Here is a 135000-nt window from a genome sequence, read left to right on the forward strand (position 1 = left end):
ATGTGATTGGAAACTGAGGAACTCAGTGCAGTTTCATAGTAGGCCTCATGTGTGACATGGTGACACTTTCTGGGTGGTTGCTTATGCTCCACTTACAAAGCAGGTACCTTCCTACATGTCTCCTGAAGGTGTTGTCTCGCAGTCCGTACACAATTGGACTAACAAACCGTGGCAGGATCTGGACAATGACATAGCATGTAAAGCGTACAGCCAGGTTCTGATTTGGCAATACGTAGAGCAGACCTTGTTCAAACATGGGTTTCACATAAGTGAGCATACATAACATGATCTGGAAACCGTGGAGGAGAATAGTGTTTCTGGCTTTTGTAATGTTGACAGCCGCTCCCTTGGCAGCAAACAGAATCCTGAAGTAAGTGTAGAAGAGTGTGAACCAGACCAGGGAAAAACAAACATAGTGTGAAGCATCCCTTTTCCTCAGACTGTAAGTGCTTCTGAACACGTAATCTCTGGCACAAAACAATCTAGAGTGAAAAAACTGCAGCGGCTCTGTGGCCAGAAGGATGAAGAGATCTGGGAGGATAGAGAGCACACTCGCAGCCCAGATCAAACCAATCAGGATGTAGGTTTTCTTGACCGTACAGATCTGTCCATGACGGAGGGGCATGCAGATGGCGATGTAACACTCAACTGCCATGCCAGCCACATTGAATGGGGTATTGAGAGTGGTGGTAATGGTAATGATCAGCAGGATGAGGCAGAAGGATACATTGATTTTGTACAGGGCATAGCTGATGATGTGGAGGAGAGTTGTCAGGAGCAGCTGCATCATGTCATTTATCACCAGGTGGACAAACAGAATGTAACGAGGGTTTGAATAAAAGATCTGAAGGAGATAAAATTAGTGTTAGTAGAGTAGTATTAGAATTGTAGATGTAGATGATTGTATTTTGCTGCTTTAATTTTTACACTTTGTTACAGCAAAAGAGCAATAAAGGAAACACTGACTCAAAAGTCAACAGACCTGAGATATTATAAAATATTTAATTTCTTCCAAATCAAATAATTTACCCCAAATAAAGAACATAAATGAAAACTACCCTTTCAGATGTTTTCTTTAAATAATAGTACCTCAGAGCTCATATGATAAGTAAGAAACTCACAAATTTAAAGACATGTTGCACTGAATTTGACTGAAATATGCATGAAAAAACATTAAATCATTAGAAGCAGGGACCCAAATCAGATTAATATTATATTGGTACAGTGGTATATACATAACTTAATACATTTACTACACACTTTATTTATTTATTTATTTATTTATATATACATTTTAGGTACTTGTTTTTTTACACCAGTATTTCTATTTTCTGCTACTTTATACTTTTGCCTCACTATATTTTGGAAGCCTGTGTTATTCATGAATACAAAACGTAATCATCTAATAAATGATAATTTATTAGTTTGGATTAAGATACCCAACAGTAAATAAAAGGTAAAACTAACCCCACCTTTACCAGCTGCAGCATCAGCTTACACATTAATGCATCATTAATTATTAACCAGTAATATAATATTTGTAAATCTGAAATGAGCCTTTCCTTCTTCTTTAGTACTTGATGTTGTGTTTTCACTTTAGTAAGATTTTTAATGCAGGATTTTTACTTGTAACAGTTTTTGTACCCTGTTGTTATATGACTTTAACTTAAAAGATCTGAATAATTTTCCAACCTTAATTATCTAATGATACCAATACATGTGGTTAAGCCTCCGAGTCTCAGTTATTTTTCTATTTTTTGCCAATCATTTGCTTCAGGTTGAAAAAATGATTGTTTCTATTACATCCTGCTCTTATCATAAACATTTACAGGGCATGAAGCATAATTTACTCCTGTCTAGTTTATATAATCTCTTTTTACGGATTTGTTTAAGCTGTGACAACAATGTACACAAATAAAAAAAAGAAGTTTAAAGTTTGTTTAAAGCTGAGAGCTAAAGAGGAAGATTTGAAGACAAAGGAAAAGAGATTTAGGCATGTTTCAACTCCCCTCTTCTGCTGATCCTAATTCCCTTTTTGAGCTTGTACACATATACTGTTATATCACACCTGGTGCTCTCTGAATGTGCGGACCAGAGTACCATTGATGTAGTTGATGGAGATGCAGAGGGCTGTGACGATCACATTCTTGGTCACAGCTGTGATGAACGTGTCTCGCTGATTGCCAGTTACAGTTGAGGTTCCATTGACTGATGAAAAATTCATGTCTAAATTGGCTGTCTGAAATAAGCACAGATCATTTTCTAGATTATACTGTTATCCAAAGTGTCAAGTGTTTAAATAGAATATATGAATGTAAAAGATTTTAAAAAATGAAAACTCTCTCACAAATGTGCCATGAAATTAATAGTTCTTTCTAAATGTAATATTTCTTTAAAACACAATTCACATTTGTCTTTGTGTTTGAGTATGTTTTAGCTGCGTCCCAAGCTCTTCAACTTATTCTGAATCTTCATAAGCTATTTCAGAGCAGATGGTACAGCTCGACCCAGTGTTGGCTTTGTCTGAGGTGATAATTGAGCATAACCCCCTCAGAGGAACCACTTTTGTCCCAGAATACTACAGAAAATACTCACTACACTCACTCTATTTGTACCCAGAGTGACAGAAACAGCAATTCAGCAATAAATCACGGAAACAAAACAATAATAGATAAAAGAAATTACGTACAGTAATATAAGACAATGATAAACACTAACAATAATCTGCAGTTCATACAGTATCAGTCCAATGCAATAAAAGCAGTAAGCATGACTGTACTTACCCAGCAGCACGTCACATAAGACCAGTCGGTTGTGGTTGTTGTAGAGTTTATATATGATGACTGAAGACATTTGGGATTATGTTGGCACATATTGTGTGTGTGTTCATGCTGTTGTGTATGTTTTTTAAGGATTAGTTTCAGATTTTTGGATGTACAGTTATTTACTTTATTTTAGTGTTCGTCACATTAGTGGAATTTCTAACTTCGATATAATACCTGGACAAATAATATTTGACACCATGTTTCATACCACAGAGAAACATTGACACAAAATGTTAGAATTTTAAACTGTAGATGTAACTTGGTCTGTGGACTTTGTGTTAAGAACAACAAAATCTAAGTTAACTGACATCTGGAGGAGGTTGGGCTAGGCCGGCAATGCAGCGGTGCACGTGTCAACTTGCTGTTGGAGAGGAGAGCAGAAAAAAGCTGCTGTAATGGAGTATCGATACTGCAAAAAATGAGTATGAAAACCCCCTCTAATATTCAGAAAGGATATGTATCGAAAAATTTGTATTTTTGACAACACTTCTTTCTTGAAAAGCAAAAGCACCTATTTGGGAATTGGTTACCTTTGTGAAAAGTTGGAGGTGAGCAGCATGTCTCCTGGAGCTCTTCATCAAACAGCTCCTTCTTGTTCCATCACTCCCACAAACTGTAAAAACCTGCTCCGACATTTAAAACTGATTCACTGTCAAAACATGCCTAAAATGACCATTGTTTTGCTCTGTCTCAATTTCAATAGACACTAGCTTTGCTAAACTTACATTACAAAGCATTTACTGCAATGGCCGTTTCAAAATGAAAGTTACCTCGTGTGTCACCAGCTAAATGCTTTTAATGTGAAGTTGCAGCCGTAGGAAATGTTCGGTGTGCATTTGCAGGACAATAACGCAGCGCTCTACAGGTAGTGAGCGTGTTTTACTTGTGAAAAGCTACCTACGCAACCCTGGTTGGCTAGTAATCCCAGGACCTGCTGATTTTTTTTTGTCCGCCCGCTCACGCCTGCAGCAAAGTTAAAACCGTTAAAACTGCATCAAGGTTCCACAGGACCCGGGGGCTCTAGCACATTGTCCTGCAGAAGCATTTTGTGATTTCTCACACTTGTCTCATTTTACATCACTATTGTTAATGTTTGTTTAGGTATAGGCTGCGAAACAACTTAGTTAAAGTGATAGTTTGGGTCTTTTGATGTGGGGTTGAATGAGGTACGTCTGCCCCTGTGTGGAGAAGCAGCACGTAGCACTGACAGGGAAGAGCAGAGCATTGCACTGCTGAACGTCATTGACAGCAAGATTTATTTTAGCTACCTAAAAGAAGGCACAGCTAAAATTATGTATATCCGTTTAAGTGTATGCTATATTTGAAACATTTTTGGCTCTTTACATTGCCGTCAGACAGCCCTTTCCATAGGAACTACATTCCCTCAACTGTACAACGTCTGTATTCCTCAGATTCCTCAGCCGCAGATCAGCTGTTTGGGCTTGACTTTCAGCATCTGTCTGACGGCAATGAAAAAGCACCTAAAAAAAATTCAAAAAATAGCATCCACCTGACATTCACCTGACTGACTGTAGGAAACAGGAAACTGTGTTCTCCTGTGTTAAAGACCAATATTTTGTTTGTGTCTCTATGAAATCGTCCTCCTCCTTTGCACCTGATGGACAAGAGCTATAGTTACTTATTTTTTACAAAATATGAATGAAATGTGTCTTTAAAGCATCATTTTATTTGATCTATGCCAGTGTTTACATAATTAAATAAACTACATTTTTTGTTGAAAAAGCTCTCTTAGGGCCCATGTCCACATAATGCTGTTTTCTGAGTGCCAGCGTCTTTTGTTCAATTTTTCGCCCAGAGAAAAGGCACAGCGCCCAGCGTCCTAAATCTCTCAACCTTTTCTTTTTCCTGGCCTAGGCGACAATATTCACCATATTTTTCTCTCCTGTCGATCATGTCATGCAACCACATGACAATGATCTGAAAAGAATGCTATGTGGACACGGCCCTTGAAGCTTTTTATTGTCTTTTATACTAGTTAGTGGGTTCTCACCTTTATGAAAATAACACATAATAAAGAATCTTTTCTCTTTTCCTCAATTGTTTTCACTGCTAATGATTAATTAGGGCATTTACAGTAGAAATGTATCATGACAATTTCTTTTTGTGTTTGAAACATTATTGGGATGTGAACAACACCAAATAACTCATTGCTCATGTTAGAGAAGTCAGTTTGAAATGTGATATTCACATCTATAAGCATATAAGTCTGTATTGTTGCAGGAACTTTCTGAATGTCTTGTCTCGTAGCCCATAAATTACTGGACTGATGAGTCAAGGCAGGACATGAATAAGTACTGAGACAGTAAAGCGAATGGCCAGTATCCCTCTTGGGAACAAGTTTGTCAGACCTTCTATCGTAAGATCATGAACGTAGGTGAGCATACATAATATCAACTGGAAGCCATGGAGGAGGACAGTGTTCCTTGCTTTCTTTGCGTCTGCAGCAGCTGCCTTTGCAGCAAAAAGGATCCTGAAGTATGTATAGAAAAGAGTTATCCAAACAATGACCATTAACACTATGTTGGAAATATTGCTCTTCTCTGCGAGACTGGGGTTTCTGAAAACATTTTTCGAAAGACAAAAAACTCTCGAGTGTAGGAATTCCAGGGATTCTGTTGCCAGTGTGAAAAATAAATCTGTTAAGATTGACATTGTACCTATAACCCACGTCAGGCCGATCACAACATACGCTTTCTTGACTGTACAGATCTGGGTGTGGCGTAGAGGGAAGCATATGGCGATGTAACACTCTACTGCCATAACAGCTAGTGTTACAGGATTGTTTAGAGTTGCAGGTATACTAATCATCAGCAAAAATATACAGAAGGAGACATTAAGAGTGAACACAATGTAACTCAGGACTTGAATAAGGGTGAACAAGGTCAGCAGGATAATATCATTGATTACCAGATGGATGTACAGGATGTATCGAGGGTTCATATTGAAAACCTGCAGGCCAAACAGAATTGATTAGGATATAAAAGGAAAAGAAGAGAAACAGTGCAACTGAGTATATGAGAATACAGTATATGACATGTTGCTCATTCCTAAAATGATGAGGTAAATGTATTGATTCAGACCTGATGTTTCCTGAATGTGTGTACCAGGACACCATTGACAAAGCTGATGGAGATGCAGAGAACCACAGTAATCACATTCTTGATTATAGCTATGTTTAAGCTGTCCCGATAGACAACTGCTGTGACATTCCTGTCAGTATTTGAAAGGCTCATGAGTCAACTGGCAGGGTCCTTCAAACCTTCAGACCAGAGACAGCTGTTGGTTAAGTCATTAGAATATGTTAATAGAACAGCATTGATCAGCAGGTCAGGTACTTTGCCAGAAAACAAAGCAAAAATAGCACAAAAAACAGAAGCATGTCTCATAAATACAAATCATTTGACAAGTGTTGTAAAGTGCATTGTATTTTCACTGATACTTACACAAGAATCTGCCACAAATCAATTACACTTTCAAAGATGTGATGACAAATAATTTCTAATCAGATTCTTTTCATCAATGCACTCAAAATCTCTTCACAGGAGACACTTTGACATGTCAAAGTAAGAAAATCAGCTGTAAATAACAAAATAAATGATGGCTGACTGCAATTAAGCTGCTTCAGTGTCAGGATCCTGGTATTGTACATGCTGGCTCATTGCCATAACTTAATGGGACACATGAATAAAACAAAGCCATCATTAAAATCATTACTAACACCTTTTTTGGTTTTCTTCTCGGTAAAGAAAAACAACCTTTTGTGAGTAAGACATTATATTATTTAAGTCATCCAGTCAGTCATCCCAGTGAGCCAGCATGAACAAGACCAGCGCCATGAAATGAGGCAGTGAAAGGTTCAAACCACATTAATAAGAGACTTTATAAGTTATTTTGTATATCCTTCAATATTCAGAGAATCAATGAAAACATCTACTGTACAAGATGAGCCACAAACACAATGAGAGTAAAATAGAAATGTCTACAATTCTGTATTTAGTCTTGTAATACACAAAGAATAACACAGAATATGTTCTCACCTTGACAATAGTGATATATGTGAATGATACATACAATAAGTGAGATGTCTGGTGAATTACTTAATATATAGCAGTTGAAGACAAATGTCTTGGGATCAAGAACAGTCACGGCCCTGTGTGTTTGTGAGTAGGTGTTAGTTGGTGTGCATCAGGGAAGGCCTGAAACAAATTAAGCAGATTGTGCAGTGTGCTTCATAAGTTTAGGTTTTCACAATTACATTTGCAATAGTTTTTTTGCTGGTATATATTAATATCATATATTTAACCTTCATTTTACCTAAAATCTCAATATATAATGCGTATATATATATTTAGATATATACTGTATATATATATATTTGTACACACACACACACACACGCGCACACACACACACACACACACACACACACACACAAACTTATATATATATATAAATATATATGTATATATATGTGTATGTGTATATATATATATATATATATATATATATATCAGTGTGTGTGTGTGTGTATGTGTGTGTTTGTATGTGTGTATGTGTGTATATATATATACTATGTACACCGATCAGGCATAACATTATGACCACCTGCCTAATATTATGAAGGTTCCCCTTGTGCAGCCAAAACAGCTCTGACCTGTCAAGACATGGACTTCAGACCTCTGAGGGTGTCCTGTGGTGTCTGGCACCAGGGCGTTTTATAGTGGATCCTCTGGGTCCTGTGTATTGGGGGGTGGTGCCTCCATGGATCAGACCTGCTCCAACACGTCTTACAGATGCTCGATCAGATTGGGATCTGGGGAATTTGGAGGCCCTGTCAACACCTTGGGCCCTTTATTATGTTCCTTGAGCTGTTCCTGAGTAGTGTTTGCGGTGTGTCAGGGCACATTGTCCTGCTGGGGGGCCACTGCCATCGGGTAGTGTTGTTGTGATGAGGGGGTGTACTTGGTCCACAACAGTGTTTGGATGGGTGGTGTGTGTCAAGTGGCATTCACATGAATGCCAGCACCCAAGGTTTCCCCGCAGAACATCACATTGTGATGAGATGATCAATGTTATTCACGTTACCTGTCACTGGTTTTAATGTTGTGGCTGATCAGTGTATATATGTGTGTGTATATATGTAGTGGGTCGGGCCTCTACGTCATGAGCAGTTTATGGGCACAGGCTTGATTTTCAAACCCGTGCTGACCACTATTTGGGACTACGTTCCTTTAACTGTACAACGTCCGTTTTCCTCAGATTCCTCAGCCGCAGATCAGCTGTTTGGGCTGGACTTTCAGCATCTGTCTGATGACAATGAAAAAGCACTTAAAATATTCCAAAAATAGCGTCCACCTTAAAATGGACACTGATGTTGACTGACTGTAGGAAACAGGAAACTGTGGTCTCCTGTGTTAAAGACCGCCATTTTGTTTGTGTCTCTATAAAATCGTCCTTCTTCTTTGCATCAGATGGACAAGAGCTATAGTTACTTTGGCTCTGAGAAGCCTTAGTCAGTTGGACAGAAACGTAGATCGTTTTGGGGCATTTGTCTGTCTGTCTAATTAAGCATGAATGAGCAGAAAGAAATGCAGCACACGCTCCAAGTCCCAGACAACCTGCCTTTTACCTGGAGGTATGCATGGGGATCAGGTGCTCCAGTAGCTGGACTAACAGCTGCCTCAGTTCTTCAACACAATGCAAATAAAAAGAATGGAAGGGTTCATGTTACACAATAATTTAGTTACCACAAAAGCAATAGCAGAGAATTCAAGCAGGGATCATTTGCACATGAGTAAACATGGATGGTAGATTTCCTAGCTGTTTGACTTTTTGAATTTGCCTTGTGGCTCTACAATGGCTTATCAAACTTGTGAGGCATGCATAGCTAGTCAGTCCAACAAAACGTGTCGCCACAACACCTCTGTTGTTTGATTCACCTGCCTCCTCGTCAATGTTGCTAACACTATCTAGTAAGCTTTAATGTTACTAGTGCTAAATAACTAACATTTGGGCAGCACAGTATACCGGGGACGTACTGTAGAACTCAGCCATTTTAACGTTTCTTTTCCCCCACATATTAGCAACTACCAAGACTCTTGATCATTGATGAAACACACATACCACGTGATACTAATGAGGTTATACTGTTATAACTGTCCCAAAGACACTGCAGTTCAAGGCTGGATCATAAAGCTACTGGAAGGGATATGATTGCACCTGAGGCCTTGTTGGGATGGAACAATAGTTTCTTGGCAAAGAGGAAGTATCTTAACACTCACATTTCTGGAGATATTATATTATATTATCAGGGAAGGTACAACACCAAAAAAGAAACAAAAAAAACAGAAATGCTCCGATCTATTAGGTTGTAAACACTGCTACTGTACATTGAGGTTAACATAAGTAAGCAGTTAGTCTATAACGTAACATTTACTTCACATTGGGTGTATAAGATAAAACAGCCTATTTTGATTACCATATTTAACGTTCTTCCCAAAAGCCCCTTTCTTTGGGATCTTGCCAGAGCAGCTGACTCTTTGTACCACTTTAGACGGACAGTGCAGGTAAAGATTGATAGTCCGTTTGATTGTAGTGTGTATACATCAGTTTCTTTATTGATTATGTAATAGATTGGAATATGGTTATAATGGGATTATACGCAGGCTTGGCTGAACTCATATTTCTGATTGGTATAAGAGTGAGCTTTAATTTTCAGTAAAGGGACACCTTTGGTCTATTCAAACTCAAATGCCTTAATGTTACACTACCAAAAAAAAAAAATGAGGAAAAGAACAGGAAGTGATTTGTCAACATTAAAATGTTACCAGAATGACCTTTAAGTGCAGGAGAACACCTGTGAATCGTGTGTGCGTGCAGGGAAAGGATACTATTTAGGAACTATTTAGAAAGGATCTGGTGGCGTCACACAGGCCCTTGAAGCTTTTGATTGTCTTTTATACTAGTTAGTGGTTTCTCACATTTATGAAAATAACACATGATAAAGAATCGTTGTCAATTTTTTCTTTTACTGCTAATGATTAATTTGTGCATTCAGAGTAGAAATGCATCAAGACAATTTCTTTTTGTGTTTGGAACATTATTATGATGTGAACAACACTAAATTACTCATTGTTCATGTTAGAGAAGGCAGTTTGAAACTTCATATGGTCTATAAGCATATAAGTCTGTATCGTTGCAAGTACTTTCTGAATGTCTTGTCTCGTAGCCCATAAATTACTGGACTGATGAGTCGAGGCAGGACATGAATAAGTATGGAGACAGTAAAGCGAATGGCCAGTATCCCTCTTGGGAACAAGTATGTCAGACCTTCTATCGTAAGACCATAAACGTAGGTGAGCATACATAATATCAGCTGGAAGCCATGGAGGAGGACAGTGTTCCTTGCTTTCTTTGCATCTGCAGCAGCTGCCTTTGCAGCAAAAAGGATCCTGAAGTATGTATAGAAAAGAGTTATCCAAACAATGACCATTAACACTATGTTGGAAATATTGCTCTTCTCTGCGAGACTGGGGTGTCTGAAAACATTTTTCGAAAGACAAAAAACTCTCGAGTGTAGGAATTCCAGGGATTCTGTTGCCAGTGTGAAAAATAAATCTGTTAAGATTGACATTGTACCTATAACCCACGTCAGGCCGATCACAACATACGCTTTCTTAACTGTACAGATCTGGGTGTGGCGTAGAGGGAAGCATATGGCGATGTAACACTCTACTGCCATAACAGCTAGTGTTACAGGATTGTTTAGAGTTGCAGGTATACTAATCATCAGCAAAAATATACAGAAGGAGACATTAAGAGTGAACACGATGTAACTCAGGACTTGAATAAGGGTGAACAAGGTCAGCAGGATAATATCATTGATTACCAGATGGATGTACAGGATGTATCGAGGGTTCATATTGAAAACCTGCAGGCCAAACAGAATTGATTAGGATATAAGAGGAAAAGAAGAGAAACAGTGCGACTGAGTATATGAGAATACAGTATATGACATGTTGCTTATTCCTAAAATGATGAGATAAATGTATTGATTCAGACCTGATGTTTCCTGAATGTGTGTACCAGGACACCATTGACGAAGCTGATGGAGATGCAGAGAACCACAGTAATCACATTCTTGATTATAGCTATGTTTAAGCTGTCCCGATAGACAACTGCTGTGACATTCCTGTCAGTATTTGAAAGGCTCATGAGTCAACTGGCAGGGTCCTTCAAACCTTCAGACCAGAGACAGCTGTTGGTTAAGTCATTAGAATATGTTAATAGAACAGCATTGATCAGCAGGTCAGGTACTTTGCCAGAAAACAAAGCAAAAATAGCACAAAAAACAGAAGCATGTCTCATAAATACAAATCATTTGACAAGTGTTGTAAAGTGCGTTGTATTTTCACTGATACTTACGCAAGAATCTGCCACAAATCAATAACACTTTCAAAGATGTGATGACAAATAATTTCTAATCAAATTCTTTTCATCAATGCACTCAAAATCTCTTCACAGGAGACACTTTGACATGTCACAGTAAGAAAATCAGCTGTAAATAACAAAATAAATGATGGCTGACTGCAATTAAGCTGCTTCAGTGTCAGGATCCTGGTATTGTACATGCTGGCTCATTGCCATAACTTAATGGGACACATGAATAAAACAAAGCCATCATTAAAATCATTACTAACACCTTTTTTGGTTTTCTTCTAAGTAAAGAAAAACAACCTTTTGTGAGTAAGACATTATATTATTTAAGTCATCCAGTTTGTCATCCCAGTGAGCCAGCATGCACACGACCAGCACCATGAAATGAGACAGTGAAAGGTTCAAACCACGTTAATAAGGAACTTTTCTATCAGTTATTTTGTATATCCTTCAATTTTCAGAGAATCAGTGTAAACATCTACTTTACAAGATGAGCCACAAACACAATGAGAGTAAAATAGAAACGTCTACAATTCTGTATTTTGTCTTGTAATACACAAAGAATAACACAGAATATGTTCTCACCTTGACAATAGTGGTATATGTGAATGATACATACAATAAGTGAGATGTCTGGTGAATTACTTAATATATAGCAGTCGAAGACAAATGTCTTGGGATCAAGAACAGTCACGGCCCTGTGTGTTTGTGAGTAGGTGTCAATTGGTGTGCATCAGGGAAGGCCTGAAACAAATTAGGCAGATTGTGCAGTGTGCTTCATAAGTTCAGTTTTTCAAAATTCAAAATTCAAAATGTATGTATGTATGTATGTATATATATATATATATATATATATATATATATATATATGTATATGTGTGTGTGTGTGTGTGTGGATATATATTTGTAAACACACACACACATATGTATACACTCAGATATATATACCCACACACACACACACACACACACACACACACACATTTATATATATATATATATATCTGTGTGTGTGTGTGTGTGTATATGTGTATATATATATATATATATGTGTATATATATATATATATATATATATATGTGTGTGTGTGTGTATATAGTATGTGTGTGTATATATGTAGCGGGTCGGGCCTCTATGTCATGAGCAGTTCATGGGCACAGGCTTAATTTTCAAACCCTTGCTGACCACTATTTGGGACTACGTTCCTTCAATCGTACAACTTCCGTATTCTTCAGATTCCCCAGCCGCAGATCAGCTGTTTGGGCTGGACTTTCAGCATCTGTCTGACAGCAATGAAAAAGCACCAAAAATATTCCAAAAATAGCGCCCACCTTAAAACCGAAACTGATGACTGACTGTAGGAAACAGGAAACTTGTTTTCCTGTGTTAAAGACCGCTATTTTGTTTGTGTCTCTATAAAATTGTCCTTCTCCTTTACATCAGATGGACAACAGCTATAGTTACTTTGGCTCTGAGAAGCCTTAGTCAGTTGGACAGAAATGTAGATCATTTTGGGGCATTTGTCTGTCTGTCTAATTAGGCATGAATGAGCAGAAAGAAATGCAGCACACGCTCCAAGTCCCAGACAACCTGCCTTTTACCTGGAGGTATGCATGGGGATCAGGTGCTCCAGTAGCTGGACTAACAGCTGCCTCAGTTCTTCAACACAATGCAAATAAAAAGAATGGAAGGGTTCATGTTACACAATAATTTAGTTACCACAAAAGCAATAGCAGAGAATTCAAGCAGGGATCATTTGCTCATGAGTAAACATGGATGGTAGATTTCCTAGCTGTTTGACTTTTTGAATTGCCTTGTGGCTCTACAATGGTTCATCAAACTGCAAATGAATTGCGAAAGTCGTTGCCTGTGTGTTTCTGGGATTTTTTACTTGCAGTCCAATCTTGTTTAATCCTATTTGAATGTATGGTTTTACATATTCTGATAGAAAGCCATTACTTGTTACTGTTGTGATATTAAAAGAATCTGTAAAATCACATTTTTAAACGCATTGCTAATGCCAATGAACTGAACACATCAATCTGGTCTGACCTTTGTTTTTTCTTCTATTAAATAGTTATTTTAAAATAATACAAAATTAAGGGTGTCACGATTTCGATTTTAAATTGAAGTCGATCAAAATTAATTCACAATCTCGAACTTCGAATTAAAAAATGGATCGTCGATGCTGCCACGCCCCCACGTCACGTCCGGTCGGCTTGCCAAGGGGAAAAACACACGTGTTGAAGTGCTGCGACTCAGCCTCCTCTAACTTAGCTGGTAGCTAAGCCAGTAGTTATTAGCTACAGCCAGTCAAACGATAGCATGGTGTTACACCATTCCTGTTTGGCTACCGTGGTCGGGAAGCACCGTGGAGATGATTTCCTCCAGGGCCGAAGTTTCTGTTTACCTTCGGGGTGAACTCGCTTTCACGTGTTGAGCTGGTGGGGAAATAACACCAGGGAGCTTTGCTGTATCTTGAGGAGCCGTCGCCTTTATTCAGCCAAACTGCAGCCTATATTGTTCACTTTATTGCTGTCGCTGCTGCTGCTGCTCCTTTCGCTTCTCCTTCCTCTCCCATTCATTCACTGTCCGCACGTACGCACGCTCCCTCTCTCGCTCGCCCACTCACACCTGAGGCACCTTGTGTCCAACCTTTGGAAATAGTTTGTTAAGACACGTAATTGTTCAGAGAAGACTGTGGACATGGCTGTTTAATTTTTTTGTTTGTTTCGTTGTGAACTTGAATGTCATCTTCTGTGAAGAAGACTGCAGTTACAAAAGAGAAACTAGATGGCAGATTATTTTGTTTAAGTTTCCAGTTGACTGAAGATATAAGTTATTGTTACATTATGTTGTTAATAAATGTTTTAAATTTGACAATGTAGTGCGGTACATTGCGAACAAAGGTCAGATATTTTATTGCATAAAAGTCTAGTCTAAAGATGGCATAGCAACCTGTGCTTTAAAAAAAATAAATGTAAAAATAGAGAATCGAATCGAACCGTGACCTTAGAATCGAAAATTGAATCGAATCGAGGATTTGGAGAATTGTGACACCCCTATACAAAATATGAATGCAATGTGTTTTAAAGCATCACTTTATTTGATCTTAGCAAACCTTTCACGGAAATTAAATAAACTAAATAACTCATTGTTCATGTTAGAGAAGTCAGTTTGAAACGTGATATTCACATCTATAAGCATATAAGTCTGTATTGTTGCAAGTACTTTCTGAATGTCTTGTCTCGTAGCCCATAAATTACTGGACTGATGAGTCGAGGCAGGACATGAATAAGTATTGAGACAGTAAAGCGAATGTCCAGTATCCCTCTTAGGAATAAGTATGTCAGACCTTCTATCATAAGATCATGAATGTAGCTGAGCATACATAATATCAGCTGGAAGCCATGGAGGAGGACAGTGTTCCTTGCTTTCTTTGCATCTGCAGCAGCTGCCTTTGCGGCAAAAAGGATCCTGAAGTATGTATAGAAAAGAGTTATCCAAACAATGACTATTAACACTATGTTGGAAATATTGCTCTTCTCTGCGAGACTGGGGTTTCTGAAAACATTTCTTGGAAGACAAAAAACTCTCGAGTGTAGGAATTCCAGGGATTCTGTTGCCAGTGTGAAAAATATATCTGTTAGGACTGACATTGTACCTATAACCCACGTCAGGCCGATCACAACATACGCTTTTTTGACTGTACAGATCTGGGTGTGGCGTAGAGGGAAGCATATGGCGATGTAACACTCTACTGCCATAACAGCTAGTGTTACAGGATTATTCAGACTCGCAAGTATAACAATCATCAGCAAAAATATACAGAAGGAGACATTTAGAGTGAACACGATGTAACTCAGGACTTGAATAAGGGTGAACAAGGTCAGCAGGATAATATCATTGATTACCAGATGGATGTACAGGATGTATCGAGGGTTCATATTGAAAACCTGCAGGCCAAACAGAATTGATTAGGATATAAGAGGAAAACAAGAGAAACAGTGCGACTGAGTATATGAGAATACAGTATATGACATGTTGCTTATTCCTAAAATGATGAGATAATGTATTGATTCAGACCTGATGTTTCCTGAATGTGTGTACCAGGACACCATTGACAAAGCTGATGGAGATGCAGAGAACCACAGTAATCACATTCTTGATTATAGCTATGTTTAAGCTGTCCCGATAGACAACTGCTGTGACATTCCTGTCAGCATTTGAAAGGCTCATGAGTCAACTGGCAGGGTCCTTCAAACCTTCAGACCAGAGACAGCTGTTGGTTAAGTCATTAGAATATGTTAATAGAACAGCATTGATCAGCAGGTCAGGTACTTTGCCAGAAAACAAAGCAAAAATAGCACAAAAAACAGAAGCATGTCTCATAAATACAAAGAATGTGACAAGTGTTGTAAAGCGCATTGTAATTCAGTGATACTTACACAAGAATCTGCCACAAATCAATTACACTTTCAAAGATGTGATGACAAATAATTTCTAATCAGATTCTTTTCATCAATGCACTCAAAATCTCTTCACAGGAGACACTTTGACATGTCACAGTAAGAAAATCAGCTGTAAATAACAAAATAAATGATGGCTGACTGCAATTAAGCTGCTTCAGTGTCAGGATCCTGGTATTGTACATGCTGGCTCATTGCCATAACTTAATGGGACACATGAATAAAACAAAGCCATCATTAAAATCATTACTAACACCTTTTTTGGTTTTCTTCTAAGTAAAGAAAAACAACCTTTTGTGAGTAAGACATTATATTATTTAAGTCATCCAGTCAGTCATCCCAGTGAGCCAGCATGAACAAGACCAGCGCCATGAAATGAGGCAGTGAAAGGTTCAAACCACATTAATAAGAGACTTTATAAGTTATTTTGCATATCCTTCAATATTCAGAGAATCAGTGTGAACATCTACTGTACAAGATTAGCCACAAACACAATAAGGGTAAAATAGAAACGTCTACAATTCTGTATTTTGTCTTGTAAAACACAAAGAATAACACAGAATATGTTCTCACCTTGACAATAGTGATATATGTGAATGATACATACAATAAGTGAGATGTCTGGTGAATTACTTAATATATAGCAGTTGAAGACAAATGTCTTGGGATCAAGAACAGTCACGGCCCTGTGTGTTTGTGAGTAGGTGTCAGTTGGTGTGCATCAGGGAAGGCCTGAAACAAATTAGGCAGATTGTGCAGTGTGCTTCATAAGTTCAGTTTTTCAAAATTACATTTGCAATAGTTTTTTTGCTGGTATATATTAATAATATATATATATATATATATATATATATATATATATATATATATGTATATGTGTGTGTGTGTGTACACACACACACACTTTTATATATATATATATAAATATGTATGTATATATATGTGTATGTGTATATATATATCAGTGTGTGTGTGTGTGTGTGTGTGTGTGTATATATATACTATGTACACCGATCAGGCATAACATTATGACCACCTGCCTAATATTATGAAGGTTCCCCTTAGAATAGAATAGAATAGAATAGATATACTTTATTGATCCCAAGCTGGGAAATTAAGGTGCGGCCAAAACAGCTCTGACCTGTCAAGACATGGACTTAAGACCTGTGAGGGTGTCCTGTGGTGTCTGGCACCAGGGCGTTTTATAGTGGATCCTCTGGGTCCTGTATATTGGGGGTTGGGGCCTCCATGGATCAAACCTTCTCCAACACGTCTTACAGATGCTCAATCATATTGGGATCTTGGGAATTTGGAGGCCCGGTCAACACCTTGGGCCCTTTATTGTGTTCCTCGAGCTGTTCCTGAGCAGTGTTTGTGTGTGTCACGGCAGATTGTCCTGCTGGGGGGCCACTGCCATCGGGTAGTGTTGTTGTGATGAGTGGGTGTACTTGGTCCACAACAGTGTTTGGATGGGTGGTGCGTGTCAAGTGGCATTCACATGAATGCCAGCACCCAAGGTTTCCCCGCAGAACATCACATTGTGATGAGATGATCAATGTGATTTACGTCACCTGTCAGTGGTTTTAATGTTGTGGCTGATCAGCGTATATATGTGTGTGTATATATGTAGTGGGTCGGGCCTCTACGTCCTGAGCAGTTTATGGGCACAGGCTTAATTTTCAAACCCGTGCTGACCACTATTTGGGACCACGTTCCTTCAACTGTACAACGTCCGTTTTCCTCAGATTCCTCAGCCGCAGATCAGCTGTTTGGGCTGGACTTTCAGCATCTGTCTGATGACAATGAAAAAGCACCTAAAATATTCCAAAAATAGCGTCCACCTTAAAATGGACACTGATGTTGACTGACTGTAGGAAACAGGAAACTGTGGTCTCCTGTGTTAAAGACCGCCATTTTGTTTGTGTCTCTATAAAATCGTCCTTCTTCTTTGCACCAGATGGACAAGAGTTATAGTTACTTTGGCTTTGAGAAGCCTTAGTCAGTTGGACAGAAACGTAGATCGTTTTGGGGCATTTGTCTGTCTGTCTAATTAAGCATGAATGAGCAGAAAGAAATGCAGCACACGCTCCAAGTCCCAGACAACCTGCCTTTTACCTGGAGGTATGCATGGGGATCAGGTGCTCCAGGAGCTGGACTAACAGCTGCCTCAGTTCTTCAACACAATGCAAATAAAAAGAATGGAAGGGTTCATGTTACACAATAATTTAGTTACCACAAAAGCAATAGCAGAGAGTTCAAGCAGGGATCATTTGCACATGAGTAAACATGGATGGTAGATTTCCTAGCTGTATGACTTTTTGAATTTGCCTTGTGGCTCTACAGTGGTTTATCTTTTTATTTAAACACATTGCTAATGCCAATGAACTGAACACATCACTCTGGTCTGACCTTTGTTTTTTCTTCTAATAAATAATTCTGTTAAAATAATACAAAATATGAATGCAATGTGTTTTAAAGCATCACTTTATTTGATCTTAGCAAACCGTTCACGGAAATTAAATAAACTCAGTTTTTTGTTGAAAAAGCTCTCTTTGGGCCTGTGTCCACATAATGTTTTTTATGTGCGCCAGCTTCTGTTGTTCAGTTGTTTGCCCAGAGAAAAGGCACAGTGCCCAGCGTCTTATTTCCACGCATTTTGCCTTTTTTGTGCGGTCGCTCTGAGTGCTTCAAGTAAAATATCTCACAACATTTTAGAAAGGTGCAACACTAAATAACTAATTTTTCATGTTAGATAAGTCAGTTTGAAATGTGATATTCACGATCTACAAGCATATGTCTGTATCGTTGCAAGTACTTTCTGAATGTCTTGTCTCGTAGCCCATAAATTACTGGACTGATGAGTCGAGGCAGGACATGAATAAGTACTGAGACAGTAAAGCGAATGTCCAGTATCCCTCTTGGGAACAAGTATGTCAGACCTTCTGTCATAAGATCATGAATGAAGGTGAGCATACATAATATCAGCTGGAAGCCATGGAGGAGGACAGTGTTCCTTGCTTTCTTTGCATCTGCAGCAGCTGCCTTTGCAGCAAAAAGGATCCTGAAGTATGTATAGAAAAGAATTATCCAAACAATGACCATTAACACTATGTTGGAAATATTGTTCTTCTCTGCGAGACTGGGGTGTCTGAAAACATTTCTTGGAAGACAAAAAACTCTCGAGTGTAGGAATTCCAGGGATTCTGTTGCCAGTGTGAAAAATAAATCTGTTAAGATTGACATTGTACCTATAACCCACGTCAGGCCGATCACAACATACGCTTTCTTAACTGTACAGATCTGGGTGTGGCGTAGAGGGAAGCATATGGCGATGTAACACTCTACTGCCATAACAGCTAGTGTTACAGGATTGTTTAGAGTTGCAGGTATACTAATCATCAGCAAAAATATACAGAAGGAGACATTTAGAGTGAACACGATGTAACATAGGACTTGAATAAGGGTGAACAAGGTCAGCAGGATAATATCATTGATTACCAGATGGATGTACAGGATGTATCGAGGGTTCATATTGAAAACCTGCAGGCCAAACAGAATTGATTAGGATATAAGAGGAAAAGAAGAGAAACAGTGCAACTGAGTATATGAGAATACAGTATATGACATGTTGCTTATCCCTAAGGCGATGAAGTAAATGTACGCTTAGCATAGTGATATATATGTGCACAATGTATTTCCAGGAATCAATTCAGACCTGATGTTTCCTGAATGTGTGTACCAGGACACCATTGACGTAGTTGATGGAGATGCAGAGAACCACAGTAATCACATTCTTGATTATAGCTATGTTTAAGCTGTCCCGATAGACAACTGCTGTGACATTCCTGTCAGTATTTGAAAGGCTCATGAGTCAACTGACAGGGTCCTTCAAACCTTCAGACCAGAGACAGCTGTTGGTTAAGTCATTAGAATGTGTTAATAGAACAGCATTGATCAGCAGGTCAGGTACTTTGCCAGAAAACAAAGCAAAAATAGCACACAAAAAAAGAAGCATGTCTCATAAATACAAATCATTTGACAAGTGTTGTAAAGTGCGTTGTATTTTCACTGATACTTACACAAGAATCTGCCACAAATCAATTACACTTTCAAAGATATGATGACAAATAATTTCTAATCAGATTCTTTTCATCAATGCACTCAAAATCTCTTCACAGAAGACACTTTGACATGTCAAAGTAAGAATATCAGCTGTAAATAACAAAATAAATGATGGCTGACTGCAATTAAGCTGCTTCAGTGTCAGGATCCTGGTATTGTACATGCTGGCTCATTGCCATAACTTAATGGGACACATGAATAAAACAAAGCCATCATTAAAATCATTACTAACACCTTTTTTGGTTTTCTTCTAAGTAAAGAAAAACAACCTTTTGTGAGTAAGACATTATATTATTTAAGTCATCCAGTTTGTCATCCCAGTGAGCCAGCATGAACAAGACCAGCGCCATGAAATGAGGCAGTGAAAGGTTCAAACCACATTAATAAGAGACTTTATAAGTTATTTTGTATATCCTTCAATATTCAGAGAATCAGTGTAAACATCTACTGTACAAGATGAGCCACAAACACAATGAGAGTAAAATAGAAATGTCTACAATTCTGTATTTTGTCTTGTAATACACAAAGAATAACACAGAATATGTTCTCACCTTGACAATAGTGATATATGTGAATGATACATACACTAAGTGAGATGTCTGGTGAATTACTTAATATATAGTAGTCGAAGACAAATGTCTTGGGATCAAGAACAGTCACGGCCCTGTGTGTTTGTGAGTAGGTGTCAGTTGGTGTGCATCAGGGAAGGCCTGAAACAAATTAGGCAGATTGTGCAGTGTGCTTCATAAGTTCAATGTTCTTCATTTTTCCTAAAATCTCAATATATAATGTGTGTGTGTGTGTATATATACATATATATGTCTGTGTATGTATGTAGCGGGTCGGGCCTCTACGTCCTGAGCAGTTTATGGGCACAGGCTTAATTTTCAAACCCGTGCTGACCACTATTTGGGACCACGTTCCTTCAACTGTACAACGTCCGTATTCCTCAGATTCCTCAGCCACAATCAGCTGTTTGGGCTGGACTTTCAGCATCTGTCTGATGACAATGAAAAAGCACTTAAAATATTCCAAAAATAGCGTCCACCTTAAAACGGACACTGATGTTGACTGACTGTAGGAAACAGGAAACTTGTTTTCCTGTGTTAAAGACCGCCATTTTGTTTGTGTCTCTATAAATTGTCCTTCTCTTTGCACCGGATGGACAAGAGTTATAGTTACTTTGGCTCTGAGAAGCCTTAGTCAGTTGGACAGAAACATAGATCGTTTTGGGGCATTTGTCTGTCTGTCTAATTAAGCATGAATGAGCAGAAAGAAATGCAGCACACGCTCCAAGTCCCAGACAACCTGCCTTTTACCTGGAGGTATGCATGGGGATCAGGTGCTCCAGGAGCTGGACTAACAGCTGCCTCAGTTCTTCAACACAATGCAAATAAAAAGAATGGAAGGGTTCATGTTACACAATAATTTAGTTACCACAAAAGCAATAGCAGAGAGTTCAAGCAGGGATCATTTGCACATGAGTAAACATGGATGGTAGATTTCCTAGCTGTTTGACTTTTTGAATTTGCCTTGTGGCTCTACAATGGCTTATCAAACTTGTGAGGCATGCATAGCTAGTCAGTCCAACAAAACGTGTCGCCACAACACCTCTGTTGTTTGATTCACCTGCCTCCTTGTCAATGTTGCTAACACTATCTAGCATAGGCGGCGCCAGGGTAGGGCTTGGTTAGGCTATAGCCCCATCAAGAATTGTGTTAGCCCTACCATAAAACAACCAAGAAAAAAAAAGAAAAAGAAAAAAAAAAACAAGAAAAGTGCTGAGTCCAACAGCGCCACCGCGGCGCGTTGTAACGACATTCAGGCAGCTGCGATGACAACTGTCACTCATCGGGGTCCCTCCTGAGATTAGTGGGGTCCTGTCAGTCCATACGTCACTCCTGTAAGCGCGCTTTTAGTGTATGCTCGAGAGACAGTAGCTACTAGTTGATTAACTAAGTTACCTGGCTCTTGTAATTAGCGTTGGCGGCTTATATTCACTCATGTTATTAAGCTCACGTTAGTAAGCTGGTCAAAATTTATCATGGATAAATTTGTTTTAAACGTCGTCGGACAGAACAACAGGTGGCGGTGGCAGGTGTGTTGGATAAAACTACGGACACACCTGCAGGGGAAGATGACCACTCCGGTCCCGCGTCTTCCATGTGCATGTACAAAAACAGGCGGATTGTACTCATTTGAAAATCTCAGCCTGGTGAGTTTAATATTGTTTTTATTGTTTTGCTGACTGTTAAGCGTTTTGCGTTTTGCCTCCTTGCTGCGGTCTTGCTGCCAAATAAGCATATTTAATTTGTTGGAGATGTGTTTAGACTCTTGGCTGTTGTGTGGTAGACTATGGCTTTAGGACAACTCGAGAAAATGTGTGGTGTTGAATTGGGGGATCTGTGTGTCAAAGTTTGCCTTATGGCCCCTCTGATCTTATATTGGTCTCATCGCCTCCCATCTCTGCCTTATTTTCACTCGGATCCACCTGCTGTGCTGTTAACGTAACTATTAGCGTTTCTCTCCCTCTGTGTGTGTGTGTGTGTGCGCGCGCGCGCGTGTTTCTAGCTGTGGGAGGGTGTTGTTTTATTGAATATATATATTTACATTGAAATTCTGGCATTTATTTGAGCCCCGCCACCATATGGGTTAGCCCCACCGTAGTTGAACCAGAAAAAATACTCTGGCGCCGCCACTGCTATCTAGTAAGCTTTAATGTTATTAGTGCTAAATAACTAACATTTGGGCAGCACAGTATACCGGGGACGTACTGTAGAACTCAGCCATTTTAACGTTTCTTTTCCCCCACATATTAGCAACTACCAAGACTCTTGATCATTGATGAAACAAACATACCACGTGATACTAATGAGGTTATACTGTTATAACTGTCCTAAATCCTAGCAGCCTTCTCAAAGTGTGATCAACTCTGTCCCTACTACACAGCAAGCTAGCCCAGCTAACATTAGTGCCAGCGCAGCAGGTTCCTCATCCAAGATGCATGGTAGTAGCTCAGTTTTCGACCAGAGCTTCATCTTTAACTTTGCATGGACATTAATCAAGTGTCATGTGGTAATAAAATATATTTTAGGAATGTTTCTTTCAGCAACAGTAGTTTGTCAGTTGACAGCTAACAACAACAACTGTTTTCAAAGCAGACAACTGGATAACTAATCACAAAATGCATCCAGTGTTGGATTTATCAGAATGGATTTACTTTACAAAGTCTCCAAAAAGACACTGCAGTTCAAGGCTGGATTATAAAGCTACTGGAAGGGATATGATTGCACCTGAGGCCTTGTTGGGATGGAACAATAGTTTCTTGGCAAAGAGGAAGTATCTTAACACACACATTTCTGGAGATATTATATTATCAGGGAAGGTACAACACCAAAAAAGAAACAAAAAAACAGAAAATGCTCCGATCTATCAGGTTGTAAACACTGCTACTGTACATTGAGGTTAACATAAGTAAGCAGTTAGTCTATAACGTAACATTTGCTTCACATTGGGTGTATAAGATAAAATAGCCTATTTTGATTACCATATTTAACGTTCTTCCCAAAAGCCCCTCTCTTTGGGATCTTGCCAGAGCAGCTGACGCTTTGTACCACTTCAGACGGACAGTGCAGGTAAAGATTGATAGTCCGTTTGATGTAGTGTGTATACATCAGTTTCTTTATTGATTATGTAATAAATTGGAATATGGTTATAATGGGATTATACACAGGCTTGGCCGAACTCATATTTCTGATTGGTATAAGAGTGAGCTTTAATTTTCAGTAAAGGGACACCTTCGGTCTATTCAAACTCAAATGCCTTAATGTTACACTACCAAAAAAAAAAAATGAGGAAAAGAACAGGAAGTGATTTGTCAACATTAAAATGTTACCAGAATGACCTTTAAGTGCAGGAGAACACCTGTGAATCATGTGTGCGTGCAAGGGAAAGGATACTATTTAGGAACTATTTAGAAAGGATCTGGTGGCGTCACACAGGCCCTTGAAGCTTTTGTTTGTCTTTTATACTAGTTAGTGGTTTCTCACATTTATGAAAATAACACATAATAAAGAATCGTTGTCAATTTTTTTTTTACTGCTAATGATTATTTCATGCATTCAGAGTAGAAATGCATCAAGACAATTTCTTTTTGTGTTTGGAACATTATTATGATGTGAACAACACTAAATTACTCATTGTTCATGTTAGAGAAGGCAGTTTGAAATGTGATATTCACATCTATAAGCATATGTCTGTATCGTTGCAAGTACTTTCTGAATGTCTTGTCTCGTAGCCCATAAATTACTGGACTGATGAGTCGAGGCAGGACATGAATAAGTATTGAGACAGTAAAGCGAATGGCCAGTATCCCTCTTGGGAACAAGTATGTCAGACCTTCTATCGTAAGACCAGAAACGTAGGTGAGCATACATAATATCAGCTGGAAGCCATGGAGGAGGACAGTGTTCCTTGCTTTCTTTGCATCTGCAGCAGCTGCCTTTGCAGCAAAAAGGATCCTGAAGTATGTATAGAAAAGAGTTATCCAAACAATGACCATTAACACTATGTTGGAAATATTGTTCTTCTCTGCGCGACTGGGGTGTCTGAAAACATTTTTCGAAAGACAAAAAACTCTCGAGTGTAGGAATTCCAGGGATTCTGTTGCCAGTGTGAAAAATAAATCTGTTAAGATTGACATTGTACCTACAACCCAAGTCAGGCCGATCACAACATACGCTTTCTTAACTGTACAGATCTGGGTGTGGCGTAGAGGGAAGCATATGGCGATGTAACACTCTACTGCCATAACAGCTAGTGTTACAGGATTGTTTAGAGTTGCAGGTATACTAATCATCAGCAGAAATATACAGAAGGAGACATTAAGAGTGAACACAATGTAACTCAGGACTTGAATAAGGGTGAACAAGGTCAGCAGGATAATATCATTGATTACCAGATGGATGTACAGGATGTATCGAGGGTTCATATAGAAAACCTGCAGGCCAAACAGAATTGATTAGGATATAAGAGGAAAACAAGAGAAACAGTGCGACTGAGTATATGAGAATACAGTATATGACATGTTGCTTATTCCTAAAATGATGAGGTTTGAATTGATTCAGACCTGATGTTTCCTGAATGTGTGTACCAGGACACCATTGATGAAGCTGATGGAGATGCAGAGAACCACAGTAATCACATTCTTGATTATAGCTATGTTTAAGCTGTCCCGATAGACAACTGCTGTGACATTTCTGTCAGCATTTGAAAAGTTCATGAGTCAACTGGCAGGGTCCTTCAAACCTTCAGACCAGAGACAGCTGTTGGTTAAGTCATTAGAATATGTTAATAGAACAGCATTGATCAGCAGGTCAGGTACTGTGACAAGTGTTGTAAAGTGCATTGTAATTCACTGATACTTACACAAGAATCTGCCACAAATCAATTACACTTTCAAAGATATGATGACAAATAATTTCTAATCAGATTCTTTTCATCTGTGCACTCAAAATCTCTTCACAGAAGACACTTTGACATGTCAAAGTAAGAAAATCAGCTGTAAATAACAAAATAAATGATGGCTGACTGCAATTAAGCTGCTTCAGTGTCAGGATCCTGGTATTGTACATGCTGGCTCATTGCCATAACTTAATGGGACACATGAATAAAACAAAGCCATCATTAAAATCATTACTAACACCTTTTTTGGTTTTCTTCTAAGTAAAGAAAAACAACCTTTTGTGAGTAAGACATTATATTATTTAAGTCATCCAGCCAGTCATCCCAGTGAGCCAGCATGCACAAGACCAGCGCCATGAAATGAGGCAGTGAAAGGTTCAAACCACATTAATAAGAGACTTTATAAGTTATTTTGTATATCCTTCAATATTCAGAGAATCAGTGTAAACATCTACTGTACAAGATTAGCCACAAACACAATGAGAGTAAAATAGAAATGTCTACAATTCTGTATTTTGTCTTGTAATACACAAAGAATAACACAGAATATGTTCTCACCTTGACAATAGTGGTATATGTGAATGATACATACACTAAGTGAGATGTCTGGTGAATTACTTAATATATAGTAGTCGAAGACAAATGTCTTGGGATCAAGAACAGTCACGGCCCTGTGTGTTTGTGAGTAGGTGTTAGTCGGTTTGCATCAGGGAAGGCCTGAAACAAATTAGGCAGATCGTGCAGTGTGCTTCATAAGTTCAGTTTTTCAAAATTACATTTGCAATAGTTTTTTTTCTGGTATATATTAATATTATATATTTAACTATCATTTTTCCTCAAATCTCAATATATAATGTGTACATATGTGTTAATATTTGTGTGTGTTTGTATGTATATATACGTATATATATATATATATATATATATATATATATATATATATATATATATATATGCATGTATGTATATATGTATATATATATGTATATATATATATGCATGTATGTATATATGTATATATATATATGTATATATATATATGCATGTATGTATATATGTATATATATATATGTATATATATATATGCATGTATGTATATATGTATATATATATATGTGTATATATATATATATATATATATATGCATGTATGTATATATGTATATATATATATATGTGTATATATATATATATATATATATATGCATGTATGTATATATGTATATATATATATATGTGTATATATATATATATATATATATATATATATATGTGTATGTATATATGTATGTATGTATGTGTATATATATATTATATATGTATATATATACAGTATATATATGTGTGTGTGTGGATATATATTTGTAAACACACACACATATGTATACACTCAGATATATATACCCACACACACATACACACACACACACACACACTTATTTATATATATCTCTCTCTCTCTGTGTGTGTGTGTGTGTGTGTGTGTGTGTGTGTGTGTATAGTATGTGTGTGTATATATGTAGCGGTTCAGGCCTCTATCTCATGAGCAGTTCAAGGGCACAGGCTTAATTTTCAAACCCGTGCTGACCACTATTTGGGACTACGTTCCTTCAATCGTACAACTTCCGTATTCTTCAGATTCCCCAGCCGCAGATCAGCTGTTTGGGCTGGACTTTCAGCATCTGTCTGACAGCAATGAAAAAGCACCAAAAACATTCCAAAAATAGCGCCCACCTTAAAACCGAAACTGATGACTGACTATAGGAAACAGGAAACTTGTTCTCCTGTGTTAAAGATCACCATTTTGTTTGTGTCTCTATAAAATTGTCCTTCTCCTTTGCATCAGATGGACAAGAGCTATAGTTACTTTGGCTCTGAGAAGCCTTAGTCAGTTGGACAGAAATGTAGATCATTTTGGGGCATTTGTCTGTCTGTCTAATTAGGCATGAATGAGCAGAAAGAAATGCAGCACACGCTCCAAGTCCCAGACAACCTGCCTTTTACCTGGAGGTATGCATGGGGATCAGGTGCTCCAGTAGCTGGACTAACAGCTGCCTCAGTTCTTCAACACAATGCAAATAAAAAGAATGGAAGGGTTCATGTTACACAATAATTTAGTTACCACAAAAGCAATAGCAGAGAATTCAAGCAGGGATCATTTGCACATGAGTAAACATGGATGGTAGATTTCCTAGCTGTTTGACTTTTTGAAATTGCCTTGTGGCTCTACAATGGTTCATCAAACTGCAAATGAATAGCTAAAGCCGTTGCCTGTGTGTTTCTGGGATTTACTTGCAGTCCAATCTCGTTTAATCCTATTTGAATGTATGGTTTTACATATTTTGATAGAAATGCCATTACTTGTTACTGTTGTGATATTAAAGGAATCCGTAAAAATCACATTTTCAAATGCATTGCTAATGCCAATGAACTGAACACATCACTCTGGTCTGACCCTTGTTTTTTCTTCTAATAAACAATTCTGTTAAAATAATGCAAAATATGAATGCAATGTGTTTTAAAGCATCACTTTATTTGATCTTAGCAATCCGTTCACGGAAATTAAATAAACTCAGTTTTTTGTTGAAAAAGCTCTCTTTGGGCCTGTGTCCACATAATGTTTTCATGTGCGCCGGCTTCTGTTGTTCAGTTGTTCACCCAGAGAAAAGGCACAGTGCCCAGCGTCTTATTTCCACGCACTCCGCCTTTTTTGTGCGATCGCTCCGACTGCTTCAAGTAAAAAATCTCTCAACTTTTTAGAAAGGTGCAACACTAAATAACTAATTGTTCATGTTACAGAAGTCAGTTTGAAATGTGATATTCACGATCTACAAGCATACAAGTCTGTATCGTTGCAAGTACTTTCTGAATGTCTTGTCTCGTAGCCCATAAATTACTGGACTGATGAGTCGAGGCAGGACATGAATAAGTATTGAGACAGTAAAGCGAATGGCCAGTATCCCTCTTGGGAACAAGTATGTCAGACCTTCTATCGTGAGACCATAAACGTAGGTGAGCATACATAATATCAGCTGGAAGCCATGGAGGAGGACAGTGTTCTTTGCTTTCTTTGCATCTGCAGCAGCTGCCTTTGCAGCAAAAAGGATCCTGAAGTATGTATAGAAAAGAGTTATCCAAACAATGACCATTAACACTATGTTGAAAATATTGCTCTTCTCTGCGAGACTGGGGTTTCTGAAAACATTTCTTGGAAGACAAAAAACTCTCGAGTGTAGGAATTCCAGGGATTCTGTTGCCAGTGTGAAAAATAAATCTGTTAGGACTGACATTGTACCTACAACCCACGTCAGGCCGATCACAACATACGCTTTTTTGACTGTACAGATCTGGGTGTGGTGTAGAGGGAAGCATATGGCGATGTAACACTCTACTGCCATAACAGCTAGTGTTACAAGATTATTTAGATTTGCAGGTATACTAATCATCAGCAAAAATATACAGAAGGAGACATTAAGAGTGAACACAATGTAACTCAGGACTTGAATAAGGGTGAACAAGGTCAGCAGGATAATATCATTGATTACCAGATGGATGTACAGGATGTATCGAGGGTTCATATTGAAAACCTGCAGGCAAAACAGAATTGATTAGGATATAAGAGGAAAAGTAGAGAAACAGTGCGACTGAGTATATGAGTATACAGTATATGACATGTTGCTTATCCCTAAGGCGATGAAGTAAATGTACACTTAGCATAGTGATATATGTGTGCACAATATATTTCCAGAAATCAATTCAGACCTGATGTTTCCTGAATGTGTGTACCAGGACACCATTGACGTAGTTGATGGAGATGCAGAGAACCACAGTAATCACATTCTTGATTATAGCTATGTTTAAGCTGTCCCGATAGACAACTGCTGTGACATTCCTGTCAGTATTTGAAAGGCTCATGAGTCAACTGACAGGGTCCTTCAAATCTTCAGACCAGAGACAGCTGTTGGTTAAGTCATTAACATATGTTAATAGGACAGAATTGATCGGCAGGTCAGGTACTTTGCCAGAAAACAAAGCAAAAATAGCACACAAAAAAAGGAAGCATGTCTCATAAATACAAAGAATGTAACAAGTGTTGTAAAGCACTCTGACCAATCAGACGACTGGAAAAGGGATATAGAAATGCAAGTCCATTTCCATTTGGACTAAAATCGTCTCTAAACAGTGACTTCCTGAAGAAATGATATCTATAACATCTTACATTCAATCATACCATCACTTGCACTGTATTTATCAACAACACACAGAGTTTTAGTTACTGCTGGGTAATGTTGTATTTTCACTTCACAAATCAATGACACTTTAAATGATGTGATGACAAATAATAATCAGATTCTTTTCATCAATGCACTCAAAATTTCTTCTCAGAAGACACGTTCACATGTCACAGTAAGAAAATCAGCTGTAAATAACAAAATAAATGATGGCTGACTGCAGTTAAGCTGCTTCAGTGTCAGGATCCTGGTATTGTACATGCTGGCTCATTGCCATAACTTAAAGGGACACATGAATAAAACAAAGCCATGATTAAAGTTATTACTAACACCTTTTCTCTTCCTTCTAGGTAAAGAAAAACAATATTTTGTCACTCAGACATTATATTATATAAAAATAGACACTTACCAAGTTAAGAATTATGACTCGCCAGCAGTTAAGCACCTGTGGGACAAATAACAATAATGCTGCTTCTGTTGCATGAAGTCATTCAGTAAGTCAGCCCAGTGAGCCAGCATGCACAAGACCAGCACCATGAAATGAAGCAGCGAAAGGTTGAAACCACATTAATAAGAGACTTTATAACAGTTAATTTGTATACCAGTGTAAAGTCTATCTACTGTACAAGTAAGAGTAAATAGAAATGTCTACAATTCTGTATTTTGTCTTGTAATACACAAAGAATAACACAGAATATGTTCTCACCTTGACAATAGTGGTATATGTGAATGATACATACACTAAGTGAGATGTCTGGCAAATCACTTAATATATAGTAGTCGAAGACAAATGTCTTGGGATCAAGAACAGTCACGGCCCTGTGTGTTTGTGAGTAGGTGTCGGTTGGTGTGCATCAGGGAAGGCCTGAAACAAATTAGGCAGATTGTGCAGTGTGCTTCATAAGTTCAGTTTTTCACAATTACATTTAGTTGTTTTCTGTTTTACAAAAATGTTTAAAATCTCATATATTTAACATTTATTTTTTAAAGATGTGTGTGTATATGTTTGTATATAAATATGTGTGTGTATATGTATATATTTATATACTTGTATGTATGTTTGTACTGTATGTATGTCTGTATTTATATATGTGTGTGTGTGTGTGTGTGTGTGTGTGTGTGCGTGCGTATATATATATATATCTTAGGGCTGTCAATCGATGAAAATATTTAATTGCAATTAATTGCATGATTATCCATCGTTAACTAACAATAATTGCAAATTTATGGCATATTTTTTATCTGTTCTACATGTACCTTAAAGGGATAGTCATTCCAAAATGACAATCCACAACAATGACAAATACTGTCCAGAATATTCTCCACAATAACCTCAAAGGTACTGCATGCTCAAAAAACAAGCAACAACAGATGGGCAAATTGACTTTAATGTAAATTTCCTTAGTAATACTCACACAATTTAGTGTCCAACTTTACATTTGTTAAGGTTAAATGAACAATGTTAATTGGCCTGCAAGCTGTAGCCACACATTTACCTATCGCTCTTAAAAGTTTGTCTTGTAAACTATCCACCGTGTTCTGCCTTTTGAGGGGAGGAGGGCTCTCTGCATCAGCTTTGTGCTTGGCCAGCAAGTGGCATTTGAGACTCGATGTACTCCGGTGGTAACTCAGTTCACATTGACAGTAAATGCAAATAATTTTGTTCTTGTTGAGAGAACCATCTGGCAGGATCTTTATCCATTTCTGCTCAGGGAGGTTTGTTTCTGCAGCCATCCACAACATTACTGCTGCATCGCTTCCTGATTTCCCAAACTAAGGAGCAGAGTATATATAAGGTGTATATATAAGGAGTATATATATATGTATATGTATATATATATATGTATGTATGTATGTGTATATATATATATATATATATATGTATGTGTATATATATAAATATATATATATATATATATATATATATGTATGTGTATATATATATATGTATATATATATACACGGAATATATATATATATACAGTATATACATATATATGTATATATATGTATATATATGTATGTATATATATATATATTTGTATATAAGGGAGAAATGGGTCTTTAATGACTCGCCGACAGGATCCGTTAGTATTTCATGTTGATTTATGATCTGTGGTCCTCTACACATTTAAAGGTCACGCACAGTCCAGATTTATACAGTAAAGTAGTTTGGAGTGAAGCAGCTGTCCTGATAAATCCTGAGATCCTGTCTTAAAATATCATTTTAAAGCTTAAAGTTTAATTCTGTTTCCTCTGGAGGGTTCATCTTTTAGTTTTTGTTAATTAAATGTGCCAATATATTGTGTTCATGGTAATGTTCAAAATAACTGAAAGTAACTTCTAATCACAAAATCAGAGTGTATGCGTGGCGTGAACCTGCCTGTGTAGGCGCATCTTACCGTCTGAATAAAGCGTCCTTTAAAGGTCCCATATTATGAAAAACACGTTTTCTCTGGTCTCTACATATATAATATATAATATATATTCATACAGTAAAGTAGTTTGGAGTGAAGCAGCTGTCCTGATAAATCCTGAGATCCTGTCTTAAAATATCATCTTAAAGCTTAAAGTTTAATTCTGTTTCCTCTGGAGGGTTCATCTTTTAGTTTTTGTTAATTAAATGTGCCAGTGCGGAGTCTCTCATGTAATGGTGGACAACACACAAATTCCTGAGTGTTGGCTTATTAAGCTTATACAACCAGTTGAACGACAACATCTCGGCGAGCCATAGCGATACATCCACCGTAAACATCAGCGCATGCTACCGCTAGCGTAAGCGGCATCCTCTCCCTGAGAGGGGCGTGTAGCAGGACGGAGCTCATTAGCATTTAAAGGTGCAGACACAGAAACAGCCTGTTCTCAGCAGAGCTCAGTAGAACTCACCTGAGCGACTTTTAGACAGCTGAAATTAGGGACCATGGATGGATTGATGAAAAACAGTATAATATGGGACCTTTAAATAGCATCAAACAGACTGGGTCGACTTTAAACCAGCTTTTTGTTGCTGCCTTAAAGATAGCAATCAGCCATCAGTGTGCCCGACCACACCTCATTTTAAGATCAACACGCCCAGGGGCGCACAGGTGGGCAAGTACATTTGCTAATTACACAACATGGGCATGAAAATGACATTTGCGTTGGTCTGAAACTTGTGCCAAGCGTAAGATAGAGCCCTGAGAATGAGTCACATCACATTTACTAATTAACCGACATGATTGGGCAAATTACTCCTCCCAAAACACATGTCAGCCGAAAAGTGGCGTTGTAGTTGAGACTGAAGCCACAGCTTGATAAAAATGTCTAAATCAAACTAGATCATTTCAACAGAATGACTCTGGAGTCAGTGGTTTATTACTTTTTTATTTATTTCTTTATTCACCATTGAGATGCCATTTTGTAGCACAGCAACACAATGGTGTAATTTAATGTTACAACAGCATCAGAGCCACAAATAATGTACAATGTACTAAACATGAAGTTAATGTTAGAAGGCCTTTCAATTTTAGCTGGTGCTGATGGGTGGGTCACAGTTTTAATGCATCAGATTGCATAATCTGTAGCTAATTAAATAATGACCAATTAAATACATTTTGTACGGATATTCATGATCCCCATATAATGACTCCTACTCCGGTGATTCTTGACCTTTTTTCCTAGCACCACCATGAGGTTTAGCCAGTGTGGCTCTTTGTGAAATATATTAAGTATTGGATGGATTCCATGGTATTTGGTGCATAAATCCATTGTGCCCAGAGGATGTAATCTAATGACTCCCCTGACTGAGTTTATTATCTAGCATCCAACATCAACCTGAATTTTGCTGTAGTCAATGGTTTGACACTCACTCTCACTGTACACAGCAGATACTTTTTCGAATGCTGTCTAAGTGTCTTGTCTAGTAGCCCTTACACTGAGGACTGACAAGCCTGGGCAATATTTGGGTGATGATGTAGTTAAAAAAGATTGCATGCAAATAATGTTTAGGAAACCAGTAAAACATCACGCTATATAACTCAGGGGCTACATAGATTAACATACATAACAACAACTGAAAGCCATGGAGCAGGATTGTATTCAAAGCCTTCTTTGTCTCTCCATCAGCTGATTTAGCAACTTGAGCTCCTTTAGCAGCGAAGAAAATTTTGAAGTGTAGAAGAGAGTCAGCCCAACAACGATGAGGTAAACAATGTAGGAGACATCCCTCTTTTAAGTAAGTAAAATAACTGTCCAGGCTCTGTTGCAATAAGAATAAACACATCAGGCAGGATTGAGACTGCACTCAAGGCCCAAATCCAACCAATCAGAATATATGTTCTTTTGATCGTACGCAACTCAGGGTGTCGAAGTGGTAAACAATAGCGATGTAGCACTCGACGGCCATAGCAGTTAAATTTAATGGAGTGTTGAGGGTGGTGAAGACAGCAAAGGTAATGATGATGAGACAAAGGGAAGCATTACATTTGTGAAAAATATCATATGAAAGAAACAGAGTTATTGTTGTAGTAAGCTGGATCATATCGTTCACAACCAGGTGGATGAAAAGGACGTAACGGGGATTCACATAAAATATCTGAGAGAGAGAGAGGAGATGAAAAGCAAGGAGATTGTTAAAACATCTCACTGATGGATGAATTGTTTTATTTTGTTTAATTGTCCTTCACAATAAGGTACCCAACCCCTATGGGTTTAAAAGACACAAGACAGCCCTTATAATCCCCTTTTCTAATCTTTTTAATCCTGATACAGTTCCACAAATTCAAACAGAACATTATAAACATTCACTGTCCATGACTTAAATGTCCTATTATTTCTTAATTACCATGCTTTTGCAATTGTCAGTGTTAAGGTACCAGTTCTTAGCTAAGCACATATGGACCTCAATTCCAGTATATGTGGTGTTCTGCTAATAATAATAATAATAATAATAATAATAGTAATGATAATTGACATTAAAACTGATCTTGACAATAAAGATTATAATTGTTATAACAATGATAAAGCATTCTGACCTGGCGTTTTCTTAAGGTGTGAATTATATAGTTAATGGTGAGGCCAAGAGTCAGAACAATCACATTTTTGGCCACAACTGTGCTTCGTGAGTCTCGATCTCTTAGACCACTTGACATGTTAAGACCATAAGATGAGGAATTCATAGAGCTGATTTGTGGACCCTGCCGGCCTCTGTCACAGAGGAACAGTTAGAAACATTTTAATGTTAGGTTATTTATACAGCAGATCCAAATTGTTAATGTCTTCTTCATTTCCCACAACTACACCTTGGTTAACCATAAGTATTCATCCATAAATGTATCCATCCAAAAACTTAACTGTTATATTTTTGTGGGACTTAAATGTTTCACAGAATTAATAAGATTCTTTTCTTTAATACCAAGTGTCACATCATTTTGTGTCATAACTCTTTCTTTCCTAAAAGGAGACAGCTGACCTGTTTGTGAGAAAAAGAATAGAAGCAAGCAAAAGAAAAGAGGGGAGAGCTGCACAGTTTCATACACATCATACACATTGTACTACCCTATTTACCTTTCTTACCTAACTCTAAAAACTAGCGGATTCAATGAAATACACACATGATGTTTGCTGAATGTGTGGACCATGTTGGCATTGATGAAGTTGATGGTGATGCCCAGGACAAAAACTGTTAAATTCCTGCCAAGAGCTGTAAGAAACCTGTCCAGGTAATTAAATAATAAAATAATAATGAATATCATGTAAAAATCAACACCTTTACAAGGTTGTAGAAGTAGTCAAGTGAAGCAGATAGTTCAATACTGACATGAGATAATATATTGTGATCTGGAGATTAGTCCACATCAACATGACTGTGCTGTTGCATGAGTTTATAGAGAGACAGAACATCAGTATGTGTGTGTGCTTCTGATCTGAAACACACTTGTTGGTAGAGCTAGACCAATACATCAACCAGGTTAAAGGTCAATGTTTTAGATTTTTACAGGAGAGGATTAGAAAAAACAAATGACAAACAAAACAAATTGACTTCTGACTTTAAACTCAGAATTCAGACTTTTTTCTCAGAAAAAATAAAGTCATAATTCTAAGAAAAAAGTTTAGTCACAGCAGATCAAAAACACTTCATTGATTGAACTGAATATATGACAGGCCACCTACAGTAACTCATATGTTGTGTATATATATATATATATATATATATATATATATATATATGTATATATATATATGTATATATATATGTATATATATATATATGTATATATGTATATGTATATATATTAATATATATATATATATATATATATATATATGTGTGTGTGTGTGTGTTTTGCCATGTGAGTGTGAGACCAAAAAATAATTGATATTTCCAACACCTGATTTGAGCAGTAACATTTAGCCAGACACGACTGTTATATGTTTTATATTATGTTATATTCTGGGTATTTGATTTATTTTCTTGTCTTATTTCCAGAATCTTTGGTTTATTTTCATATCTCATTGTACAACAGTACCTCAGAAACACTGAATAACTTGACATACTGTACAGCTTCTGCTTATAATGTGAAGAGTACATAAACACTTACAATTTGATTTCCAAAAATGTATAACAGTCGTGTGTCTGGCTAAATGTTATTTTATCTGCTACTTGCCTGAGCGAAGTGAATAGTGTAAAGGTAAAGAAAACACTGGGTAAGCTACAGAGACTGAGGAGTTTACTTGTTAAATCCTGTGGTTGACAAAGGTTTTACCAGTATCACCCTGGTTTGTTGTAGCATTAGTGCTCACTTTACACAACAGATGCCTTTTCAGGTACTTCCTGAAAGTATTGTCTCGTAGGCCATAGATAAATGGACTGATAGATCGTGGGAGCATCTGTACTGCAATATAGAAAGCGAAGAGGGAGTCTGTAAAATTCTCCGGGAACCATTGCTGCAGAACATCTTTGAACTTGGGGGTCGCATATGAAGCCATACAAAGCAGCAGCTGAAACCCATGGAGGAAGACTGTGTTTCTGGCTTTCTTTGCATTTTTGCTAGCTGTTTTTGCAGTGAAGAGGATCTTGAAGTAAGTGTAAAAGATGGTGATCCAAACTATAACTAGAAATACTAAATATGTGTAAATATGCCTGTTCTTGGTGATGATGGGATGTGGGAAGACATTGTTTCTGAGGCAGAACACTCGTGAATAAAAGAAGTCCAGTGGCTGTGTGGCCAAAGTAATGAAGAGATCAGACAGACCAGAAAACATGGTTGTCGTCCAGATTAAACCAATCAGCATTAACGTTCTCTTGACGGTGCAGATCTGCACGTGCCGAAGGGGGATGCAGATAGCTATGTAACACTCGACCGCCATGCAAGCCAGGTTCAGAGGAGTGTTTTCAGTGGTGAAAACAACAAGCAGCATGAAGATGCAACAGACAGAGACGTTTATTTTGTAGATGGTGTAGCTGATGACAAACAGCATGACGGTCAGGGTCACTTGGATCATGTCGTTGACCACCAGGTGAATGAAAAGTATATACCGAGGATTCATGTAGAAGATCTGGTGGGTGGGAACAAAAGCAGACAGGATGTGAGAACAAGTTTTAGGGGACATCATATGCTCATTTGGTCTCAAAAACAGTGTTTGCCAGTCGTAAGTCTATCATTTACTATCAACCGCTACCTATCTTTGCTCGCTCTAAATTATATATATGTGTTATATTGATGTAAGAGTTATAAATAGTTCAGCTCGTTTGATGCATCTGTTCCACAGCTCAGACCTCTGATTTGCTGAACACGATTCCATTTGTTGGTGGTTCATTAAAATCTGATGTTGGGTCCATTGACAGCTAGTTGAAAAAATAACTGACCAATCAATGAGCAATAGACAAAAAAAAGTCCACAAGCTTTTCAGGTCAGGCGACTTCCAGACGTAACAACTCTAAAACTGAATATTATCATAAGAAAAGCATTAAGTCAACTTCTCCCTGTAACTGTTATCGCAGTACATCATTTTCTCCTGATCAGGAAAAAACAAAGCAACATATTTAATGGTGGTTCCACCCAACAATACATCTGCTTACATGAGCTCTATGCAAGGCAGAATTACTGAAGTGGAGGAATACTCGACCTGATGTTTGCTGAAGGTGTGAATGAGGCCTGCATTGATGTAGTTGATGGAGATCCCGAGAACCACAACGATCACATTCTTGGTCACAGCTTTAGTGAAGGAGTCTCGATACTGTAAAACCACCGTCACGTTGGCAGATGAGACATTCATCTCTTGAAAGCTGAGGAGAAAAGAATGATCAACACTTTCAGTTCAAAGTAAATATTTGCAGTGATTATAATTACTTTGAGACAACACTGATTTTAACACTTCGTTTTGTGGAGAACTTTCTGAAGATCAGAAACAGTTAAACTAAAATAAGGTAGAGCAAATAACTTATGATACTTTTTAGATGTTTTGTCAAATTTACACAAAAGCAACATTAATTCAGAAGAAATGACCGCAAGACACCACCAGTACCAGACACCAGTCTTTAGGTTGGTCTTCTCTTTTTTTTTCTTTTACAGTAAATCAAAACATAAGATAAATCTGAGGATGATAATGATGCTAAAATGTAGTTATTTGCACTGAATACAGAATAAAATTATACACTGTAAGTTACATGATAACCAGTAGCCTACTTATATTTGTTCATAAATTTCACATTCTCAAACAGCGTCGGCACTAACTGGTGGATTAGTGTCTTAAACAATCATCATGAATCATGATCATGAATGATTCATTGACATATATTTACATCTACAACAAAGACAGGGACACGGAGACAAAGATAGGATGGCTGATACATTTATAATAGCATTTACTTCTAGTTCTAAAAGGCTCATAAAACTTGTTTTGGCTCATTATGTATTTGTGCTTCATAATATCAAAAGCTTAAACAATATACTTACATCTGGCAATGTCTTAAAGTTATGGGCTGTGTTACAGCTCTCATCAAATGTAAATAGATTTTTTTTAAAAAGAAATTCCAGATGATTTAAAGGAACTAGACACTGTTAGAACTGGTGTTATGAGGTCAACCTGTTTCAGGATAATCCAGCATGAGGCCTCTCAGTAACAACATGAGAACAAAGTCACTGAATTCAGTTCAGTCAGAGGATCAGAGCGCTATTTGAAAATTAAAAAACTATATATCATCTTTTAATTGATATGAATGCATTTAAAGTCATATAATTGAGGTATGATTACGAAAATAAAAAACAAAAGATGACCTAATTTCATGAAGTCTGAACACTTTCAAACCCTCAAAGTGTCAGTGTTAAAGAGTCATATCTTTCAAACTGTCCATGTTTCAGTTCGGAAGAAACATTTTTGCACTGAACAGATTTAAAATGGTTCTTCAAAAACCAGAGACAATCCAGGCTTTCCTAATATAACAAAGTGTATCAAACAAGAAAGGAAATATTTAAAAGCCTATGTTATTATGGCTGAATAATTTAAAGGCCAATCATTAAAAAAGACAACATGGTTCAACACTCAGTCTTCATCAGGGTCCCAAAAAACAAATGTAAAAATGTTACTCTGGGAAATGAAAATATAAAAAGTCAGGAGGTAAAAAAGATTCACATTGAACTTCTGTCATACTTATAAAATATCAGTCCATTCAGAACACAGTTCAAAGTATCACGTAGTTTCCTGCAGGTGGAACTTACCTGAGTTAATGCGTTTAGACCAGGACACCAACAGTATGTCTGAAGACAATCTCAGAGTTTATATGTGATGCTGTGACAGATAATCTCTGGTGTGTGAATGCATGTTGAGGTGACCGTGCACGGGTAGAATGTGTGTGTGTGTGTGTGTGTGTGTGTGTGTGTCTGGTGTGTGTGTGTGTTCATACATTTAATCATCTTTAACTTTTATTCTATTTGTTGGTTTGTGTAAACACAAATGTGAATTTTTAAAAATATGCAAATCTGCATTTGCACTATGATGAACGTTGAAAACTTCAAAGCAGAGGCCTCATGTACAAACACAGCATTGATACGTTTAAAAGTCCATACATGGGTGACGTTTTGTGATTGAGCTGTAATCATCATAATAAAACTGTAATTTTACCAAATTCATACAGAAATATCAAAGGTACATTAAGAAGATACATATTATTTCAACACATAACCAGAAAACTTATAACAAAAGGAATTTCATATCTCTGAGCTGAATCTCGTTGATATTTTGCCCAGGGCTGCGTAGCCTATTGTTTAAAAAACCCCATTATAATGGTGCCAAATAACAACACATTTTCTGAGTTGTCTTATTGCATTGAACTGATTTGAAATAGTTTTTAAACATTGAACAAACAGCAAAACAAAATTGAAAAGTATACCACAAACAAGCCTGTGTCTGTAAAACATGATCCAAACCAAAAGTCATTTTAATAACTTATAAGAATGAGCAAATAACAGTCAAGAATATGAGCGAGTATTCAATGCCGTCTGTTGTCAGCAATTTGTGATTCACTGCATATTTTGGTCGGTCGCAAAAGAGTACTGAGATTTGATTCCCAGCCCTTTTTCCTATCATTGTAACTCATATAACTATAAACTTTTATAATTGTGAACTCATGCTTTTTTTTAGCATATAAAATGTTAGGAAATTGAATATTTTGGATTTTAGACTATTAATCAGCCAAAACTAGGCATTTCTATATATTTCTCAGGGTTCTGCAGAATGAAATAGGGATCAGTAATCAAGAAAATAATCAATTAATTAACAATGAGAATAATTTTACAGTAACTTGCTTTTTGTCCTCACAAAGTATGTATAAAGCATGTTGTAAATATTTAAGGGGCAATATGTAAGAATTTTATTTTAAAACATTGAAAAAGAACTGGAAAATTATCAAGATCATGCAATGAAATAATACTTTAGAACACATTTAATTTGACTTTTAATGCATATCCATGCACATGCATATATGCACCCATATCCCAATATCCCCAACTCATTTTGAATAAAATAACACTAAGTTTTAAGTTCAGATTCCAAATCTTTTTGTGAAAGCCCTCTTTATCGGCAGTGTTCATGCACAAAAAAACAGTTGTATAAGTTGTTGTTTATTGTTTCCCCGAAAATATTAAGTGGCCTTAGTAATTCTGACAGAAGCTAAGGAGAAAGTCAATCAATGTAGGACAAAGAGCGACAAAATCGGCATATGGACAAGTTTGGGATGGATGGATGGGTCAAACAAAGAACTTTCAATCAGGAGACATCTGTTGGTGTCCGATATGAAACCAAAGGTCAACGCTGACTTATTTTAACGTACATACAAAGTTAACATATGTCACGTACTTAACTTACATATGTAATGTGAGTTAAAGGAATAGTTCACTCTAGAACGAAATTCAGTCATTATTGACTCACCCTCATGCTGATGAGAAATCCAGTGGTTTTTTTATTCCTCAAAGTGCAGCTGGAGACCCGTGGGGGTACCGTCCTGCAGCAAAAATCCATTTAACGGGCGTCAATGGTGACCGAGACGAAAAAGTCCATAAAACTACACAAAAACTTTGTAATATTCCTCCATACTGCTCGTCTGCGGCAATCCAAGTGTCCTGAAGTGGTGACATCCAGAGTTTACTCGAAACGATGTCTTTTAGTACTTTTTTAAAGCCTAAACAGTCACTATACTATATTTGCCTGGAGGCACGCTCCCGCGTGCACGCGAGTCTCCCTCACACCCGCTCGCAAGACGGAAGCCGCGCCAGACAAGATCAACGAGAACTCGCGATAGATACACACCGGTATTTACATCCTGCTGTGAGCGACACGAGAGCACAGCCATGCACAAGAAAGAAGTCAGCTTCTCCCCAAGTTGGATGTAAAACAAATACCGGTGTGTATCTGTCGCGAGTTCTTGTTGATGTTGTCTGGCGCGGCTTCTGTAGAGTGAGTGAGTGTTCAGACATCATTCAGTGAACTATTCCTTTAAGTATCTTATGTACATGATCTAAGTTATGCAGCAAACATGCTTTTTTTAACCCTAAACATGATCTTGTCCTACAGCTAACCAAAGGCTTTGACGCCTCCATCAATCCAAACTGACGTTAACCACGCTGTAGTCTTGTTGGCCTGTTGCTGGTCAAGCGGTCATTTCTGGAGTCATTGGCAACTGATCTCTTCTGTTGTCCATGAACTGATGCTTACTCTGGGCTCACTTTACAAAACAGGTTCCTTTTCAGGTACCTTCTGAAAGTCGTGTCTCTTATGCCATAGATGATTGGACTAATTGATCTTGGCAGGATCTGTGCAATGATGTAACATGCGAACAAGGTGTCTGTTTGATTCTTCGGGAACCATTGCTGCAGAACATCTTTGAACCTGGGGGTCGCATATGAAGCCATACAAAGCAGCAGCTGAAACCCATGGAGGATGATCGTGTTTCTGGCTTTTTTCATATCTTTGAAACCTCTTTTGGCAGCCACTAGAATTCTGAAGTAAGTGTAAAAGATGGTCATCCAAACTATGACTAGAAATACTAAATATGTGTTGTCCCTCTTCTTGGTGATGATGGGATGTGGGAAGACATTGTTTCTAAGGCAGAACACTCGTGAATAAAAGAAGTCCAGTGGCTGTGTGGCCAAAGTGATGAAGAGATCAGACAGAACAGAAAACATGGTTGTCGTCCAGATTAAACCAATCAGCATTAACGTTCTCTTGACGGTGCAGATCTGCACGTGCCGAAGGGGGATGCAGATGGCTATGTAACACTCGACCGCCATGCAAGCCAGGTTCAGAGGAGTGTTTTCAGTGGTGAAAAGAGCAAGCAGCATGAAGATGCAACAGACGGAGACATTTATTTTGTAGATGGTGTAGCTGATGACAAACAGCATGACGCTCAGCGTCACTTGGATCATGTCGTTGACCACCAGGTGAATGAAAAGTATATACCGAGGATTCGTGTAGAAGATCTGGTAGGTGGGAACAAAAGCAGACAGGATGTGAGAAAAAGTTTGAGGTCAGGGGTCAGGTGACTTACAGACGTAACGACTCTAAAACTGAATATTATCATAAGAAAAGCATTAAGTCAACTTCTCCCTGCAACTGTTATCACAGTACATCATTTTCTTCTGATCAGGAAAAAAACAAAGCAACATATTTAATGGTGGTTCCACCCAACAATACATCTGCTAACATGAGCTCTATGCAAGGCAGAATTGAAGTGGAGGAATACTCGACCTGATGTTTGCTGAAGGTGTGAATGAGGCCTGCATTGATGTAGTTGATGGAGATCCCGAGAACCACAACGATCACATTCTTGGTCACAGATTTAGTGAAGGAGTCTCGATACTGTAAAACCACCGTCACGTTGGCAGATGAGACATTCATCTCTTGAAAGCTGAGGAGAAAAGAATGTTCAACACTTTCAGTTCAAAGTAAATATTTGCAGTGATTATAGATTATAAGAAATGGCCTTATGAGACGCTGATTTTAACACTTCATTTTGTGGAGAACTTTCTGAAGATCAGAAACAGTTAAACTAACATAAGGTAGAGCAAATAACTTATGATACTTTTTAGATGTTTTGTCAAATTTACACAAAAGCAAAATTAATTCAAAAGAAATGACCACAAGACACCACCAGTACACATTATAATTAGTAATTATCACAAACTTGTAAGTCTTTATGTTGGTCTACTCTTTTTTTTCTTCTTTTTTTATTTGTGAATACCTGCCTACATATTTAAATATTGAGAGCCAGTCTTACAGTAAATCAAAACATAAGATAAATCTGAGGATGATAATGATGCTAAAATGTAGTTATTTGCACTGAATACAGAATAATATTATACACTAAGTTACATTATAACCTGGAGCCTACCTCATGAATTTCATAATCTCAAATAGTGTCAGCACTAACTGGTGGATTAGTGTCTTAAACATCATCATGAACTCATTAATTTTACATCTTCAAGAAAGACAGGGACACGGAGACAAAGATAGGATGGCTGATATGTTTATAATAGCATTTACTTGTAGTTCTTAAAGGCTCAGAAAACCTGTTTAAGATCATTATGTATTTGTGCTTCATAATATAATATCAGAAGCTTAAACAATATACTTACATCTGGCAATGTCTTTAAAGTTGTGGGCTGTGTTACAGCTCTCATCAAATGTAAATAGAAAAACAAAATTAAAATAAGAAAGTCCAGATGATTTAAAGGAACTAGACACTGTTAGAACTGGTGTTATGAGGTCAACCTGTTTCAGGACAATCCAGCATGAGGCCTCTCAGTAACAACATGAGAACAAAGTCACTGAATTCAGTTCAGTCAGAGGATCAGAGCGCTATTTAAAAGGTAAAAATGTATATATCATCTTTTAATTGATATGAATGATGTCTGAACACTTTCAAACCCTCAAAGTCTCAGTGTTAAAGAGTCATGTCTTTCAAACTGTCCATGTTTCAGTTCGGAAGAAACATTTTTGCCCTGAACAGATTTAAAATGGTTCTTCAAAAACCAGAGACAATCCAGGCTTTCTAATAACATATAACAAAGTGTATCAAACAAGAAAGGAAATATTTAAAAGCCTATGTTATTATGGCTGAATAATTTAAAGGCCAGTCATTAAAAAAGACAACATGGTTCAACACTCAGTCTTCATCAGGGTCCCAAAAAACAAATGTAAAAATGTTACTCTGGGAAATGAAAATATAAAAAGTCAGCAGGTAAAAAAGACTCACATTCAACTTCTATCATGCTAATAAAATATCAGTCCATTCAGAACACAGTTCAAAGTATCACGTAGTTTCCTGCAGGTGGAACTTACCTGAGTTAATGCGTTTAGACCAGGACACCAACAGTATGTCTGAAAACAATCTCAGAGTTTATATGTGATGCTGTGACAGATAATCTCTGGTGTGTGAATGCATGTTGAGGTGACAGTGCATGGGTAGAATGGGTGTGTGTGTGTGTGTGTGTGTGTGTGTGTGTGTGTCTGGTGTGTGTGTGTGTTCATACATTTAATCATCTTTAACTTTTATTCTATTTGTTGGTTTGTGTAAACACAAATGTGAATTTTTAAAAATATGCAAATCTGCATTTGCACTATGATGAACGTTGAAAACTTCAAAGCAGAGGCCTCATGTACAAACACAGCATTGACACGTTTGAAAGTCCATACATGGGTGACGTTTTGTGATTGAGCTGTAATCATCAATATAACATTTTCATCTGAGAAATTCATACAGAAATACCAAAGGTACATTAAAAAGATAAATATTATTTCAACACATAACCAGAAAACTTACAACAAAAGGAATTTCATATCTCTGAGCTGAATCTCGTTGATATTTTGCCCAGAGCTGCGTAGCCTATTGTTTCAGAAAAAGGTTATAATGGTGCCAAATAACAACACATTATCTGAGTTATCATGTTGCATTGAACTGATTTGAGTATACCAGAAACAAGCCTGTGTCTGTAAAACATGATCTACACCAAAATCCATTTGAATAACTTATAAGAATGAGCAAATAACAATCAAGAATATGAGCAAGCAGTCAATGCCGTCTGTTATCAGCAATTTGTGATTCACTGCACATTTTGGTCGGTCACAAAATAGTTCTGAGGTTTGATTCCCAGCCCTTTTTCCTATCATTGTAACTCATATAATTATGAGTTATATGTCTCTTATGCCATAGATGATTGGACTAATTGATCTGGACAGGATCTGTGCAAACTCAATTTAAGATTTAAAAAAGAGTGCTGGTGTTCAGCATTGTTGTAGGTGACATGGGGTCTGATGGATGGGCTCAGTAATAAACAAAGGTTTATGAATAACAATTTTTTGCCAAAAAATAAGTGCTCAAAATAATCTGTCAACCTAAATAACCATAACAAATACATTAAATATTTTTTTTACATCTGAAAATACATTTTTCAATTTTCAAATGTCTTGAGGGCCATATACTTAAACTCTGAAACAAAAGTTACGTTATTTTTCTCAGCCTTTTGTAGTTTGCCTATTTAGACATCTCTGCTTGAATATTATTGCTCTGAAAAATATCAAACATTTCAACGGCCTGTGTGCGTGTTGGTATGCTGCAGGAGCAGCCACAACACCGCTGTTGTTCGAATCATCTGCAACATTAGCTAGTGTTGCAAATGCTAGGAAATGTTAATGTTGCTAACATTAGCTAATAAACATTAACGTTACTGATGCTAAACATTAGGGCAGTACATTATGCTGGGTGCGCACTGCAGCCATTATTACTCCCCCCACCCCCCCACCCCCCCATACTAACAACTACCAAGAGTCTTGATCGGTGATGAAACACATTTATACTGTTATAACTGTATAACTGTACATACAGAATATTTACACAGAGTCAGTGCCGGGATTCCCAAATCCTAAGAGACTTCTTCTAGTGCGATTAACTCTGTCCCTACTACACAGCAAGCTAGCCCAGCTAACATTAGCGCCACAGCAGCAAGTTCCTCGGCCAGGATGCATGGTAGTAGCTCAGTTTTGGACCAGAACTTCATCTTTAACTTGTCATGTGGTAATAAAATATATTTTAGGAGTGTTTCTTTCAGCAAAAGTAGTTTGTCAGTTGACAGCTAATAACAACAACTGTTTTCAAAGCCAACAACTGGATAATTGATCACAAAAGGCATCCAGTGTTAGATTTATCGATATTGATTTATTTTACAAAGTCTCCAAAAAGACACTGCAGTTCAAGGCTGGATTATAAAGCTACTGAAAGGGATACGATTGCAGTTGGGAGGAAAAAAAGTTTCTGGACATAGAGGAAGTGTCTTAACACACACATATCTGGAGATTTTATATTATCAGGCAAGGTACAATACCAAAAAAGAAACAAAAAACAAAAGAGCCCAAAACGGTCTGCTCTACCATGAGTATATTTATATCAGGTCACATACAGCTCACTTCATCATCAACTAAATTAATCACAATATGAGATGTGTTGTGATCTGTCTTGTTCTATATAGTGATATTTAAAGCTAATTTTATTATACTGTTTCTAAACTAACATGGACAAGAAATGTTGGCCTTCTTGTATAAGGATGGCCCAAATTCTTCCAACTTACACCAAACCCTTGTCTTTGCAAATATCAGATGAAAAAGTCAAGTGAATTACTGGGACTGAGCAGTGCATGAGTGAGTTTACCAACTTAAAGTGAAAATTAAGTTTTGTTGCATCATGACCAATGTTATTATTGCAAATAAAGTGAAGAACCTTGTGGGATATGTTAGGAGACAATAACCCATTTGAAACAGCCCCTCTAGTTTATTTCAGATGGGTTTCTTTAGCCAGTCCCAGTTTAGCTCACCAACAATAATTTTTCATTATACTGCAGCTCAGCTGCTTTAAACAGGACAGGTTGGGATGGCTACGCCAAGTTACACTTAATGATTTGATATGTGCTCAAGTCTAGGGGTAGACCAGTTATCGGCCCTGGTTGATTATCGGGCCGATATTCAGCAATTATGCAGATTGGTATCAGTGATTTTTCTCACTGGTTGTTGAAATTTTGAAACAAAGAGTTTGATGGTTACTGTGAATTAATATCAGTTTTCAGTCTCCTTGATTTCAAATAAGCAGTATTGGTATTTGCCCTAAAAAAAACATATTGTCTATTTTCATACTCATGTCACATTGCCTTGTGAGGCTGCTGTAAATTGACCAGAACAACAGCCGTTGACAGCTTAGTTACAGAGAAGCTTTGTGATTTCTCAAAATTGGTTCATCGTTTTTTTTATTAGTTTCAGCATTCATTCGTTATTTTGATGCAGCAAAATAAATATTTTTGAGAGCTATTTTAAGAAAGCATTGTCAGTGTTGTCTTAGGATGGACGTTCATGGTACATAGGAGATACCTTTTGAAGTACATCCTGAAAGTTTTGTCTCGTAGCCCGTAGACAATAGGACTTACAAAGCGAGGGAGGATTTGGTTTATGATAAACAAAACAAAGTATATGGCACTTAGCCTTCCCGGGAAGAAGTATCTGAGAACCTGAAGTAGCATAGGTTGCACATAAACCATCATACACAACAGCACCTGAAAGCCATGAAGGAGAAGAGTGTTTCTAGCCTTTTTAGCATCCGTGTTGGCAGCTTTGGCTACAAACAAAATTCTGAAGTAAGTGAAGAACAGAGTGAACCAAACCCCTACCAGAAACAACATGTGGGATGCATCCCTCTTCTTTAAACTGTACTTGCTCCGAAACACTGTATCCCTATAGCACATCACTCTTGAGTTTATGAACTCCAGAGGTTCGGTCGCAAAAAGGATGAAGACATCCGGCAAGACAGAAAATGAACTACATGTCCAGATTATGCCAATTACAATGTATGTTCTTTTGACTGAACATAAGTTGTTGTAGCGGAGGGGAATGCAGACAGCAATGTAGCACTCAGCTGCCATAAAAGCTATGTTCAGAGGGGTGTTTTGTGTGGTCATAATGGCCGGGACCACGAAGAGACAACAGTGGTAGACATAGATGGTTTGGAAGGCGTAGCTGGTGATGAAGAGGGAAATGCTGGTTGTCAGCTGAATCATGTCGTTGAACACCAGGTGGATGAAAAGGATATAGCGTGGGTTCGACTTGAAGATCTGAATTGTACAAATCTAGAGTTAGACTGTAGTATAACACAAATCCATAACTGCTTTAAAGCTGAAGGGATTATTCCATTAATTGATTAGTGACATAGTAGATATGTGAGGATATGTTGCTTTCTTCTTTTTCCTATCATAACTCGTATAATTGTTAACTCATGCTTTTTTTATGCTGTGTAAAATATTAGAAAACTGAATATTTTGGATTTTAGACTACTAATCAGACATTTCATATATCAGTATGGGCTCTGCAGAATGACATAGGAATGAATAATCAAGAAAATTTTATAGATTATATAACAAAGACAATAATTTACAGTAACATACTTTTTGTGCATACATTGAATATTAAAGGGGCAATGTGTAAGAATTTTAGTTTAAAACTAAATGAGTTTGCGACACATTTCAATTGACTCTTAATGCACGTGCATATATGCACCCATATACCAATATCCTTATATATATCCTATATATATAATTCCTTAGTTTACAGCCTCCCACATGAATCTAATGTAGTCCATCAACTCAATACACTCCAGTATTATAATGAACGTAAACACCTGTCAATCTGTAAGCCTGTTAGTCAATACTTTCCCATATAATCCACCTTAGAACCGCTATGGCAGCTACAGTTACCAGCTGTAAGGTGATATGCTGCCCCTTATTTGAATATAAATTCAACTTGAATTCTTACACATTGCACCTTCAACATTCAACCATGGTCGGTTTCATGTTTCTTTAGTTACTTCATCACACAGACTGTATGCACACTGGAAGAGAATGTCAAACAGTATAAAAGATCACTTTCCCTCTTTGCTACCTCCATTACAGTATATAACAGACAGAATGAGGTGGTTTAAGTTAAAGGAGTAACCTTGTTCTGGTCTAGTTTTCTGTTTAAAATACACATGCAAGTTAGAAAACAAAGTGGGGCAAAGGAGTTAGAAAGCACGATGTTGACAGCAAAAACAATGTGACACTTCTTACATTAACTTGAATTCAAACTAATATACTTTTCAAACCCACCTGTTTGTGAGAAAGAGAATAGAAGCAAGCAAAAGAAAAGAGGGGAGAGCTGCACAGTTTCATACACATCATACACATTGTACTACCCTCTTTACCTTTCTTACCTAACTCTAAAAACTAGCGGATTCAATGAAATACACACATGATGTTTGCTGAATGTGTGGACCATGTTGGCATTGATGAAGTTGATGGTGATGCCCAGGACAAAAACTGTTAAATTCCTGCCAAGAGCTGTAAGAAACCTGTCCAGGTAGTTCGCAGCTCCTGTCACATTGCTGTCCACAGGTGTGAAATTCATGTCTGCAGTCGATGAACTTGATTAAAAAGCAAAGGACACAGCATAGTAAAATGAATATCATGTAAAAATCAACACCTTTACAAGGTTGCAGAAGTAGTCAAGTGAAGCAGATAGTTCAATACTGACCTGAGATAATGTATTGTGATCTGGAGATTGGAGTCCACATCAACATGACTGTGCTGTTGCATGAGTTTATAGAGACACAGAACATCAGTATGTGTGTGTGCTTCTGATCTGAAACACACTTTTTTGGTAGAGCTAGACCAGGGGTCTGCACCTACGGCTCTGGAGCCACATGCGGCTCTTTTGCCCCTCTTTGGCTCCCTATGGCTTTGACATTTTACATGAAAATGAATAAAATCTATATATATATATATATATATATATATATATATATATATATATACACACACATATATGTATATGTATATGTATATATACATATATATACACATATATATGTATATGTATATGTATATATACATGTATGTATATGCATATGTATATGTATGTATATACATCTATATATATATATATATATATATATATATATATATATATATATATATATATATATATATATATATATATATTTATATTTTATCATCATCACTGCTTTAGGCCTACAGTGATTCTTGCATTCTCCTAAAGTAAAAATGCGTAGCCTACACACAGAATTGTATCTGTTCTATCAAGTTGTGATTAATTGAATGATCCTGAGTTAACACATTGTGTTTTATGCTCAAGCCCGAGGGTTGATTGCTGTATGTGGCCAAGGATAAAAAAGAAGGATTAACTCACACTGAAATGGACTAAAATAAATTTAAACTGTCCTTTGTTTTTTTTTTTTACTTTTACTGTCTGCCACTATGTGTTTTATTTATTATCAAATGAGGCTACTTTTTATTTTGTACATTTTCACAAACACAGGGAGGACTTAAGTAGGTCTGCACATATAGTTCTGTATTGCTACTCTATTAGTTCTTCTATTTCATAAATGCACCAGAACATGGCATCATTGAAATGGAAATGCAAAATTCAAATACCTTATAATGTAAGCATAAGTAGCCCACTGCAGAGTTGCCACATCATGTGGAATTATAAATGAATGCTCATTGAGGCTGATTAATAATCTTGATAGGCTAATTTAGACTTTCTTGGCCGTGTTACCTTCATTATGAGACACAAATATGTTTTGCGGCTCCAGACATATTTTTTTGGCGAGGGACGGGGGCAAAATTGGCTCTTTTGATCGTAACCCTGATTTAGCCAGACACACAACTGTTATATTATGTTATATTTGGGGTATTTGATTTTTTTTCTTGTCTTATTTTCAGTATCTTTGGTTTATTTTCAGATCTCATTGGTAAAGAAAACACTGGGTAAGCTGCAGAGACTGAGGAGTTTACTTGTTACTGTGGTTGACAAAAGTTTTACCAGTATCACCCTGGTTTGTTGTTGCATTAGTGCTCACTACACAACAGATGCCTTTTCAGGTACTTCCTGAAAGTATTGTCTCGTAGGCCATAGATAAATGGACTGATAGATCGTGGGAGCATCTGTACTGCAATATAGATGGCGAAGAGGGAGTCTGTAAAATTCTTCGGGAACCATTGCTGCAGAACATCTTTGAACTTGGGGGTCGCATATGAAGCCATACAAAGCAGCAGCTGAAACCCATGGAGGAAGATTGTGTTTCTGGCTTTCTTTGCATTTTTGCTAGCTGTTTTTGCAGTGAAGAGGATCTTGAAGTAAGTGTAAAAGATGGTGATCCAAACTATAACTAGAAATACTAAATATGTGTTGTCCCTCTTCTTGGTGATGATGGGATGTGGGAAGACATTGTTTCTGAGGCAGAACACTCGAGAATAAAAGAAGTGCGGTGGCTGTGTGGCCAAAGTGATGAAGAGATCAGACAGACCAGAAAACATGGTTGTCGTCCAGATTAAACCAATCAGCATTAACGTTCTCTTGACGGTGCAGATCTGCATGTGCCGAAGGGGGATGCAGATGGCTATGTAACACTCGACCGCCATGCAAGCCAGGTTCAGAGGAGTGTTTTCAGTGGTGAAAACAATAAGCAGGATGAAGACGCAACAGACAGAGACATTTATTTTGTAGATGGTGTAGCTGATGACAAACAGCATGACGGTCAGGGTCACTTGGATCATGTCGTTGACCACCAGGTGAATGAAAAGTATATACCGAGGATTCGTGTAGAAGATCTGGAGGGTGGGAACAAAAGCAGACAGGTTGTGAGAAAAAAGTTTTTAGGTCAGAGCACTCAGCTTTTAAGGGGGACATCATATTCTCATTGGGTCTCAAAAACAGTGTTTGCCAGTCGTAAGTCTATCATTTACAATCAACCGCTGCCTATCTTTGCTCACTCTAAATGATATATACAGTACTGTGCGAAAGTTTTAGGCAGGTGTGAAAAAATGCTGTAAACTAAGAATGCTTTCAAAGTATAAATAATAATTGTTTATTTTTTATCAATTTACAAAATGCAAAGTGAGCGAACAAAAGAACAATCTAAATCAAATCAATATTTGCTGTTACTACCCTTTGCCTTCAAACCAGCATCAATTCTTATAGGTACACCTGCACAAAGTCAGGGTTGACTGTCATTTTGTTTGTAGGATTATAGTCAGGTGTATGATCAACCAATTATACCAAACAGGTGTTAATGATCATCAATTTCACATGTAGGTTGAAACACAGTCATTAACTGAAACAGAAACAGCTGTGTAGGAGGCCAAAAACTGGGTGAGGAACAGCCAAACTCTGCTACCAAGGTGAGGTTGTGGAAGACAGTTTCATGTCACAGGTCTTACACCATGGCAAGACTGAGCACAGCGACAAGACACAAGGTAGTTATACTGCATCAGCAAGGTCTCTCCCATACAAAGATTTCCAAGCAGACTGGGGTTTCAAGATGTGCTGTTCAAGCTCTTTTGAAGAAGCACAAAGAAATGGGCAACGTTGAGGATCGTAGATGCAGTGGTCGGCCAAGGAAACAGCTCAGAACTAGCAGAAACCAGTGGGACGCAAGTACACCCATCTACTGTCTGGAGAAGTCTGGCCAGAAGTGGTCTTCATGGAAGAGTTGCAGCCAAAAAGCTACACCTCCAACATGGAAACAAAGCCAAGCGACTCAACTATGCACGAAAACATAGTGAACTGGGGTGCAGAATAATGGCAGCAGGTGCTCTGGACTGATGAGTCAGAATTTGAAATATTTGGCTGTAGCAGAAGTCAGTTTGTTCGCCAAAGGGCTGGAGAGCGGTACAATAATGAATGTCTGCAGGCAACAGTGAAGCATGGTGGAGGTTCCTTGCAAGTTTGGGGCTGCATTTCTTCAAATGGAGTTGGGAATTTGGTCAGGATTAAGGGTGTCCTCAATGCTGAGAAATACAGGCAGATCCATCATGCAATACCATCAGGGAGGCGTATGATTGACCCCAAATTTATTCTGCAGCAGGACAACGACCCCAAACACACAGCCAATGTCATTGAGAACTATCTTCAGCGTAAAGAAGAACAAGAAGTCCTGGAAGTGATGGTATGGCCCCCACAGAACCCTGATCTCAACATCATCGAGTCTGTCTGGGATTACACGAAGAGACAAGGATTTGAGGAAGCCTACATCCACAGAAGATCTGTGGTTAGTTCTCCAAGATGTTTGGAACAACCTACCAGTCGAGTTCCTTCAAAAACTGTCCAAGTGTACCTAGAAGAATTGATGCTGTTTTGAAGGCAAAGGGTGGTCGCACCAAATATTGACTTGATTTAGATTTCTCTTCTGTTCATTCACTGCATTTTGTTAATTGATGAAAATAAACTATTAACACTTCCATTTTTGAAAGCATTCTTAGTTTACAGCATTTTTTCAACTTTTGCACAGTACTGTATGTTATATTGATGAAAGAGTCATATATAGTTCAGCTTGTTTGCTGCATCTGTTCCCCAGCTCAGACTTCTGATTTGCTGAACACGTTTCCATTTTGTGGTGGTTCGTTAAAATCTGATGTTGGGTCCATTGACAGCTAATTGAAAAAATAACTGACCAATCAATGAACAATAGACAATGAACAATAGACAGAAAAATGGTCACAAGCTTTTCAGGTTAGGCGACTTCCAGATGTAACAACTCTAAAACTGAATATTATCATAAGAAAACATCATCATTTTCTCCTGATCAGGAAAAAACAAAGCAACATATTTAATGGTGGTTCCACCTAACAATACATCTGCTAACACGAGCTCTATGCAAGGCAGAATTACTGAAGTGGAGGAATACTCGACCTGATGTTTGCTGAAGGTGTGAATGAGGCCTGCATTGACGTAGTTGATGGAGATCCCGAGAACCACAACGATCACATTCTTGGTCACAGCTTTAGTGAAGGAGTCTCGATACTGTAAAACCACCGTCACGTTGGCAGATGAGACATTCATCTCTTGAAAGCTGAGGAGAAAAGAATGATCAAGACTTTCAGTTCAAAGTAAATATTTGCAGCGATTATAGATTATAACAAATGGCCTTATGAGACAACACTGATTTTAACACTTCATTTTGTGGAGAACTTTCTGAAGATCAGAAACAGTTAAACTAAAATAAGGTAGAGCAAATACCTTATGATAGTTTTTAGATGTTTTGTCAAATTTACACAAAAGCAAAATTAATTCAGAAGAAATGACCGCAAGACACCACCAGTACACATTATAATTAGTAATTATCACAAACTTGTAAGTCTTTACGTTGGTCTTCTCTTTTTTTTCTTCTTTTTTTCTTTGTAAATACCTACCTACATAATTAAATATTAAGAGCCAGCCTTACAGTAAATCAAAACATAAGATAAATCTGAGGATGATAATGATGCTAAAATGTAGTTATTTGCACTGAATACAGAATAATATTATACACTAAGTTACATGATAACCTGGAGCCTACTTATATTTGTTCATGAATTTCACAATCTTGAATAGTGTCAGCACTAACTGGTGGATTAGTGTCTTAAACAATCATCATGAACTGATTCATTAACATATATTTACATCTACAACAAAGACAGGGACACGGAGACAAAGATAGGATGGGTGATACGTTTATAATAGCATTTACTTCTAGTTCTAAAAGGTTCATAAAACTTGTTTTAGCTCATTATGTATTTGTGCTTCATAATATTATATCAAAAGCTTAAACAATATACTTACATCTGGCAATGTCTTTAAAGTTATGGGCTGTGTTACAGCACTCATCAAATGTAAATAGATTAAAAAAAAAAAGAAAGTCCAGATGATTTAAAGGAACTTGACACTGTTAGAACTGGTGTTATGAGGTCAACCTGTTTCAGGATAATCCAGCATGAGGCCTCTCAGTAACAACATGAGAACAAAGTTACTGAAATCAGTTCAGTCAGAGGATCAGAGCGCTATTTGAAAATTAAAAAACAAAAGATGACCTAATTTCATGAAGTCTGAAGGCTTTCAAACCCTCAAAGTCTCAGTGTTAAAGAGTCATGTCTTTCAAACTGTCCATGTTTCAGTTCAGAAGAAACATTTTTGCCCTGAACAGATTTAAAATAGTTCTTCAAAAACCAGAGACAATCCAGGCTTTCCTAATATAATAAAGTGTATCAAACAAGAAAGGAAATATTTAAAAGCCTCTGTTATCATGGCTGAATAATTTAAAGGCCAGTCATTAAAAAAGACAACTTGGTTCGACACTCAGTCTTCATCAGGGTCCCAAAAAACAAATGTAAAAATGTTAGTCTGGGAAATGAAAATATAAAAAGTCAGCAGGTAAAAAAGATTCACATTCAACTTCTATCATACTAATAAAATATCAGTCCATTCAGAACACAGTTCAAAGTATCACGTAGTTTCCTGCAGGTGGAACTTACCTGAGTTAATGCGTTTAGACCAGGACACCAACAGTATGTCTGAAAACAATCTCAGAGTTTATATGTGATGCTGTGACAGATAATCTCTGGTGTGTGAATGCATGTTGAGGTGACCGTGCATGGGTAGAACGTGTGTGTGTGTGTGTGTGTGTGTGTGTGTGTGTTCATACATTTAATCATCTTTAACTTTTATTGTTTTTGTTTTGTGTAAACACAAATGTAAATTTTTAAGAAGATGCAAATCTGCATTTGCACTATGATGAACGCTGAAAACTTCAAAGCAGAGGCCTCATGTACAAACACAGCATTGACACGTTTGAAAGTCCATACATGGGTGACGTTTTGTGATTGAGCTGTAATCATCAATATAACATTTTCATCTGAGAAATTCATACAGAAATACCAAAGGTACATTAAAAAGATAAATATTATTTCAACACATAACCAGAAAACTTACAACAAAAGGAATTTCATATCTCTGAGCTGAATCATGTTGATATTTTGCCCAGAGCTGCGTAGCCTATTGTTTTAGAAAAAGGTTATAATGGTGCCAAATAACAACACATTATCTGAGTTATCATGTTGCATTGAACTGATTTGAGTATACCAGAAACAAGCCTGTGTCTGTAAAACATGATCTAAACCAAATCCATTTGAATAACTTATAAGAATGAGCAAATAACAATCAAGAATATGAGCAAGCAGTCAATGCCGTCTGTTATCAGCGATTTGTGATTCACTGCACATTTTGGTCGGTCACAAAATAGTTCTGAGGTTTGATTCCCAGCCCTTTTTCCTATCATTGTAACTCATATAATTATGAGTTATATGTCTCTTATGCCATAGATGATTGGACTAATTGATCTGGACAGGATCTGTGCAAACTCAATTTAAGATTTAAAAAAGAGTGCTGGTGTTCAGCATTGTTGTAGGTGACATGGGGTCTGATGGATGGGCTCAGTAATAAACAAAGGTTTATGAATAACAATTTTTTGCCAAAAAATAAGTGCTCAAAATAATCTGTCAACCTAAATAACCATAACAAATACATTAAATATTTTTTTTACATCTGAAAATACATTTTTCAATTTTCAAATGTCTTGAGGGCCATATACTTCAACTCTGAAACAAAAGTTACGTTATTTTTCTCAGCCTTTTGTAGTTTGCCTATTTAGACATCTCTGCTTGAATATTATTGCTCTGAAAAATATCAAACATTTCAACGGCCTGTGTGCGTGTTGGTATGCTGCAGGAGCAGCCACAACACCCCTGTTGTTCGAATCATCTGCAACATTAGCTAGGAAATGTTAATGTTGCTAACATTAGCTAATAAACATTAGCGTTAGTAATGCTAAATATTAGGGCAGTACATTATGCTGGGTGCGCACTGCAGCCATTATTACTCCCCCCACCCCCCCATACTAACAACTACCAAGAGTCTTGATCGGTGATGAAACACACATTTATACTGTTATAACTGTATAACTGTACATACAGAATATTTACACAGAGTCAGTGCCGGGATTCCCAAATCCTAAGAGACTTCTCCTAGTGCGATTAACTCTGTCCCTACTACACAGCAAGCTAGCCCAGCTAACATTAGCGCCACAGCAGCAAGTTCCTTGGCCAGGATGCATGGTAGTAGCTCAGTTTTGGACCAGAACTTCATCTTTAACTTGTCATGTGGTAATAAAATATATTTTAGGAGTGTTTCTTTCAGCAAAAGTAGTTTGTCAGTTGACAGCTAATAACAACAACTGTTTTCAAAGCCAACAACTGGATAATTGATCACAAAAGGCATCCAGTGTTAGATTTATCGATATTGATTTATTTTACAAAGTCTCCAAAAAGACACTGCAGTTCAAGGCTGGATTATAAAGCTACTGAAAGGGATACGATTGCAGCTGAGGCATCATTGGGAGGAAAAAAAAGTTTCTGGACATAGAGGAAGTGTCTTAACACACACATATCTGGAGATTTTATATTATCAGGCAAGGTACAATACCAAAAAAGAAACAAAAAACAAAAGAGCCCAAAACGGTCTGCTCTACCATGAGTATATTTATATCAGGTCACATACAGCTCACTTCATCATCAACTAAATTAATCACAATATGAGATGTGTTGTGATCTGTCTTGTTCTATATAGTGATATTTAAAGCTAATTTTATTATACTGTTTCTAAACTAACATGGACAAGAAATGTTGGCCTTCTTGTATAAGGATGGCCCAAATTCTTCCAACTTACACCAAACCCTTGTCTTTGCAAATATCAGATGAAAAAGTCAAGTGAATTACTGGGACTGAGCAGTGCATGAGTGAGTTTACCAACTAAAAGTGAAAATTAAGTTTTGTTGCATCATGACCAATGTTATTATTGCAAATAAAGTGAAGAACCTTGTGGGATATGTTAGGAGACAATAACCCATTTGAAACAGCCCCTCTGGTTTATTTCAGATGGGTTTCTTTAGCCAGTCCCAGTTTAGCTCACCAACAATAATATTTCATTATACTGCAGCTCAGCTGCTTTAAACAGGACAGGTTGGGATGGCTATGCCAAGTTACACTTAATGATTTGATATGTGCTTAAGTCTAGGGGTAGACCAGTTATCGGCCCTGGTTGATTATCGGGCCGATATTCAGCAATTATGCAGATTGGTATCAGTGATTTTTCTCACTGGTTGTTTGAAATTTTGACACAAAGAGTTTGGTGGTTACTGTGAATTAATATCAGTTTTCAGTCTCCTTGATTTCAAATAATCAGTATTGGTATTTGCCCTAAAAAAAACATATTGTCTATTTTCATACTCATGTCACATTGCCTTGTGAGGCTGCTGTAAATTGACCAGAACAACAGCCGTTGACAGCTTAGTTACAGAGAAGCTTTGTGATTTCTCAAAATTGGTTCATCGTTTTTTTTTATTAGTTTCAGCATTCATTCGTTATTTTGATGCAGCAAAATAAATATTTTTGAGAGCTATTTTAAGAAAGCATTGTCAGTGTTGTCTTAGGATGGACGTTCATGGTACATAGGAGATACCTTTTGAAGTACATCCTGAAAGTTTTGTCTCGTAGCCCGTAGACAATAGGACTTACAAAGCGAGGGAGGATTTGGTTTATGATAAACAAAACAAAGTATATGGCACTTAGCCTTCCCGGGAAGAAGTATCTGAGAACCTGAAGTAGCATAGGTTGCACATAAACCATCATACACAACAGCACCTGAAAGCCATGAAGGAGAAGAGTGTTTCTAGCCTTTTTAGCATCCGTGTTGGCAGCTTTGGCTACAAACAAAATTCTGAAGTAAGTGAAGAACAGAGTGAACCAAACCCCTACCAGAAACAACATGTGGGATGCATCCCTCTTCTTTAAACTGTACTTGCTCCGAAACACTGTATCCCTATAGCACATCACTCTTGAGTTTATGAACTCCAGAGGTTCGGTCGCAAAAAGGATGAAGACATCCGGCAAGACAGAAAATGAACTACATGTCCAGATTATGCCAATTACAATGTATGTTCTTTTGACTGAACATAAGTTGTTGTAGCGGAGGGGAATGCAGACCGCAATGTAGCACTCAGCTGCCATAAAAGCTATGTTCAGAGGGTTGTTTTGTGTGGTCATAATGGCCGGGACCATGAAGAGACAACAGTGGTAGACATAGATGGTTTGGAAGGCGTAGGTGGTGATGAAGAGGGAAATGCTGGTTGTCAGCTGAATCATGTCGTTGAACACCAGGTGGATGAAAAGGATATACCGTGGGTTCGACTTGAAGATCTGAATTGTACAAATCTAGAGTTAGACTGTAGTATAACACAAATCCATAACTGCTTTAAAGCTGAAGGGATTATTCCATTAATTGATTAGTGACATAGTAGATATGTGAGGATATGTTGCTTTCTTCTTTTTCCTATCATAACTCATATAATTGTAAACTCATGCTTTTTTTATGCTGTGTAAAATATTAGAAAACTGAATATTTTGGATTTTAGACTACTAATCAGACATTTCATATATCAGTATAGGCTCTGCAGAATGACATAGGAATGAATAATCAAGAAAATTTTATAGATTATATAACAAAGACAATAATTTACAGTAACATGCTTTTTGTGCATACATTGAATATTAAAGGGGCAATGTGTAAGAATTTTAGTTTAAAACGGTAAAAAAGAACTCGAAAATGATCAAGATCATGCAACTAAATAAGTTTGCGACACATTTCAATTGACTCTTAATGCACGTGCATATATGCACCCATATACCAATATCCTTATATATATCCTATATATATAATTCCTTAGTTTACAGCCTCCCACATGAATCTAATGTAGTCCATCAACTCAATACACTCCAGTATTATAATGAACATGAACACCTGTCAATCTGTAAACCTGTTAGTCAATACTTTCCCATAAAATCCACCTGTCTTACTAACATTCATATTGTACATGTGCCTTGACTTGATTAGAACCGCTATGGCAGCTACAGTTACCAGCTGTAAGGTGATATGCTGCCCCTTATTTGAGTATAAATTCAACTTGAATTCTTACACATTGCACCTTTAACATTCAACCATGGTCGTGTCATGTTTCTTTAGTTACTTCATCACACAGACTGTATGCACACTGGAAGAGAAGGTCAAACAGTATAAAAGATCACTTTCCCTCTTTGCTACCTCCATTACAGTATATAACAGACAGAATGAGGTGGTTTAAGTTAAAGGAGTAACCTTGTTCTGTCCTAGTTTTCTGTTTAAAATACACATGCAAGTTAGAAAACAAAGTGTAGCAAAGGAGTTAGAAAGCACGATGTTGACAGCAAAAACAATGTGACACTTCTTACATTAACTTGAATTCAAACTAATATACTTTTCAAACCCACCTGTTTGTGAGAAAAAGAATAGAAGCAAGCAAAAGAAAAGAGGGGAGAGCTGCACAGTTTCATACACATCATACACATTGTACTACCCTATTTACCTTTCTTACCTAACTCTAAAAACTAGCGGATTCAATGAAATACACACATGATGTTTGCTGAATGTGTGGACCATGTTGGCATTGATGAAGTTGATGGTGATGCCCAGGACAAAAACTGTTAAATTCCTGCCAAGAGCTGTAAGAAACCTGTCCAGGTAGTTCACAGCTCCTGTCACATTGCTGTCCACAGGTGTGAAATTCATGTCTGCAGTCGATGAACTTGATCAAAAAGCAAAGGACACAGCATAATAAAATGAATATCATGTAAAAATCAACATCTTTACAAGGTTGCAGAAGTAGTCAAGTGAAGCAGATAGTTCAATACTGACCTGAGATAATGTATTGTGATCTGGAGATTGGAGTCCACATCAACATGACTGTGCTGTTGCATGAGTTTATAGAGAGACAGAACATCAGTATGTGTGTGTGCTTCTGATCTGAAACACACTTTTTGGTAGAGCTAGACCAATACATCAACCAGGTTAAAGGTCAATGTTTTAGATTTTTACAGGAGAGGATTAGAAAATACAAATCAGTTGACTTCTGACTTCAAACTCAGAATTCAGACTTTTTTCTCAGAAAAAATGAAGTCATAATTCTAAGAAAAAAGTTTATTCACAGCAGATCAAAAACACTTCATCAGTTGAACTGAATATATGACAGGCCACCTACAGTAACTCATATGTTGTGTACATATATATGTGTGTGTTTTGCCACATGAGTGTGACAGCAGTGCGATAGGTTGTCACAGGTTTCGTTTCACAACTTAAATCCTTATGTGTCCAGCAAAAAAAATAATTGATATTTCCAACACCTGATATGAGCAGCTTACCCTGTGTTTTCGTTACCTTTACACTATTCAGTTCACTCAGGCAAGTAGCAGACAATGTAACATTTAGCCAGACACACAACTGTTATATTATGTTATATTTGGGGTATTTGATTTTTTTTCTTGTGTTATTTTCATTATCTTTGGTTTATTTTCAGATCTCATTGGTAAAGAAAACACTGGGTAAGCTGCAGAGACTGAGGAGTTTACTTGTTAAATCCTGTGGTTGACAAAGGTTTTACCAGTATCACCCTGGTTTGTTGTTGCATTAGTGCTCACTACACAACAGATGCCTTTTCAGGTACTTCCTGAAAGTATTGTCTCGTAGGCCATAGATAAATGGACTGATAGATCGTGGGAGCATCTGTACTGCAATATAGATGGCGAAGAGGGAGTCTGTAAAATTCTTCGGGAACCATTGCTGCAGAACATCGCTGAACTTGGGGGTCACATATGAAGCCATACAAAGCAGCAGCTGAAACCCATGGAGGAAGATTGTGTTTCTGGCTTTCTTTGCATTTTTGCTAGCTGTTTTTGCAGTGAAGAGGATCTTGAAGTAAGTGTAAAAGATGGTGATCCAAACTATCACTAGAAATACTAAATATGTGTTGTCCCTCTTCTTGGTGATGATGGGATGTGGGAGGACATTGTTTCTGAGGCAGAACACTCGAGAATAAAAGAAGTGCGGTGGCTGTGTGGCCAAAGTGATGAAGAGATCAGACAGACCAGAAAACATGGTTGTCGTCCAGATTAAACCAATCAGCATTAACGTTCTCTTGACGGTGCAGATCTGCACGTGCCGAAGGGGGATGCAGATGGCGATGTAACACTCGACCGCCATGCAAGCCAGGTTCAGAGGAGTGTTTTCAGTGGTGAAAACAACAAGCAGGATGAAGACGCAACAGACAGAGACATTTATTTTGTAGATGGTGTAGCTGATGACAAACAGCATGACGGTCAGGGTCACTTGGATCATGTCGTTGACCACCAGGTGAATGAAAAGTATATACCGAGGATTCGTGTAGAAGATCTGGAGGGTGGGAACAAAAGCAGACAGGTTGTGAGAAAAAAGTTTTTAGGTCAGAGCACTCAGCTTTTAAGGGGGACATCATATTCTCATTGGGTCTCAAAAACAGTGTTTGCCAGTCGTAAGTCTATCATTTACAATCAACCGCTGCCTATCTTTGCTCACTCTAAATGATATATACAGTACTGTGCGAAAGTTTTAGGCAGGTGTGAAAAAATGCTGTAAACTAAGAATGCTTTCAAAGTATAAATAATAATTGTTTATTTTTTATCAATTTACAAAATGCAAAGTGAGCGAACAAAAGAACAATCTAAATCAAATCAATATTTGCTGTTACTACCCTTTGCCTTCAAACCAGCATCAATTCTTATAGGTACACCTGCACAAAGTCAGGGTTGACTGTCATTTTGTTTGTAGGATTATAGTCAGGTGTATGATCAACCAATTATACCAAACAGGTGTTAATGATCATCAATTTCACATGTAGGTTGAAACACAGTCATTAACTGAAACAGAAACAGCTGTGTAGGAGGCCAAAAACTGGGTGAGGAACAGCCAAACTCTGCTACCAAGGTGAGGTTGTGGAAGACAGTTTCATGTCGAAGGTCTTACACCATGGCAAGACTGAGCACAGCGACAAGACACAAGGTAGTTATACTGCATCAGCAAGGTCTCTCCCATACAAAGATTTCCAAGCAGACTGGGGTTTCAAGATGTGCTGTTCAAGCTCTTTTGAAGAAGCACAAAGAAATGGGCAACGTTGAGGATCGTAGACGCAGTGGTCGGCCAAGGAAACAGCTCAGAACTAGCAGAAACCAGTGGGACGCAAGTACACCCATCTACTGTCTGGAGAAGTCTGGCCAGAAGTGGTCTTCATGGAAGAGTTGCAGCCAAAAAGCTACACCTCCAACATGGAAACAAAGCCAAGCGACTCAACTATGCACGAAAACATAGTGAACTGGGGTGCAGAATAATGGCAGCAGGTGCTCTGGACTGATGAGTCAGAATTTGAAATATTTGGCTGTAGCAGAAGTCAGTTTGTTCGCCAAAGGGCTGGAGAGCGGTACAATAATGAATGTCTGCAGGCAACAGTGAAGCATGGTGGAGGTTCCTTGCAAGTTTGGGGCTGCATTTCTTCAAATGGAGTTGGGAATTTGGTCAGGATTAAGGGTGTCCTCAATGCTGAGAAATACAGGCAGATCCATCATGCAATACCATCAGGGAGGCGTATGATTGACCCCAAATTTATTCTGCAGCAGGACAACGACCCCAAACACACAGCCAATGTCATTGAGAACTATCTTCAGCGTAAAGAAGAACAAGAAGTCCTGGAAGTGATGGTATGGCCCCCACAGAACCCTGATCTCAACATCATCGAGTCTGTCTGGGATTACACGAAGAGACAAGGATTTGAGGAAGCCTACATCCACAGAAGATCTGTGGTTAGTTCTCCAAGATGTTTGGAACAACCTACCAGTCGAGTTCCTTCAAAAACTGTCCAAGTGTACCTAGAAGAATTGATGCTGTTTTGAAGGCAAAGGGTGGTCGCACCAAATATTGACTTGATTTAGATTTCTCTTCTGTTCATTCACTGCATTTTGTTAATTGATGAAAATAAACTATTAACACTTCCATTTTTGAAAGCATTCTTAGTTTACAGCATTTTTTCAACTTTTGCACAGTACTGTATGTTATATTGATGAAAGAGTCATATATAGTTCAGCTTGTTTGCTGCATCTGTTCCCCAGCTCAGACTTCTGATTTGCTGAACACGTTTCCATTTTGTGGTGGTTCATTAAAATCTGATGTTGGGTCCATTGACAGCTAATTGAAAAAATAACTGACCAATCAATGAACAATAGACAATGAACAATAGACAGAAAAATGGTCACAAGCTTTTCAGGTTAGGCGACATCCAGATGTAACAACTCTAAAACTGAATATTATCATAAGAAAACATCATCATTTTCTCCTGATCAGGAAAAAACAAAGCAACATATTTAATGGTGGTTCCACCTAACAATACATCTGCTAACACGAGCTCTATGCAAGGCAGAATTACTGAAGTGGAGGAATACTCGACCTGATGTTTGCTGAAGGTGTGAATGAGGCCTGCATTGACGTAGTTGATGGAGATCCCGAGAACCACAACGATCACATTCTTGGTCACAGCTTTAGTGAAGGAGTCTCGATACTGTAAAACCACCGTCACGTTGGCAGATGAGACATTCATCTCTTGAAAGCTGAGGAGAAAAGAATGATCAAGATTTTTCAGTTCAAAGTAAATATTTGCAGCGATCATAGATTATAACAAATGGCCTTATGAGACAACACTGATTTTAACACTTCATTTTGTGGAGAACTTTCTGAAGATCAGAAACAGTTAAACTAAAATAAGGTAGAGCAAATAACTTATGATTCTTTTTAGATGTTTTGTCAAATTTACACAAAAGCAAAATTAATTCAGAAGAAATGACCGCAAGACACCACCAGTACACATTATAATTAGTAATTATCACAAACTTGTAAGTCTTTACGTTGGTCTTCTCTTTTTTTTCTTCTTTTTTTATTTGTAAATACCTACCTACATAATTAAATATTGAGAGCCAGCCTTACAGTAAATCAAAACATAAGATAAATCTGAGGATGATAATGATGCTAAAATGTAGTTATTTGCACTGAATACAGAATAATATTATACACTAAGTTACATGATAACCTGGAGCCTACTTATATTTGTTCATGAATTTCACATTCTTGAATAGTGTCAGCACTAACTAGTGGATTAGTGTCTTAAACAATCATCATGAACTGATTCATTAACATATATTTACATCTACAACAAAGACAGGGACACGGAGACAAAGATAGGATGGGTGATACGTTTATAATAGCATTTACTTGTAGTTCTTAAAGGCTCATAAAACCTGTTTAAGCTCATTATGTATTTGTGCTTCATAATATAATATCAGAAGCTTAAACAATATAATTACATCTGGCAATGTCTTTAAAGTTATGGGCTGTGTTACAGCTCTCATCAAATGTAAATAGATTTAAAAAAAAAAGAAAGGAAATATTTAAAAGCCTCTGTTATTATGGCTGAATAATTTAAAGGCCAATCATTAAAAAAGACAACATGGTTCAACACTCAGTCTTCATCAGGGTCCCAAAAAACAAATGTAAAAATGTTAGTCTGGGAAATGAAAATATAAAAAGTCAGCAGGTAAAAAGATTCACATTCAACTTCTATCATACTAATAAAATATCAGTCCATTCAGAACACAGTTCAAAGTATCATGTAGTTTCCTGCAGGTGGAACTTACCTGAGTTAATGCGTTTAGACCAGGACACCAACAGTATGTCTGAAGACAATCTCAGAGTTTATATGTGATGCTGTGACAGATAATCTCTGGTGTGTGAATGCATGTTGAGGTGACAGTGCATGGGTAGAACGTGTGTGTGTGTGTGTGTGTGTGTGTGTGTGTGTGTCTGGTGTGTGTGTGTGTTCATACATTTAATCATCTTTAACTTTTATTCTATTTGTTGGTTTGTGTAAACACAAATGTGAATTTTTAAAAAGATGCAAATCTGCATTTGCACTATGATGAACGTTGGAAACTTCAAAGCAGAGGCCTCATGTACAAACACAGCATTGACACGTTTGAAAGTCCATACATGGGTGACGTTTTGTGATTGAGCTGTAATCATCATAATAAAAATGTAATTTCAACAAATTCATACAGAAATATCAAAGGTACATTAAGAAGATACATATTATTTCAACACATAACCAGAAAACTTACAACAAAAGGAATTTCATATCTCTGAGCTGAATCTCGTTGATATTTTGCCCAGGGCTGCGTAGCCTATTGTTTAAAAAAACATGATAATGGTGCCAAATAACAACACATTTTCTGAGTTGTCTTATTGCGTTGAACTGATTTGAAACAGAGTTTTTAAACATTGAACAAACAGCAAAACAAAATTGAAAAGTATACCACAAACAAGCCTGTGTCTGTAAAACATGATCCAAACCAAAAGTCATTTTAATAACTTATAAGAATGAGCAAATAACAATCAAGAATATGAGCGAGTATTCAATGCCGTCTGTTATCAGCAATTTGTGATTCACTGCATATTTTGGTCGGTCGCAAAAGAGTACTGAGGTTTGATTCCCAGCCCTTTTTCATATCATTGTAACTCATATAACTATAAACTTTTATAATTGTAAACTCATGCTTTATTTGGCATGAGAAAAAAACAGCCGTAAGTCATTGTTCATTGTCCGCCGACAATATTAAGTGGCCTTAGTAATTCTGACAGCAGCTAAGGAGAAAGTCAATCGATGTAGGACAAAGAGCGACAAAATCTGCATATGGACGAGTTTGGGATGGATGGATGGGTCAAACAAAGAACTTTCACCCAGGAGACATCTGTTGGTGTCTGATGTGAAACCAAAGGTCAACGCTGACTTATTTTAACGTACATAAAAAGTTAACATTACAAAGTTAACATATGTAATGTACTTAACTTACATATGTGATGTGAGTGAAGTATCTTATGTACATGATCTAAGTTAAGCAGCAAACATGCTTATTTTTTAATCCTAAACATGATCTTGTCCTACAGCTAACCAAAGGCTTTGACGCCTCCATCGATCCAAACTGATGTTAACCACGCTGTAGTCCTTTTGGCCTGTTGCTGGTCAAGCGGTCATTTCTGGAGTCATTGGCAAACGGTCTATTCTGTTGTCCATGAACTGATGCTTACTCTGGGCTCACTTTACAAAACAGGTTCCTTTTCAGGTACCTTCTGAAAGTCGTGTCTCTTATGCCATAGATGATTGGACTAATTGATCTTGGCAGGATCTGTACAATGATGTACCATGCGAACAAGGTGTCTGTTTGATTCTTCGGGAACCATTGCTGCAGAACATCTTTGAACCTTGGGGTCGCATATGAAGCCATACAAAGCAGCAGCTGAAACCCATGGAGGATGATCGTGTTTCTGGCTTTTTTCATATCTTTGAAACCTCTTTTGGCAGCCACTAGAATTCTGAAGTAAGTGTAAAAGATGGTGATCCAAACTATCACTAGAAATACTAAATATGTGTTGTCCCTCTTCTTGGTGATGATGGGATGTGGGAAGACATTGTTTCTGAGGCAGAACACTCGAGAATAAAAGAAGTGCGGTGGCTGTGTGGCCAAAGTGATGAAGAGATCAGACAGAACAGAAAACATGGTTGTCATCCAGATTAAACCAATCAGCATTAACGTTCTCTTGACGGTGCAGATCTGCACGTGCCGAAGGGGGATGCAGATGGCGATGTAACACTCGACCGCCATGCAAGCCAGGTTCAGAGGAGTGTTTTCAGTGGTGAAAAGAGCAAGCAGCATGAAGATGCAACAGACGGAGACATTTATTTTGTAGATGGTGTAGCTGATGACAAACAGCATGATGGTCAGGGTCACCTGGATCATGTCGTTGACCACCAGGTGAATGAAAAGTATATACCGAGGATTCGTGTAGAAGATCTGGTGGGTGGGAAAAAAAGCAGACAGGTTGTGAGAAAAAGTTTGAGGTCAGAGGTCAGGTGACTTACAGACGTAACGACTCTAAAACTGAATATTATCATAAGAAAAGCATTAAGTCAACTTCTCCCTGCAACTGTTATTGCAGTACATCACTTTCTTCTGATCAGGAAAAAAACAAAGCAACATATTTAATGGTGGTTCCACCCAACAATACATCTGCTAACACGAGCTCTATGCAAGGCAGAATTACTGAAGTGGAGGAATACTCGACCTGATGTTTGCTGAAGGTGTGAATGAGGCCTGCATTGACGTAGTTGATGGAGATCCCAAGAACCACAACGATCACATTCTTGGTCACAGCTTTAGTGAAGGAGTCTCGATACTGTAAAACCACCGTCACGTTGGCAGATGAGACATTCATCTCTTGAAAGCTGAGGAGAAAAGAATGATCAAGACTTTCAGTTCAAAGTAAATATTTGCAGCGATTATAGATTATAACAAATGACCTTATGAGACAACACTGATTTTAACACTTCATTTTGTGGAGAACTTTCTGAAGATCAGAAACAGTTAAACTAAAATAAGGTAGAGCAAATACCTTATGATAGTTTTTAGATGTTTTGTCAAATTTACACAAAAGCAAAATTAATTCAGAAGAAATGACCGCAAGACACCACCAGTACACATTATAATTAGTAATTATCACAAACTTGTAAGTCTTTACGTTGGTCTTCTCTTTTTTTTCTTCTTTTTTTCTTTGTAAATACCTACCTACATAATTAAATATTAAGAGCCAGCCTTACAGTAAATCAAAACATAAGATAAATCTGAGGATGATAATGATGCTAAAATGTAGTTATTTGCACTGAATACAGAATAATATTATACACTAAGTTACATGATAACCTGGAGCCTACTTATATTTGTTCATGAATTTCACAATCTTGAATAGTGTCAGCACTAACTGGTGGATTAGTGTCTTAAACAATCATCATGAACTGATTCATTAACATATATTTACATCTACAACAAAGACAGGGACACGGAGACAAAGATAGGATGGGTGATACGTTTATAATAGCATTTACTTCTAGTTCTAAAAGGTTCATAAAACTTGTTTTAGCTCATTATGTATTTGTGCTTCATAATATCAAAAGTTTAAACAATAGACCTACATCTGGCAGTGTCTTAAATTTATGGGCTGTGTTACAGCTCTCATCAAATGTAAATAGATAATAAAAAAAAAAAAAAAGAAAGTCCAGATGATTTAAAGGAACTTGACACTGTTAGAACTGGTGTTATGAGGTCAACCTGTTTCAGGATAATCCAGAATGAGACCTCTCAGTAACAACATGAGAACAAAGTCACTGAAATCAGTTCAGTCAGAGGATCAGAGCGCTATTTGAAAATTAAAAAACAAAAGATGACCTAATTTCATGAAGTCTGAAGGCTTTCAAACCCTCAAAGTCTCAGTGTTAAAGAGTCATGTCTTTCAAACTGTCCATGTTTCAGTTCGGAAGAAACATTTTTGCACTGAACAGATTTAAAATAGTTCTTCAAAAACCAGAGACAATCCAGGCTTTCCTAATATAAGAAAGTGTATCAAACAAGAAAGGAAATATTTAAAAGCCTCTGTTATCATGGCTGAATAATTTAAAAGCCAGTCATTAAAAAAGACAACATGGTTCGACACTCAGACTTCATCAGAAAACAAAAAACAAATGTAAAAATGTTAGTCTGGGAAATGAAAATATAAAAAGTCAGCAGGTAAAAAAGATTCACATTCAACTTCTATCATACTAATAAAATATCAGTCCATTCAGAACACAGTTCAAAGTATCACGTAGTTTCCTGCAGGTGGAACTTACCTGAGTTAATGCGTTTAGACCAGGACACCAACAGTATGTCTGAAGACAATCTCAGAGTTTATATGTGATGCTGTGACAGATAATCTCTGGTGTGTGAATGCATGTTGAGGTGACCGTGCATGGGTAGAACGTGTGTGTGTGTGTGTGTGTGTGTGTGCATAAATTTGATATTGTAATGAGTTTTGTTCTTTTTTTAAGCACAAATTTGCACTTGCGCTTCATGTCCAAACTAAACTTTGGCATGATTGAAAATCCATACAAGGATGACAAGTACTTTGTTACTTCTGTTGAATTGTGTTGATATTTTGAGTAGAGGTCAACTAATAGTGGATTTTTAAAGGTTTGGAGCAGAAAAAAGCAGATAGTTGATTTATTAGCTGATATCACTGTTAAAAAAATCATAATGACTTCTCGCTATTGGAAAATAGGATTTATTTTTGTGGAATCAGTTTTCAGTTTTCTGACTCTTGAAGAGGACATTAAAGTTGACACAAATGCTTACTGTGGGTTCACCTTACAAAACAGATACCTTTTCAGGTACCTCCTGAAAGCCTTGTCTCTTAAGCCATAGATGATTGAACTAATTGATCTTGGCAGCATCTGCGCAATGATGTAACATGCGAACAAGGAGTCTGGATAATTCTTTGGAAACCACTGATACAGAGCTTGTTTTAACAGGGGTTCTGCATATATTGCCATACACAACAGCACCTGAAAACCATGGAGGATGATTGTGTTTCTGGCTTTTTTAGCATCCTTGCTAGCCGTTTGTGCAGTGAACATAATTCTGAAGTATGTGTAAAAGATAACCAACCAGACTATAACCAGATACACAATATAGGTAATGTCCCTCTTCTTGATAATGTGGGGATTTGGAAAGGCAGTTTCCCTGAGGCAGAAGACTCGGGAATGAAAGAAGTCCACTGGTTGCATGGCCAAGGTGATGAACAGATCAGGAAGAACAGACAACAAACTCGTCGTCCAGATTAAACCAATCAGCGTTAACGTTCTCTTGACGGTGCAGATCTGCATGTGGCGGAGGGGGAAGCAGATGGCGATGTAGCACTCGACCGCCATGCAAGCCAGGTTCAGGGGAGTGTTTTCAGTGGTGAAAAGAGCAAGCAGAATGAAGACGCAACAGACAGAGACATTTATTTTGTAGAGGATGTAACTGATGATGAACAGCATGACGGTCAGGGTCACTTGGATCATGTCATTAACCACCAGGTGAATGAAAAGTATATACCGAGGATTCAAGTAGAAGATCTAGAGGGTGGGGAGAAAAGCAGACCAGATGGGAAGTAAAGGTTTGTTAAACAGTAAGCGTAGAACAGCATTAATCATGAATACTTGAATAAATAAAGTTTAAACTAGTTTTTACGATAACGTGCCGTTTCTCACATCTCAAATAATTTAATTATGGAAAGAAATACCCAGTATTTTCCACACATACACATTACATAGGTGGGACAGCCAGGTATATTAACAGAGGCTTAAGTATATTTGGTGACCCATGTTGGCAGTTTTTTAAATTCTTTTTTGTATCGTCCGAGAGAACGACGTCGTCTGTGATCGATTAACTAGTGGTCAGTCTGCTCTCACACACTTTAAAATCTCACAAAATACAAGTTACTATATAATGCTTCTTTGTACTGCATATCTCAGGATGCATCCTATTTATTCATTTCATAAAGCACATACAGTATATTAGGGTTCCCACGCGTCCTGGAAAATCTGGAAAACAGTTTTCCATTCACAGTGAAAACACATGGAAAATTAGAGAAAAAGCAGAATGTCCTGGAAAATCTTGTGTTGTCCTGGAACATTATTTAAACTCCCCAAAACTACACAGAACAGTTCAGTATCAACTGTGTAGAATTATAAAAACCTAGATTTAAAAGGAAACCAGTAACGTGTTTGTTTTAAGAAACTTGTCTTATTTTTTCTTTTGTATATTTACTATGGCTCTTGATGAAAGCAAAACTTCCAGCAACCCTTGGTTACTGGTGTTCATGCTATTCAGTTATTGATGATCAGGCAGTCATAAATACTACACTATAATTCACAAGAGAAAAAGGCATTGGGGTTATAAATTGATTAATTAAGGAACATATTAGTGTATGGGCGCTCTCCCTGTCCTACCAGCTCGCTCGTCACTAAAAAATGTCCTGGAAAAGTCCTGGAAAATGATCTCTAGAAAAGAGTGGGAACCCTGATATGTGCATACAGTTCATCCCTCACATTTTTGCACTGTGAAACTATCCCAAGCAATTCTATATTGCTCTGTTCAATTATATGTATTTACTCTTATAATACTTCTTATTTAGTATATTACTACACACTATGTGGGTATTACAATTCCAAGTGCAGTTATCATGTGCAATGATCCACGTTGGTCATATTTGTAAGTGAAAAGTGAATGTATTATTTTTATTTTTTTTACAGTGGTATTTTATTATATATTTCCATTATTCTATTGTGTATTCTATTTTGCTTTTGTCTTTTACCTCTTTGTCTCAATCTGTAAACTGCTATAATGCGTGAATTTCCCGGGGAGGGATCAGAAGTGTTTTATCTTTATATTATGTTGCTTTAAGGTGGACAACTTTTAGACCGTTTTTGAAAAAGAAAGTTGAGTCTCATTCTCAGGTTGTCAAATACAGATGTACCAAGCACCATCCAACTCGCAGTACATCGCCCAGCAGCCGGTGTGTTTATTGGGTTTATATAGGTTGCTCATTAGATTTTCTACCTTTTGAACAAAAGTGAATACAACAGCCAGTTTGCTCTGTAAAATAGCACTTAATTAAAGCTATGCCCCTCAAACATCCTGAGTCCCTCACTTTCATTAAGTAATATTTTATAAGCTTAAAAATGGTCATGTAGCACCAATTTCAAAAGTAATTGCATCTTTTACTGCACTGACAGCCCAGTTTTATGAAAACACCAACTTTTAAAGAAATACTTCTTTTATTTAAATATTTATTTATTAGTGTATTATTAGTGTTTACATGTAAATAAAAGAAAGTCATACCTGGTGTTTGCGAAAGGTTTGAATGAGGCCTGCATTGATGTAGTTGATGGAGATGCTGAGAACCACAACAATCACATTCTTGGTCACAGCTTTGGTGAAGGAGTCTCGATACTCTATAACCACGGTCACATTGGCCGATGACACATTCATGTCTTGACGGCTGAAGATCTAACAAAAGGAAAAACATGACATTAAATCTTGATAATAATTATAGACATCATAATAAGCACTTGTTTTAAATAATTAAATACTTATTTTGCATTTTTAAATACATGTTATACATTATAATGTTAATACACTATATTATTATAATCAAGATTATTATGAATAAAACCGACATTACGTTTGTTAAAATAACGAAAAACCTTTTTGAATATCTTCTTAAAAGGTTTCCATTCCACATTCAAAAATGTTAATTGTCAAAGTATGTTTAAAAATGCAAACTTCACAACACACTCTTCTGTACATCATTGTCATATTGCATTACAGCATCACTTCTCAATACTTAACATTATGATGTGTGGCAGAGGGCATCAACAGTGAGATTAAACAATATTCAAACTGGATCATGAAAGTTTCATTTGGTTTATACTCATATAGTATTTCTATCTTTATCATTCATAGATGCTGAAATGTTAAATAGCCCTAAAAAAAATTTCTAAAAAAACATCCACAGCAGCTGTTGGTCATTGTCGCTGTGAGCTGAAAGTTGTGAACATTCGTTTCTGTACAGTAACAGTAACATAAAGAAACACTCACCTCAGGCCCAGGTTCAGTGCATCGACTTAAAAGATAAAAATGAATGTATTGTTATTTGAAATTGAAGTGAATGCATTTAATATTTAGTAGTTAACATGTAGGATCATAAAGATCATGAGGTGTTCATGCATCATTTTCAGTAAATGTTTTCTGCATCCTTTCTAAGCTATGATCACAAAACAAGCTGATCAAGAATCGAAAAGTATCTCATACCTACATTTGGTAAGAAGTTAATCATTTGTTTAGACCATCAATCTTTTGAAATGAATCATATATATTTAAACACCTATCAATCATTTTTATAGAATAAAACTTAAAATTGTTTTTAAACCAAACTTGTTCTTCTTATTGCTTCATCCAGCAGACTCCAAGTTGTGTTCTGGGAAAGTGAATGAGAGAATTTTAAATGAAAAAAACAAGAATCAAGTCAAACATTTACAAAGAAAATACAGCAGTAAAACATTATTGTCTGTGCAGTCTGTACAATACCAGGCCAGCCATGCTGGTTCAAACACGGTTTACAGTTTATGTATCAGGTGTGTCAGGATACAGCACAAAGTTCAGTACAGTTCAAAGCTTTCAAGGCAACGTGAATAGCTGATATAAAGGTAACATTGTTGGTTCAGTACTTCATTAAACTTTACTGTGACGCATTTAAAACCACATGACTGCACAGAACTTACCTGAGTTAATGCACTTAGACCAGAGAGAGTTAAGACTTTATATATGGTTTAGTGGGCAATCATCTATGGACTCAGAAGTGTGTGTATGTACATAGTGTGTGTGTGTGAGTGTGTGTGTGTGTGTGTGTGTGCGTGCGTGTGTGTGTGTGTGTGCGCGCATGCACTTTTAAAATCATACATTTAAAAGAGGAAATGTATAAAATTGCAAAAATAAACAAGTATGAATCTAATTGTACAAGAATGTTTGCAAAACTTTGCATAAAATTCAAAAGTTGTTTGACTTGGGACTACCTTCACCTACATATAAGGAATTCAGTACGTGTATCACACCTAGACCAACAAAAAAGGCTCATGGTGCCATGACCAAAACCCAAAAGGAAGTCGGCCATTTCTAATTTAGTGTTAGTTTTTGGGGATTTCCACGCGTACAGAGCCAAAGTCAAGCCCCCATCTGGTGGACCTCATGGGACCTTATTTCATAAAAATAAGACAAATAATGTTTTCGTCCTGTTTGAATTGTGTCACGAATCACACATATGTCTGCAGTCAATTTTAAAGATACAATTTCAAGTCATAAAGTCTCAGTTTGTCTTAAAGTTAAAAATCATGTAGCTTTGTGTTAAAGTACTCAGTGAACTACATCGTCTCGCTCAACACAACACTGCTAACTGGGCTCAGAAAAGGTAGTTAAAAAGATGAAAATCACATTAAGTCTGCTCATATTTTCACAACTGCAGTTATGTGAAGGGAGAGTTGGTCAGTTCTGTGAGCTGCTAATATACAGGAGCAGCTCTACAATGTTTAAGTTACGGGTTTTGGTGAACATTAAACGAGAGGACGTCACTAATGAGACTGTTGGCTGTGTCGTCTTCGTAATGACGTATTTTCACAGACTGATATTTCATTAGTTTGATGACAAACTGAGACTCTATTGACTTGAAAATTATATTTTAAGTTGACAAACATCTCTCTTCATTCACTACCATACAACGTTTTTCCTAAATAAGGTCCAATGAGGGAAACCATAAGGGGTGTGACTTCGTCTCTCTATTGTACTTTAATGAACTCCTCCTACAGCTTTAACCAGATCGACTTCAAATCTTGTCAGACTACACTTAACACTTTTGTAATGAAAATGTATGAAAAGCTTTAAAAGAGTTCTCGTTGAATGGCAGGTGCGTGGCGATTATTGATGATTCGTCATAAAACAGGAAGTTACTGTAACTCAGCTGTAAATGGTCAAATCTGCTCCAAACTTTGCATGTCTGATAAAGTGGGGGTCCCACCCAACAACGTTATATTAAATCTGGACAACATTGGAGGCGGAACCCCCGTTCATTCCAATCAAAGCTGCTTTGGTGCTTTGAAGCCAAAAAAGCTCGACCAAGCCGGCTAACTTCCGGTTTAGTACCCGGCTAACTTGAATCGGGATAAAATCATTGAATCGTATGACTCTTCTGACTTTCCAAATTTTATTTGACTTAATGGCGCAAATTCAATGACAGTCAAATAAGTCATTTCGCGGGATTGTGATGCTCATCAAAATGTATCCACCATTTTACAGATGCTTCTTTCACAATGTTAGCTTTTGGGATTTACTACTACCTAATGTGTAATAAGTGACTGTTCAGGAAGTCACATCGCCCTCTTTCGTGCAGTGTCCAAAACACATGACATTCGGAGCAATTACCTCCATTAGCTGTTAGCTCCCTCAGCCAAACACAACGAAAGATTCTGCTGCTCACCAGCTGCTAACAGCTAACTAGCTCCTCTCCTGCTGGTTTAAATATGGATTTTCAGTGCCCTCATGGTTTAACCAGCACAAGATATTCCCAAGATCCTGCCAGCAAGCTGTTTGTGACTGAGGGGATTGATGGACCGTTACTGCAGACCAATTCTTGTAACATTAGGTTTCACACTGAGTAGCCAGCACTGAGACAGCACTGTGGACAGAGAGATAACTATGGTAACAGCGTGAGATGACGAACTCTGTTGTAGTCAGCGTATACAGCAGTAGTCAGTTTGTCATTTCAAACAGACAGTTTGTTCGTCCCAAACATATTTTATGTGATGGATGCCTCGAGCCCTGCAGTACGCTATAACATTTTAGGGACAGCGGAGAAACTTGTGTGGTTATCTGATCGTCTCTTCTGATCGGCCTTTATAGAGACCACCGAGCAAACTATGTCGAGCAAATATCGTTCAATGTTGATTGTTGCCAATCAATTGGAGCACCCTGATGGTTGTTATTGTTCTTTAATCATTACATTGAAGGGATCCTCATCAAGAAACTCATCAAAAACACCAGAAAAATTATTATTAGTTATTATTATAAAATTATCTAAATCGCAGTCACCAAATGTGTGTAAAGTACTGTAGTGCTGAAGAAATGTCCGGGCCTACACATTCATCAAGATAACCTGATGAAGGTCTCAGTACCGAAACGTTAAATTTCATTGCAAGTGAGCTGAACTGTGTGCAGTTTTTCCTGATTTTGCCGGCCCTTGGTCTTCTCCTACGCACCTGTTGATCCACAGGTGTGCAAAAGCTGTACTCTAAGTGACGCAAAAATGATCATTCACACTAATAATGAATCATCTCGCAATTACAATATCTGTCAGAATAATCGCAGTCATGTTTTTTGTCTGTATAGTGAAGCTCTAGTTTTTTGTTTATGTATGTAAATGATAAAACAGTATTGTAATTGGTCTCAAAACTCCAATACTGGCTGGAGCTTCACTATAAAAGATCACATTAGAACAAAATCTGATTTTTAATTTCTTTGATCAGATTTTTAATCTGATTAAGTGTGTGATTTTATGTCTCACTTTTCCTCCACTATATGATCTTTTCTTATTCATCGGTTTAATGTTTAACAGATACAATTTGTATTTTAATAGATCCTCCAAATTTAAACCTGGAAATAAGAAATGATGCCTCTGGACTCAGCTCTGTCTGTTAAAATATTATGTTATGAAGTCACTCATTGCTTTCTTGAACTTTTTTCTGTTAAACAAATTTTGTGACACTTCACGGCACTTTCCTACAATATCTGACTCACTTGATTAAACTTACTGTGAGCACGACTTTGTTGCGCTTTCCAGAGGAAGGACTTTTGGGACCTTCTGACATTTTCAGTAATCCTCTGTGTATTCAGGAAGTGAGTCATGCTGCAGGACACAGAACGAGCTACCATCTCATCAACCCTCATTAGGCTTCATCATTAAAGGTCACACACACTGGGGTTGTTTGTTATGTAGCATCCAGCATGCAAGGCACACAGCATCGAAGGGATTTATTAGATAAGTCTTCTGAGAGGTTTTCTCATCGTTGTCATAATAGGAATCTGCAATTAGAAGGAGCTGGAGTCTATTAGCTGTGACATTAAAGACTTTAAATGACCTTTTTGGTCAGTGAAAAACAAGTTGCAGCATACTCAGTAGAGAAGCGCAGCGACATTAACAAGGTTGTTTCAAAACACAAACATGTCCTCTGTGGACAAATCAACTGGTAATCCCAAGGAGAACAGCTTTGTTCTTCACATATGTCTGACTTGTTTTCTTTTTTTATGAACTTTTACTGTGAGAACAATTAACAGAACTTTCCTTCAGAGAAAGTCAAAGTTTGTTTGTGGTGATCACAACTTTACCATGAAGTTGTTGCATCATTCACACTCTCTCTCTCTCTTTCAACCACATACTCACTAACGTTACACACACAATCTTCGCACAGTGTTAGCTACTTGTATGACACATTGTAGTTCAATAAACGACCTAAATGTTTTTCTCAGTTCTTACAATACCTCTGATGTGTCAGCATCCATTTCATTTGTATTTTTGGTTTAAACTTTGCTCTTTCTGTCTGAATTGATTTGATTTTTTAACGTTTGACCTCTGACATTTGGGGGAGGAGAAGATGGTCGTTGCCACTTCCTGCCACCTTGAAGAACTTGAAAGCACCATGTCAATTGTCGGACTAAAACCCAGCCTGAACACAGACATCGCTTCTAAATTTTTGTCTGAACCTGGTCTGGCCCGGCCTGTTGGGTCCTGACAGGTTCGGGTCGGGTATCTGTGCTCTGCTGCTAATACAGAATACTGATCTGATATTGTACCAGTACTCTTTTTTCCCCAAATTTAAAATCTGTACATTTAATTAGAATTAATTGGAATATTTTTTTGTGAGATAACATTAAACCAGAGACAGATGTGGCACCCTAAACTGAGTCTGGGCCGCCATGACCGCATGTATAACTGAATACTGAATTTTTATAATGACATTAACACAGAAGCTGTAATTCTCATGGATCAGTCGTGTCATGGCTGATACCCGACCTGCTTAATAAGGTCAGCATCTGCACCACCATTGATCTGGTGTATCTGATTAGTGATTATCTCCATTAATCACTGTTAAATGCAGCTCACTTTGCAACTCGCATCACTTTTAATAAAATAAGTTGTACTTGGTCATGTTTGTTCAAAAAGAGGAGAGAAACTTCTGGAACAAACATGTCTTGCATCACAGTCCACTGAGAAAATGTGCTTAAGGTCAATGTCAGTAATGATGCTCTTTGTTGGGAAGCAGTGATTCCCTGAGGAGCTGCTCTTTAAACACAGCAAACAACAGTCCACCAGGAATTAGCTTTGTTCCTTTAAGCTTTTCACTCGATGGTATGTCTGCTTACCCTTTCAAAAACAAAACTTACTTTTGACCCACTGAGGACAAACTTTTGTCACCAGGGTCCTGAACATTAAGAGCCTTACAAAGAAAAGTTTAGTTAAAATGTTGTGAGTTCCACACAGTTCTAGAGATGTTTCAATACCAGATTTATCTTCCGGATACCTTAATGTGAATTGGCTGATACAGAGTACCGATTGGATACCAGTACGTTAAAAAAATTTATATATCGGGACACCTCATGTACAGAGGACGTGTTCGGCTCCGGGTTCGAATCCGACCTGTGGCTCTGTGCCTCATGTCATCCCCCCGCTCTCTCATCCTGTTTTCTGTCATCTCTCCAACTTGCCCTATCTGTAAAGCCATGAAAAGGCCAAAACATGAAAACGTAAAATAAATATAAAGCGTAAATAAATATTAAAACATATAAATAAAAGCAGTATACTACTAATCCTGTATGAATATAATATGATTGCTGTTGTTGTATGGCCTGACTTAGGTTAACCCCTTTGTAAAACATGAACTAATACGTACATACAGAGAATGACTGACTTGGTTTTAATTATCTAGTTATCAATGAAAGAACACTAATATCAACAAATGTAAGTTTGCTAACACAGGCCTGGAGTTACACAAGCCTTTCCACACATGTTAGTAGCTTATTGAGTTCATATTGTAAATACTATGTATATACGAGTTAATTCTATTTCTTATCTCTTATTATATTGTTTATTTTTTACTTTTTATTATTGTTTTAGTGTGATACTGTCCTTTGGCTGCTGTGACTAAGGAATTTCCCCATTTGCGGGACAAATAAAGGAATTCTGATTCTGATTATATTGATTATTTTTTTTACATCATGTGAATTGTCCTCCTGCAGTAGCGACTCTTTAGATGGAATTGAGGAATAATGATGGAATAAAAGATGAGATCTTGCTGGTTGTACTTCGGATTTTCCATCTGCACCTTTTGGCCTCGCTGAGTCAAGCTGATTTGCTTTTACAAATCTAGTTTAAACATGCAGAGTTGAGCGGGGCAGCACCTGAGATGGACCCTCTCTTGAGTGGTTCCATTTTGTAGTTTGTAATTTAATCTGAAATGTCTGAAATAATGAATTAATGTTTACTTAGTGTTCAACAGAGCTTTTCACTCAAGGACATTCCTTTCGTTATGTTGTTCTTAAAAACCTCTAAAAAAAGTTTTTCTTCCATATGACAGAGGCCACTGTAATATTTCATTAAAATACAGAGAATACAAAGTAACATTAGAAAAGTGACTTAGATCCGTTTGACAGCTGAACAGCTCTGCTTTAATAGCAGGAACCTGAATCTCAGGCTCTCTGTAATAGTTTGCTATAATATTTCACAAAGCGTGCTGTTATATTAAACCACCAGCAGCATCTGAGAGTTCTGCTTCATCATCTTGTGTCTCAGTCCTTATGTCTTTCTTCTGTATGTCGGAGGGGTGGGAGGCCTTTTACATGCTGTGTCCAGAGGCCTACTGTCTCTGAATCCGTCTGTTTGAAGGAATTACATTGAAGACTGAAGACTGTGTCAGTGAGCCGTGAGAGTCAGACAATTACAAGGGAAAGTGGTCAGAATGAGAGTGGTGGTTTGCACTGCTGGTCATAATCTCCCCATTTTCCAGGCCTAGAGCCACAAGATTTGTCAGTTTATTTGTTCCTGAATATGTCTTTCAAAAAACTAAAGGAAACATTTATATTGACTGCATTTTAATGTTACTTTTTAAATGTATGAAGACAGAGGTGTGAACAGCAACACATTAATATGCAGCTGGACACCACAGCTGTTTTTTTCTTGAGATTCAGAGACAAGAACTTTGAGAGCAGTGGTGGGACGATTAGTGGCTGTACAGAAACGTGAGCCTCCAACAGACTGAGACCACCATAGGAAGTCAGATTATTTTCCTGTTCTTCAAGAGTAACTCTTTTAGTTGTGTCTTTAATCATTTGGAGATATAAAGCCCGGCAGAGTATTTCACTGTGATGTGGCTCTGCACATACAGAGACTGCTGCACTTCTTTATACCAAATAATTTCAAACTGTCCACAATGTTTCATCCACCTGACTGAAGCCGGCCTTTAGCACAGTTTGGACAACATCTGTTTTTTTCATATCGCCTTCTTGTTTATTACACATAGAACATTTTGCCTGCGATACAGATGAACAATATAAATTTCACACTCACTCATAAACAGCCTTTTATTTTCTTTATTGACACCAATGACATATATAGAATTATAATATAAAAAAATTATACAAAAGAATAAGCAGATTGGTCAATAATGAAAACCATCATTAGTTTCAGTCCTTCACAAATACAAAATTACTCCACCTCAACCAGCCACCACTGTAAAATTCTGAGTGCAGAAAAATCTTATGATGTAATATATAAAAATATATCACAGTGGATTATTCTTCATTGAGTGCTTTCACTTTGTAATATCTTAGTTACAATTCAGTCTTTATATTGTGGTATTAGTAATAATTTCTCTTTTTACAACATATTTTGTGAGGTGCCCTCTGGTGGTGAAAACAAACTGCATGATGTCATTTACACAAATCACATGAAATGTTTTTGAATGATAAACTATCAAAATATCATTAGACATCACTGTGATTATTGGTAACCAATAGTGACGTCCAATACAAGCATTAGTGCTTCATATTAAACTGGACAGGTAAACTGACTCTCAGAGAACTGACAACAATAATATTCACACTGACATTATTACAAATGATTTCAGCACTAATGTTCAGCGGTCTGATATTGACACTCTATATGTGACACAGACATTATTAAACTGATGAAAATACTGATGTCAATAGTTATCTTATAGTACAGACCTACTCAACTGGTGGCTTGTGGGCCACATGTAATATTTCTTCTTTAAAAAAGAATTGCGTTGTTTTAACACATTTTAATTGTGAGCTTTACAGGTCAGACATAGGGAATGTAAAAGTCGGCCCCCTCGGCACTTTTTTCAAATCTTGCCCTTAAAAAAGAAGTTGAATAGGCCTGTTATAGTACTTAACTGACTGATATGTGGAGTAGTTACTGACACCCAGTGGACAAACTGAGTCACTGCAACACTACATTACACTGAAATGTGTCAAACATCATCACTAATCATTATTGATGACGTCATGAGATGAGGAGTGCTGCAGTTACTCCCTCTGTCATCTATTATTCTTCTACATATAAATTGTGATGTCAGCAGTAGCATCTTAGCTGCAACAATATCAGTCAGGTTACCTGAGTGTAGATATAAGTTTTAATTCGCTACTACAATGCTTTCTGAAATGAAAGAAATAAGGAAAAGGTTACCAAGTTGCACTGCCCCGCTGTGGTCACAGTGAGTAACTGCGACAAACAAAACATGATCAACATCAGAACAGGTAAACCAGGAGATACACTGTAAAAATGAGATGAAATGTAAAACTTCTAACCAGGAGGTCACACTGTAAAAAGTTAAAGACACAATGACAACACAAGGATGCACTGTAAAAATGATGACTAAGGAAAGTGCTATAGGATAAAAGGAATGTATGGTTAAAAAAAGTCAAATATAAACCAAAGACAATAACCAGTACAAAAAAATCAACATCACACCGCTGATTATTTAAAAAAGCAACAAATTAAGGCAATAGATGATAAAATCAGACACTAACTCATCACTGGTATACTGTTGTTTAACTTTTCATTAAATACATATATATGTGTGCGTATATATAAATATATGTGTGCATATATATCCTGTGTGTGTGTGTGTGTGTGTATATATATATATATATATATATATATATATGTGTGTGTGTGTAAATATACTCTGATGCAGCTACAGAAGATTGCTTTGCTATAAGGGGTAGTTACATTAGTCAGCTGTAATGTGGCTGGATTAGCATAATCGCGACTGAAAGGCTGTGTTGTGTTCACTGTTGCAGAACAGAAATCAAAAGTCCCTGTTCATGTAATGTTACTAAGGCGTCCTGCATTCTTCAGCAGTGTTGCTTGAAATGCTACTTACTGTGGCTGGGTGATATGAGCCAGTTAACTGTAGCGATGGTGGACTAAGGGTCAATCAAAGACCTGCAGTTTAATTTTATGGTCATACGATGCAGAACAAAACTTGGTTCATCAAACTATGTATATTTGTAGTGGAGAAAGCCTTACTGAGCAACCCACCAATGGTGGCTGACCTCATTCACTTTATTCGCCAACACAGATTTTTACTTTTGGTGGCGGGTGTCAATTTTGGACCTTGAACAGAGCTAACATGAGCTTTGTGTGATCCTGGACGGACTCAACTGATCCGTTCAGCAGTGACTGTTTCTCAAACAGGAGGAGACTCTCCATCCTACAGAGAACACAGAGACACTGAAGAACCAATCTTGGACCAGAACCCAAACCCGAACCCAGGATGAAGAGGTTCAGTGAATGTGGTGTTGAAGGTGTGGAGGCGGACCAGTGTGTTAGAGGAGACTTTATAGAAGGACAGAATGCCAGCAGGATGGTCCACATACACTGCCACTCTGTGACAGACAGAGGGCGAGGAGGAGGAGACGAGTGTCCTTCTGTTATTGTGACAGACGGTGTAAGAACCGTCAGAGCAGATCAGACTCCAGGACTGATTATTCTCTCCAAACCTGCAGTCAGCGGTGTTTCCTCTCCTTCCCATTCCACTGTAGGACACCGATATAAAAGCTCCTCCTCTCCACTCGACCTCCCAGTAACAGCGACCGGTCAGACCATTGCTACACAGCAGCTGCCTCCAGTAGTCGAATCTGTCTGGATGATCTGGATATGACTGATCCTTCTCCACATATGTCACCTTCCTGTTGTTGTCGGACAGTTGGAGCTGTTTGTGTACAGTGTTTGTGTCGACTGTGAGTTCACAGGAATCTGATGGGGAGAGCAATTCACAATACAGCAGCAGTTATTGATCTATCATCCGTTCATTTATTGACAGTTTGATGATGACTCGTGACATCAGAGATTGAATGTGTGCTGTGCTTATCAAGAATTAAATTGAAAACACACTTACACTTCCTCAGACCTGGTCTCAACCACTGGACTCCAGCAGGCTCCACCCTAAGAGAAGGAAGGTGGGGTCAGAGCAGCACATCTTCTTTCAGCATACAAACATGGACATGACATCACTCTCTTTGTTTTTCTTTTCAAACTTGGTTTTAGATTTTATTCAGTGAGAATCCACAATCCAAATCTTTGTGAATCCCTTATTAAATCTAATCATGTTAAAGCCCCACTCCAGTGTGTTTTGGCATTTTTATAATATTTCATATTTTTCCGAATCATTTCCTGGTGATGTTGATGAGCCACGTTTGACTAAAGCAGAACCTGTTAGTCACGCGTCATCCTCTAAGCTTGGCACACTGACAACAGAGCCTGAGAAGCCACAGAGGCACCAGCAGTGGATCATCTGATCTCACAAATCGCTCCTGAGGATGTTAGCGTACTTGCTACAGCATCAGTTATGTCAGAACTGGAGAATTTATTTCATTGATGAAGAGCAAAGAGCAACGCTGAAGGCTTTTCTCGATGGAAAGCATGTGTTCACTCTTCTCTCGACTGGCTTTGATGAGAGTGTCATTTATCAAACAGTTTCCATAGACGACTTTCCAAACGTCACGTTATCTGTTACCAGCTTTGACACAAAAAAACGTTTCTCTATCAGACTGATTGTCTGGAGCTGCAGCTGGCCTCTTCATACCTGAGAATGTGTGGATCCTCCAGCCAAGTAGAAATCTGCTTCACTCCTGAGTCTCCTGGATGATTGTAACTCAGGTCCAGATGTCTCAGATGAGAGGCGTTGGAGCTCAGAGCTGAGGCCAGAGAAGAACAGCCTTCCTCTGTGATCAGACAGCCAGACAGCCTGCAGACACACAAAACAACACACGTCAGATCATCCCTGGAGTATATGTGACTTTTGTGATATTTCTCTTGTATATTTTGTCGAGTTGTGTCCTTATAAATGTATCCAATAATGTTCAAACCAGAGAAATCCACAAGTTTATCAAAATAACGGTGTGTTACATCGTTCGGAATAGGGAATTATCTTGTCTGTGAACGTTTTTTGCCTGAGTCATGTCAGATTTTAATCAGCAACGGTGGTTGCAAGTTTGACTACAGGATTATTTAACTTTATATTCCCCGAACTGCCAGATTTCTTGACTGTGCATTAGCTAAAAGATACACACAGAGAGTGTGTCTGTGTCTGAATTCAACCTCTGACTGAACTCAGCACTTAGCAGAGAGTCTGGTTCTCTCTGTTCTAAGTAAAGTACATTTCCCCTCTGCTGCTGCAGTCTGTGGGACTCCGGGTGTTTATTCCTCCAGAAGTTCTGGCTCTGTCTTCTATTCATAATAAATCTTTGATTCCAAAACATAAACTCTGTCTCAGTATAGGCTAAGTGGAAACGCAAGTATAGGTAATGATAGCTGTTATAATTTATTATTTTGTGTTGCTTCTTGTTTTACTTTCAAAATGACTAATTAGGGGAAAGTGATCCACATTGACTGACATTTCTTAAATGCAACAGAAGACTTAAATAATAGATAATTAATAAAATACTATTGAGTGAAATGCAAAAAATGGAAAAACAATTAAAAGTTTAAGAGAGTATAAACTACCGCCAAAGTTTGGTAATGTAATTTGACATGAATTATAAAAGCAGATAAAAGCCTGCACAGGTTAGCTGTTTATCAAAAAGTAAATCAGATTTTTAATGGTCATCAGTTGAATGGGTTAATTAATACTGACCTGAGAGTTTCCAGTTCAAGGATCTTAAGCCCAGCAGACAGCTGCTTCACTCCTGAATCCTGAAGGTCGTTGTTGCTCAGGTCCAGCTCTCTCAGACTAGAGGACTGGGAGCTGAGCGCTGAGGACAGAGCTTCACAGCTTCCCTTGGACAGGTTACACAGACTGAGTCTGAAAATGAAAAAAAGAAAACGAAAAAGAAAAGACAAATAATATTTTAAAACGTTGAGTCTGGACTTTACGTAACGCATCTATTCCCAGCACAAAATCCTTGCTGTTTTACTCTGGGCTGTTGGAAACATGGCAATTAATTTGATTAAATCGGGATTAAAAGTCATCCACTGATAAAAGTCACATGCTATTAAAAGTAAATAAATAAATTGGATTTTCAATCTCAGCCAGACTGAGTCTGAATTAGGGTTGGGCGATGTCTGCCGAATGGAGATATGACGATGTCTATAGTGAAACATCGTGATGGACGATGACATCGTTGTTTATGAATTTGAGGCAGTAAAGTGCTGTCGTAAGGCAGCAGGTGCATATTAGCTCACCACTGTAGCCACCGCTGTTTCCCACTGTTGCTCTGACATAATTCTCCAACCGTCTCACCCCGCAGAGGAAACTAGCTCCCGTTACCACAACATACATCTCTCTACCAGGTTTAAAAGCACCCTTGTCTCCACACCACATGTCCGTAACTTAGCTTTGTTCAGCCTCATATGCATAAAACAACGTTGGCCGACTAGCCAAGGAAGCTAAGCCTAGAAAATTGTATAAAAACGGCACGACTGAGAGAAACAGCCACCCGTGGGAAAAGAAACACTGCTGCCACAAATTTAGCCGAGTGTCTTAGGTTTGCCTAACTGAACTGGTTTAATAAGAAAATAATAAACGGGACATGGAGATGTAATGTTAGTGCACTGAGCAGCAACATACTTATTTTAATTCCTCTCCCCACATATCACAAACAACAACAACTCTTGCCCTACGGCAACTCTGAGGGGACAAGCCACTTAATTGTGCTCTCTGGTGAGAAGCCTTTAAAGTACAATGTTACGATGGTCAGGGATTAGTAAGCAATGTCTGTCAGCAATCGTCGATGGCATCGTCCATCGGCCCAACCCTAGTCTGAATTAGAACAAACTACACCAGGAAAATAAAAGATTTTCTCGACTGTGTAATTTCAAATCCTCACGGGATAAAAGTTGTTAAAGATGTCAAATGGAGCTGAAATTTTTGAGAAATATCAAAGTTTAGACAAACTGAACGCTGATCTGACCTGAGTGTTTTAATTTTACAATGTGGACTCTTCAGTCCAGCCGAGAGAAGCTTCACTCCTGAATCCTGCAGGTCGTTGTTGCTCAGGTCCAGCTTTTTTAGACTGGAGGACTTGGAGCTGAGAACTGAGGACAGAACATCACTGCTTCTCTCTGAGAGGTTACAGCCAGTCAGTCTGAAGAGGAAATAATAAAAAAGAAGACACATAACATTTGTGTTAACACGCTGGGTCGCATATAATCTCTTCTCAACACGTTAAAATCCTTCCAGCTTTACCCAAAAAAGCTGAATACGTGATAATTAATCATTCCTACATCTGAAATAAACAGACATCCAGCAAAAATGTTTAAATGTTAGCAAAACATAAATGAGATTCTCGATCTCAGCCACAGTTCATGTCGTGCTGTACAATATGTGCAAATATGAATGAGAACAAAATAAATTGGAAAATTCTAATATTTTCTGTCCTGTGAAATGTGAAATATTGAAGCGGTTTTATGGAGGTTAAAATTTTAGGAATTACTTTAATAACTGGAGACAAACTGTGACTTAATCTGACCTGAGAGTTTCCAGTGTACAATGTGGACTCTCTGCTGCAGGAAACAGCAGCTCCACTCCTGATTCCTGCAGGTTGTTGTTGCTCAGATCCAACTCTCTCAGTCGAGAGGACTGGGAGCTGACAACTGAGGACAGAGCTTGAAAACTTCTCTTTGAGAGGTTACAACCACTCAATCTGGAGAGACAAGAGTAAGGAAACCAGTAAGTAGTTATTTCTTTACCTCTCCTGTTAAAAGAAAGCAGATCACTTATTGATTTTAAAATATCCTACTTACAAAGCTTTCTTGGAGGCTTTGACCACTGGCAGGAGCTTCAGAAGAGCCTCCTCTGAAGCGGAGTATTTCTTCAGGTTGAACTCATCCAGATCTTTCTCTGATGACAGTAGGATGAAGACCAGAGCTGACCACTGAGCAGGAGAGAGATAATATCTGGAGAGATTTCCTGAACTCAGGTACTGTTGGATCTGCTCCACTAGAGATCGATCATTCAGTTCATTCAGACAGTGGAACAGATTGATGCCTTGCTCTGAAGAAGGAGCCTCTTCAAGCTTCTTCTTGATGTACTCGACTGTTGCCTGATTGGCTTTTGAGCTACCTTCTGTCTCTGTCAGCACGCCTCGCAGCAGAGTCTGATTGGTCTGCAGTGAAAGACCCAGGAGGAAGCGGAGGAACAAGTCCAGGTGTCCATTTGGACTCTGTAAGGCCTTGTTCACAGCACTCTGGTAGAAGTGTGTCTCTGCAGAACCATCAGTTGGTGGTTCTTCTGACAGCAGATTGACACCAGAGTTGAAGAATTTACGATGGACATGAAGAGCCGCCAGAAACTCTTGAAAACTCACATGAACAAAGCAGAACACTGTGTCATGGTACAGGCCTCTCTCTTCTTTAAAGATCTGTGTGAACACTCCTGAGTACAATGAGGCAGCTTTGATATTGATGCCACAGTCTTTCAGGTCTGATTCATAGAAGATCAGATTGCCTTTCTGCAGCTGCACAAAAGCCAGTTCTCCCAGTGACACAACCATCTTCTTGTTGTCTGGAGTCCAGTGTGGATCCGTCTCAGCTCTTCCATCATACTTGATGTTCTTCTGTTTGGACTGAACCACCAGGAAGTGGATGTACATGTCAGTCAGGGTCTTGGGCAGCTCTCCTCCCTCTCTGGTCTCCAACAAATTCTCCAAAACTGTAGCAGTGATCCGACAGAACACTGGGATGTGACACATGGTGTGGAGGCTTTGTGATGTCTTGATGTGGGAGATTATTCTGCTGGCCTGCTTCTCATCTCTGAATCTCTTCCTGAAGTACTCCTCCTTCTGTGGGTCAGTGAACCCTCTGACCTCTGTCACCATGTCAACACACTCAGGAGGGATCTGATTGGCTGCTGCAGGTCGTGTGGTTATCCAGAGGCGAGCAGAGGGAAGCAGGTTTCTCCTGATGAGGTTTGTCAGCAGCACATCTACTGAGGTGGACTCTGTAGCATCAGTCAGGATCTCATTGTTGTGGAAGTCCAGAGGAAGGCGACACTCATCCAGACCGTGTAAGATAAACAAAACCTGAAACTCTTCAAACCTTGTGATTCCTGCTTCTTTGGTTTCAGTGAAGAAGTGATGAATGAGTTCCACCAAACTGAACTTTTTCTTTCTCAGCACATTCAGCTCTCTGAAGGTGAATAGAAATATGAATTCAATGTCCTGGTTGGTTTTGCCTTCAGCCCAGTCCAGAGTGAACTTATGTGTTAAGACTGTTTTCCCGATGCCAGCAACTCCCTTTGTAATCACTGTTCTGATTGGATTACTTCCAAGTGAGGGTTTGAAGATGTCTTCTTGCTTGATTATTGTTTCTGGTGTGGCAGTTTTCCTGGATGCTGTTTCAATCTGTCTGACCTCATGTTCAGCGTTCACCTCTCCAGTTCCTCCCGCTGTGATGTAGAGCTCTGTGTAGATCTGGTTCAGACTGGTTTGTCGTCCTGCTTTAGTGATTCCCTCAAAAAAACTCTGGAACTTCTTCTTCATGGTAGTTTTAAGTTTATCCTGACAAACACCAGCATGACTTTCTGAATGAACACACAACACAGAAGATCAATAAGTGATTGATTAAGAAAATATGAACATTCCTATAAAGAATGTATGTATATAAACATAATTTTCCTCCATCTCCAAAGACATAAATGCTTCATTCATCCAGCTTGTTAAATATTTGGAGAAATCCTCTTACTGCTCTGCAGACAGTCAGCCAGCTCTTCCTGCTTCATTTTCCTCAGGAAGTGCAATGTGATCTTCAAAAAGGCCTCTCTGCTGCTCCTCCTCTGCTCTTTCTCTCTACCATCCATCACCTCCTCATCCTCCATCTGACTCTCTAAGCACTCTGAGTGATCTGAACTCAGAACCTTCTGGACCCTCTTCAGTTCATCCTTCACAAATGAAACGATGTTCTCCTCCAGCAGCTGGAAATGAACGTTATATAAAGAGCACAGTCAAACTAAAATCATGAAACCAAACATTTGAATCATGTTGAACAGACTGTAAATCCACTAATCTTCAAAGTGCGGTAGGGAGATTTGTGTGAATAGATGAATAGATGTGAAAGCTGTACAGACCATAAATAATGAGTCCAGGTGTGTTTGATGCTGCTGGGCAGAATGACCACTGGGGACCTCTGAGCTCTCCTGCTCGACTCTGTGGAGGAATCATGAACAATAAGCTCACATTATGTCTGTCCATACAGAGACAAACACAGGTAGATCCTTTGAGCCAAAGAGTAATTACAACATTAAATCAGAGAATTTTCCCTGACATTAAAGTGTTGGTCATATTGTTGATCCCACTGTGAATCAACAGTCTGCATTTCTGTGCAGGTTTCAGTTTCTGATACTGGTCTGAAGCAAAAAAACAAACAAACAAAAAGTTCATGGACAGTGTTTCCCAGATGTTGAACTTTTGATAGGAAGATGCCGAGCACATTACCATCACCATCTTGTTACTGCTGTTTACATTCACCCTGATGCAGATTCAAAAGATGAGTTTACAAACTTTTATTTTATTATACAACCCTGTGTTGTGTAATAACGAATAAAGTACCTTGAACCTTGAACCTTGTTTATGACAGGCTGTTTATGAGCCAGGGCGTAATTATTACGTGCTTGATGAAACACAAAGACAGGTTTTAATCTGAACTGCACCCAGAACAAGTGGTTATACTGAGCAGCTTTCAGATTTGAGAATAAGGGAAGAAGAACAATGCTTGAAATAAACAAACAGGTTTTAAAGAACTTATCTGGATTAATAACAAATAAAAAACAATTCAGTAATATTTTTACTTAATCAGCAGTTTACCTCTTTGCAGTGGAGGATTGTTGTCCTCGTTTAAAATAGATTCCACGATCAACTGACCAGTCACTCTTTAAGGACACACTGCTGGGTTCAGGTGTTTCCTGCTTCCTCCTGATAGAAACACAAAGACAGGTTTTAATCTGACCTGCACCCAGAACAAGTGGTTATACTGAGCAGCTTTCAGATTTGAGAATAAGGGAAGAAGAACAATGCTTAAAATAAACATACAGGTTTTAAAAAAACATATCTGGATTAATAACAAATAGAAAACAAATCAGTAATATTTTTACTTAATCAGCAGTTTACCTCTTTGCAGTAGAAGATTGTTGTCCTTGTTTAAAATAGATTCCACGATCAACTGACCAGTCACTCTTTAAGGACACACTGCTGGGTTCAGGCTCAGCTTCAGGTTCAGCTTTAGCAGAATCCGGTCCCTCATAGAACCTGTTAGACAGAGAGGAAGACCATCAGCTATCAAACAGGGAAGGAGATCTAGAAAAGGTCTTCCCTATAATGCGAAGAATAATGGTGAAACTAAACATACAGCTTTTAAGAAACATAGCTCGATAAATAAAAGTTAAAAGTAATATTTTAATTTTTATCAACAGTTTACCTCTTTGCAGCAGAAGATTGTTGTCCTTGTTTAAAATAGATTCCACGATCAACTGACCAGTCACTCTTTAAGGACACACTGCTGGGTTCAGGTGTTTCCTGCTTCCTCCTGATAGAAATACAAAGACAGGTTTTAATCTGAACTGCACCCAGAACAAGTGGTTATACTGAGCAGCTTTCAGATTTGAGAATAAGGGAAGAAGAACAATGCTTGAAATAAATATACAAGTTTCAAAAAAACTATCTGGATTAATAACAAATAAAAAACAAATCAGTAATATGTTTTACTTTATCAGCAGTTTACCTCTTTGCAGCAGAGGATTGTTGTCCTTGTTTAAAATAGATTCCACGATCAACTGACCAGTCACTCTTTAAGGACACACAGCTGGGTTCAGGCTCAGCTTCAGCTTCAGCTTTAGCTTTATCAGAATCTGGTCTCTTCTGGATCCTGTTAGACAGAAAGGAAGACCATCATTAGTCTAAAGACACAGAAGAAAGATGAAAGTTCAATAAAACATGAAGCTGAGTGTATTTAGTCTGTATATCATCAGTTCATTTTTCCATATTATATTGAACAAAATATTGGGGTACATGTTAAACTGAAGTCAACGGATGAAGACTTGGAAACTTGGCAGCTGTCAGATGTGAGAATATAAATGTGTGTTCGTACAGTAAGTTTGCTAAAGTTTCATGTATAAAGCACTTTTAACACACAACAACGCACACAGAGCTTTGAGTGTGAATACTGATGATGGAGTGCTTTAACTTCTGAGCTCTGACATGGAAAAGAGTCGTGGACGGGTGGAGACCCTCATCTCACCTCTGAGATCTGGTGCGGCTGAAACGCTCCACCTTCTCTTCCTCCTCTCTGTCCTCACTCTGATCCATGCTGCTGATCTCACACCCACGTCAGCTCACACACTTTAATCTGGAGAGGAAACACAAATGCTTCATCTGCACATGAACTGAGATCAGTTCCATCATTTCTCCTTTATAACTATCGGCTGCTCCTCCAGTTATTGGCTGTTATTGTCTGTTTCAGGTCAGTGTGAGGCAGAGGAAGCTGCCTTCAGCTGCTGTACTTCCCCATCGATCCACTAGATGGCGTCATGAAGCTGCAGTGAAGTGGAGAGCAGAGCAGCACACACACATGCATGGAGGACCATTTACATTCACTGACACAGCAGCAGTAACTGAGGTAAGATAATGTGAGTGAGTGTCACTGTAAAACAATGACTTGATGCAACAAGCTACAGCTGTTTATTTCACACCAGCAGCTGAGATTAAGACTCCAATGTAACAACACTCAATCATTTCCCATCTTTGAAAACAAAAAAACATCTTTTATAAAAACATTACTTGTTAGAAAGTTCATAATATTGGCTGTTTATGGTTTTCTGTAACAGACTCTAATTATAGGCATTTATTATAGGTTTGAAATAGGGTCGACAGATATTTCTTTTTCTTCAATTATTAGAAATCAAGGAGACTGAAAACGGATATTTAGGACCGATAGTTGTACATTTATTTGTTTACTAGTTACTTTGCAGATTCAGATTATTCAGTGTTCTCAAATGAACTGTTGAGATAATTTAATTAGTCAGTGCTCTGCAGGTCAGCTGAATATGCAAAAATATTAACATATGTGAATAATAGGGCTGCAACGATCATTTTCTCGATTAATCAACAAGTTGTTTGCATGGATGCAGGAATTAAACCTAAAACGAGGCTATAACCAATGCTGAATTTACAAGAAGGACCAAATAATTAAGAATTTGTCATTGACAGCGTTTCACAAAGTTTAGAAAGCTTCTCCTAACTCAACAGCTCACAAAATGTAGTGATTTTATAAGGGAGTCTGGGGAATTTCTCTCTCTTCTTCTCCTTGCTGTTGTTGACTGTAGTCGACGTGGCTGCTTTGACCTACGATACGCTGGTGTGGTCTCAAAATGTTTGTTAACGATCAGATACGTTATCCTGGACATACAAATTAATATTAAAAAACATGAATGTCTCGCAACCTTTACTATGATGTCATTATACACACTGACCCCTTCAGCACAAACTGTGAATGACTCCCACGTCCCCGGTTGTTTGGTCTATAAAATGTCAGAAAATGTGAAACATGTCAGTCAGTGTTTCTCAAAGCCCAGGATGACTTCTTTAAATGTCTTGTTTTGTCCACAACCCCAAAAAAACAGAAAATATTCTTTTTTCTTTAAAAAATTACTCTGATAACTGATTAATAGATTATCAAAATAGTTGCCGTTTCATTTAAAAGTTGACATGATTTGAAGCTTTACTGGAGTAAAAGTAAAAGTAAGTCCAGCATTAAACATCTTTCTAAAAGTAAACCATCAGCTTCTTATGGTTTAAGTATCAGAAGTAAATGTACTCATTTCACAGTAAAACGTCCCTTTTTATTGAGAGTAAAAGTACCTGAAAAGTACTTATGTAGGCTCCAGTATTTGAGTAAAAGTAGTTATTTACTTTCTACTACTGATGAATAATATGATCCAGATAATAACTGAAGTAAAGTCTGAATAAAACTTTGATCTAGATTCGCCTCCTTCATGTAGTTACTGTCTGCAGCTGTTGATCATTAACACTTGTGTGGCCCATTACTGATCAGAACCGAAAGTAAATAACTGCTGGACAGTTCTGATGGCACTTCATGAGCCTGTTGAGCCTTAAACAGCTGTAACTCCCACACTGTGTCCACATCAGTCCTGCAGTGTGCACGCTGGATGATGATGGACACTCACCGGCTCTAGCAGCTGGATTCCTGCGGCTGCAGCTGCAGGTGTCCGGCCGAGCGGAGCCCAGTTTGAAGCGGGAGAGCAGCGGCTCGTCTCCGCCTCCTCCACCGCCCGATTCAGGCAGGGAAGCTGCCTTCAGCCGTCAGTAAGTGGTGCTGCGCAGAAACACAGTGCAACCGACGGTGTTCAACAACCGAGGGTCGACTGACTGTAACTCTGCGTTTACTACTTTCAACTCTAAAATGGCGGAGAGTCTTTAAAGTCTTTAGGAGCCGCCCTGTCTCACGAACTGCTGTCAGAGTTGTTAACGAGCGAGCGACGGTGGAGCAACAAGCTAAGAGAAGTTTACACCAACAAGATGAGCAAAGAGTTTTTTTAAAGTGTACAACAGGATAAAAAGGTCGTTTACGTTACCTTCACACGGAGAAAACAACTGCGCCATCGAGCTGCAAAGTGAAAGTAAAGATAAGACGAACAGGCGGAAACAGACCGGAGCTGGGAGGGTCACAGTCCTGGACGACGGCCAACAAACACATGACTGACTGCAGCACCACCTAGTGGACACAGTACACATGAACACCTCATAAATATAACCTCATAGTATAAGTCACAACAACAATATAAAATAACTATATAACAACAAACAATACAACAATAATAATCCAGTACAGATACAAAAAAACAGGACAAACAAAAAACTATAAAAATGTATGAAATCATAATAATAATGATGATTATTATAATAATGATGATAATAACAATTATAATAACAATACTAATGATGACTATCCTAATAGTATTAGTAATAATGATGATGATGATAATGATAATGATAATACAAATCCAGAGCCCCTTTTGAAAGCTAGTGCAATGAATCACTATTGCCTAAAACGATTGTTGCGTTGAAACTTTGGCAGCGAGTCAGTTTTAGTATTTATAAGCAGTATTAAAACCATTGAATTAAATGTTAATAACACGCTATTGTGTAGTTGTAAGCGGATATAAGGACATTTTTGAGTGTTTATTAATATTCAGTACTATTCGACAAGTGTAATTTGACTTCTGACAGCATGTGTTCACACAGCAGCCTCCACTTATGGAGGCGTTAGAGCCTTGTTGTTGAGATATACATGAAAGGAGCACTGTGTAGTTTTGGAGAATAATTTAATATTTACAGTATTAATGAGGTAATAATACAAACACATAATGAAAATTTCTATTTCCTGTTTTGTACTTCCTTAAGTTAAAGTTGATCTTTCACTGGTTTCACTTTGTTTCTTCCTGACATGGAGCACAATGTAGGACTGGGCAATACGGCCCTGAAATAGTATCCAGATATTTTAAGGTTACATCATGATACACATTATTTTGCAACTAATACTTCGATCACAACATATTATATCAAATACCTCGATAGTGATGTGCTTTACTGTAATGACTTGACTTTAATCAGTCACCATATAACAATATGACAATATATAGTCTCATATCACAATAATATTATTGGCTAGCCCTAACTGGATGTAACTAATTTGACAGCTACATGATACATTTGTAAATCCAGTTATCTGCTCAGCTCGACACGTAGCTTTGCAAATATGGCATCCTGAAACATAAAACGACTCAACACTCGCAGGTGAAAAGTTCAGTCTTTTATTGCCTTCTGTGCTGTAATACAGGGATTCATCAGAAAAGTACAAAAAGGTAAAGCTATTAGAAAATATACAAAAACATACAGGCATTCAAATATAAAGGGGCATACATATGTGGTGTTTTTTTATACAAAACTACAAGAATGAGACGATCTACCGGAGCTAATGTGGTCGTTTAATTACATACACCGCCCTGTGAGGCCTCTCACTCTCCCTTCATGTGACTAGAGGCTGACAATATAACTTTATGTGAAGACAGACGGAGGGATTGATGTGAGCCACTTGAGGAGAGTTTTTTTTTGTTACTTGTATGTAAACCAACAGTCAGACATGTGAAGGGCGCGAGACAAAATCTAGAAAGTGCAGAGCGAAGAAACAAATTTGATTCCTGAACGGCCGACTCGTCACATTTTCTTTATCAGACCACAGCTTCAGTGAACAGAGAAACTTTAAACTTCTTAACGTCCCTTTTTGAAAACATCTAAACCACTTTCCTCTTCAGCCTCGACGCCGGAATAAAATGTTAGCAGTTAATGTTTCTGTAAACCGCTCAGACGTTCAAATCTGTGCATGTCACACTTAAAATACTGACATTTGCACAGAATGTCATATCACGTTCACTTTGCATTTTAATGACCCGGCTCTGATAGTGGTGAGTTGCAGCTAGGCGAGAAAGCTGCCAAGCCAGTGATCGTAGTTTGAGGCGGCGTTTCAACATGTGTAAGCGTCACACCGCTGGATAATTTTAAGGAGACCTCGGGAGAGTTGTCGGCTGTGTTTGTGGTGACAAAAACAAGCATTTTAAGCCAAAACATGATCTTTTCCCAACACTAACAGAGTGGTTTTGTGCCTAAAAGTAACCAGATCATAAGCATAGTGTTGTCACAACATAAAATTGAAAACTGAACCCAAAAGAAGCATAAAATTGCAACATCTCTGTGGTTTGCAGAAACACACATTGTGAACATTTATTCTGGCGATGATGTGGTTGTCCTCTTCAAAACTCCTCACACTGCATGCCAGTTAGTCCCGCGATCAAAACTCATGTTTCTATGGGCAAACAATGACCAATGACCAATTCAACATTGGGAGTGGTAATAACACTTCTTTTAAAAAATTGCTATCCTACCGTTGTACTTAAAAAAACAATCTGCTATAAATACATCATATTTAACAAACCGTACAAAACAGATCAAGTATAAACAGCACGAAGAGAGACAGACGGATGGTGTGTGTGTGTGTGTGTGTGTGTGTGTGTGTGTGTGTGTGTGTGTGTGTGTGAGACTATGAATGAAGTGTGTGTGAGGCTGCTCCTGTTTTCACTGAATAACATGTTGTGCTTCTATCTAATTTCTACAGTACGTTGATTACATCTAGTTTACAAAGGAAGCCTACAGTCCCCTCTGTGCTGCTGTGTTACATGGAGGTCAATAACAAATGTTGTACAATATCTTGAATTTATCCTTAATTCTGTTTGTTTGTTTGTTTGTTTGTTTTTGTTTGTACACATGCACTTTGAATCCCAGATGTTAGCAGGCGTCCCGGGGAATCATGACAGTATAAAATCCTTCTGTTTGATGAAAGCATTTTCGTTCAGTGATGGATGGGAAAGTGGACGTGGTGTTGTTTTTTTTCCTTTTTTAAGACAAAAGTGTACAAATAGGTCATTTACATTGATACCAGAAATATGATTCTATATCATCACATATATCACGTCATCCTCATGAAGAGCAACAGAGCTACTGAAGGCCTCAAAGGCTTTGTGAAAAGACACTTTGGTTTTGTCCGTCGACTCGAAGGGTTTCTGATTTCCCCTGTTAATGATCTCGCCAGGATGTGCCCTCCTCCTCCTCCTCCCCCTCTTCCTCCTCAGTCTGTTATTCTTCTTCTGTGGTGTCCTGTTGGCTCCTTTAATACCAGATCACTTCCTGGAGAGAAGCTGGTTCTCCAGCTGCTCCAGACGAGCAGTCATGCCGGACAGTAGACAGAGGATTAAGGAATAATAATGACAGGTATTAACTGTAAGTCTGCTAATAAACACATACACTGACATCCATCAGAGTTTTGACATGTGTCAAATATTTGTTGGTTTAAAGTCACAGTACACAACTTTATTTTTGTTTTTGAACAGATGTTTTCATGTGATATCATGTGGACCACAGAAAAGGTTTTTATTATCAACAAATCCAACTAAAAAGACAAAAACCAACATTAATATTGACTTAATTAAATAACTTAACTTAATTTGGATCTCAGCTCCGAGCCCATTGGTTCCTACTGAATTAATGTAAAATTTGAAAAACTATATAGATAAAAATATATAGTTTCATGTTTAAAACTTATGAATTGTTGAATTTGTTTTGTGACCTTTGACTAAATTCTAATCAGTTCATCCTCGAGTCCAAGTTGAAATTTGTGCCAAATTTAAAGAAATTTACTGAAGGAGTTCTTGAGGTAACACGTTCACATGAACAGGATGGATGCACAGACAACAAGAAAATATACTGCAAAATATGTTGTCATAGTCGATCACTATATCTGTGCACACATTCTTTCCTCCAGTAGAAGAACAGATACTTGTGTTAAAAAAAAGACAGTAAAAAGTAGAAGTACTCCAGTAAAAGTAATAGAGTACAGGCTCTGAAATGTACTCAGAGTATCAAAGTAAAAAGTCTCCGTCTGAAGGACATTTGTGGTCAAAGCTGACTGAAGCTCACGTCATATTAATATAATTCAAAGACTATTAAAGTTAAAGGTAGAATCAGTAGGATTTGTCCCAGCTGTTCCTGAACGCACCACAAAGATAGTAGATTGTTTAGTCTCATTCCCAGGACGTCAAATAGCCACATTTTGCATGAATAGCTTGAATGCATCAAACTAAAGTAAAGAGGCTGTTTTGACAATGTGAGGAGGAGAAAGTTCAGATGTTTGTGTTCAGATGTGGGGAGAGAAAGTCATAAGTTTATACTTTGTTACTTCCCACCTCTGGGTTTTATCATGAGGCTTCTTAAGAATATTTGATTATTTCTTTTGTTTCGCCTCCTCGTGTTTGGGTGAAGCTGTTTTTTAAAGGATATGTTTCTGTGTGAGCTGCTCCAGGCTGCTCATGGTGGCCTGCTGGAACTCCACCAGACTCTCACAGGCGCACGGATCCTTCACCTCGATCTCCCCCTGACTCTCCTCTGCAGGGAAACAGGATACAGACAGGAGACCATCAGCAAACAAACACCTTCACTACTTCCACCTAATGCAAGTATCAGTTACTCATGAGAGAAACACATGTCAGGCTCATAAAACATGATGTGTTTTTGGCAGTTTAGGACCACCTGAGTACTTTAAAACCTTCACTCAATAAACAAAAGACTAAACTCCAAATTACTCCCCTTTCCTGTTTATGTTTGATGATGTAATATTATACTGTTGGTATATATTTTGTTTTTCCTTGATATTTTAATGTTTTTTCTACAGCTGTCAGTAGAGGGAGCCAGAGAACAAGACTTCATTTCAGGGACCTGCTGGTGTCACATGTGAGTTTGTGACACACACACGAGAGGTGACATTATCTTTTGCATGTGATGCACTCTGAGTAAGTTGCTGCTCACTGCAGTCAGGTCCTGAGTTTTGTACCTGGGCACACGTTGAGTTTGAGGTTCTCAGCGATGTTGCTGATGGCAGTGAAGTCGGTGGTGTAATAGAAATGTTTCTCCACAGGCTCAGATGCGATTTCACGAAGTTCATCCTCCACAGCTTTTCCAACACCCACTGCGTACATGGTGATACCTGCACACAGGGACAGAAATCAGATCATTACTCCACCATCATGTAGATCAGGAACACAAACTATGGATGTAGTTCGGCCCTCACACTAGTTGAGTCTTACCGGCTTCTTTGGCCTTCTTGGCGAACTCTGTGATGTCGTCCTGAGAGCGTCCGTCTGTGAACACCAGTCCAATGCGGGGGATGTTGCGGCTGGCGGGACGAGCGCCCTCGGCCTCTGAGAAGCTGTTCTCCACCATGTGTTTGAGGGCCAGACCTGTCATGGTACCTTTCTCCATGTAGTCGACCTAGACGAGCACAGTAACAACAGTTAAAGTAAAGTAACTGAAAAGCATTTCTTTCACCACTGATGACTGTTTTGGTGAGTTTGATTTAGTTTAGTTTTAGGCGATTAAGCTCGTCTTAGTTCAGTAGAAGAGAGAAACTTGAATCAGATGGTGTTTGGTTGTATTTTTCTGTTTAGTAAGGAAAACGGATAAAAATATTTCCTTTCTTGATATTTTGTGAGTTTATTTTGTTCATTTATTACAGTAAAAGCTGAGAGAACTTGTGAAACGCAGTGAATCTACGGGGGCTATTAGACAACGGGAATACTTGATGATACTTTATGTACAGTGCTAGTTAGTGATGATGCATCTAGAGTTGAATATAAAAGATAGAGATGAAGATATTTGTTGGCCTTTACCTTCATGACTGCAGCTTTGATCTCGTCAGCAGTGTGGTACATGTTGAGAGGGAACTCTGTCCTGACCCGGCTCGAGTACTGAATCAGACCAACTCTGGTGCCATGAGGAGACACGTCCAGGGAGTCCACAACCTGCAGCACAGGAGGAGGTCAGGGACATTCATCTGTCACAGGTACAGGTCGTTTATTAGTTTGCTTCCATATATCGGTTTATTGTACGTCTTGTGTCCAACAGTTAAACTTTTGAAATTAATATGCAGATATTTTCACTTCACAATTTTACTTTTGTATCCTTTTGTTCATCAAAATCCCTGTCAGACATTAGAGAATTTTTTGTATGCCTTAAAACATGTGTGGAGGGGATCTACATCACTTATTTATCGCTGCATATTTGTGATTTCTGAGTACAATTCTTCATTTCTTCTGTAATCTGATACTGGTCATTAATTAATCTATGCTGGGAACCACTTGCTAAAACTACTGACCAGCTGGCTGTTCTCCCAGTTTTACAGATCAGCCTGTGATCAGATGAGCTGCTGGTGGATGTATTTAAACATCTCATCTGTGCAGGAGTTTGTTCTTCTTGTTGATATATAATTTTAGATTTCAGTGTCAGATTATGTTTGATTATATTCTGTTTTGTGTTTTTTTTACATTTTGACATAAAAATACTGTAGCTGTCTGTCTGATAACATGCCCCACCTGGTTTACAAACTTTTTGACCAGCTCAAAGTTTTGAGGGCGGACGCTCTTGGAGCCGTCGATCAGGAGAACCAGGTCGATGTTGGCAGACTTGCAGGCTGAAGGAGAGACAAGAGAGGACAGAGGGAGACTGATTACGAGTCCTAATGTTTGCTCTTCATAACTCATTGGTATTACTTCTGTTGTACAGCTGAACTGGACCGATATGTTGCTGCTGCACACTGTATGTCAGATGATAAGTCACAAGAAATTTGAGCGCAGAAAAGATAGAGATATCTTTGAGGTCCAGTCATTTTGTATCTGTACATATCTTGGTCGCAGTGCTCGGACAATGACATTTCTGTGATTCTCAGAAAATATTTGCATATGTTACTGAATGTTTAATGATAAAGAAAAAAAAAAGTATAGTGGTGCAAATGTCGCTTTCAGTATCGGCCTCAAAAATCTGTATCAGTCGAGTAAATCAGTCCTTCATCCTGAAAATGTGTTTGTTACATAAATACATCTCCTTAGAAAATAAAATCGTTACACAAAAATCTTTGTTGCTGTTTCTCCATAACAACTGTTGTGCATATGTATATAAAAAACGGTTAATATAAACCGTATTAACGGTTAAATAAAGGGTCAATATTACTCAAGTATTCAGTATTCAGGGAGTCAGCTGGAGCAGTGCTCTGTCTGTGTAAATCTTAACTGGATGATAAAGCCTGTGTACCGACATGAATGTCCACATGGAGGCGCTGTGTGAAGGCTTCTCTCAGCCTCCCCAGAGGAAGATCTCATCACTGTGCAGCCAGCTCCTTCCAGACATAACTGAGCTGCTTTTAACATCAGCAGGAGATTTGGTTTATTTTCAAACACATCTTTATTTCATCTCCTGAGAAAAATAACCACATTCTTTTCTTACTCCAAGTCTAATCCCAGCTCTGGAGGTTTTCCCTCATCTGATCGCTCCACGATGGATCTAGGTGTCATGACATCAGATGATGTGATCCTGACATATTACAGATTTGTTTTGATTGTATGTATATCAGAGTTTGAGGCAGACGGTCTGGGTTCACGTCCCTAAAGTGTTTTCTTTGTTCTGTTTTTCTCTTTCTGTAGACTGATCTCAGACCAATGCGATGATGATGATGCTGACCTCCTGCTCCAGCCGCTGCACCTGTTGGTCCCGCAGAACCCACCGGATCTTAATCCTTACATCTTACATTATCCTTAATCCTGGTGAGTTTCAAGCACTGTTCAAAATGTAAATAAAACCAGAATGCAATCATTTTCCATTTTTTACAAAGTGTTGAGCCCATATAGTGATCTGCTTCATACAGTCATGTGTTTCACAGAGTGTTAAACATCGCTCCATCTTTGCTTGTGATCGACTGAGCCTTTAGATCATGATACTATCACCTGTTATGAGCCTGTTTACCTGTGAAATGATCCAAACAGGTGTTCTCGTCCTGTCCCAACTCCAAAATTCAGAATAAGCATATATTTACAAAAATCAAAGAAGTTGATGAGGAAAAACATTAAATATCTTAAATATCTTTATACTGTTTTCAGATGAGCAGATGTCAAAAAGAATAAGCAAATGATCACATTCTGTTCTGTTGATGTTGTTCACATCGTCTCTTTTTTAAAAAAAAATCAAGGTTGTGTAATACTGAGAACGGTGAACCTGCCCTGTGGTGCCCTCACTGGTGGTTCGTCTTGAGTTTGTACCTCAGCGACCATACAGGTGATTTCATATGAAACAGATAATGAATCAGAGAGTCGACTCACTGCCGCAGCTCTTGCCGTCCTCCTGCAGCAGTTGTCCCTCCGGACAGATACAGTAGTAAGATCCAGGAGTGCTCACACACTGGTGCTCACAGCCGTGCTCCACTGTGTTACACAGGTCCATGTCTGCAAATACAGTCAGTAAACCATATTATATTATACATTAAACCTGCACAGACACATACATGAAACCAGTGGAGGGCATAAAGTAACAGTTATGCAAGTACTGTAGTACTTTTATTTACTTTCGACATGAGAAAAGGTCAGAAAATGTGGTTGTTGATGAATAATTAATCTCGTCTGACCGCCTGGATTCAGCTCAGTTCTGTTTATAAAAACTGTTGAAACTGTTTTAGAGACTTTTTTCAGTCCGTCGAGCTCCAGAGAGGATATAAATATACATTCAATGTCGGATGTTCACACATTTCACACCTGTTTCATGCAGTTTGTATACAGTTTGTATGTAATTCTAATGTTTCTCTTCTCAGTCAATCTATGGATGCCTGAGGTAGATTTTAAATCAGGGATAAAACACTGAGAACACACATATGACGAGTTGAGGAGAAACACATGATTGAAAAAAAAGTTTTTTCGGTGTGAACTTGACTGACTTGTGCAGGTCTTCTTGTCTTTGTTGAGTTTGAATCCTTTGTTGCAGTCGCAGGTGAAGACACCAGGAGCGCTGATACAGATCTGTTCACAGTCGTGCTTCCCCTCGGCACACAGGTCGATGGCTGAATAACACACACATGCACACATGAAGTTTGTAATTAACGGTGCTGTGGAAGATTCTGTGTAAGTGATGTTTTTCTTTGTTTCTGCGTGAATGTGATTTCATTTGTCTACAATCATAAGTTAAAGTGAAGCCAGAGGATCGTGTAAAAAAAAACATTATTTCCACTTGAGTTCATCAGGAAGAAGGAGAAGAAATATGCCACGGACCACCTATTTAGAGGGGAATTATGAGCTGCAGCAACATTAGCAATATATATTTTGAATTGATTAATCTGTTCGTTATTTTATTAAATGAAGTTCAAACTGCCTTTTTACTCCAAAAACCCTGACAGATTTATTTAAGAAGCTGGAAGCAGCAACTGTTTGTACACAACTGATGGATCATCAGAATGGTCATTAAATCGTTACATAAAAAGTGAATGAAAATACCATTTCTACAAGACAGATGCTCCAGGAGTGATTTCCTTTCACTGTAAACGTGTGTGTGTGTGTGTGTGTGTGTGTGTGTGTGTGTGTGTGTGTGTGTGTGTGTGTGTGTATGACGGCCTGACTAACGTGTGCAGGTCTTCTCGTCCTTGTTCAGTGTGTATCCTTGGTTGCAGTCGCAGGTGAAGATGCCCGGCGCGCTGACGCAGATTTGTTCACAGTCGTGTTTCCCCTCAGCGCACAGGTCAATGGCTAGATAACACACACACACACACACATATTGAGTTAAAGTGTGTGTGTGTGTCTCTGTGTGTGTGTGTTGAAGACATTGTCATTTTAATGCTCTGGTAAAAATTTATTTTCCAGAGAAAAGTTTTCAGTGCCAAAGAGTGTTTTCAGTTGTTGGATTCAGTTTTTTTTTTTCAGCAGGCAGCTCAGCTGCTTCTACACTCGTCCGTCTCACACACATTTGTCTGCAGTTTTGTTGTTGATAGTTGATGTAAATTAAAATAAACAAGTGATTTAATTGATTGAATTAAGTCAGGTATTTGTTAAAAGTCAGCTAATATTCATCTGATTGAATTAAGATCAATGTAAGAATGATATTCTGTAAAAGACAAAACTAAGAAAGCTTTCTGTTATAATGCTGATGGAGGTTATTGTGGCAAATGGGAAATGACACTTCTAGATGCACCAGGAGTGATTTCCTTTAACTGTCTTGGGTGTGTGTTGGTGTGTGTACACCTGTGTATGTGTGTATTTGTACGACGGCCTGACTAACGTGTGCAGGTCTTCTCGTCCTTGTTCAGTGTGTATCCTTGGTTGCAGTCGCAGGTGAAGACGCCCGGCGCGCTGACGCAGATTTGTTCACAGTCGTGTTTCCCATCAGCACACAGGTCAATGGCTAGATAACACACGCACACATGGAGTTAAAGAGTGTGTGTGTGTGTGTGTCTGTATGTGTGTATTTGTACGACGGCCTGACTAACGTGTGCAGGTCTTCTCGTCCTTGTTCAGTGTGTATCCTTGGTTGCAGTCGCAGGTGAAGACGCCCGGCGCACTGACACAGATTTGTTCACAGTCGTGTTTCCCCTCAGCACACAGGTCAATGGCTAGATAACACACACACACATGGAGTTAAAGAGTGTGTGTGCGTGTGTGTGTGAATGTTAGTATTTGTGCGACGGCCTGACTAACGTGTGCAGGTCTTCTCGTCCTTGTTCAGTGTGTATCCTTGGTTGCAGTCGCAGGTGAAGACGCCCGGCGCGCTGACGCAGATTTGTTCACAGTCGTGTTTCCCCTCAGCACACAGGTCAATGGCTAGATAACACACACACACATGGAGTTAAAATGTGTGTGTGTGTGTGTGTGTGTGTGTGTGTGTGTGTGTGTGTGTGTGTGTGTGTGTGTGTGTGTGTGTGTGTGTGTGTGTGTTGAAGACATGGTCATTTTAATTCTCTGGTAAAAATATATTTTCCAGGGAAACTTTTTCATTTCTTTCTCTTCATCTATTCGAGCCAAAGAGCATTTTTCAGTTGTTGGATTCAGGTTTAGCAGCGTGTCCACACATGAGGCAGGTCAGCTGCTTCTACACTCGTCCGCCTCACGCACACTTGATGGAATTAGCCATATTACATTTCTGTTTATTTCTAGAAATTGAAGGTGGATCATGGAAACGATCAGCTGGTTTCCTTTTTTTCTAATAAGTGTAAATCTCAGAAGAACGAGATGTAAACTGTAACTCATCATCTTGTTTATCTAAATGAGCGTGTGTATTCAAATGTAAACCAGCTGTTTCCAAAAAGCCCAGGACAGCTGAAGCAGCAGGTGGTGATGTTTTATTTCTCTTCACATACCTCTGCTGTGGTATTTGGGTTAAACTGGGTGACACAATTACACAATGCGTTACTTTGAAAGTTTGTGACTTCCAGGGAGCAGCAAGTCTTTGGCTGTAAATTATGCTCATTTCATAGTTTTCTGTCAACGAGATCTCGAACTGCAGGTGTTGCTGCCTCTGAGACGTGTGTGTGTGTGTGCATGAATGAATATGTACAAACATGTTGGACGTGTGCATTCCCATGCATACAACATACTTGTGTGTGAGTGAGACTTTAGTAACGCTCTTTTGTTGCTGCATTTAAATGAAATGGGTTTGTAGTAAAGAGTTTTTATTCAGAAATGAGCTTCCAGGACGGTTAAGGGGTTTAGTTGTTTAGTTAATGATGAACATTACGGCCACAAAAACACTGACTTGTTTCTGTGAAGCAGGCAGATTGCTGTTAAAAGTCTTTCATATAAATCAGTTTACAACTATAGTTTCTGTCAGTTTTTGTGATATGTGTTTTTTGAGCATTAAAGCATGTAAACCTATTTTAGTAGAAACCCAAAATATAATGATGAGCCTTAAAATGAGCTGACTATGTCTGTTTGGTATTCTGAGCCTTTGCCTGTTCACTCACTGTTTATTGCTCAGGTTGAGTCGTAATGCAGTAAAAAGATAAACTGGAGCATTTGAAAATAACTGTGTGATTTTAATTGGCGATCCTCAGATTAGAAAGGGGAACAGACAGCGGACAGGTGGAGCCAGTAAATCTCAACAAAGCTTTGTTAAAGATTCACATCAAGAACGTTTCAGTCAGAGATGGAAATACTTCAAATGTGTCTCCTGATGTTTCAGAACAGAGAACAGAAATGTGCAACATTTGCTCTGTTCTGAGGTTGTTTAGAGATTTTAAAGGAAAGACTAAATGATCCTACTTGAATAATACATGTGTGTTCGAGGCTCCGCCAGGTCAAGGTGAGGCAGGTTTCACTATCATAAAACATGGTAGTAAAATCTGATCCTCACCTCCATCATAGCAGCAGCAGATAACATAGTTTTGTTCTTATCTGTATCATTAACAATGACTCATCTTTGTACTACTCACCCTGGCAGGTCTTGCCGTCGTCCAGCAGCCTGTAGCCCTCGTTACAGCGGCAGTGATAGCCATTGAGCACACTCACACACTCATGATCACAACTGTGGTTCCCAAACGAACAGTAGTCGATCACTGAGGGGAGGGAAGCAGCGAGGCCGTAAGCAGCAGAGCAAACAGCAGCCAAATGTGCGGGATCAATGCATCTATGTTCCCTCCGTGTCTCAGTAAATCTTACCTGGAACGAGCATGAGGTCCTTAAAGGAGCAGTTCAACCCCCCAAAAAAAGATTTTGTCAAGTCACTATCTCCTCAGTCTCATGCTGATGTAAAGTCAGGGGAAGTTTCGTAGTGCATAAAACATTTCTGGAGCTTCACAGTAAAACAGAGTTGCAGCATTCTCCTCAACAAACTGAAGTAGCTGGGGACTTGTTTTAAAACGGAAAAAACAACCAAAAAATCATAAAGTGACTCCGGTATAAGTCTCTAGAAGCCTCGAGGTCCCAAATGTGTCTAAGAGGATATTATGTACATCCTTGCATGGTTGAACTCGTGCAAGATCTTCAGACTGCTACAGTGAAGATTTCTGCCAAACAAGGGTTTAAATTACATCCTTTCAAATCAGTGTGGGATCTCGGGGCCTCAGGAGACTGTGATTACGCCGGTCAGGCTGTATGGACCCATTTTATATTTTTTTGGTTGTTTTTCCGTTTTAAGACTAGTCTCCAGCTACTTCAGTTGTTTAGGAAAATGCTGCAATGCTGTTCTGCTGTGAAGCTCCAGAAATGTTTTGTGGACTATGAAACTTCACCTGACTCAGAAGATAATGAACTGTTCCCTCAAGTGGATATGCCATCAAAGCTGCATGACTCATTCTCTTTTTAAAATGATGCCGGCGCAAAATTACAATAAAAGTGTTTAAGATTTCAAACGAGGCCAGTAGACTGCAGTGTATATTAAGGTTTTTAAATGAGGTTCTTCTTGTAAAACAGCCGTGCACATCCTGATTGTGTCTAGTTGAGGGTTTTCAACTGGATGTGCAGGAATATAAAAGATGTATTGTTTAACAAATACAAACAACAGCAGGAGGAACATAGTGCAGACCCACACTCAGCTTCATGAAGCAGCAGAAAAATCAAGACTGAGCAGCTCAAAGCTCAGAATCCATCTCAGCATGAATTCAAGCACAATTTATGATATAAAGCCAGCAGCTATCAGCAGTTACTACAGTTTCTACATGTGTTTGTGTGTGTGTCTGTGTGTGTGTGTGTGTGTGTGTGAGACTAACTCGAGCAGGTCTTCTTGTCGTCGTTCAGTTTGTATCCCTTGTTGCAGTCGCAGGTGAAGGAACCAGGAGAGCTGATGCAGATCTGTTCACAGTCGTGTTTCCCCTCCACACACAGGTCGATGGCTGAAACGCACACGCACACACACACACACACACACACACACACACATGATTTATTGAGTATGTTCATTTTCAGTAAATAACCTTTTCCATGCAGGCATCTTAAGTCCTGAGCCAGTTTTTAAGCCTTTGTTTCTCCTCTGCCAGGATTAATTTAACTTTAATCACCCCTGTGACAAGCTACAATTATGTGTTTGTTGCACCTTTAACACATTAACTTTCTGTTCTGCAGTTGTGATGTGTTTATTTTTAGCTCAAACAGAGAGGTCAGGTGTACCTGCCCAGAGCTGACACAGACCTGCTTTGATTGTATTGTAGTTTGGAGATAATTAACTTTCTTAACCACGACCACCCAAAAGTGGATCTGAAGTTGTGAAGTTAACTGTGGAAACAACATTTTGTTGCTCATATTTGTGTGAACTTCCTGTCTGTATTGCTGTTACCTGCACATGTCTTCCCGTCATCATTCAGAGTGTATCCAGGCAGACAGAGGCAGTGGTAGGAGCCCGGGGAGCTCTCACAGATGTGCTCACAGCCGTGGTCCGACTCCAGACACAGATCCACACCTACAGCACACATCATGTCAACTTCAGAGTCCAGAATACACATCAGCTGCAGGTTCATCATCGTCTTAAAGTCCCTGAAAATGTATTAACTCAACCAGCTTCTTACAATATGTGATGAACCTGATATATACACACAATTCTGCCAAAATAAGAAGAGTTTGTTTTATCCCTGCACCAACACCTCTGAGCTACAAACATCTTTTAATTAATTTCTTAATTCCTTCTTTCATATTCATTCACCGTCTTCAACTGCCTTTACTCTCTTTTCCATCTCCCTCTGAGGAGAGCCAGATATTTTTTAAATCAGCCGTCCAGTCTAGAATAATAGCAGCACGGGGAAATATCCTGCACTTAAGGGATTTGAGGCGGCTGTTATGAAAAAGTATTATGTTCTGAGGGGTTAGATGGGCACGGTGATTTCTTTTCTGGTCAGACGAGACATTCAAAGTGTTTTTAATTACACAAAGAATCTGGTGTTGCCCAGGATGAAGCATGAAATCCAAATTCCAGACACTTGGCTGCAGGTTTTTACTTGTCTTATGAATCTAAATGGAAGTTATTATAAAATGTGAAGTTTCAGACAGGGAGTTTACAAACCTCTCAAAGGTCAGGTGTTTTATGACCTTTGTACCTGTATTTAATGTGGCCTTATGACAGTGAGGATTGAATTTTTCACATTCCAGGGAAATTATTAAATTTTCTCATTTCTCATTCTTTATTCTCATAAAACTCTGCTAGAAATAATGTAACAAAACCTGAAATCATCATCCAAACCGAGTCATGATTAAACCACGAGCTGTGGTTTGTCTTAACAGCCACTTTTACCGGCAGCTAACCATCATCAAAAAGTTCCTGTTATTATTTAAAAATGGTTTTAGAAAATGTGATAATGAAAAAACCAAATGTATGCTTTGGATTTTTACAGACAGTGATGTCATTTCCTGTCTTACCACAGAGTTTATCCTGGAACTGCAGTCCAAACTGGTGAATGAGATCGAAGGACTCCACCAGGAAGACGTGGTCTTCGAAGGGCGGAGACGCCATGGCCCTCAGTGATGTCATGTCGGCTCTGGCCACACCCACAGCGTAGATCTCAATGCCTTTCTCTCTGGCCTCGGCCGCCACCTCCGCCACGCGGTCCTGAGGACGTCCGTCTGTCACGATCACAACCACGTTGGGGACCTGGTCGAGAGAAAACCTCAGGATCAGAGCTCAGGTAACACAGGGAGGACGGTGGTGTGGAGGTAAATTTCATAGTCAGAAAATCACAGTCTCTAATGCAAATCTTTTGAGCATTAAGTTTTCACAAGAAAAACACTTTTTCTTGAATGATAAGAACTGTTTCTACCTTATATCATCATATACACAGCTGAAGGACGTCAGATCAGTGTTTGTTCGATGTCCTAACCCTGACTCAGGAAGTCAATCAACAAGATTTTATGAATTAAACAAACTTAACTAACTGAATGAATTGAAGTGACGAGGCTTCAGTATAAACTCAATACATTAAAAGAAGACATGTACTAAAACTGTCAAGTTGTCTTGCGTTACCTTCGGTCTGTCTCCCCCCTCGACAGTGAAGGCATTATTCATCACGTATCTGATGGCGAGGCCGGTCATGGTGCCCTGAGCGAGGGGAATGATCTCATTGATGCCTTTCACCATCGTGTCGATCTTAGCGTGAGTCTTCAGAGAGAACTCGCTGCGGACCTGAAGACAAGAGCAGAGAGGAAGCACTGAGAGACTGCAGGTCGGATCAGAGCAGAGCAGAGGCAAATATTATCCTTAATTATATCATTATCACTATTCCATCAGTCTGGAAGACGAAGTGGTGGACCGACCGACAAACAGATTCTGCTAACGTGACTAAAACAACACTGAAGACTGAAAACACAACATGTATGAAGACGTGTTCCTGCAGTACCTGGCTGGAGTACTGAACCACTCCCACTCTGGTGGCGTTCAGTCCAATGTCCAGAGTGTCCAGGATGTCGATCATGAACTTCCTCATGGTCTCAAACTCATGTGGCCTGACGCTGCGGGAGCTGTCGATGAGGAAGACCAGATCCACCGGACCGGACTTACATTTCTGCTCAGGACCTGAAGGAAGGAATAAAAACACTCAGCTGAGAAATATGGAGCTTAAAACTGTGATTGTTGTTTCTGACAGAGGAGAGGACTGAGAGAGAACAGGACTAAAAACAATAATCAACAAAGAACACAGTGAAGATGTTCAGCTGGTTGATCCCCTGTGATGTAAATGTTTGCGTACATTAACACCTTTTTAAGTTAAATGCAGTGGTGTAAATGTGCCAATGTGTGTGAGGTTCTCAGTTTTACATTTTTCTTGCATGTAGCAGCAGCAGATGCCTTCGTACTCTGTAGCATTATGTGCCACCTGAGCTCCCTCCTCCGTGACTCCAGGCACCTATTTTTGTCTTTAATTCGTCGGCATCCCTGTGAAAACTCTCCCATGTTGTAACATCATCTCGTTCAAGAACGCGGCAGTCATGGATGAGGTATGAGGCGAGGCGATGTTTGTGCTGTGATTTTACGAGTTGGAGTTTGATTAATGCACATCCAGAGTTTCTTCACAATGGTTGGACTGAAACTAGAAGAGGCTAGAAGAGTTAATGTGTGAGGGATTGTTGAGGAATTCATCTTTAGTTTCAAACAGACGTGAGTAACGGCTGGTTTCTTAACATCTTATAAATATGTTCACTTCATTGTCTGGTCATATAAATCAAGTCAACCTTCAGCTGCAGATATAATGTTAACCACATTCAAATGTAGACAGCAGGTCGTATACACAGTATACATTACATTAGCTCCTTTAGGTAAAGTTATTATTCACAGACTCGTGAGAAGAGTCGTGTTCCAGCCACATCTCAGAATAACATGTCTGCATTGTATGTTTCTGTAAACCACAGTTATTCAAATCTGTATGTTTCATATACATCATATCATGACCATGTTGTACATTGTATGATGTGTGACATAAATAAAGATTCTTCTTCTACATGAGCTGACCTCATGTCAGGAGGAGGAGGAGGAGGTGGAGGTGACGGTGTGACAACATGAGGTGGCTGCCAAGTGTTTGAAACCAGTGGATATTTGTAACAAGACATAAAGAAGTGTAAGGCTGAAATCTAAAGAAACAAAGATTCAATGTAAAGGAACGTCAAGTTGCAACATTAAGAAACATACAGTGGAAATCTAAAGAAATGTAAAGTTGCAACATAAAAGAACAAAGTTTCAACATTTCTGTGGTTTGCAGAAACATTGCCAACATTTATTCTGGTGATCCGGTTGCCTGGTCGGTGTTCAGTACCTGCAGTTGAGGCATTCACAAGTTGTAGAGTTTTCAACACACAAGGAAGTTGCTCTTAAAATGTCTGTCTGTTTTATTTTTTTGAGTAGTATTTTTCATTCCTAAAGATGACCATGACTCGTTCAAAATAAAAGATATACTGAGATAATAAAGAAGGCAAAAAGGCAAAGTTCTGATCGGCGCTCAGTATTCTCTCATCTTGAATGGAGGGTGATGATAAAAACAGTCTTTCCTTTGTCTCGGCCTATTTTCTTTTTTCTCACAGTTGCGGCACACTGACCTGCTTTTGGTCTGGCGGCGGCGAGGACGGCGAGGGTCAACAGAATGAAGCCTCTGAGCTGTCTCATCTTCATCCTGATGATAGCGATCTAGCAGACGGGTCGCTCACAGCTGGACTCGGCTGGCACTGGATCAGACTGTGAGGGCGGAGAGATGGAGGGTGAGATAGAAGGAAGAAGAGAGGAACTGAGAGGACCAGAGTTTGTGGTAACAACCAAGACACAGAATAATGGCTGCTTTATGGCTGATTTACACTTAGATAGTGTCCAAAGAAGTCCGGACGTCGAGGTCAGGTGTTACTTTAACAGCTTCAGCAGGTTCTGACCACAGAATTCATGTAAAGTTTAAAAAAAGATTGTCCCCTTCAGACCTTCGATTTGGTGTTATTAGCTTGTTTTATACTGTTTAATGTCACCCTCTATGATGTCTTTTCCTCTTGAGCTGTTTTGAAAGGTGTTTGGTTGTCAGTGGTTTGAGCAGCACTGAGATATTATTAATCATATGGTTTAATCAAGGTTATTTTCATTATTGATTAATCGATTACACTGAAGCAAATGTTTCACATTTTTGCTTGACTGAATGAAACTAAATCGATTTTCAGTGTAGTTGGTGATGGATTTTTTCTTGGCCTTTCTCTAGTGACCGTAGGAATCATGACTCATTGTGATGTTGTCATCGAGCCACAGAGTCTGCAGAGGAAGGAGTTTCCTGTTTCCTAACGATACTTTACCCCAAACCAAACCATGATTTTCCTCTCTAACTCTTCCAAGTTGTCTTTTGTGCCAAAACCAACCAAACCTTAACCACAGTGGCATGAGAGCAGAAATCAAATCTGATCAAAAAAGTGATTTGTAACAGTTTTAAAAGACACTCTCAAACGATGTCGTCCTGTTGATACTGGGGTCAGATTAGAAAATGCATAAATGTGTCATTCTGGAGGACGATTACAAACAATGTAGTACTATTTAATTTGAGGACTTGTTTGAGGAGTCTGAGGGTGACGGAAAGAAATTGGGGACACCACCTGATGTCGCCAGTACGAGACAATGAAATCATATTATCCAGAAGTTCTTCAGTTTTTCTGCTGCCACGTGACGCTCGATCTGTTGTGAATGATTCGAGAGTGTAGACACTGCAGTGAATTCCTGCCCTGTGTGTGTTTGTAAAGCGATGATAATGTCGATGTGTCACAGAGGGACATTCCAGTCCTGCCCCGTCGTAAAACACTCGTCTGCAAACACCTGGAGAAGGTTCGCAGCATCTCCTGCTAATAGAAGGCTGTGGATAAACACTCACACAGTCACTAATCTGCCTGTGTGTCTGACAGTATCCCTGTAGGCTACCAGCAGCAGCACAGGGATAATGATAATGTCTGGGAAGTGTTTCTGTTCAGGGGCACACACTCAGTTCAAACCTCTCTTCCTCTGGTCTGTGGAGAGGGGTCCTTCAGGGTTTATCTCTGTGTGACCGGCAGCCAGAGCCTGTGGTCATCACTGGCTCAGCTCTGGGTAATGAGTCAACACATGGACACGAGCACAAAGACTCTTTTCTCTGTTTGTGTCTCTGTTTGTCTCGTTGTCTCTCTCGTCCACATGTTTTCAGCAGCGTCTCTGTAGTGAAGCGAGGGTCAGCCAGACATTTGGAGCACATTATTCGTGCTTTTTAAAGAGCAGGCCGCAGTAATGCCTTCTACATTTTGGCGATGACCTGAACAGAACGTCCACCGTCAAAGGTCCGGCTGCATATAACACTTAGTCTTTGATTCCTCCCACCTGCTTCTCATCACGTATAGATTTGACTCTTCAGGCTTTCTGAAACAGATGTTTCAGCAGCGAGGAGACGCTCTCCTGCCCTCCATGAACCCCTCAGACTATAAAACAAAAGGTAACTGTTGGTGTTTTGGCCCGAACACTTTGGAACCGTCCTCTCCACTCATCAAGTCAGGAGGATCTGTTGAACTATTCAAAAGTCAACTAAGACATCATTTTTATATGTTCATCTTTTTTTTATACCAGAGGTGGATGTCCGGTGGTGTCACATCACTCTGTGTGCATGTTGATATGTTTCATTACCTCCAGCAAGAGCACGTTTTCTTTGGCCCTTATCATTATCTGAGCTCATCAGAACACACTGGATTAATTGGAGGAGGAGTAATGACACTGATGACAATTTTAAATGAGACTCAGGAGACAGAACGAAAAATGGGACCTTGTATTTAGAAAAACAGAAAATAAAAATAAACCAAAATTAAAGTTTACAGTCGTTCATCGTGGCCACACAGAAACTCAACCTTCTTTTTAACCATTTAATTAATCCAATTGACTTAAAGGACTGTTTTGGTTTACATTATAATAGATTTATCTGTTTAATCTATATGATCTGATTATTTTATTAAGTCTATTTGGTTTTATTTGGTGCGGCGTAATCTTTCAGTTTCAGGATTTGGATCAAATATATTGAGACAAATAGGGTTTCAATATTTAGTTTCTTACTTTCAAACATAATATAGATATGGACCTGTGTTACAACTGGCTCAGAGAAACATATCCAAGAATTTGAAATAATCAGCAACACCTGCGGGTCTGACTAAAAGCTGGAGCAATAATTATAATCCCATAAACTACTTATGCAATAGAAATGTTGTTCACTACGGACTGCAGATACGACTCAGCAACAGGTGATAAACTAGTCAGCTCATTTCATGAACCCTTCAGCTCAGCTGTTAGCCAGTAAGCTAACATTATGCTAGCAAGATCCAAAGTCATAACACTGCGTACGGTCGACAAACAGTAAATATAGATATAATATACAAGATTTTCCTGACGTTTTCTAGCTTCCTGGTTTACTTCCTGGTTATGTGGCTCATTGTATATGTTCAGTACAGTTTCCTGCTCGGCCCACAGACTTTACATTGTGATGATGTCACAGATTTTTTCTTTCTTTCCTGCATAGAAAAGTGGATTCACTGGTAATTTGCTCATCTAATGATCTTAATAATAAAATAGATGTGAGGGTAGGTCACCTGTGGCCACTGGGTGGGGTTATTGCACCAGCTTGATGCTGGCAGAGTGACTGGACAACTGAAGATGGATCAAATTAATCTTTTCAATATATCCATCACGTTCAACAGCGAGCAGAGACGACGGATAATAACTTGACATATTGTCTTTACACTGCGATAATTTATACACTTGTTTAACTGATGGTTTTTGATTTGTTTCGTTTCGTATGCAGGTGTAGTTTGTGGGAACGTGTTTTATAGCTGTCCTGTTTCAGGAGTGAATTGACACCCTGCTGCCAGTTAGAATAAAATATTAACCCAGACCATTATCTAATTAACAGTTTGATAATGCAGTAATGCGCATTAATCACAGTTCAGTAATAGTTAACTTATCAGTCTAATGACGAATGATTTATTAAAGGTGTTCATGTTAACTGAGGTATTAATTCAGAATCATTTAATAGTTGCTATTAACATAAGTTACATAAGTTAACTAACAATCACATGTAAATTAATGTAATAATAGGCGTTAGGTAACTGTTAACAGTTTACACCAGCATCTGTAAATTTATGAATGAAAACACTTTATCTTCACAAACAGGAGACTTTTCAACGTATGAACTCATTTCAGAGTTTGGTCTCAATCCAAGTCTGATGGGACGAACCTGAAGCCCGAGACTGTTTTTATGAAGAGTGTGTGTGTGTGTGTGTGTGTGTGTGTGTGTGTGTGTGTGTGTGTGTGTGTGTGTGTAGGACAAAGACCCCTCAGTACAACTCTCTGTAGCTATATGGCAGTCGCCAAACCCCCCCACCTCCACCCCCAACAACCTTTTCCTGTCTCCTTCACCAAACAACAATCTACGACCATCCTGCTGCTACTGAACACACACACACACACACACACACACGCACACGCGCACGCACACACACACACACACACACTGCTGCCCCTCAGCGTGGCTCACAGACCAACATATGTTCTATAATTATCCACAAAGAGGATCATTGAGCTCAGACGTGATATTTTCTCGTTAAACGTTTCATTGACTGGTCGGAGGTGAACGCCGTGGTCACTGTTAACTGTGTGTTTGTTACTCAGCTGTTAAATACAGAAGTGGAGATCCTATTTCCTCCAATTAACTCTTTAAACAAATTAAAACTGTGTCTGCTCTCCGGACACCTTTAGTATTCTGTTTATTATGTGAACTAACTGTGATACAGATTTTATACAGAGAACTAGATTGTTTTGTGTTTCTTCTGTGTGAAAGTACAGGATAATTAACTAAACCACCTTATTACTGACGTCTAATCTGAAGGAAAATGTGCTATAAATATAATATAAAAAAGAAAAAGAAAAGCAGGTCACGTGTAGTGAGTTTAAATCAAGCGCTCAGTAAACAGAGTTAGTTGTTTAAAAGGAGACAGAGAGCTGCAGCAGCTGTTGACGTTGGCCTGAATGTGAGATCACGACGACAAAAGAAACAGTGGCTGTTTCTTAAAAAGGTCTTTTCAAGTTCAGGCTGTAAAAATAAACCGTCAGGTTTCCTCCAGCAGAGATTCAGAGATTCAAACTACAACTCAGTGGACCTTCATCCATAAAACTCTCACAATGTCGACCTATTGTGAAAGCAGAGGCGGCAAAAGTCCACACATTCTTCACTCAGGTAGAAGTTCAGACACTTGTAGTACTCAGTACTCCAGTAGAAGTAATCGAGTACAGGCTCTGACATGTACTCAGAGTATCAGAGTAAAAAGTCTCCCTCTGAAGGACATTTGTGGTCAAAGCTAACTGAAGCTCACGTCATATTAATATAATTCAAAGACTATTAAAGTTAAAGGTAGAGTCAGTAGGATTTGTCCCAGCTGTTCCTGAACGCAACACAAAGACAGTTGATTGTTGAGTCTCATTCCCAGGACGTCAAATAGCCACATGTTGGGTTGGTAAAGCGTCCCAAGCAGCAACAAAGAGAGAAAATAAGAAACTCTCTGCAGATACGAGACACTAACACGCCTTTTCTCCCCATTCCAGCCTCCCTCTCCGTCTGTTTACGTCTTCTTACGTCTTCTTACGTCTTTGCGTCTTGCGATGTTGGGAAGGCGGCGTGCGATGACGCCAAATAAAAAGAATCCATAATTCACCTCAAATGCATCAAACTAAAGTAACGAGGCTGTTTTGAAAATCTCAAATTGAAAGACCACGTTCTTGAATAAAGGCAGGGAAAAACCTCCATTTGGGTCCAGATCCAGGACATTTTTGAAGACATCTGTCCTTCCCTTCACCTGAGGGCTGGGCAAAATTGACTTAAAATACAGTAATTCGCAATATTTTGTATATATGTATATATACAATATATATTTTTATTTTGAGATCTCCTCCAAAGCTCTTCTAAATGCTTGGACTGGGCAACAAAATCAAATTTCAATACCTCGATATTGATACTGCAACAACATCAAAGGGATCACAAAATATTAACACAATATATGATGAGATTTTTGATCAATAATCATCAGTAATGTTGATATAATGACTAAATGACTAGTATTAGAACAAGTAGAATAGTCGGGTAAGTTCAGAAAATGACGTCACTTTACTGTAAGGAGCCTTTAAAACCAGGAAAAGACGACATTAATGACATATCACCATATAATGATATCCAAAATCTAAGACCATATATAGTCTCATATCACAGTAACAGTATATATTATATATATTGTCCAGCCCTGCTTCAAACCTGAGACTACGTTACAAAGCACAGAGGATCAGAATCATAAAGAAGAAAAGAGGAAGATGAGGAACAAACAGAAAATAAAACACCAGCTTCACTTCACTGTTAAACAAAGTGCAGCAACTCAAACATCAGCATCATGTGAACTGGACTTCCTGTTACTGCTGCCCCCTATGGAGCAGGACGTGTTAATGCATTTTCCAGATTTCCGCTTAAACTACAGTCAGAGGACACGAGGAGCTCTCACCTGAGCCCAGCATCACTCTGCACAACAGATTCAACTGTACAGGATGTTTTTAACTGCATTAGACCAGATGTGACACTGATTATCAGGTAAAACATGTGTTAGGGAGATATGACTGCAGCTAATGATTACTCTTATCGATTAATCTGCTGATTAAAGTGTATTTAAGCAGAAAGGGAATTTTAAGAGAGTTTCTCTGTGACAAAAGAGACTGCTTACAGTTTTAGCTGCACTAAATTAATTTGGACTGAAAATCTATAACCGACACTTGTTTCCAGTATTTTACAGTTAATAGATGCAACAATTAATAGATAAGTTGTCAAGTATTCAATTAATCACCAACAACTTTGATCATGAATTAACCAGTTTGAGTCAGTTTTATAAGAAAAAAGTCAAAATTATCTGATTCCAGTTCCTCAAATGTGAATATTTTGTTTTTTAATTATTTTTATTTCTTTTTGAGTTATTTTAAAAAAAAATAATTTTCTGACATTTCATAGACTCATCGACTCATTGATCAATGGAGAAAATAATCAACAGACTAATCAATAAAGGAAGTGATTGTTAGATATCACGTACAAACTGCATTTGCACTCAGACTCAGTTGGAAATACAATATTACTGACTTAACTTTTGGATTCAGACCCAATTTTTAGATGAATTAATATAAAGCTAAAGAAACTTTGATTGGACACCTGGTTCTGATCTGTTCTGGTCCTGCTCATCAGCATGCGAGGCAGAGGCCCAACATATTTCAATCAGGTTTGGATCAATCGTTGTTCGAGCTCTCCAAACTCTTTTCATCGCGCCTCGTTTTGAGTCTGACTGATGTGACTTCAAATTCTTCCTCCGGCGTCTCACGTCAACTCAAACACAACAAATCTCTCTCTCAGTAGTAATCGCTTCGCCGGGGCAGTAAACAACTCCAGCTGTCGGATGGATCAGATATGTATTTTTGGAACGGTAACCAGGACTTATTTATTGTTTGTCATTCTTCTCCCTGCTGTCTGATAGAAAACGCAGGCGTGTTGGTGAGTCCTGCTGTTTGATTTCAACAGACTGTAACGTCTTCAGCAGCCTGTAACACAGACACACTGCAGGACACACTGCAGCGTCTCTGTGTGTCACTGAGGGGACGAACTCAACCAACTGAGTTTCCTTTTGAAATATAGAGCTGGTTTATAGTTTGTCTCCTCCACAGCTAATATTTTACTACCTGCTTAAAACCATATTAACTGCATTTTTTACGTTTAAAGGGATAATTTAACATTTTGGGAAATACACATATTCTCTTTCTTGCAGCGAGTCCGACAAGAAGATTGACACCACTCTCACAGGTTAGCTTAGCTTAGCATAAAATAAGTATCTGCCATCAGCACCTCTAAAACAGCTAGTTTACACATTGCATTTTGTTTGTTTAATCAATGTATTGATTCCCGAGGTGTCTTGTGATATTAGAGTCCCACTTCTTCTAGTTTTTGATGAAATATTTACTGCTCACCATGAATGGTCTTCAAATAGTTTCATACAGGAGTCCAGTGTAAGTGTCCATAAATCTCCACAAGAGCATTTCACCATTATAACTGGTACATGTAGATGGCCTGCTGTGGCCTGCTGTGGTGTTCAAGTGTAAGTGACACTTTCTTTCTTCTTTTGAATGAAGAAATAACAAATTCTTAAATAAACAAAACAGACAAAACTCCGTCTGAAATGAATCCACTCAGGGTTTCTGCTGCTACAGTCTTGTGGGACCAGTAGCATGTGGTGGCTAATGCTAATGCTTGCAAACATTATATGATGACTCTTCTGTTCTTGTGCTTTTGTTATGTTTAGATTAATTATAACATGATCATCGTATCTTTCGAGTTACTGTGAATGCATTGGCTTGACGATTCTGGTGAAAATTAGTGTATTTTATGTGTAGTTTTGTTTATTCAGTCTCAGGATGTTGGAAACGTGCTGATCCTAAACGTCGGGGCTGTAAAGAAACATAAGGACCTTGTATACATTAACTACAGCTACTGATAACCAAGTCTGTGTCTCTACAGCAGACTTCAGCAGTGGCTTCATGATCACATGTTGATCATTTAGACACTGCACACTTGAGTTTGTACTCAAGTGTGCAGTTTGACTCTGGATCAATAAAGAACGTTTTTATGGGTGTTTATAATTTTGTATTTATGTACTACTTTATGTAGTTCTGATTAGCAATAATAAACAGGACCGGGCGGTTTTTAATACACAAGAAATAAAACCTGGTTTGCATTTTAGACTAAACAGATAAACTTAATGTGAACTAAGTGTTTCAGAAATGTAAAAAAAAGGAGCATTTCTATGAGTCAGCTGCAGTGTTTGTCAGAGAGAAAGGTGAGTGTGAGAAACCTGCAGTCGGCCAACAGGTGATTATCTCTTTATCCACACACACTGAGAGATACAGTAATGTACACACACACACACACACGCAGACCGGTGGTCAGATAACAGATCCGGGATGGTGTGCAAACATGTACACACACACAGAGACACACTTACATCTTTTCCACTAAAGCCTCTCTGACTGTAGACTGTACGCTGTGGTGGAAACATCGTGTTTATGAACTGACTGATGGACTTCTGACGTGTTTGAACTAAACCAAACCTTTTCTGCAGTCAGGATGGTGAAACTGTGACATAACTGTGCATCACTGGACGTAAAGAAACTGAACCTGCAGCAGAATGAGACGAACAACAGGAGGATTTTAACTGAGAAGCTGCAGAACGAAGACTTGACTTCTTGATTTCAGGTCAGCAGAAGTTATTATTTCTTGTTGTTGACTGTATTTCTTATTATATTTGAAGCTTGATACATAAACTGCAGTATTTAGTCTGTTTTTTGGGTCTGTGTTACATTTAAAGTCACAGTGCATTGTCCTCAGTGAGGCAGATCAGGTTGTTAGCTGCAGTGAGGGTGACTTTACGCAGATGATCCAACAGCAGGGGAACGTCTGAATTCAACAGACCATCAAGCTGCAACACAAAGCCAAGCTGATGTTTAGTGGACAGCTGCATGAATTGAATTATTCAGCTCTGATGGACACTGGAGGCTCAGTTTTATTCCCTCATAATAAAATCTGCCAGTTGTGCGTTTGCTTGTCAAACCACATCAGTCACATTCACAAAGAGATCCGTGTTAACTGTGCGGTTATCCTAAAAACAGGTGTGAACGTCACCATGGACCTGAGGAACGCCCCCTCTTAGTGTCAGCAGAGGCCATCATGGAGGAGTTGGACATCGGGGAAGAAGGCGGGAAAGGTGAGTCGGAGATGATTTTGCCGTCTTATTTCTACCAAGCAACAAACAACAGTTCAAGCTTCTTCACAGGGATTAGTAAAGATTTTTTAATAATACAGTTTAACGAGACTGAAGCTGCACTCCGGACAACTCAGAACTCAGAAACGCCACTCGAAGTCACAATTCTTACTTGTAATCTTGAGTCATGTTTATCTGCCCCGACTTCACGACCGAGCAGGTGTCTGATGTCACACAACAATGGGGTTTATTTCCATAGGGTGTATTTGTAGATAACAGTATTCGTATTTGGTTTGTGAATCGAATATTTAGATATATTTCCATTCATAAAAGTGCTGTGAAAACATGTTTAATGGCATCTGTTACCTTATGAGTGTGTTTTTCCTCTGCTGCACTGCTGAGGGTTGTACACTTCTCAAAGAGACGTCATTTTGTTACAGTCTTTTGTTCACTTCCCTCGTTGTGCACCTGAAACACTTTGAATTGGGGATTTGGAAATGTCATCTAGGAAATTCAGACCTCTGGTGTTGACTTGAACGCAGCATGAGAGCCATGAACAGGTACAGTGTTTACCGTCTTAGTTTAGCATGTTTGCATGTTAAGAGATGTGGACTCACTCTTGCAGCTTGACTGGAAGTTAAAGCCTTGTGAGACATGATGACTTGAAAACAAACATCTTGAAATACAAACCAAATGTTAAATGATGCTTCCAGATGAGTATAATTAAAGTTTACTTTTTCACCCTCTGTCAATCATTCGACCCCTGATAACCATCCTGTGACCTCCTGCCGGGGTCGTGACCCTGAGATTGAGAAACTGTGACAGGTGACAGATATTTGACCCTGTTGTCGACGTCCTGTTGGAAAGTTTCTGCTCCTCAATTTGTCAGGGGAAAGACGACTGAATCCAGGACCTTTGTTATAAAACATTCAAGCGTTTCAGAAATACTAAATGTGCACACAGCGTCTCAGTTTGTCTTGTTGTGCTCTGATGAAAAGATTTTTGGGGGGCTGTGTTGGTTTGGAGCTCAAAAGTTTTCTCCAGTAGAAGATATTTGTAGCATCCAGTGTACAATCAGCATGTTTCACTACTGCCTCTTGGACAATATGCTCCTCTTACATCAGCCGGTTGTCATTTCATATTAAAACAAAAGCTTTTCTGTTTCAGTGTTATGAAACAAAGACTGCAGTGACCCTGTTAGACAGTCAAGCTCCAGGATAAAGAACACAAAGTAACTGATGCTGTTAAATCTGAGGAGCTGTGAGATGGTTAAAAGAGGAGGAACAAAGAGAAAAGATGTTTCTGCTGCACAAAGTTTATATATTCAGATTTGTCTTTAATCTTCTGTTTTATTTGAGGTGAACCCTCTGGAGTTTGTCCATGCATTGATGAACAAGTTTTATTTAAAGGAAAATAACTTTATTAGCTCCACATTGTTAATATTTACAGTGATTTACAGACTTACTTCATGTTGGTACATTAACTTTTAGTTTTTACTGTAAGTCTGACTTCTCATTTTCTCAGTTTAACAAAATATAAAGCTGCCAGGGAGCCAGAAAACATGAAGAATGACACAGGCACCTATAAAAATGTACAAATCTTAAGTGATAAACACTCAAAATATTATTATTGAATAGTTCTAGGTATTAAAAAATATAGTTTCAGTATCTTTTCACAAATACAGCAGAAAAGTATCAGCAATAAACTGATGTGGTGTATTTTAGGCTGAGCCGATATTAGATATTATCAAATATCACTCTATTTACTGTCATATGTAATATTTATCACAACATTGAGAATCTAGCAGCTGTTACGACATCTTCAGGGTTTTATTTTGAAAGGAAATGGCACACAGATCTGTCATAGCAGGCATGGATGACTTCTTTTTAAAGATGAACCCCAGCAGAACAATTTGGCAAGTTTCGGGTTTAAAGTGTGAGAAAATGTGGAGCCAAGGGGTTTGGATGAGGCTTTATGTCGTGTTTGCTGTAAGCAGCTGTAAACTAAACAAGACAACATCACTAATGTGCAGTCTCACCTCAGCGTCCATCAGCCTGCGCTGTTCACTGGGCCGATAATATCGTGTATCGTCCGAGCCTCATGTGTTAATGTTTGAAGTGACTCGTCTTTGTGTCTTCTTCATTAGGAGGTCTTAGTTTAGTTTAAACATTTTATTTTGCTCTTAATATCTGATTTTGTCACCTCATCACATCTGAAATCAGTTTCTTAGGCTGTGACTGATGCACGGACTGATATCACCGCTGTTGTTGTTGTTCCTGGAAGATTATAATTAATGTTGCAGCGGGAACATTATTGCAACCGAGCAATCAAGTTTTTGTGAAATGATAAACAGAAAAATAAGCACAAGGGAGAAGTTATCCTGTTAAAAACACCTGGTTAAGGTTGTCGAGGGGTCTTTTTTTTAACCCAAACTGTCTTTTCCTGAACCTAACAAAGTGTTTTCGTTGCCTAAACCTATAAACAGCGACAGAAAACTGGAAAAACAGGAAATAACAAGTGATTATTATCGTAATATGTTCCAAACAGGATACGATGCCTGTTCTCCTGCCCTGTACTTAAAGCTACTGCAAGCAACTTTGATATCTTGGTGATTTTGGAGGCCCCTGTGGACAAAGTCAGTATTGTTTCTGCCTTCAAAATATAATGTAAAAAATAAAATAATCTAAAGAAGAATCTCCTCCTGAGGCATCAGAATTAAACTGAGACTGTTTCTTTAACCTGTTCAGCCACTTCAGCTCCCTCCAGTTCTCCACTGTGAAGCTCTTTCGTCAGATGAAACGATGCTCCTGGAGCGACATTAATTAAAAACACAGACTCGGTGATATCAGTTAAACCGTGGTTGATAACGACCCCCTCCTCAGGCTGAAAGATTAAAGCAACAGGTGGAGGATGTGGGTCAAGAAGTGTGAGTTACATATAAAGGTTGATTGACGGGCCGGATTCACACTGAGATAAAAACACATCAGCTCTGCGGTTCAGGACAGAGATGGAGACCATATGTTCACACACATGGAGGCAACATAAAGTAAAAAAGGTGAAAGTAAAGAGTGATGGAGGTCAGAGAGGGAGGAGCAGCAGCCTGCGGTCGCTACTGTAGGTGGTGTGAGTGACAGCTGCAGCCACACTGAGATGAACACACAGCACTTCTTGTTAGTGGCTGTAGATTGGAACCAGATGTCGACTCTGCTACTGTTAGCAGTTTCACTGACTGCCTGCCTGTTTCACTGACTGTCTACCTGACTGCCTGTCTCACTGACACACTTCCTGTATGACTGACTGCAGGGCTGCCCACAGTCTTGCTTGTGCTCCGGGACAAGATGATTTCTGTCAGTATTTTAAGGGTCAGAGGGATGTTTCTGGCTCTCTAACGACTCGGCCATGGACAACATACCCGGTGTCTCCTCCCCTGTCAGCGGCCCTGACTGACTGACTCTCTCACTGTCTGACTGCTTGATTATCTGTCTGCATACCTGACTGTACACCTGAGGCCAGTTTCATGAAGATAGACTTTTTAGCTGCATTTCCATCCGAAGCACCGAGAACCATTGATCCCAAGAACTAATTTCCAAGAAACTGAAAGGTTCCTTTGGTGCTTCCTCCACGTACGTCTGAAGACTGTGAAGATGAGACACATTAGTCCGATGACCTATGAAAAGGCGACGGCTGTTTTTAACGCCTCATTTTTGACTAACAGCGATGAAATACCGTCCGTCTTTTCTTTGTGACTCTGTGTTGATGGCACAAAACAAACCGGTTTGTGGATGCAGATTTTTAAAAAAGGTGGTTGAAATGAAACCCAATCAGAAATGTTCTACCTCCGCTAGCAGAGACTTTTTGGGGAGTAAAATAGTGTTCCTGGAAGTTAATGTAGACGCTGGTTCCTTCGGTGGAGACACATTGAGTTCCTCCAAAGGTTCCTCGTCCCCGGGGACAGTTCCTGCAGTTGAAACGCAGCTTATGATTTTGGATTAGATCAGACTTCAGATAGAAATCTAAATGCATCTGTTGCACAAACCTTCATACTGTAGTTCCTGACTATCTTACGTAGGATTTATGCGCCACTAATTCTGGGGAAATTAAAACTTTTTTTTTTCAAACTAAAAAACACAGCTGACTGAGCAAAAGAGTCAAACTGCTCAGCTCCCTTTAGTAAATCTTGCCGTGTGTAAGAGTTGAACAGTTACAGGACCTTTTACTGGGAAAGTTGACAATACAACACAGAATCAACAGCCAGTAGCATAAAATCTGACTCAGAGCTGAAGTGACCTGTTGTGGCTTCTAGTGGCAGGACTCAGTATCACATCAGGCTGACAGCATCACTGCTGTAACTCTCCATCAGGTTACTGTCGTCTCATTAAACTATTCCTACAACCTCAACTTGTGAGCCACATTTTCCTCTTTATTGTTTGGTGCCACTGGACAGCAGGTGTCACAGGCTGTTACTATGGAAACATGACTGGTTAAAACCCCTGTTAAAACTAAAAAAAGACGGTTATGTGAGTTAAACTTCCGGTGAGGAGCTGAAAACATCAGATGTGCCGCTGCGATGAGGAGACTGTTCTCGTTACTTCACTCTGACCGAAGCTCCTTTAACTACATCATCCCGTCGTGCTCCTCTGTTCAGTGGGAACCTAATATCCACATGCTAATGGATGGAAACGCATGTTGTTTTAATTTCTATTCGTGGACTGTGATCCATGTAAAATTTGCACTAAAGTTGAAAAAAACCCAAAAAACTGAGGGCAGGATGGCTGATTTTATTTTATTATATTAGATAAAAGTAAAATGAAGACAAGACTGAACTGTCTTTGTGAAACTGAGTCTGCACTCACTGGAAGACTCACTGTCCTACCAGTCTGTCTGCCTGTCTGTCTGTCTGCCTGTCTGTCTGCCTGCCTGTCTGCCTGCCTGTCTGCCTGTCTGTCTGTCTGTCTGTATGCTGCCTTCTGACTGCACAGAGCTTCACCTCCATTCAACCAGTGTGAACCCACAGCATTACTCTGCCTCTCTCTCTCTCTCTCTCTCTCTCTCTCTCTCTCTCTCACTCTCTCTCTCTCTCTCTCACTCATCTATTTTAAACCAGCCATCAGCACCTCTGATGTTTCCAAAAATATTTGATATTTTCATTTTTTTCTCTTTTTTTTAGATAAATGCCTTAAATGATCCACCTGGCCGTGTTCATCAGAGCTCTGTGTGTTTCATTAAGGTTAAAAGTTTTAACATGCAGGAAAACTCCTCTGAAAGTAGATTTAAGAGGCAACTGAGGCAACAATTAATTATTATTTTCATCACAGATCAGTTTGTCCAACACTGAGTTGACTGTTTAGTCTCGTAAATGTCAGACAGAAGGCTGATCTCAGTTTCTCACAGTGCAAGGTGGCACATAAATGTCTTGTTTTGTTCGATCAAGAGTCCAAAAGCCAAAAATAATCAGTTTTCTGTCACTTTAGACAAAGAAAAGAAACAAATCATCTCATTTTAGAAGCTGGAACAAACGAGGGTTTGACAGTTTGCTTGAAAAGCGACACAAATGATTCACGAATAATCGATGTATTTTTCTCTTAATCGACCAATCAGTCCAGCAGCTGATACTGAGCTGCACTGTGCGCCCCCGCACCGCTGCACAGACCTGAGATCAGCCTGCAGATTTAGTTTAATGTAACTCAAATGAACTCGATCAGTTTGTCTCTTTTAATCTCGTCCTGCCAGAAACATCGACCAGCCAGTCCGGATTCCCCCCGACGGACCCGGCTCTGTTATACCCCCCTCCTCTGTCCCCTGACCCGCTCAGCCCGCTGACTCACCTGGGGACGCTGCTGGCCGGACACGACGCACCGAGGACCGGCGGATGGGACAGGTAAGACCGCTGGGAACTCTCCGTCAGAAACACACACACACACACACACCGTCCCGGTGAGGAAAGGTGAGCTCACAGTTCACTGAAGTTTATCCCAAACTTTTTCTTGTCTTCAGAGAAGTCCTCACTGAGCCGACAGGAACGAGCGCTCGGACGTGAAAATGCGTTCAGATCTGTGTCGCTCCGTGACCTTCCCTTGGTTTTAACGCACTGGTGGAGTGAGGTGGTGGAGGGATGGTGTGTAGGTATTAAAATGGCAGGAGGAGAAGTATTTGTGAGGGCAGAGACCCCACCCCCCAGCCTCTGAAACCCGAACAACGGGGGAGAGAGTCCGGGGTCTGGAGAGGTGCTCACGGAGCGCAGCGTGGCGCACGAGTCCGGGTGGCATCACCGACAAAACGTTTTCTATGACTTTATAAAGCTTCAATATTTGAGTAAACTGGTCATAAAACGTATTTTTAATGCGATACTGAGCCTTTCTCATGAGATCTGCACGGCTGGATTCATCTTACAAACTCTTCAGGTTTCTATTTGGATTAAAATCAACTTTATATAATATTTTCACTAAAATCTCCCCAGAAGTGCACCAAGACACACCAGGTGTTCCCTACAGAATGTCCCTTAAAGGAACAGTTCACCCAAAAATATAAATTCAGCCACGCTGATGGAAAGTCACGTGAAGTTTCGTAGTCCACAAAACATTTCTGGAGCGTCACAGACGAGCTGTATGGAGCCACTTAAGTTTTTTTTTCATTTATTGAAATAAGTCTCCAGCTACTTCAGTTTGTTTAGGAGGACGCTGCAACTCTGATTTACTGCGAAGCTCCAGAAATGTTTTGTGGACTACGAAACTTCTCCTGACTTTATATCAGCGTGGAGGGAGGAGATGATCACTGAATTTACATTTTTGGATGAACTGTTCCTTTAAAAATAAACTTTTAAATTATTTTTCCTCATAAATATTCGATAAACACGAACGTGACTTCAATAAAAGCTCTTGTTTTGATTCACACCAGAACAAAAAGTTTGTTCGCCCATACATAATTTATCATATCGAACACGTCTGAATGACAAAATCACATAAACAGAGATGAAAGTTATACATTATATGACTGAAAGGGGCTTCAGCAGGAAACAGGATGTGAAGAGCAGTTTCTTGTGTAATAGTTGATGTCAGTACTCAGGTGAGGACAGGTTCTGTTACCTTGATGACCTCGTTATGGACGGTGCCACTAAAAACGTCTAAACTACGTTCCCCTCGTCCATTTTTACAACCCTGACACCTGTTGAGCCGCGCTCGCTGACAAACCTAACGATGATTGCGGTCATTACAACTTTCAGCCCTGACGACCAGAACAACCTCAGTTTGTGGAGGTGAAAGTGGATTCCTCTCTGCGCCTCCCCGCTTTCTTCCTCCTGCCTATTCTGTGTGCTCGGTGTGAAATGCCAGAGAGTCTGAGCTCCTGACACACTGACCTTTGACCTTTGAAGAGGGGAAGGTCTAATTTAGACTACTGCTGGCACCCTGGTGACTGCTCACACACACACACACACATGCAGCCAGTCAAGCGTGAACCCTGAACTGTGTACCGGGTCAGTGGGATCCCCCTCATATTTGAACAGAACATTCAGTATTCAGCTCAGCGGGCCGACTCTCCTCCCTCACAAGCAGCAGCTGCTCTCCTCTGAATACATGAACCGCTGTATGAGGGCAGGAGTCAGTTAATGAAAGAGTCTTTACCTGAGGTTTGTCTGGACACAGATAAATCATAAGTCACTTGATTGTTTCCTGGACTGGTGTCGTAGTCTTGTTCTCGTATCGTATCGTATCGTATCGTATCGTATCGTATCGTATCGTATCGTATCGTGTCGTATCGTATCATATCGTATCGTATCGTATCGTATCGTACATTTGGACCTTAATGGTTCGGATGTCAGGACACCCCAGGACTTAAGAATGATGCATCTTAAAATTACATTTATAACGTCAGCCTTGTTGTGGTTCAAACTCTACACAAGTTGGATGTGCAAAGTAAATGTATATATGTGGAGGATGTTTGTGTGACTCAAAGATAGATGATGATGCAGGTTAATGTCTTTAATCAGCCCAGTCACCAGAATAAAATGTTTTACATTTCTGCAAACCCCGGATAAGTTTAAATTTGTACACGTCGTACACGTTCGGGCCGTTGCAACATATCTGTGGTTTGACGTTGCAGAAACGTACATTGCCAACATTTATTCTGGTGATTGCGTTGCATTATCAAACCAGTCCCATCAATCTGCGCACAAACGGCGTCATCCTGGGTGAAGGCCCTGTTTGTTTGACCCATCCATCAACCCTGCCTCCACCCTGCTTGGACGTTCTTGTTGTTTAACTGCATCACCTGACATTTTATATATGTGGTATCTGGATGCATCTTTTTTTCCACAGAACTTAATGGGAAAGACTGGCACACAAAATTGGTCTTTGTCATATTTACTGCACACAATCTAAAAGTCTAAAGTCGAGTTAATTGTACACAGATTGAAGTGAATGTGCTGTTTTATCAGTGTTTAGGTGTAACAAACATGTCAGGTTTTCAGATTTCACTACATAAAATGTCACAAAAAAGTGTTTTATATCAAAGAAACAGATCAGTGGTCACAACAACAACAACAACAGTACAAACTGTCTTACAGTACGATGCATTACACCAACATGGAGTCAACGTTTCCTCCCCACACAAAACTTCAGAACTACATGAAGAAAAAAAGGTTTGAGAACATTTCTAACAGTTGACACATCCAAACAAATGCTGGACTGAGTCTGCACACTGGAAAATGCTCCCCTGAACATTTATGACCTCCGCTGGTGACGTTTTGGGCCTAAAGTACTCTGTCAGCTTATTCATTCACTCTCATTCATCCAAAACAAGACGTCAGTTAAATTCAGTTGAGTTTGATTCGACCTGAAGTTTTTCTGTTTGCTCTTATGAGCAGAGAGGAACATGAACTCTTGTTGTTGAGTTGTGACCCACTTGGCCTCTGCATGACTCGGATCAGTGTGTTCTCCGTGTGTTCTGACTGTGTGACCGTGCTGTTGTCGGGCTGTCCTTGTTAAAGCGAGCACCCTGCTGCTTTACGTCCACACGTACAGACGGATTTATTAAAAACGTGGTGTTTTCTGAGAGTTTTGGCCTCTCGTGCAAACATAAACTGAGTTCTAGGTCACTGGAAACTGACCTTTTTTGGAAAAGTCCTTCTAAGTGAAGAGGCTCCGTTTACATCTTAATGTCAGAAACAGAGATTTTTTAGAAACGACGATGCAGTTTTCTTTCTTTGTAGAAAATTTGGTGCAAATATGACGTCATTACATCATTTAACATGAATTCACCATTTCACTTTTAAAAATGTGGAAGAATTTATATTTAACCCCAATCCTTTAAAGGAATAGTTCAAAACTTTGGGAAAATACGCTTATTTGCTTGTTTTTTGAGAGTTAGATGTTCAGATCGATACCACTCTGATGTCTGTATGGTAAATATGACGCAAGACAAAAGTTCACCTCCTAACCTCACTAATAAACACATTATACATTCTTTATAATCCAAAGTGAGTGTAAGAACAAGAAGTTGTGGTTTTATCAGACGTCATGTTTCAAACTATTTTCTCAGCATTGCAGAAAAAAAAATCCTAAAATGTTGAACTATTCCTTTTTAAAATAAAAAACAACTGAGATATTCAAATCTTTATTAAATAATATTTCTGCTATGAAGCTATGAAGCTTTGCTGAATTTCAGTGATTATCAAACTTATTTATTAGTGAGAGAACTTACAGAATGATTGTAAAACTAAAGAGTCACTGACACACTTTTTATTATTATGTATATTAGTATTTATGTCTCAAACCTGTTTTAAGCTCTCGTCCACTGTTTGCCTCTGTGGTCATCATCAGTCACAGAATCCTTCTTTATCTTTCCGTCCCGTCTTCTTCTCTTCCTCTCGTGTCAACAGTCTTCATTATGAGGAGCATTCCAGACTGCCGGGCCCCGGGGCAGAACCTCCTCATTACACCGTTACTGCGATGTGACAGCTGCTATTGTTAGCAGAGCTACACGGGGCCGCTCGGTCCATTAACGTTGCCGCTCCTTCAGTCACTTACCTGCTGTTCAATCGAACGTTTGAAATCTAATCACACAGATGAGTCTGCAGAACATGTTCCTGAAAATATGGCACATTCAAATTAATCACTCCGCCTGAAGAATTAATGATGATGTTTGTGAGAATGTCCAGTGGCTTAATATATACGTAGAAGAAGAGACTTCAGAGCCGTCTGTAAAGTTTTTGTTCCCAAATCATTGAGATTTTTTCTGTCTGACAGTCAGTCTGCAAGCTGTCGGCTTGTTTCTTCTTCACTTCTGTCTGTGAAGTGAATCTTTATCTTTATCTTTATACTTTATTCTCTTGTGTCAGTCTGTTTTTAAATCAAATGCACTCCCGGATGTATTGCAGTATGTGAACGCACCACCGTTCCAGTTTACTTTAGTCTGTACATCAGTAAGTGAATGCACCACCACTTAATTTCACTACAGTTCACACTAGCCCTGTTTAAACCTCCATGAGCCACACGCCACAAACACAATATACCTTCTGTTTGATTCTTGTCCAATCAGGAGACTGGACCTGGGGTTTCAAGGCTGTCAGTTACTGGGATCAACGAGGGACCCAGGAAGAGAAGCTCACGCGGACCAGAGCGTCACCATCCTGCACGCCAAGGTGGCTCAGAAGTCCTACGGCAACGAGAAACGGTTCGATGACAGTCGAGACTCATGTTCAGAAGAATAATATGTTTGATTCTGTGGTTAAGTCTGTGCTGTTACATCACCTGCAGGTTCTTCTGCCCTCCTCCTTGTGTTTACATCAGCGGTCGAGGATGGAGAGTCATGCAGGACCATCTGAAAGGTGAAGACACTTAAATATGTTTAATTTTAGAAGAGAAACATTTGATAAAGTTCTTTGAATCTGAGTTTACCTTCCTCTTTGTCCGTCTGCACCTTCATCCCTCCATTGTTGTTCTTCTCTCTCTCCAGAGGCCGGTTATGGAGACTCTGTATATCGACTGTGTGGCTACATGTGTCTGGACAGCTCCAGTCAGTCTCAGGCGGACTCGTTCAAACTGGTCTTCGATCAGCAGCCAAACTCCAGGGTGAGAGAACTGTGTGTGTGTGTGTGTGTGTGTGTGTGTGTGTGTGTGTGTGTGTGTGTGTGTGTGATATACCTGATCTGATGCCATGTGCACACCTGTCTGCTGTGTTTGCCTGTCAGTCAAATTCCTTCAATAACAGAGACACCAGTTGTCTGGAAGTTTCAACTTTGACCCGGCTAAATTATCAGGATCAACCAGGACGCTTTTGAATGTTTTACTTTGAAAACTAACTGATTTTTTTTTCTGTTTTCTGCTCTCCACTTTTGTTTGTGTGAAGTTTGTTTTTGACACAAAGAAAATTCATGTCAGTCATCCAGTGGAAAACAGCTTCAGCCCACAAAAGACCCAAAACTGTCCAATACTTAACTTTCATGAGAATGGATGACTGATGGTGTCAGTGTGCTTCAAACAAAGTTCTTTTTGGATCATCTGAACCATCCTCCAGACATTTCTGACAGGATGCTGCATGTGACTCATTCTGTAACTTTCTGAGAAGAACCAGACACACGAGAGCAGGATTTAAACTTCTTTCTGTCTCGTCCTATTTTGTCCATTTCTGCTCAAATCTCACAGCATTTAAACAGAACCAGCTGTTGTCCATACTGGAACACAGACCTGCAGAGTCGTCTAGCCTCAGATCTCCAGTGGTTACTGAGCAGTGGTTCAGCTGTTTACTCAGTCATCGGGTTTATATTACTTCTCCTTTGTCTTTGCAGGTTTCAGGTCTTCATGTTTGTTTTGAACTTTAGTTTAACACGAGACTTTAAAGTTGCGTTGTTTTTTGTGCAGCCAGATCAGTGATAATCAGAGGTGGTAAAAGTCCACATATTATTTCCTCCAGTAGATGTACAGATTCAACTTCTTTACTCCAGTAAAAGTAATCGAGTACAGGCTCTGAAATGTACTCAGAGTATCACAGTAAAAAGTCTCCCTCTGAAGGACATTTGTGGTCAAAGCTAACTGAAGCTCACGTCATATTAATATAATTCAAAGACTATTAAAGTTAAAGGTAGAATCAGTAGGATTTGTCCCAGCTGTTCCTGAACGCACCACAAAGATAGTTGATTGTTGAGTCTCATTCCCAGGACGTCAAATAGCCACATGTTGGGTTGGTGAAGCGTCCCGAGCAGCAACAAAGAGAGAAAATAAGAAACTCTCTGCAGATACGAGACACTAACACGCCTTTTCTCCCCATTCCAGCCTCCCTCTCTGTCTGTTTACGTCTTCTTATGTCTTTGTTTCGTCTCACTGCGTCTGCCGTGCGTTATGTGCTCTGATAGGTCGACATCAGTCTTGTGATGTTGGGAAGGCGGCGTGTGCGATGACGCCAAATAACAATAATGCATCAAACTAAAGTAACGAGTTTTGAAAATGTAAAGTTTTTGTAAAGATACCTGAAAAATCTACTGAAGAACAGTAACAAAGTATTTGTACTTCATTACTTCCGTCCTCTGGTGTTAATGATGATTAAACTTTGAGCCATGTTGATTATTGATCTCAAAGTGAAACCAGCAGCTGTAGATGAGCGATGTTCAGGATCCTGAACGCTGCTGGACTCAGACCTGCAGCCTGTTGTGTCTGAGCGACAGACAGCTCTGTGTGTGTTTACCCAGACGAGACAATCACCTCTTTTATTACAGACCGCTGTTGACTCGACAAACAGTCATGTCAGACAGAAAATCTACGCTGCTGTAAACACACTGTGTGTGTTCACCGGCTGCTTCTTTATTTACTGGCTGAGGCAGAAAACAAGAAGCAAGCGTCTGCTTTACTGTACAGTTTGAAGGTCCAGACGTCTTTCACATTCTGAGAAGAAGTAAAGTCCAAATAAACTCCAGTTAACTTGGAGTTATTTTATAAGAATCACAAACCTTCAAAGGATTTTAAACATCTCATCAGGATCAGCCGGCATCTTCTGACACTTGGATTAAACTTCATAAACATGCTTCTGCTCTCCGTCACTCACACTTTCTCTGTTTGCCTCCATCAGATGTTCGCCTGCGCCAAGTCCCTGTTCATCTCCGACCAGGACAAGAGGAAGCACTTCTGCCTGCTGCTGCGACTCTTCCTGGGCAACAGACAGGAAGTGGGTTCGTTCCAGAGCAGGATGATCAAAGTCATCTCCAAACCCTCCCAGAAGAGACAGTCCATGAAGAACGCTGACCGTGAGCACGTTTTTGTATAATTTTTTTAAAACACAGCATCTGCTAAAGGAGCAAAACAGTAAGCTGAATACAAAAGACCGACGCTACTGCACTGCTACTGTAAAAACACTGAACATTT

General features: G+C 38.7%; 18 protein-coding genes and 1 pseudogene across 18 annotated transcripts in view; 1 reads left to right on the forward strand and 18 right to left on the reverse strand.

Annotated features, from left to right (window-relative positions):
* Window positions 1–22: 22 nt before the first annotated feature.
* Window positions 23–2224, reverse strand: LOC140997618 (odorant receptor 131-2-like). Its single transcript, XM_073467576.1, has 2 exons — window positions 2069–2224; window positions 23–844 (listed from the first exon to the last, which is right to left on the reverse strand). Exons 1-2 carry the CDS (start codon window positions 2222–2224, stop codon window positions 23–25), a joined length of 978 nt encoding a protein of 325 aa, XP_073323677.1.
* A 2893-nt stretch (window positions 2225–5117) lies between these two features.
* LOC140998899 (odorant receptor 131-2-like) lies at window positions 5118–6079 on the reverse strand. The gene is made up of 2 exons (XM_073469315.1): window positions 5927–6079; window positions 5118–5795 (listed from the first exon to the last, which is right to left on the reverse strand). The coding sequence occupies exons 1-2, from the start codon at window positions 6077–6079 to the stop codon at window positions 5118–5120; spliced, it is 831 nt and encodes a 276-aa protein (XP_073325416.1).
* A 3938-nt stretch (window positions 6080–10017) lies between these two features.
* LOC140997619 (odorant receptor 131-2-like) lies at window positions 10018–11060 on the reverse strand. Its single transcript, XM_073467577.1, has 2 exons — window positions 10908–11060; window positions 10018–10776 (listed from the first exon to the last, which is right to left on the reverse strand). Exons 1-2 carry the CDS (start codon window positions 11058–11060, stop codon window positions 10018–10020), a joined length of 912 nt encoding a protein of 303 aa, XP_073323678.1.
* Window positions 11061–14480: 3420 nt separating this feature from the next.
* On the reverse strand, window positions 14481–15522 carry LOC140997620 (odorant receptor 131-2-like). The gene is made up of 2 exons (XM_073467579.1): window positions 15370–15522; window positions 14481–15239 (listed from the first exon to the last, which is right to left on the reverse strand). The coding sequence occupies exons 1-2, from the start codon at window positions 15520–15522 to the stop codon at window positions 14481–14483; spliced, it is 912 nt and encodes a 303-aa protein (XP_073323680.1).
* Window positions 15523–18509: 2987 nt separating this feature from the next.
* On the reverse strand, window positions 18510–19620 carry LOC140997621 (odorant receptor 131-2-like). Its single transcript, XM_073467580.1, has 2 exons — window positions 19468–19620; window positions 18510–19292 (listed from the first exon to the last, which is right to left on the reverse strand). The coding sequence occupies exons 1-2, from the start codon at window positions 19618–19620 to the stop codon at window positions 18510–18512; spliced, it is 936 nt and encodes a 311-aa protein (XP_073323681.1).
* A 4446-nt stretch (window positions 19621–24066) lies between these two features.
* On the reverse strand, window positions 24067–25155 carry LOC140997623 (odorant receptor 131-2-like). Its single transcript, XM_073467581.1, has 2 exons — window positions 25003–25155; window positions 24067–24873 (listed from the first exon to the last, which is right to left on the reverse strand). The coding sequence occupies exons 1-2, from the start codon at window positions 25153–25155 to the stop codon at window positions 24067–24069; spliced, it is 960 nt and encodes a 319-aa protein (XP_073323682.1).
* A 3009-nt stretch (window positions 25156–28164) lies between these two features.
* Window positions 28165–29251, reverse strand: LOC140997624 (odorant receptor 131-2-like). The gene is made up of 2 exons (XM_073467582.1): window positions 29099–29251; window positions 28165–28923 (listed from the first exon to the last, which is right to left on the reverse strand). Exons 1-2 carry the CDS (start codon window positions 29249–29251, stop codon window positions 28165–28167), a joined length of 912 nt encoding a protein of 303 aa, XP_073323683.1.
* Window positions 29252–33359: 4108 nt separating this feature from the next.
* LOC140997625 (odorant receptor 131-2-like) lies at window positions 33360–35300 on the reverse strand (annotated as a pseudogene).
* A 982-nt stretch (window positions 35301–36282) lies between these two features.
* LOC140997626 (odorant receptor 131-2-like) lies at window positions 36283–37824 on the reverse strand. The gene is made up of 2 exons (XM_073467583.1): window positions 37675–37824; window positions 36283–37104 (listed from the first exon to the last, which is right to left on the reverse strand). The coding sequence occupies exons 1-2, from the start codon at window positions 37822–37824 to the stop codon at window positions 36283–36285; spliced, it is 972 nt and encodes a 323-aa protein (XP_073323684.1).
* Window positions 37825–41753: 3929 nt separating this feature from the next.
* LOC140997627 (odorant receptor 131-2-like) lies at window positions 41754–42939 on the reverse strand. The gene is made up of 2 exons (XM_073467584.1): window positions 42790–42939; window positions 41754–42521 (listed from the first exon to the last, which is right to left on the reverse strand). Exons 1-2 carry the CDS (start codon window positions 42937–42939, stop codon window positions 41754–41756), a joined length of 918 nt encoding a protein of 305 aa, XP_073323685.1.
* Window positions 42940–47396: 4457 nt separating this feature from the next.
* Window positions 47397–49518, reverse strand: LOC140997629 (odorant receptor 131-2-like). Its single transcript, XM_073467585.1, has 2 exons — window positions 49363–49518; window positions 47397–48191 (listed from the first exon to the last, which is right to left on the reverse strand). Exons 1-2 carry the CDS (start codon window positions 49516–49518, stop codon window positions 47397–47399), a joined length of 951 nt encoding a protein of 316 aa, XP_073323686.1.
* Window positions 49519–50981: 1463 nt separating this feature from the next.
* Window positions 50982–53973, reverse strand: LOC140997630 (odorant receptor 131-2-like). The gene is made up of 2 exons (XM_073467586.1): window positions 53824–53973; window positions 50982–51743 (listed from the first exon to the last, which is right to left on the reverse strand). The coding sequence occupies exons 1-2, from the start codon at window positions 53971–53973 to the stop codon at window positions 50982–50984; spliced, it is 912 nt and encodes a 303-aa protein (XP_073323687.1).
* A 4430-nt stretch (window positions 53974–58403) lies between these two features.
* On the reverse strand, window positions 58404–60603 carry LOC140997631 (odorant receptor 131-2-like). Its single transcript, XM_073467587.1, has 2 exons — window positions 60448–60603; window positions 58404–59198 (listed from the first exon to the last, which is right to left on the reverse strand). The coding sequence occupies exons 1-2, from the start codon at window positions 60601–60603 to the stop codon at window positions 58404–58406; spliced, it is 951 nt and encodes a 316-aa protein (XP_073323688.1).
* An 894-nt stretch (window positions 60604–61497) lies between these two features.
* LOC140997632 (odorant receptor 131-2-like) lies at window positions 61498–64489 on the reverse strand. Its single transcript, XM_073467589.1, has 2 exons — window positions 64340–64489; window positions 61498–62259 (listed from the first exon to the last, which is right to left on the reverse strand). Exons 1-2 carry the CDS (start codon window positions 64487–64489, stop codon window positions 61498–61500), a joined length of 912 nt encoding a protein of 303 aa, XP_073323690.1.
* Window positions 64490–67022: 2533 nt separating this feature from the next.
* Window positions 67023–68211, reverse strand: LOC140997633 (odorant receptor 131-2-like). Its single transcript, XM_073467590.1, has 2 exons — window positions 68062–68211; window positions 67023–67790 (listed from the first exon to the last, which is right to left on the reverse strand). Exons 1-2 carry the CDS (start codon window positions 68209–68211, stop codon window positions 67023–67025), a joined length of 918 nt encoding a protein of 305 aa, XP_073323691.1.
* Window positions 68212–70156: 1945 nt separating this feature from the next.
* Window positions 70157–72842, reverse strand: LOC140997634 (odorant receptor 131-2-like). The gene is made up of 2 exons (XM_073467591.1): window positions 72693–72842; window positions 70157–70924 (listed from the first exon to the last, which is right to left on the reverse strand). Exons 1-2 carry the CDS (start codon window positions 72840–72842, stop codon window positions 70157–70159), a joined length of 918 nt encoding a protein of 305 aa, XP_073323692.1.
* Window positions 72843–81025: 8183 nt separating this feature from the next.
* On the reverse strand, window positions 81026–94626 carry LOC140997497 (uncharacterized). Its single transcript, XM_073467430.1, has 15 exons — window positions 94559–94626; window positions 92206–92313; window positions 91690–91833; window positions 91387–91494; window positions 91080–91217; window positions 90777–90884; window positions 90041–90119; window positions 89659–89887; window positions 87721–89497; window positions 87447–87620; window positions 86889–87062; window positions 85613–85780; window positions 84563–84724; window positions 83876–83922; window positions 81026–83733 (listed from the first exon to the last, which is right to left on the reverse strand). The coding sequence occupies exons 2-15, from the start codon at window positions 92271–92273 to the stop codon at window positions 83189–83191; spliced, it is 3921 nt and encodes a 1306-aa protein (XP_073323531.1). The 5' UTR covers window positions 92274–92313; window positions 94559–94626; the 3' UTR covers window positions 81026–83188.
* Window positions 94627–97717: 3091 nt separating this feature from the next.
* On the reverse strand, window positions 97718–112460 carry matn4 (matrilin 4). Its single transcript, XM_073468766.1, has 19 exons — window positions 112394–112460; window positions 110707–110882; window positions 110334–110492; window positions 109733–109964; window positions 108660–108782; window positions 108097–108219; window positions 106822–106944; window positions 105092–105214; window positions 104884–105006; window positions 104676–104798; window positions 104024–104146; window positions 103345–103467; window positions 102737–102859; window positions 100961–101058; window positions 100259–100390; window positions 99677–99860; window positions 99424–99576; window positions 98874–98978; window positions 97718–97776 (listed from the first exon to the last, which is right to left on the reverse strand). Exons 1-19 carry the CDS (start codon window positions 112458–112460, stop codon window positions 97718–97720), a joined length of 2472 nt encoding a protein of 823 aa, XP_073324867.1.
* Window positions 112461–120888: 8428 nt separating this feature from the next.
* rbpjl (recombination signal binding protein for immunoglobulin kappa J region-like) overlaps window positions 120889–135000 on the forward strand; it is a 21467-nt gene continuing 7355 nt past the window's right edge. Inside the window, exons 1-7 of the mRNA XM_073468964.1 lie at window positions 120889–121146; window positions 121560–121654; window positions 127382–127529; window positions 132185–132319; window positions 132403–132473; window positions 132602–132717; window positions 134708–134882. Coding sequence (XP_073325065.1) covers window positions 121618–121654; window positions 127382–127529; window positions 132185–132319; window positions 132403–132473; window positions 132602–132717; window positions 134708–134882 — 682 coding nt within the window. The 5' untranslated portion in view covers window positions 120889–121146; window positions 121560–121617. The remainder of the gene's footprint in view (window positions 121147–121559; window positions 121655–127381; window positions 127530–132184; window positions 132320–132402; window positions 132474–132601; window positions 132718–134707; window positions 134883–135000) is intronic.

Source organism: Pagrus major, chromosome 6 (genome assembly GCF_040436345.1).
Source record: "Pagrus major chromosome 6, Pma_NU_1.0".
In the NCBI taxonomy this organism is placed as follows: domain Eukaryota; kingdom Metazoa; phylum Chordata; class Actinopteri; order Spariformes; family Sparidae; genus Pagrus; species Pagrus major.

Coding starts and splice junctions, on each gene's coding strand:
- LOC140997497 (XM_073467430.1), bottom strand. CDS start 92,273: ATGGATCAGAGTGAGGACAGAGAGGAGGAAGAGAAGGTGGAGCGTTTC. Junction 91,834..92,205: donor AGCCGCACCAGATCTCAGAG/GTGAGATGAGGG, acceptor TCTGTCTAACAG/GATCCAGAAGAGACCAGATT. Junction 91,218..91,386: donor CAATCTTCTGCTGCAAAGAG/GTAAACTGTTGA, acceptor TCTGTCTAACAG/GTTCTATGAGGGACCGGATT.
- LOC140998899 (XM_073469315.1), bottom strand. CDS start 6,079: ATGAGCCTTTCAAATACTGACAGGAATGTCACAGCAGTTGTCTATCGG. Junction 5,796..5,926: donor ACACATTCAGGAAACATCAG/GTCTGAATCAAT, acceptor TTTGGCCTGCAG/GTTTTCAATATGAACCCTCG.
- LOC140997629 (XM_073467585.1), bottom strand. CDS start 49,518: ATGAATTTCACACCTGTGGACAGCAATGTGACAGGAGCTGCGAACTAC. Junction 48,192..49,362: donor ACACATTCAGCAAACATCAT/GTGTGTATTTCA, acceptor TGTACAATTCAG/ATCTTCAAGTCGAACCCACG.
- LOC140997621 (XM_073467580.1), bottom strand. CDS start 19,620: ATGAGCCTTTCAAATACTGACAGGAATGTCACAGCAGTTGTCTATCGG. Junction 19,293..19,467: donor ACACATTCAGGAAACATCAG/GTCTGAATTGAT, acceptor TTTGGCCTGCAG/GTTTTCAATATGAACCCTCG.
- LOC140997618 (XM_073467576.1), bottom strand. CDS start 2,224: ATGAATTTTTCATCAGTCAATGGAACCTCAACTGTAACTGGCAATCAG. Junction 845..2,068: donor GCACATTCAGAGAGCACCAG/GTGTGATATAAC, acceptor TATCTCCTTCAG/ATCTTTTATTCAAACCCTCG.
- LOC140997634 (XM_073467591.1), bottom strand. CDS start 72,842: ATGAATGTGTCATCGGCCAATGTGACCGTGGTTATAGAGTATCGAGAC. Junction 70,925..72,692: donor AAACCTTTCGCAAACACCAG/GTATGACTTTCT, acceptor CCCACCCTCTAG/ATCTTCTACTTGAATCCTCG.
- LOC140997631 (XM_073467587.1), bottom strand. CDS start 60,603: ATGAATTTCACACCTGTGGACAGCAATGTGACAGGAGCTGTGAACTAC. Junction 59,199..60,447: donor ACACATTCAGCAAACATCAT/GTGTGTATTTCA, acceptor TGTACAATTCAG/ATCTTCAAGTCGAACCCACG.
- LOC140997626 (XM_073467583.1), bottom strand. CDS start 37,824: ATGAATGTCTCATCTGCCAACGTGACGGTGGTTTTACAGTATCGAGAC. Junction 37,105..37,674: donor ACACCTTCAGCAAACATCAG/GTCGAGTATTCC, acceptor CCCACCCACCAG/ATCTTCTACATGAATCCTCG.
- LOC140997627 (XM_073467584.1), bottom strand. CDS start 42,939: ATGAATGTCTCATCTGCCAACGTGACGGTGGTTTTACAGTATCGAGAC. Junction 42,522..42,789: donor ACACCTTCAGCAAACATCAG/GTCGAGTATTCC, acceptor CCCACCTACCAG/ATCTTCTACACGAATCCTCG.
- LOC140997630 (XM_073467586.1), bottom strand. CDS start 53,973: ATGAATGTCTCATCTGCCAACGTGACGGTGGTTTTACAGTATCGAGAC. Junction 51,744..53,823: donor ACACCTTCAGCAAACATCAG/GTCGAGTATTCC, acceptor CCCACCCTCCAG/ATCTTCTACACGAATCCTCG.
- LOC140997624 (XM_073467582.1), bottom strand. CDS start 29,251: ATGAGCCTTTCAAATACTGACAGGAATGTCACAGCAGTTGTCTATCGG. Junction 28,924..29,098: donor ACACATTCAGGAAACATCAG/GTCTGAATTGAT, acceptor TTTTGCCTGCAG/GTTTTCAATATGAACCCTCG.
- LOC140997632 (XM_073467589.1), bottom strand. CDS start 64,489: ATGAATGTCTCATCTGCCAACGTGACGGTGGTTTTACAGTATCGAGAC. Junction 62,260..64,339: donor ACACCTTCAGCAAACATCAG/GTCGAGTATTCC, acceptor CCCACCCTCCAG/ATCTTCTACACGAATCCTCG.
- LOC140997620 (XM_073467579.1), bottom strand. CDS start 15,522: ATGAGCCTTTCAAATGCTGACAGGAATGTCACAGCAGTTGTCTATCGG. Junction 15,240..15,369: donor ACACATTCAGGAAACATCAG/GTCTGAATCAAT, acceptor TTTGGCCTGCAG/GTTTTCAATATGAACCCTCG.
- LOC140997623 (XM_073467581.1), bottom strand. CDS start 25,155: ATGAACTTTTCAAATGCTGACAGAAATGTCACAGCAGTTGTCTATCGG. Junction 24,874..25,002: donor ACACATTCAGGAAACATCAG/GTCTGAATCAAT, acceptor TTTGGCCTGCAG/GTTTTCTATATGAACCCTCG.
- matn4 (XM_073468766.1), bottom strand. CDS start 112,460: ATGAGACAGCTCAGAGGCTTCATTCTGTTGACCCTCGCCGTCCTCGCC. Junction 110,493..110,706: donor TGGTTCAGTACTCCAGCCAG/GTACTGCAGGAA, acceptor TCTTGTCTTCAG/GTCCGCAGCGAGTTCTCTCT. Junction 105,007..105,091: donor GGACGAGAAGACCTGCACAC/GTTAGTCAGGCC, acceptor TGTGTTATCTAG/CCATTGACCTGTGTGCTGAG.
- LOC140997619 (XM_073467577.1), bottom strand. CDS start 11,060: ATGAGCCTTTCAAATACTGACAGGAATGTCACAGCAGTTGTCTATCGG. Junction 10,777..10,907: donor ACACATTCAGGAAACATCAG/GTCTGAATCAAT, acceptor TTTGGCCTGCAG/GTTTTCAATATGAACCCTCG.
- LOC140997633 (XM_073467590.1), bottom strand. CDS start 68,211: ATGAATGTCTCATCTGCCAACGTGACGGTGGTTTTACAGTATCGAGAC. Junction 67,791..68,061: donor ACACCTTCAGCAAACATCAG/GTCGAGTATTCC, acceptor CCCACCCACCAG/ATCTTCTACACGAATCCTCG.